General features: G+C 37.3%; 1 protein-coding gene and 1 pseudogene across 2 annotated transcripts; one reads left to right on the top strand and one right to left on the bottom strand.

Annotated features, from left to right (window-relative positions):
- The window catches only part of LOC150088211 (neuropeptide SIFamide receptor pseudogene), a 59,100-nt pseudogene extending 12,815 nt beyond the window's left edge, over positions 1 to 46,285 (bottom strand).
- A 13,015-nt stretch (positions 46,286 to 59,300) lies between these two features.
- Positions 59,301 to 140,411, top strand: spz4 (Spaetzle domain-containing protein 4). 2 transcript variants are annotated; one of them, XM_090370626.1, is made up of 5 exons: positions 59,301 to 59,500; positions 95,014 to 95,156; positions 113,699 to 114,427; positions 118,128 to 118,250; positions 140,058 to 140,411. In XM_090370626.1, the coding sequence occupies exons 1-5, from the start codon at positions 59,462 to 59,464 to the stop codon at positions 140,263 to 140,265; spliced, it is 1,242 nt and encodes a 413-aa protein (XP_090226752.1). In that variant the 5' UTR covers positions 59,301 to 59,461; the 3' UTR covers positions 140,266 to 140,411. The 2 variants fall into 2 exon arrangements, with proteins under 2 accessions (XP_090226752.1, XP_090226753.1); XM_090370627.1 differs by lacking the exon at positions 59,301 to 59,500 and adding an exon at positions 60,915 to 60,967.
- The last annotated feature ends 3,768 nt before the right edge of the window (positions 140,412 to 144,179 follow it).

Below are 144,179 nucleotides of genomic sequence, written 5' to 3'. Positions count from 1 at the left end.
TTGTGTGTTACTTGCCATGCAAACACCAGGTTGTTGATCCACAAGAAAGACAAAGCTTCTCAGAAACTTTAAACAACTACCTTAATACTTTCTACCAGTATGCCAGATTTTTTGGTCTTTTCAGTTAATCCCCAGAAGTCAAGCTATCTCATCTTTTCTCCAAGTCGCATGACATCCGTTGATATCTTACTTCCGGAATTAGCAGGAAAGGTTCTGACTCCCACAGACAGTGTCAAGTTTCTAGGAGTAAACCTAGACGCGAATCTCATTTTTAAACAACAAATCCAAGCCTTCTGGGGAATGAAAATAGATTTATGCAGAACTCACAATAAACAATAATCAGGAAATACCTCGAAACGTACTTCAGTAGCGTGATCTTCTATGCCGTGGAAGTTTGGTCGGACGCACCTCCCACCAGCCGCAAGAAACTATGGATTCTAGAATTCTGGGTGCTGAAGTCAGCCAATGGGTGGTCTCACCAGATCTACACGACATCCAAATCTGTACTATGCTCCAACCTGCAATACACGTCCACAGTCCACAGAGCCCATCTGCGGAAAATAAAGGCGTTCCTTCATCTAAGCATGATCATATGAACATCTGGAACACGGTTGGTTGGCGTTTGCTAGAAAGACACCTTTGCAGTACCCCCTCTTTGTGCTCAAGGCTCCAGAGTTTCAATAGACACTTCCCAAATGTGACTTTGGACACTCAACACGCTCAACATCGACTTGGACCTATGGTCGATTGACAAGTCATATCGAGATGACATCTTAGGCTATCTTACTGTACGTAAAGGACAGGTTTGCCAGTGCCGGTCGTAGTATGCCGATCTCATTTTATATTATGCTTAATTTGTAGTCTTGTTTTTATTAAGATTAATTTCTTGTTCAGATATTTTATCTTTAATGGTTAATTTGCAGCTGAACTTTATTTTTGTGATTAGTCACCTGTATAGTAAATGTTTTGTAAGATCCCTCTGGTTATCTGTGCAGGGAATCAAAAACGTATACCAGTTAATTTATTAAAGAATTTTATTATTATATAATGACGACGAGTATGGTGTTTAGCTCCTGTGCACTACTCGTCAAGAATAGTTTCTGGAAGCATTGACGACGTCACTCCGGAAAAGAAATAGCGTCAATTCGTCACGTGTATTTGCGGAGAAAAGAAGTCTGGCCTGTTTCGGTTGTGTAGGTAGCATCGAAGTTATGGATTTTCAAACTTCATTTGTCACCGCGTTTAGTTGATATTTTCTTCTTCTGACATTTCTATGTCCTAATGTCGAAGCTGGGACTCTATTAAATTCACCGAATTACCAAGGGGTTATGGAAGAACGTGCATCTTGTAATACATGAAGCAGTTCAGCTTATGTATGTAGATTGTACAGAAATGGTGTTCACGGGATGTTCCTGGTGGTTTATCTCCCACAAGAACGTCAGTTGATAGTTCTGCATGTGGTGACTATTAGGAGATAGACTGCTTGGCATGCAAACACATATGCACAACTACATTCATGGTCTCATTGTGAATACAATATTGTTATTACCAATCGCCTATTTGCAAAAGCATTCATCTAACGTGCCGAGGGAAGCATTTGCGCTTAGAAATTTCTAAGATCCTGGAGAAGAGGTAAGCAGTCTAAGAGATATCCGGTACGCAATTAAGCACGAGTCGACGTAAAATGGAATTTTCGGGACAATAATTTCAGTGGCTGAGGAAAAATGGTCCTAAAATCGATATATATATATAAGATAAATATTAATGTTTTTGTATATTTTGATGAATTTACAATAGGATAAGAATAAAAAACATTAAATGAAAGAGAAAAACATAAGGAAAACGGTTGGTCAAGCGTACGACTAGCTAAGATAAAGAGAAGAGTAACTGTAAGTGGTGAAAAGAAAAACGGTCGAAATCCTGGTGAGCTAGCAAAATAAATAAAAAATCACAATCGTAGTTATTTTATATTTTTTTAATACCGATTGTGTTCGACCTGCACCTTTTCTCTCTTACCTCCTCGTAGGTCTGACCTTAAGAATAGTTGTCCTTACGGGGTAACGAAAATGCCCATTCTTGATAATTCATTGCCTAACTGAATAAATTATACTAAAAAGGAAGTCCAAAATATGCATGGTCTTGCTTTTTATAGAAGCATATTGTGGCCACAATGATGTGTGACAGCAGCTATTTTAACCAACTGTTTATTCAATTATTTTATTGTGTGGCGCTTTTCTATAAATATTCGTCTATTCAATTCAATATGCTGTTTTGACTATGAGCAGTTATTATGAGAGTTGCTCGATATCATTAATGTGCTTGAATAAGGCTGAATCTAAGTTAGCTGTAAGATTAAAGTATATTAGTAAGATCTATTGAAAACTACAGGACAATTAATAGCTACACTGCTAGGAGTAAAAACAAAATCTTACAAAAATAACTGTGGGGGCCAGAACTGGGGAAATCTTGGTTATTAATCATATTGGATTGTGAGGAGTCGTTCATGTCTGTAGTTGCTGTAAAGTGTAATTATACAATTATCTTTATGAGAATTATACAACCGTTTACTCTTGAAGTGGGCAATTAAACGAAATTATGCTAAATAAACTTTGGTTTTATTCTCAGCTTCTTATTATTGCCTATATATATGTTGATGAATAACTTTTCACTGATTTAAAATTTTTTATTTGAGTACTGTATCGATAAGAAGAAACTTTTAACTCATTACTTGAGGAAGAATTCCATACACTTACAGAAATCGAATGGCAGTGCGATCATAATTCTATAAATAGTGCATGCTCTTATATTACACGTATCTCTATGACACAAAGATATCAACACTACAAACTCTTTTTAAATTATAATCCAAACCTACTTACGAAGAAATATGTTGCCAATTAGCGTGGCGGGGACACAAAACAAAATTACAAATAAATCCGCTATTGCTAAGTTCACGAGAAGAGTGTAATGGAATGATTTCATCGATTTGCTTTTCCAAACCACCCTCACAACGCAGCAGTTTCCTACCATTCCGACTACAAACAGAAACCCGTAGACCACACAGTAGGTAACCATCCATCCTAACTTATAACGTAGGAAACAGTCCGCATTCAGCGAGCATCGTTCGCTTCTGTTAGAAGAGCCGTTGGTGTATGGAGCCTGCACGATGGGACCATCGAGTGGAAATTTTGTGTGGACGAGCTCTGCGGACCAAGGAAGGCGTTGAGTCCCCATCGCAGCACAAGTTATGCACTCGCTATTCCTCGGAGAGACAACGATACTCTCTAGTGACGTAGGGGGATCTCGAACTGAGAAACTTCGCCAATCAATAACTTCCGTGGATTGTTGAGGGGATAAAGAAGTGCCGCTCTGTCATTGTTCTTGAGAAGATAAGTGGACTGTGCTGATAAGTAAAGTTTCTGTGGCAGGGAGATGAGCGGGTATTGTTCGTCTCTGACATCTGATGAGCGCGGATGAAAATGATGGAAATGAAAGCGTAAAAGGAACTCTTCACACATCAATTAACATAACTGGGATTTGACACGCCTGAATAAACATGTGTCCTTCTGCTACCTGCTTAATCTCCTCTTTCCTATTGGATGACAATAGTGGTGTCACTTCTTAGGCCACTCTTGACAAAATATGCGAATAAAAATAAACAGACACGTTTGCCTTAGGGTTGTCAGATGGTCGGTACGGTGAGAATTCATCCAGAAGAATGCAAATGTTTCTTGCAGAATGGATATTCTTCGCTTTCAAATGTTTTCCAGTCAGCACGATAGCTCGAAGGAAATTTTTCCGGTAAACTTTTTCAAAAGTAACTTTATTTTGACATAACAAATGAGAGCGAATTAATTACATTAATACAAAATACACATTCGTTAACAAAGTTTCATTAACTCATACGTATTCTAAGTGCTCACATATGGTTGATTAGTAACATCTGGTTTCTTAAATCGGTGCATCTCTGATTCTCAGTGACTGGAAGTAGCAGTTGGTCCGCGATGATTATGTGATCATTAAATGGCTTACTGATAAAATGGTAGATAAATATATATAAATAAATAAGATCTTTATTGTACAGTTCACCGGTACACGCAGGTACCACGACCATACAATACCCTTCACGGCACCATGCCAGGGGTTAACAAACGGCAGAGATAATAAAGGAATTGTAAAGATTAATTATAAGCAAATTATATAATAATAAAAAAAAAGTACTCATAGCAGATAACATTGACTTGAAAGGAAAACTAATAAAAAATAACAAAAATAACAAATTGTGATAACAAAAGCTTTTCCTCAAGTCCAGTTTTCTGAGAGTCTCTTGCCCCGCCATAACACAGTGGTTAAAAGGAAAACGCTATACTTACAAATGAGTTACATTTACATGCGCTGTTTTCAGAGATGTTGGATAGAAAACAAGAAAAATCTTGTGCTAAATTCTGTCAACGATGTTCCATTACAGCGAGTTGTAATTGAAGCGAGTTGTAATTGAACATTGTAATTGTAATTGTAATTGAACCAGCGACGGCGCCGACCGGGCTGGCCGAGTGGGTAAAGTACCTGCCCGGCAACCCAAAGGTCGCGGGTTCGATTCCCGCCTCGGGCTTGGATCAAAGTACTGCAAAAACCTTGGGAGGTGCAATATGGCCACAGAAGCCGATGCGCCAACAACTACCAAATCAAAAAAAAAAAAAAAAAAAAAAAACCAGCGACGGCTGTTATGGTCCTGCCAAGAAGGAACACTTCTCCTAACAGAAGTACTACGTACTTCTGTTAGGAGAAGTGTTGGTGATATGGTTGGGACGAATCTAAATTTGATCTGTTATATAATATTGACACACGAAATGTGAACTAAAATTGGCACACCAATGTATTCTTTGTAATGGAAACAAGATATAAAAACTAAATTTAAAAGTTATCAAACTGCATCAAGACACGTTAGCAAGAGACCTCCGATTTAATATGAATAAAAGATAAAATGAAGTCAAAATACAGCTGAATAATTTTCCAACAAACAGATGCGTATCGTGCGTCAGAAAATAAAACCATTTAAGACAACCAGCCTCATTACAAAGCACCCTTGTCGAATAGCGGAAGACTTAAATTATGTAAATAATGGATACTGTGGCTGGTCGGTTTGAACAGTTTATTTCTAACAAATTGTGTGCGATTCTGTTTAGCATTAAATATTGTTCCCTCGTATTTCAGCTTCGTTTTATCGTCAAGTCATTCACACTAAATCAGTTCCAGAGGGTCGCCTGGCATGTGAATTTTACAAGTTCAGCGTTTTAAATTCAGATTTTAATAAATACAGTATTATTTTATTTATTTTTAATTTTATTTAAATAAATATTGTATTTATACTCTGGCACGGGCATCATAAGTCAGCAGTTTACAACTAATCATTTGGATAAGAATATTATCATTAACTATATTTAGCCGTCACGTGGGCTTGAAATACTCAACTTCACTCGGGTGCGTAGGATTTTTATCTCTTTTATTAAAACTATCTAAAGTATATATGGGGATAATCCTTGCTGGCTGACGGAAGGAGAATATTCTTTTAGGCGAACTTTGTCCACTATTTAAATAGTTTTAGATAAATTAATTTTCTCTTTATACTCCGGGAGGAAGACCACGTAAGATCAAAGAACTTCACAACATTATGATAACACTAATTATTATTTTAACACACCCTGGCATAATCCATATCTGTAGAGTTCATAAGTTGACCGAGAATTTTAAAAGAAAACTCACGACTTCGGTCCTTCGATACAAACGGTCCAGTTTTTAATCCATCAGTCATATCACAGTCCAGATATTAGTGTCAGCTGCTGGTTAACTAAGCCATATTTCCATTTAGGTTGCCACGGCAACAGAGCACTTTTAAAATGATTCGATTCAAAGTTGCGGCATCGTATTACCGAAAATGTGCTTTGTCACTTCTATCTTTCGAAGTAAACTGCGCTGGAGCTGACAAGATACATACTGCGGAGAACTACCCTATTTATTTATTGGCTACGTTTCTAGATTCACTGCGAAATTCTATCATCAGGCCAACTGGCCTGATAATATCATCAAAACTATCAATTGGGAAGTTGAGTGGGTCAGTAAGAGCTGTCACCCTCCGAATTTTTAAAGTGCATTGTCCTGTAGAAAAAAAGTAGGATCCTGCTCAGTAAAAGTTGGGAGATATGATTCAAAAAGAATAATAAATTCGAGACTCTCTTGTTGATGCACTTCTCTTCCTTTATTATGAATACTCACAACTTCTCCTTTTATGTTCCAAGGTTGATTTCGATCTGGTTTCCTAAATGCATAACTTACTAAATTGTTTAACAAGTATTCAAAGAGGATTATCAAATATTTATTATGGATCGACAAACGTTATTCTTTTCCTAGAAGATTTACTCAAGAAGTGCGGCCTCCTTTAAAAAGTAGTTATCTTTGTATTTTTCGAATTTTGCATAATTTTTTACCTATTTGACAAATAGCGTTTCAATTAAATTTAAAAATATGTTATGGAAAGGACATTATGCAGAATCTAAATTTTTTGTTTGAAGAACACTGAATCCACGTGACGTACAATATTTGTTTGGGTACTGTGTGTGGGTTGAAAGTTGAGAAGACAAAATTTACTTACCATATTGGCGTCTGGCTTGAATTTCTGTTTATTGTGATATTCAGGAAATGCATACGAAAGAAGCTTATACCATAGAACAGAATGAATGAATGAACACTAGAAAAAAAGTTAGTTCGGTGGGTTTGGAGACGAATTATGAATGGATGATTATGAACTCATTCGATAGATGCGATTCAGTCGCGAATGTTGTGTGTAGAAAAGAAAAACGCCGGTAATCTTGACTAGCTGAAGCACGTGTTCTGTCTGGTTTGGAAGAAGTAGGTCGAATTATAGATGCTAATTCAGAAGAACAGTGTTTGTTGAAATATTTGTAGAAAAGACAGCAGCAGAAATTGAATATATGTGGGATAGGGTGTGAAGTGAATTTATAAGAGAAGGACCATTAAGTAATATGTCTGCTCTCTTTTGGATTGAGTTTCAGAGAATTTTTGAAGGTGCATTTCCTAAAAATCTATAGTCAACTCGCCAGTCACGCGGACAATGAAACTTCTATGGCTAGAAAAAGTCTTATCGAACAGTGGTGATGAACTGTAAGTATTGTTCTCAAAATCCCGTGAAATGCTTCCAAATCACGTGCACAAAATTTATGTTAATTTGAAGACGTACATTTCGGACCGACTGGTTAGTTCCATATTTCGTTATTCTCCTACAAATCATCAGGTTACCTCTGGTATATATTCAGGTATGATTATGCACTCATTAGGTATACGCCGGTACAAGTAGATGCGCGTCAGCCACGTCTTATGTGTGTTTGGCATGGTGCCGTGAAGGGTATTGTATGGTCGTGGTACCTGCGTGTACCGATGTACTGTACAATAAAGATCTTATTTATTTGTTGTTGTATACAGTAGTTCATTTAAGGCCTGACGTAGCGGAGTGGTCAGGCATGAGTGCAGTAGCACGCGCTCTTTTAGTGGAACGAGGTTCAAGCCTGTGACTGCTAAATACGATTAACATTTGTATTTATGATTTATTGTAAACTGCACTGATCTGCCGGGGTATAAACGAGAACATTTTTTTCTGCCTGTAATTTAATCTTTACACTTCCGGCGAGGTTTTCTCTGCCGCTTGTTAATCCCTGGCATGGTGCCGTGAAGGGTATTGGTAGAGTCGTGGTACTTGCGTGTACCGATGAACCTTACAATAAAGATCTTATGTGTGTCAAAAAAGAAATTTAGTTATTTGTGATTTTATATTTCAGCGCAATAACAGTGTATACAGGATTTTTTGCGTCTAAACTATATTCCATATAAAAAGTCATCTAAAAAAATAGTTCACTTCGTTAAATTTGGAAATTAGTGCTTAAGAGCATAAATAAATGTTCGTTTTTCTGTCTGTTGATTTTCAAGAAATATAAGATGCTGGTTTTCAAGATTTGGCGAGAATAATTTAAAAATACGTGTGAAAAACAGCAAAGATTAATTTCCAATATTAACTGTGTAAAGCCATCCTGCAAAACTTAAATATCATTAAATTGTAGAATGAAGAATGTGAACCAACCTCCCCTAATTCATTGAAATTTTTAGCTGTTTTTCATTCCCTTTTCAGAGCAAAAAAATTGAACAATAATTACTCTTCACAGATGTAGGCAATAATCGAACTCAGCCTAATCCATCTTCTGCCAATATCACCTGTACCTTCATCGGCGAAAACATCAGTAATCTTCAGACTGCAGACCTACCGAGTGTCGCTTTGAAGTGTTTCTGCCTAGGAAAGTCACTGAGATGTCAGTGATAGAGATGGTTCTGTAAAAGGAAAGTTCTTAAGAGTGTCACTCAATATGAAGAAGCACGGACGTATCAGACAAGGAAAATCCCTTTAGATATCTACCCGATGGTGTCTTGATTGCTTTGCTGGTAGCAGATAAATCTTCCAACAGCACGACACAGATATAGATAAGTGTCTGATTCTTCCTGCTCATAAAATTTGCTGGTAACGGTGGGCTTTCCGGCGTTAGAACTATGAACACTGCTTTCCACTTGATTTCTCATTACTATGACGTCACTGCTAACCATGCCACTTCGTATTTTATAGATTTCATAGCACAGATATCGCTGGAATCACTTTATTGAAATATCCATTTATTAGTTGTGATATAGATTACAAGATTTCAAGTTACTGATCATTATCTGACATCCCTTCATTGGATAATGCATTCTGAAGTAGGGATCTTACTGGAACTAAAATACATATTTCCAGAATAACAAATCTGAGTGCGTGTTATTATAATTGACTTGGCTAAGAATTTTATTAAATCCAGGACAAGAACTTGGTATTAAATTAAAGGTTGAACGTTCTCTCTCTCTCACTCTACATTCAAACAAGACAACCAATTCTAACTTTATTTGTGGTGCCTATCTTTAACTTCGAATGGAATGAATTATTTGCAGTCAACAAAGCTGCTTCAAAATTTTCCAGTTACTTATCGAATAATCCAGGTTCTCCAAACGTCGGTAAATATTCGAATGCCCAACGGAAGTCACATAATTAAAACGCTTTAAGAAAGTTTCTGTATTTCTTACTGAAAAATAAGTTTTCGGAACGTAACTATTATAAAAATCTCGAGTTACAACTTTACTTTGAGCAAATAAGTTGCCATTAAGAGCAACACTGTCTTGATCTTGGAGTTCTTTGTTACGATAAAAGAATTACATCAGTCATTACTGCGTCTTATCTGTTTTACTCTTCGCAGGCTCTAATTAAATTGCAGGTTTCTGTAATAAAAGTAATTAATTCAAACACAAATCCTTAAGAAAGATAGAAAGCAGTAACTCCAAAATCGGAAGAATGTTTTGTCATGTGTAGTGGCTTCTTAATTAGTATTGATTTCCATTGAAGTGGAGAGCACAGAACTTAATTAACAAACGCATATCAGCAATTCTCTCTCTCTGGTGTGCAAGTTACCTGATACGAATTACGAGATTTATGCTGTTGTGTATTTTATCTCCCCACGAATAGCAACTGCCACGCACGCAATAATTTGTACTTACAACACGAATGGTCATTAGTTTATTATCTAATAGTTATTAATAGTACTTCAAATGAACTTAACGAATCTCTATAAAGCTCAGCCACTTAAAAGCAAAGGTATAGAGACAGTAAAATTGAGTAATTGTGTAATCTGTTTATTTGATAGTTTCAGATTTAATAATTATTGGCAAAAATCGCTAAGAAATTGCCAGTGGTACAGGACTCCCTTATAATATAAACGCTAAACGTTTAATGGAAAGATTTGAGGGAAGAAGGCATCACGTACATTTTGCACGCGATCTACAAATATAAATCGATTAATGAATCGTGCCCTACAGAAGTGATGACGTGCAACATCGAAATGATTTCCGTCAGTTTTCACGAGTTGTCCATTTGATGACAATTAAGATCACGTGTGAAAAACAGTTGCCCTTCTGAAGTGCACCGATTGCAATCCGTTGAATTTGAATAAATTGCCCGAATAGACTTGAGGTACTCGCACTGCTATACTGGAGAATTAATATTGCGTGTGCTTAGATTTTTTGGACTCAAACACTTACAAAGTTCTTAAAATATGAAAGTATAACTATTAAACGGCAGAGTAAAGTTTCTCTTGATAAATTAAAAAATAATAATAAAGTAAAGCTCGATTACTCTTTAAATCAACAAATAATCCGTTGAGTGATTCAGAAAATATTAGTGATTTTAAAGAGAATCTACCCCCAACACAGCAAGATGTGGGAGGGGGTGGATAGAATGTATAAACTGTTAAGAAAATCGATAGATTTAACACTAATCAAAGCAAAAAAAACATCAAAGAAAGATGTATAAACTCGGCGGTAGAACAGATATGGATTCATATCATTTTGATCTACAGATCGGCAATATTGGACTGAAAAAGGACGTTTTTAACTTTTTAAAGAATTCGTGAAGGATGTGATAGCAGCTAATATAGATGTTTAGGATTCAATTAGTCGCTCATTATTAATGTAAAACCTGTGAAACATTATCCATTAATTGATATAAATTATCTGAACTCTTTACATCACGGTAAAATCATTTATTATTCAGCAGTACTTTACCGACGGCCTCTGTAGCCGAGTGGGCAGGAGCGGGAGTGCAGTAGCACATGCTCTTTGAGTATACCGGGGTTCAAGCCCCTGACTGCTGAATACGGTCGATCTGCCAACCCGCACTGGACCAGCGTGGTAGATTATGGTCCCTCAACATGAATTGTTGAGGAGGCTTCCATCCTGCAGTGGGTTGATAATGGCTGCACTTTACTTTTTTACTTACTTTACAGTACCTCTTCTAGAGCTTTGATCATTTGAAAAGTGGATTAAAGCCAAGAAAATGCAGGTACTCGTATAATTCCCAAAAGAGATCTTTGACCTTTAAGAATAGTCTAACTCATTAAGAAACTAACTTTTTTTAATTGGTTAAAAATTACCTGTACGTCATCGAACTTTAATGAATAATCCTTCCACAGGTCCGAAATGCTTTACCTTGTTTCTGTTGAGAGTTTTTAATAAAAATTATTCGGCCAAATATGGCATTGATAAATTAAAATTAAACTATGAAATGCGGGTGCTCGATCACTCTTTGAATCAGCAGATAATCGAATGAGTGATGCAGGTATTTAATATTGTCGACTCTGGTGAGGGGGTCCAAAATGATATGACCTCCTCCCATCTACCAGCATGAACAAGGGGTCAGTTTAATACGAAACTTTAGCGGGGAAAAAAACTCAACAGGAACGACAGTAAAGATACTTCGAATGTGTGGAACGGATTATTTAATATGGTGTCCCGGACGGGGCGGGGGGAAATTTGGATAATTTTTAATCAGTTAAGGAAGTTAGTCACTGAGGTAGAGATTTATTCTTTCATGTCATGGCTGTCTTTTGGGAATTATATTTGAACTGCATTTGTCTTTTCCGGCCTTTTATCTAATTTGGATGCGATTAAGATAAAGGTGTAGCTAACGCATTGTTCCATAATAAATGATTTTATTTTGGTATAAAAGAATGTAGGTAATTTGTATTAATCGTTATGGATAACTCCCACGAAGAAAATGATTCATTCATTTGAAATATCCACATCTCTCCCACTAAATAATGAAAAAACTCACACAGAAGCAAAAAGAAATGGCCTTTAATATGCATGTTAAAAAACAATATTTCAGTAAAATCAAAAAAAAAAAAAAAAAATATATATATATATATATATATATATATATATATATATTTTTTTTTTTTTTTTCATTTGAGAATAAAATGTATTGGCAAAAAATATTGTATGTTACTTTCTTCTCACTTTGCTATATAATATGTTATATAGCAAAGTCTTCATCGTGTATGTTATGTGCAACTGAGGACATATCCATTGTGAAGGTTCTAAATCACTGGCCCAAAGACACGCTTATTCATTTCCTTGAGGAAATCCGTTCAAAAATAAATGTTAATAATACATGTTGTATATGTTAATATATGATACATGTTAATAACCTCACACTGAAATAAACGTTCTCCTTTTAGCAAACATTTTGGACATTTATCAACTTGCCAAAATGTCCAGAGTTTAAAAGAGAGTTAGCAATGCAGTTATCAGATAATTAAAGCATTAACTGAAACTTGCTTGTCTGACCTTACTCGAAAGCATTTTCACTGCTCCTCACTACCAATCAATTACCGTATTCGAGTCTAGTTCTAAGAAAGGGTAAACCTAGCTAGCTTAGCTAACTTTCGAGGAGCCAATCGATGATCATCTCTCCCTATTTAGCCATTTTTTGGGCTTCGAACCAGCCCTTGAAGGTGCCAGGTGGGTCATCATTTTTCACTCTACCTTTCTTTTTAAGAAGTCTCTTAACTCACACAGAGATCTGTGTTCTTAATGTTGTGCTGTTCCCGTTATCTTGTACATTTTCAAGATCCGTGGCCTTTTTTTTTTTTTTTTAAATTTCACTAGACTGTAACGTCGATTCTCTGTTATAACGATTTTTCGTCCATTTTTGAATCGGTAAAAAATCGTTAGAACTTCAGAATCAACGATTCCCAGATGTCACACGAAAAGTTTGTTTGGCTGCCTTATTGTCACATTTCATATAATTCTGAAGCCTTGTTTTTAAAAGCATTCTCAATGTAAAAATTAGTTAGGCTAAACAACTTTTGAGTTAAAGTGATGCTATAAAATTATTAAGAAAAAAAAACATTTTATCGCTAGGAGAGAATCCATGCCAGAATAGTGGAGGAGGGATTCATTCTAAGTTGCAGTTGCAGTTATAGCCGAAATATTCTATTATAAGCGCGTTAATGCCATCAGTGATCCCATTGTAGTTTCTGTAGAAAATTTCATTATTTCCATTGTTTCTGTACGATGATAAGTTAAGAGCACGGTCGTTCATCTCGAGCTAACAGATTTATGCCGTCAAAGTAGTGGAAGTGGGCGGCAACGTAATGATTACACGTCTGTCACACGTGAACGCAGTGTAATGCACAGATATGAAGCGCGAGAGCCAACCTCCCCAGCAGAACGAGACCCGAGCGTAGCTCTGCATTAGGTTGTCAACTCAGAGAATGGACCGTTATCCTCAAGTAGCAGTTTATCCGACATTTTCGGGCAGCCGCTACTGCACGCTTCCGTGATCCCGTCACTCGCACTCATCTCTTTCTCCATTATGTCATTTCTGAATAAGAAAGCATCGCCGATACCTCGGTTAACTTCCTCGATCCACACTAACTGCCATAAATTATAAGAACGAACTTCCCGGAACAAATTCGCCATCCAGTTCCTTTGCAGTGTTGTGACCCCACTTACTCCTTCTATATTTTCTTCTAGAGAAGCTCTCCGATATTGTAATTCTTATTCTCTCTTTCTGTTTCCATTCCCATGCGCGTGTTCGGTAATTGGAATGAGAGGTCAGTAAGCTGGAACACGATACTTCGAGAAGCAGCTCGCTCGAAATTGATCTTGTTGCGATCGCAGCTGCCACCGTAAGGGCACATTACTTTTAACGGATCGCACAAGCCAACGTGAAATTTGGTATTTTTACAGTGAACTAATTTAAAATTAAAATTTGGATTTTTTTCACGTTTCAGTTATTTACTTATTATCAATGATTGTCGCCCTTCTCGAAATATTGAGTGATATATAAATCGAGCTTCCGTGGTCAGGAGCGGAAGTGCAATAGCACACGCTCTTTGAGTAGACCAGGGTTCAAGCCATTGATTGCCAACCCGCACTGAACAAGCGTGGCAGACTATGATCCATTCCCTCAACTTGACTTGCTGAGGCGGAATCCATCCTGCAGTGGATTGACAATGACTGCACATCTATTTATTTTATTTATTACATAATATCGGTGTAGATACACCATACTTTACCCATAAGTTTAATACATACGTACTGTAACGGCATCGTTTAGATTAGATCTCATATCGTGGCTATCTACGCAACGAGATACCAGGTATTGCACTACTTCGAATAAATAACGCTTCACTAGAGAGGAGACTACTCTGGAAGTATCTATAGAAAAGGAATGCAGCAGAAGCAGAACGTCTATGAGACAGGGAATGGAGAGATTTTAAGAGATGGGTCATTAATTAACCTAACCGCCCTCTTGATTGGAGTCTAGAAGCAAGAGAGAGAGAGAGAGAGAGAGAGAGAGGTTATGGGTGCTCCCCCCCAGATATGGGTACAATATTCCATGGTAAGAGATTTGAGATTTGTACCGAGTGAGTAGCTGTTTAGAAGAAAAATAAAGGCGAGAGCTAAACCCAATTTTTAGATGTAGAGGAACCACTATTTGTGATGAGCTTATGCAAAGAAAGAGATCAGAAATCAGAATAATCTCCAGTAGAGATAGATGATCTTGCCTAGAAATCGGAGTGTCGTCGAAGATAAGTAGAGGAGCAAAAGAATCCTTTTTGTGAGACATAAGATAGGACTGAGTTTTTCAAGGATTGAAATTAACTGAGTAATCTCTGCCCCACTGAAGAATTACCTGGAGATCAGCATCTAGGGAATTGTTAGTGGGTGTTCGAGAAGTTGAAGTTATTTGTGCAGGAAAAAGTCTCTCAAACTTCAAGGTGGAATGCAAGGTGCTTCATTAGCAAAACAACTATGAATAGGATTTCCAGTCAATGGAAGAAGTTCTTTAATATACAAGAGGAAAAGAGTGGAAAAAGAACTACACCTTGGGAACACCAGCATTAGTGGAGAAGTTAGAGGGCTGAGAACGTTAGTGACCCGTCATAAGATCATAAGAAGGAAGCTTATTTAGAACAAATTCAATGGCAAACCAACACCATTGAATTTGTTCATAGATGGGTCACATAAGCCAATATATTGAAAGGACAGAATTCATGGGATACCTGGTTCCTGGACAACGCGACGCTGTCACCCCTCCCGCTAGTGGACGAACCCACCGCTTAGCAGGTATATAGGTACACTGCATTCACGTAGACTGTAATTCGATATCAGTATGGATAAACGTCGTGAGTTAACTGACTTTGAAAGAATGATGATAGCGGGTGCCCGACGCATGAGTCACTCTATCGCGGAGGTGGTACAGAAATTGCACTATCCCCGTTCGAAAGTATCAAGAATGTATCGGGAATACGCCATTTCCGGAATAATCGTAAACAGGGCTGTGAGGGGAGAAAGGTGGTGAATGAACGAGGACATTGACGTCTGTCTCGCATTGTTTCAGCCAACCGGAGGGCGAAAGTGTCACAAATCACCGCCGACTTCAACGAAGGAGGTAACAGAAACGTCTCCACCAAGACCATCAAGCGATCATTAGCCGCAATAGGTTATGGGAGTCGACCAACCACCAGAATCCCATTGCTTACACCACGACACAGGACTCTACGTCTGGGCGAAAGAACATCGACACTGGACCTTTGATGATTGGAGACGGGTGGCCTGCTCCGATGAGTTCCGTTTCTAGTTATTCCGAGCAGACGGGAGGGTGCGTATCTGGCGGAAAACGCACGAAGCTATGTATCTGTCATGTTAACAAGGAACTGTTCACGCAGGTGGACGGTCAGTAATGGTCTGGAGTGTGTACAACTGGCATACATTGGGAACTCTGATACGTCTAGACGCATCTCTAAACGATCTAAACGCATCTCTGACGTGTCCATTCTTGCAGACCTCTGCATCCCTTCACGGTTGTCGTGCACCCACAGGACAATGAACTGTTCCAGCAAGACAATGCGCCTCCCCACAGAGCCGTGGTAACTAGAACATGGTTCGAAGAACATTCGTCAAATTTTACCACCATGAAATGGCCAATGGCCTCCCCGTGAACCATGTGGAGCATCGTTGGGATGCTGTGGAACGGTCCCTTCGAGCTTTGGATCCTCTACCCAGGATTGTGACGGAATTATGGACAACGGTACAGCAAGTATGGATGGAAATACCTGTGGAACACGTTCGTGAACTCAATGCATCTTCATGTGACTGCTCTTATTCGAGTGAAAGGTGGGCCTTACCGTTATTAGGTAGGTATCCCATGATTTCTGTCCATTCAGTGTATATCACCAGTGGATTGACACTGGGGGAATCCATATTGGCGATCATTGATCAGATGAGAAGTTACCAGATAGCTGAGGAGTTGGCAGTTAATGTATTTCTCCATTACTTTTAAAAGAACAGAAGTAAATAAAAGTGCAGTGGGACAATAATTAGATTGCTGAGATTTGTCACCATATCTTGGAACTGAATTGATATGAGCAAATTTTCAAGCAGAAGGAAAAACACCAGTGAAATAAGAAAGTGTAAAAAGTCAACACAGAACAGGAGTACAGGTTTTGAGAACAAGTAGAGAAATACCATCAGGACCTGGCATGTTCTTGCCATCAAGACTGTTCAAAATTCTTCTGACATCGTTTTAACGGATGACCACAGGAGGAATTTAATAGAGTGTACTGGAAGGTAGGAGGTGGTTTACCAAGATCGCCAATACAAGAGTTAGAAGAAAAGCAGGATGCTAAAAGGTCAGCTATCTTTAGGTGACGTGGCAATAGAACCACTGGGTTTTAACAAAGGTGGGATTAGAGGTGGGCAAAAGTTGCGTCCATTAGCTTTGGCAAGAAATTAGAATGCTCGCTCACCGCTTGGACAAGAAGCACATTTCATATTCTTAGCCCGTTCAAAATCTAGTTTGATTAATAACTACTTTACGATCGTTGCAAACTTCAATACAGGGAGAAAGTGAATCTGGAGATTTTGATGCGAACCAATTGCGATATGCATCATTCTTATCTTGAACAACTTTAGCACATTTGTTTGAAAACCTAATTTGTAGATATAGGACGAGATTTTTAATAAAGGACTGAAAGAATAATTTTACTGACACGATCTGAGCACACATTGACATCAGTAGATTTAAAATCCAACCAAGGAAACGAACATTTTTCTCGGTTACTACACTTCCATAAAACACGGGCTGAGAATGGCCACAAAGGAAAGTCTCCATTGATGAGCATAATATCACTAAGTTGGGATCTAAGGTGCCTAGAAGACCACTCACCTGGACTGTGTACTTTGAAGGGTTATTTGCGAGAAAAACATCAAGAACATAAATAAACGATCTGAGGTCATTAGTAAATGCAAAGCCACAGCATCTCAACCAGCTGGGTGTGTGTGACTAAAAAGCGAAAGCCAGCTAGAATTATGAACATAAATTTGCCAAGGAAAATTACCCTAGCTGTTAGGAAAGTTGGACTGGAAAAAGTCATGTTTCAAGAAAGGAAGTCAAAGAATTCCAATGGATTAGTGGAGATCGGAGAACGATAGAGGGCGCCGATGAATTTGACAGAATAGGGTAAAGGTTTAAACTAGAGGAGGTTCCAGATTACTAAGTCAGTCTCTGATGGGGAATGTCATGTTCACAAATGCCACCTTTGAAGTGAAAGAAATGATACAGCGAATAATTAGGATAACTGAGATAAGCAGTAATTGGGGCTAGTACTTCGTCATAAAAAGTAAGTGGGGCGTGGCACAATGAAAATGAACATCACTAAGATTGAGACTGAGACCACTTATATTTGTGAAATGAATGAGGAAGATGTTTAGATCTTTTTGCAGTTAAGGTTATTTTATTAGTTTGACATTCTTATCAAAACTAAAGAACTGAAATGGACTTGGGCAGGACGCATAGCTCGAAGACATGATGACTGATGGGCTAAGAAAATAGCAGAATAGTACCCAAGAGGAGCTAAAAGAAAACCTGGAAGACAACAACGGAGATAGACAGATGAAATTCACGAATTCGTGGGTAGTAAATGGATGGCCATTGCACAAAACAAAAGTTTCAAGAGGATACTGTTCTGCAACAACAGTTAGGTACACCTGAAAATTGACAGAACACTCTAAGTTGATGATATGAGTAAAAATCAACTGCAGCCATTATCAACCCACTGCAGGATGGTAGCCTCCTCAACAATTCATTTTGAGGGAAATGAATCATAATCTGCCACGCTGGTCCAGTTCGTTGGCAGATCGACCGTATTTACCAGGCAGGGGCTTGAAGCCCGGTCTACTCAAAGAGCGTGTGCTACTGTACTCCCGCTCCTGACCTCTCGTCTACGGAGGCCTCTGTAGAGTACCAATGTATGATGAGTACCGTGCCGCAAATACATTACCCATAGCAAAACAGTGAAGAGTCCGAGACAGGGTACGATATTCCAGTTCTTTGGACCTCCTACTACACTCCGATGCGTGGGTAAACAGTTTTAATGACACCCGATTACATATTACCGCAAGCCAATGTATTTGTTCCGCTCAGGCTCGAGAAGCTTGAAGTACAGAACAGCTGTATAAACCAATTATGTACTGAACTGAAAAGGTTGTTCAGTGCTGCTGGAGGCGCCTCCGTAGCCAGGTGGGAAGGAGCAGCAGTGCGTAGCACACGCTTCTTGATTAGACCGAGGTTAGAGCCCGTGACCACCAAATACGGAGGATGCGGAAAGGTCAAGGAATTACCACCGCATATCCCGGAGCAACATGGCCTTAGTTGCTAATACTCCTAAAAACCACAAAAAAAAAAAAAAAAAAACAGTGCTGCTGGATGTTATGAGTGCCTTCCCTCTTGCGTCTAAAGTAGAAGTGATTTTATTTAGTTTCCTTTCAATTTTGCTTACATCATGAGAAGTTTGCGGATTTTGGACTAATTTTGCCGATTTACCTTTGATTGGCTTCTGATTTTCCAGTTGGTATTCACTAAGATAGAATTGTAGACTACTGAATCTTTTTTTTAATTGACCTTAGGAATGTTCCACTGTACTCACAAAATCGCCAATTATCGTACCTCCTGAGAGCTCCCTGATGTCTTCTGATTTTCCAAATAGTAAAATTTTGATTATTAATTACAATGTATGGCTAATGTGCTCAAATGGTGTGTGTGTATATATATATATATATATATATATATATATACACACACCATTAGACATCTTGGCGCATTATAGCCTTAGTAGCTAATGCGCCAATAAAATCAAAACAAACAAACCATTAGACATACTTAACGCCACTAGCCTGATTTTCCAGTAGATTCACTTTGTTTTATGATGAACCTATCTGCATAAAACACGAATTTATATTTATGAGAATCTGCAGGCGCTCGAAACGTTAACGTTTATAATGACTGCGTTTCTGGTTGCTGAATTACTTTCCATTGGTGTTAACACTTAGTTGCGCCATTTTCTCTAATTATAAAGCTGGAGTGGAAGGCAATTTGCATTGCAGTGTTTATCATTCTTTCAATTTGCATATCAAGATTACTATTACCTTAAGGGTAATTTCATATATTAGAATTCACTTAAATCATAATTCTGTCCACCTTCTGGATTTGTGTTTGAGACCGAGTCTGTATCTATATATTCTGGAATTTTGTACTTAATAAAAATTTTCCATTTCCATGACTACGTGTAACAAACATAACGAAATATAACTATAGTTGTGAGGTTCATATATTGTTTTAATTGCTTCGCAGTTTCTCTGACCGAAGCCACTGAGCAAGGTACTTTAGGTCTAAATATGGTACACAGGATAATGGGTGGTTCTTTCGGGAAAACTCTTTAATTAAAACATTAATTGAAACGCACCGCTAGTGAATGGCGCGTTTCCATTTGATGTAATATTGAACGTAACGGACGCAGTAGGCTCCTAATAAATGAATTCTTCAACAATATTAAAAATCTTACGCTAAGGAAGCACTATAAGTATTTAAGAGCCCTTTTAAATTAACAAAGAGTCTGAAGTATTGCCTTATGTTTCCCAAGCAATATGAATTTTGCTTTAAGTTCGATAAGAAGGGTGGAAACGTTTGCTTTGGGTTTAAATTCATTAGGCGGTGAAGAAGAATGCCTCCCCTCCGTCCACAAAAATTGCTTTTCAGTTTCTTTAAGTGTCCCTTTTACTGGTTTGCACAGGGTAGAAATGCCGTATTTTAAAAAAAGTGTTTTTTTACGTTAATTTTAATTAAAAACAATCCTATAAAATGGTCACTCTACCGCTCTTTCATTCTCTGATTTCAATCGTGGGCAGCAGGGTATGTTTACAGATACTCTATCGTTGAAGACACCGCATCATTGTTTATCAGTCTAAACACAAAATACATAATCCATATTTCTGTTGCAATACATAGTTTTATGGATGGCGATTTTTTCCGTGATTTTCATTTAACAAACAGCTGTTGCTCTGAGCGTCTTGTGGGGCAGCCAGCTACTCAACACTTGCAACAGTATGACGTGGTATAGAGTTATGCTGTATTTTCACACAGTGAAAAAGTCTGGGTTTGAATCTCGTCGAGAAAGTATTTCTTATGGATCTTTTTCAAATTGACGAATTAATGCCTCGGGGGGGGGGGAGAGAGAGAGAGTGTGTGTGTGTGTGTGTTTTCCTCCTGGAAATTTTTTAACCTGAAATATAGGCGAGCACATCATAGAATATATGCAATTTACGGACATCATATACCTTATCTGCTTTGGCAATAATTTTAAACAACTAAATATAAAACGAAAGAAATACAATAGTACAAACTTCTGAGTCGACCGTGGTTCGAATTCACGTAATCTAAACAATAATATTCTTATGGTCTCTATCTTGTTTCAAATTCTCTGACCATACGTAACCGTCTGAAACATACAGAAAATTATCATTATGTTATTTTTATATCCACCCCTGCACTCCACCTTTCCTTAAAATACCTTTACAAATTGAGCATCAGTGTTGGTGCAGCAGGATGTTTCTACATTGGCTTTGTAGCAATACCAAAGCATTTTCAATGCCACACGGTTTTCATTCTAACAATATAATTTTTAAACGACTTCCTATGATGGTCATTATGCGAAAATATTTTGTCATATAAGCAAGGAAACAAAAGAACACTTTCTGAATAGATGATGCCTTTCTGCCTTGGTTTGCAATTTGTGAATTTCTTGAATCATTCCAGACTTTGTCTCGCAAATAGTTTCTGACGTCCCTCCTTTAAGGTAAAATAGTGTTGCAAAATAGATAAATTTGAGTATAAATACAAATGTATATACAGAGGATATCCACACTTTTTTCCATAGCCATTAACTGATCTCAGAAGGTTTCGCAAGATTAATTCGATTGGACATTCGAAGAATTGCACTCGCAGTGATTCAAACGCCCCTGATCGATGAAGGCCTCTTTTAGTTACTACTTCTTTTGCCATGTCTGAATTGGAAATGAAGTGAAAAAACCCACAGCTGTACTTAGTCCTCTAAGCTGTTCAACCTCCGGTTCTTCCTTAAGTACATAAGTCAACTTTCGTTTTCTTTGTTTGTTTAAAAGAAAGCACTCGGACTTCGATTCGCATTACTACGCCGTGTGTACTTAGAATTATCGTAATCTTGTTTCTTTCGTTCTTTTCTCTACTAGATAAGTGCAGAGTGTGAATTATTATTCCGAAACCCTTTATTCGTGTCTTTTTGACATAGTTTTCCAAACAACAGAAAATTCTGATAGAGAAAGAGACGGCACAGTCGGTGGTTGAGAAATCCAGTGTGTCCCTCAAATGGCCTATTACTACCATGCTTCGTAATTAAACGTCTATAGCAACATTCCTCCACTGCCTAATATGGCTGTAATGTATTAGTAATGGCGTTTGTTTCCTAGAATCGATTTGCTTGTTTGCCTAATGAAAAAACCTCGGTCTTCGTGAGCGAAAACTCGACAACCTCTTCCCGAGACCAATAAACCCGTAAACGATGTGAAAAAAACCAAAAAAAAAAAAAAAACCGATAAGTCTCCCCCGTCTCTCGTGGCAAGTAGTTTGCGACTTCCTCTAGAGACTGAGACTGAGACTGAGACTGCAACCCATGCCTTCTCCAGATAGTCTGATAGAGTGGCATAATCACTTATCTTGCACTTTAATTTTTTTTTTTTTGTTTCTTTTTTCCTCCTCCATGCAATAGCCCTTTCAAATCGATAATCTTCATAATTAATAATATTCATTTTACAATACCTAACACAAGGTCAAGTAAATTCATCGCTAATATTGCGTTGAATATAAACATAAAGTAAAGGTTGTGAGAACCTCTCTACACGGTCAACCATGTGGGTCCATCTGGTGATCAGCTGATGAGGCCCCAGTTCCGATTCCATTAGAAAACTCTGAAGTTAGACTATGGCAACGGTTAATAAGACCTTGGCTAATTTTCTTGCGTCTAGTCTACAATTAAGTGCATGATACTTCCCCAGTATTATTTAGGATTGCATTAATTAGGCAAATTAAATCCTGCCGCCCAGAAAAACCAAGAGAAAACACAAAAGTCCTCAAATAAAAAGAAATTGATGAAAAGTTCCTACTTTTCATCAATTTCTTTTAAGTTACTCAGTATTTATGCACACGGAAAGAATATTTTTCACTAGCTACAGAAAGATTTAATAGTTTACTGGTGTTATAATGAAAACTTATATTATTTTATTTTTTTATTAAAATTTTATATAAACTTTTGATCACTAGTGCCTGTCTAATCTTCAACCAGTGAAACCTTTTGGTATTTTAGTGCACTAATATAAAATTACATTACACAACGTGTTTCAATATTTTAGTGTAATTAATAAATTAAAACTATAGTCAAAATTAAAAATGAAGTGATATAACAATTTATATTTAATACTTGAAATGTTTTTATCCTCCACAAAATTTCTTTATTATAATGTGAAAACCAAAATTAACTTGAAGTTTCTAAATTATGTTCGTTCACCAGATGGCACCAGCTGTAAAGCAGACCAAAATATGATAGAACACTATTCACATAAAGACGAAGTTGATTTATAAATAAAAAGATTTTTGTTAAAGTAAGAAAAAAAAAATAATAATAACTGTATAATAATATCTGTCCGGCTTGTCTGTAAAATGAACATTAACTTCACACAAGGAAAGGGGGGAAAAATGCGATGAAATACCATCTGTCTTTTATGATAAACATGCTTTGTAGCAAATATCGAATGAAAATAGATTCAATGAGCAAAAATATGTATTTGATCCACAAGCTACATGATTATAATATAAAGTTAATTTTGCTTGCACCCAAGTTAAGATTCCATTTCCAAATCTCGTTTCATCTCTGGATGTATTGCATGGAATGTATTTCAAACTGATCCTCATTCTTCATCAGGATGAAACGACCTTGTCGTTTTGTCCTGACGAAGAATGAGGATCAGTCACTTAAGTTTGTTGAACGTGAACTAAAGAAATAGAAGCGGACTGACATATTTTCTTTCCTTGCTGAAACAGTTATATTTCTTTCCTGAAAATCTCGAATAAAAAAAAAATTCTGATAATCATTTAGCCGAAAAATGTTTTCTGACAGGAACTTGCATAAAATGTTATTATAATTTTTTTACGCTCTCGTTTTATTTTAATTTAAATTAAGCGAAGAAATGGCCCATTTCTCGTAATGGTAGTATTGGAAAGTGTTTATACCAAGCCTCCTCTGGTAGCATAGTTGTTATAATCACCGTTTTCCTAAAAGGGTGAAAAAACTTGAAGTCGAACCCCGTCAGTAAAGTGAGGAATTTTATGGGGTTTTTTACAACGTGGCTGAGTTAGTCAGTCTTGGACGATAATGATCATGGTTCTATCTCTGGAAACTCGAGCTTTTCCTCCAACAAAACCGTAAATCGGCCGAAGAATATATGTAATTACAGACATTATACTGACGCCTTTTAGTGTTTATTTACAATTTTTTTATAAAAACATTTAAATTTATCTCTTTATACTTGAACTGTTGATAATCTTATTAGTAGTAGTAAACATTGGTAATATTGGACGACGCAGTGAATAATACAGTTTTAATTTCTATAGCATTTTAAAATAGTTGGGGCTATTTTTCACTTATTAAGATATAATCAGAGGCTTATTTTCTTTCACAAATCGCACTTGGAGAATTGAAAGAGTGTCGCTTCTCAGAAGACTCGTTTTCGTTAATCAGCACAGCTTCAAAAAATTTATTTTCAAGAAAACCACTGCAACCAGTTTCGTTACTTCTGAAATGTACTAACTGTTAAAAAATTTAAAACCAATGTTTCTGGATTTTATGAGATAATTTGCATTCATCTGGTTTATATTGTCTAAATAAGATTTCATGTAAGAATTACTAAGTCCTATTTCGATATACTGTTGAAAGTCAGGCAAACATTAGTTATTTATGAAACACATAATGAGGAACACTTAATCAGATAAGAAGTAAAAAAGTTAGTCTAAAGCATTTGAATAACGTATTCGTTACAGATGCAGGTGAAAGCGATCCGTCTTCTAACTCTATTAAGGCTGTTTGGTTTTATTTATTTGCTATAAGCAAAAGAAATATAAAATTCAGTTAAAAAAAGTAATGCGAATGCAAACTTAATTTAGTATGAAAGCATCCAAATATTACAGCTTCTTGGAAAAATTATGCATTTGAACTAAATGTGGGATAATGTTATTCGAAGTAAAAAAAAATATGCTTAACTGGTTTTTAAATCAATGACAGTATTATTTTCGCTTAACTCATTTCAGTATGTTCATGCAATGAAGTTGATTATTATTGGACAGTTGAAATATACGACTCGTATGAGCAGAGAAGTGACTAGTGTTCCTCAGTTGAACAAAATGCTCTTGTCGCATACCGTTTTGCCTCCAAGACTTAGTTCGTAACGTCTCTGCTGTCCAAAAGTTGAGTGAGACATATTTTTATTCCTAACCTTATAAGCATAAATTTTAACAACAATATAAATATGACGTCAAAATAATATTTAAAGGCCGGAAATTTGCAAAAACCAAGTGGATATAAAATGACTTAGCACCGTCCATGGCTAATCTTTTGCAATTGAAAATTCATCTGATTATATTTTAATATTTCTTCAGAATGCAACACAGACATTTAAAGATTCAGAATTATTGATGGCTATAGAAAAAGCCATGGCAGGACAGTCTTAAGCTGAGCTGGTCAGAACATTGAGCCTATCAAAAATAACAATTTCAAGATTATGACAACTCCAAAAGTAAAAAAAGAGTTTTTAAATCTTAATATCGATCTTCACCGTAGCTTGTCCTTCATATCCATATTTGTCTGTGTCTACAGTTTGTGCAAGCAGGAAAAATTTCCAACTGAAGAGGACTGAAATTCTGCCAGCCCTTGACGTTAATGAACTCGGATCTCTCCAAATTTGTAGCAAACAGCGATGTACTGTGCCGGCTAAGATGCCATAGGGTAATGGCAGTCAGGCAGCTCATCAATCAATCAGTAATTCGCACTTTGACTCAGGGAAATTTTTCAGATATCTATTCTGCAATTAGCCCATCTTAATTTTAATGTATATCACGTGGTTGTAAAGATAATCTAGGCGTTTTGTTTACTTCAGCCCTTTTAGGGACTTAACGCCCTATTTTCAACTCCCTCACTTTAATTATCTCATGAATTGTTATGAGATAACTAAAGTAAAGAAGTTACCCTTTTGGTAGATACAGCAGCTTCTTCATCTGGTCGAAAGTTCCTAATGGCCAAAAACATTGGCAACTACAAATTTAAAATGAACATATATGATGCGAAGAACATTTTAAAATTCAGTGCTATAAAAAGTTGTGAAAACTAATCTCCTCCCTCACAAAAATGCAGAATCGTACCATAGTCTCCGAAAGCAATTCGACTTCAGCATCGCGCCTGTCAATGTTGAGGCATTGATCTGAAGGCGAACCACCCTCTTAACTAGGATGTATTTTAAAACCTTGATACCGTTTAGGTGAAACGATCGATTGGATGATGGATAGTATCGGACTGCACCTCGTTCTAGAGTAAAGAAGTGAAAGTAAAATAAAAACTGCTAAAATAAGGAAAAACCCTTTAATCTTTAGCACACTACATATTGCAAATATTTCGTGTGAAGCGATGCAACTGCTTCCTTTGTGTTGATTTGATTCGGTTATGGCACGGATTAATAGATTCGTAGAGAAAATGAACACTTGCTATACTCTTTCTTGAGGTTTGGCTACTATTTTTCAAACAATTTGAAACCATTCAATTCAAACAGCTTCTATAGCGGAAATTTTCATGGAACTGGAAGAGTTCATAGTTTTTGTTTTAATTTTAAAGTTATTTGCTCAGCTTGGAATCAGAAAGTAAACTATCAAGTTCTGTGATGCGTATTTATCAGTCTCTCTCTCTCTCTCTCTCTCTCTCTCTCTCTCTCTCTCTCTCTCTCTCTCTCTCTCTCTCTCTCTCTCTCTAGGATCGCTGTAGGCACCATATAGTCTCCTATATTATTGCTTTTACAGGATTTGTAATTGATTCGTATCGATTACAAATTACACAATAAAGATGCTTTATCCATTTTTTCCAAAACTGTTTAGGTTTTTCATTTTATTTCGAAACATTCTATCCTATACGGTATTACTCTTTCTTTTGAAGTTAAAAAAATTCAATTTCGAAAACCATTAAAAGATTCTCACATGACTCCATTTGCAGACTTCTGACATAAAGTATTCGTTTCTTTGTCATCCAAGCACATTAATCAGATTATTATGAAAACTTTTTTTTTTATTTTCATTTGACACTCATTCAAAAATCATTAATTCCGATTCTGATTCCAAGGTGTGTATCAGAATTTAAAAAAAGTTCATACATATAGTTTTACAACAGTAATCTCTGGTGAGTGGGCTCCGTGTTATAACGGAGGGCTGAGAAGCGATCCTAGGGAAAACGCAGGATAACGTCTCGGCTTTCGAAGAATTTACCACTGTGGTATTTCATAGGCAGGGATGCTTCTGCGCCTGGTAGCCTGGGATTGGTAGAACAGCATACTGTGTCGTTCATGAGGTAGCTTTGGCTAGAATTCTAAAAACTTGGATTACTTGAGTCAGGAGTCATGCGCAGGTCTCCATCTCTTCTGGCAGGAGTATGTCTAGTCTTTGGGAAAATTGAGGATCCCTTGCGGTAGAGTATGACACTGTGTAGATCAGGCTCTTGCGATCTATAAGTGAGGAACTGAGTGCTATAGAACTCGGCTACGAATGCGAATATGGAAGATGCGTGCGCACCAATGACAAGGCTAGCTTACACAGCTTATAGCGTCTCGTATGCAGGATCGTGACAGAACAGAACGACTGAATTTTTTTTTCGGTGGGAGTAGACAAGGATGTGCTATTCTGCTTCTGAATCAGGGTAGGCATTCATTCCCACTTCCATATCTGCATAATCGACATCTTCAGTTTTCTCTTGTCCCTTTGCAGTTCATGGTACTCTCAGCATTGCTGTGATTATCACGAGAAACTCCGAGTACTGGTTCGTGAGCTTCAGTTCCTGGCATTGATTCGTGATGTAGAACTCCAGCTCCTCGTGCAGTTCGTGATTTTACAGAGCTCATGCTCCTTGCTGGGAGTTCTTTCTTCGGCAAACCTTAGCCACCCCAACCTGGACTTGAATACTTCAACCTGGGCCTTGAATTGTCCCCTATATGTATGCTCATTGTTCTTTTCTACCTATTATTGTTATTACCCTCTTTTTTTTTTTTGTCTTTTTAAAATCCTTCCACCTTATAATTGGGCAATGCAGGAGAGAGGTTTGTGCTTATCTAAACTGACTAGCGGCGTTGCTCAAGTTTTGGCAGATACCACTTCATGCAATACATAAACTCCCCAAAATAGTAATCATAAAATAAATATAGTTTTCGTGTATAAAACACATCATTTTTATACCATATATTCCGATTTCATGAGGTCATTTGTATCAACTATTGAATTTGTGGAACACTTCGATAAATACCCTATCACAAAACCTAAATCTTTTAACACATAATTCATCGAATTATATGAACTTTTTCTTTTTTTGAAATAGTCTTCAGAAGCGTATTCTTTTTATATTTATTGAATTTTAACATCATGCAAAAGCACGCGTCCTTTTTTTTTTTCCTTTTGCGCAATCTACTTAAAAAAAACCATTGCTTCGGGATGAGCTGTGATTCATATCTTTGTAGGTTATTTTTACATACATATTTGAAATCGTATTCATTCAAACTTTTTTGCTATTTTCGGTAAATATAGCAGTAACTAACTAATCAGTTAGTTACTGCTTTGTAAGGGTTATCAGTTCCTTTCGATTTTTAAACAACTTGTTGCGCAACGATCTGGGAAATGGCTTCCGAAATGTGATGTTTTTTCAAAAAGAAAATTATTTATCATGGTGTGTTTGAATACGTTTATTAATTATTAATCATCTCCTCCTGTCTTAACGAATAGCATCTAACCCATATTAATTAAACATCTAAATCCTCAAGAAAATTTACATAGGAAAAGTTTGACTTAAATAAATTTAACCAGTAAGGTTCGTAAAATCTGCCTGAAAACAGGATAAATTACTTGAGGAAATTATTGTTGCTGATAACGGAAAGGGAAACTTTTAAATTCAAAAAGGAAACCGCAATTATACCGTAAATTCTCAATAAAAGTGTTTTCATTCACAAAGTTAATTCAGTGGATATTATTCAAATGAATGAGATTCACCGGTGAAAGGTCGTGACCATGGCAGCAAAGGCGCTTGGGAAACCCAATGCGGAAGCAAAACAGTGCTACTTCCGCATTTTGATTTGTATGAGAAAGGGGAAAGGACGCTCTGGTGTGAGTGACAGTTGAGAACCAAGGATCACTTGTTCCTAAAAGAACAGAAAGTGTTGCCCTTGAACGTGACGCGGAATGTTAAAGATGTTAAACAAAAGAAAGATTACACTTTGTAGATAAAAGGAAGAAGAGCGAGTGATAACGTAATCCACTTTACTGACAACGTAAGAAAGGGGCTATGAATATTTTTCTTTGAATGGCTGGAACAGTATTCATAACTAATATGGATCACTCCTGGCTCCCACTCAAATGATTATTTTCAGGTTACTAACAAAGTTAAACTGGAGAGAAAAGACCGTGCAAATTTGTAAGAGTATTTTGTGTACATCTGCGCTATGAGTTCGTCTACATTAGACTTTAGATATGCCTCAAATGAGAGTGATTATCTCCCCCCCCCTCAGAGATTTTTCTCGGAAGGTACAGTCCGATCTCTGACTTGATATGATTTCGAGGTTTAGTTGCTATTGTATTATTTTTAATTATTTGTAAGATGTACAAGTTCGTAATTAATTAATGGCACTATCTAATCGCAAGTTATTATTTTTTTTCGTTAGTAGCCTCAGATGGTTAGATGAAACTTGTATATGGTTATAGGGTATATTTTTCAGATTTTTTTTTTTTTTTTTTGATTTCCTTATGTCTTCCAAGGGATGCTCCATCCTATAAATCGCATGGAAATTCAGCCATTTTTCACAATGTAAACGCAGGGGCTTTTGAAAGAATCTATGGAACTGCACGTTTAAAAAAAATAATAATAATAAAAAAATCTTATGAAGAAAACATATCGGAGTAGGGCCGGTAGTTAAGCTAACAAGAGCGCAAGGTTGTACTGAGAGGAATGGGCTTGTTCGAATCCCGCTGACAATAATTTGGAATTATGTGCAAGTTTTTCTGCTCATTATCTTGAGTCGGTCTCGGGAGATGAGTTATTCTTAAGGAGCATCAGTTCCCTTGCACAAACAGGCAAACTGACCATAGAGCATGCACAGGAAAGGAAGCAGGGTCTTCGACATCTACCACACAGGTTTTTACCTGGTGCGAGAGATATTAAAGAGAAAAGGAGAGGAGGATACCTCGGGTGATCTTTCCATAATGAAGATTCACTGGCAATTTATTTAACCTCGCTGACTTTCGTTACTTCAAGCAGCAGTCAATATTGAATTGAAATTTTGTGTTAACTGCTTCCAACGCGTTTATTTAAGGAATTCAAAAATGAACGCTTTACCTCTTATCGTTGAGTATATTTGTATTCTGTGTTGCTGATGTGATGTTGTTTCATGTTTATACCACCTTACATCATTTCTCTATCCGACGGGTCTGCTAGAGTACTGAGGACCTGCACTGGTGCCCTGTTTTAGGTTTCCCTATGTCTTACCTGAAAATCAGAAGCCTGACCTCCGCATGCTAAGAGGGAGATCGGAAAACGCGCTGCATTTTCAAAGCGTTCTGTTCGTTCAATTGAATTGGTTCAATCCAATGCTTGTAAAAAAGCATGTGCTATCTATCTCCTGACAAAAAAAAAAAGAATACTTCTCCTCTGTACCTACTTTCAGCAACACATGAAACTACCATGGCTAGCCCATTTATCACTATGACATATCATATATGGACAGTAATGAACACTTCAGTGCATAATGCAATGATAAGTGCTCAGAGATTAAAGAAACCGTCTTTCTTTCTTTGCAGAGAAATTGAGTTTTCATTACTAATTTTTTCAGTCGTGATATTTCCTCACCACGCAACATCTCTTCTGCCTTAGCATGTAAGCAAAGCACAACTACGCTCCTCGGCATCCAAAATTGGGATTTATATTTTGCTCTCCCCTCGGAATAATGTTTGTAATTGCACAATTCAAAATCTTAGAATATTGTATGCACTTGTACAGAGTTATCAAAACCTCCATAAACGTCTCTCTCTCTCTCTCTCTCTCTCTCTCTCTCTATCTATCTATCTATCTATCTATCTAATAGAATAACTTCACTTAATCATCACAAGACGCAGTTTCTAATGCGTGTCTTTTCTGTCAATATTTCAACGAGTATTTTTCATTTGAACTAACATCAATAATTCCCCCACCTTCTTCAAAATCTTAACACGAACAACTGACAGCCTGCATGCATCTTTATCCTCTTTCATCCTTTCCGCTTCGTTTCTTAGTATCAATCTTCCTCCGTATGTGTTATTTGAAAATTACGGTCTTCAGGAATTCGTATCCGAAGTCGATACATTCTTTCCTTCTTTCTTCACAGATCTCGCCTATTCACGATACTAAGGCGGTTATAGGTTCGGAAATGTTTGATGATCGAAACGAATGAAAAAAAATATAAGTAAATAATAACAGTAATAAAATAGCCTGCAGATCGAAAGGCAATTTAAAGTGAGCCCGAAAGATGACCAGTACAATCCTTACATTTTCACAGAACTCTCTTCCTAAGACTCTAAGCCACTGTTGGTCACGCACACATGCCCGGCAACCCAAGCTTTGAGTTCTTTTGTCTGCTTGACATATTTTACTGCCTTCCAGCTCTTTCGATGACTTGAAAACAAGGATTTCGAAAAGTTGCAGCTTTAAAAGCTGCATTGAATAGGTTAGCCCCAGCGAGAAGCCAATACATCATCCATTTCTGCTCCGTTTAAATGACAGGTGACACTTTGTTTCTCTCGATATTCAGTCACCTGACGCTTATTGAAAATACCATGGTTAGCCTATTCATCACAATAAAATATAATCTTTGTATAGCGACGATCACTTCAATTCAGAGTGCAATGATAAGTCAGCAGCGATTAAAGAAATCCTCTTTCTTTGCAAGGGTGTTGGAGTTTTCGTTATCAATTTTTTCAGTCATGACACTTCCTCTTCCAGAAGTTTTTGAACGAGCACATTATTTCATTTTATGTTCGAACGTATACAAAAATAAATTAAGGTATCTTGGACGTGCCAGAGTTCCAGATCTTTGTTAGTGCTGTCAAACAACATTCAATGCAGACAGCTTTCTAAACGAAAATAAATAAGAGACCGCGACGGGACTATCTTTTTTAATATTATCATTGAGTCAGTGATAGGTGACAGCAAAATTGCAGGGATGGATAACCTATTTCGAAATATAATGTTAATTTACAACGCACTTTCGAAATTAGCGCCAGTTCTCGTTTACTTGTGAAAGATGTCAAAGATAGAATGTTATAGAAAACACATCCGTTTTTTATTCTTCTAATTCATTAAATTCTAACAAGTAATTATTGGTGAAATCGAATATTTCATCGGGACTAGGTTCATCTCACCGCATTAAGTTAGAGATACTTATTCTGTGATGTGCCGATGTGTTTTGTGTAGTTGCTATTTTTGTTTCCAATATATTTTAATCTTTTGCGTTTTTGCATTTATTTTGGTTTAGTCCTGTTGTTCCATCCGGCTAAATGTATTTTTAATACCACAACATAAGCTGATGTCCTAATATTGGTATATTTACTATGTCGTGTTATGGGGTAGGCAATTATAGTCGTAATTCGAAAGGTTTTGAATGTTTTTTATTATCTTTATGAGTACCCTGTAAATGAAAATAACAAAAATTAACGCTTAAATTCAGAAAATATTTAAGCTGTACTTCAGCAACATGAAAAATCAACCACTTTAAACTCGTGTTTATTCGTCGACCTTTCAAAGAGGTTCAGCTGAATGTCCACAGAAACAATTAATATAATTTTGGGAAATTACTTATTTTATATAAGTCAGGGTCGTATTAACACGAAAATGGAATATGCAGAATATATATCAATTTACCGAGAAGTATATTACAGAAAACAGCTTGAATAATTCATTTAAATATTTATTAAGACTTTGTGTCACACCAAAGGGTAAATGATCTATAAAAAATGCATAGAGCCACTGTTGCCTTGACAATTCCCCCCAACCCGCTTATATACTACTGTGCTTCGCTACAGAAAAAAAACTTTCCATTCATCATGCTTTTTGAAATCTATTTTCCATTTCATTTTTCTTTAGTTTGGGTTTTCTGATTTCCTTATCCTTGTACCTTCCTTAAGTTGTGAAGTGGGGAGACTTAGAGAAGTAATTCAGAATACCGGGAAGTAAACCGTGCCACCATTTCCTGAAAGGAAAGAAATATATACAAAGCTGTTAACTTACCTTAAAAATATGTGTAAATTAAGTTTAAGTTCTTATCAGGAAATACTTACGTCCTGGTATTTTAACCGAGCCAGTATTATTTATCCTTGGAAGTCTATAATTTTATTTATTCCATGTACCTGAGATCGATCCAGAAACGGTAAAAAGTTTTGTTTTACAATTCACTTTATAAAAATTTGCCTTGTCTTATGTCCGTTACTTTTGTTTGTTTTCTTAAAAATATTCTCCTTCCACAGACTACGACTTTGACAGTTTGATGGATTGCACCTTCCGAAATTTTTGCTCAGCTCTTTCTGTTTAGTGAGGACTCCCATATTAACACGATATTTTAACATTAAAATACTGATTGGACAAAAACTGTTTTTTTTTCAATAATTTCGATACGCGAATTGCCTGTAAGTAACGTGCAGGCGCTATTTCTCCGAGAAGATAAACCACTGCACAGAGATGTGGCAAAGTTGCTTTCAAAATCGTAACCAAAAAGATCAATCACATAACTGACAAGAAAACCCGAACCGTTCTCTGAGCCGCACAACTGGATAATAAGAATTCTGGTTGACAAATGGATTCTCAATAACGCGAAATCGACTTTCGTCAGGCCTTCTACTTGGCACGACTATAACTGGTCCCCAACCTTTGTCTTATCTCTGTACTCTAGCAGTTTTGAGCGGAACACTTCTCGAGCTTTACAACTTTTGGATGCCACTTCATCCTACAACGCAAAGTAAATAAGACGAATGCGACTTTGCAGACAACTGATATTAGTCGAATTACAGCTATTATATGCTATCAAACCTTCAAGATGCAGAACAAAACTTAATACTGAGTATTCAGACAATGTACTCTGTTGAATAGAAGACAACTTTTGGACCAAGTTCACAATCGTGATAGAAAGTAAAATAAAATATCTTAAATGTTTTCGGAAAGAGTCGGTAAAAGGTTAAATCTAAAAAATTTCCAGGCGTCCTCAATGATAGTTTTCAGGATTACATCTTTTACTCTAATTTTCGACGATGTCGTAAAATGCTCAAAAATAAAGTGACAACTTAAATTCTCCACTTGTAGAAAAGTCTATGATGGGTCCCCATCGAGACATAATTAACTTTTAAGGACTTGTCACACCCTGGCAAAGTTAGTCGCTCTTATTATTCATCAGAGCGACATTTTAAATACTACATTTAATACAGAAAACAAAGATGAATTGATTCTGAATATTTATATAGATTTTGGTTTCAAAATTTAATTAGCGTTGGAATGGGGAGGCTTTCCTCCTTTTATTTGTTAGCCTTTTTTTTTTTTTTTTTTTGCATGCTTTACTAAAAATGTAGCTGTTTTCATATATTGTAACTTTATCAGCTTCTCGCCAACGTATTGTATTTTAAAAATAATCTGCTGAAAGATCTCATCCTCCAAATATGCAGTTTAAGAACTTGTAAGGTTTACAGTATATGGTTAAGCCTCTCATAATATTTGTAATGTAGCTATGTGATATTCATATTGCTCTATGTTAAATTAAAACAATGAGGGGCAAGTCCATATGAAAGATTAAAGTGCCCTCGACGTTAATGAAGTTTCAGCATTTTTGAACTGCATTCCACTCCCTTTGGCAGTGCAGGTACTTTTTCTGCCTATTAGTAGAAGTAGTAACTGTTTTTATTAAAGAGACACAATAGGAATGAATCCCTTGGTGTGAGCAGTCTTGCATTAGGACACTAATTTCGTACAGGCCGAAAAGCTAAGTCATCGGTGTGGATCGAATGGCCACTGCAATCAATCAACCCGGTGAATTGGAAGAGGGAGAAAGGAACTAGTGAAACATTGTTTATAGGACGCATGCTGTCTTCAGGAAGAATAGTTAGCCAAGGATGCGCCGATTGCTGACTTGACTCCGGATAATAACATATTTTGCGCGGTGACAATCTATAATTTGTTTTCTGATTTATCATTTGCTCACATCGAGAATTTTAATCAATAATAACTTCAGTAACTCTGTATTTCACCTCTTGTGCATTCCTATCTAATTATTTATATGTAAATTTAAGAGGGCGACTCACAAAGAAAAGAAAGAGAAGCGAACAGGCAACTGATCTGAATATATTATTTTTCAACTTGAAAAACGTCAGATTTGCATCAACGATGCGTCTTCGTAGGTCCACTAATTTCATCTAGAACCCAAACGCACACCAAAGCGATGGCAGCATCTTCGTTCATCCCCGAAACAAAATGCAACCGAATAGAGAGGATACATAAAATGATCTAAGTTCACAAAGATGTACTTCGAATAGTTCAATTACTTCCTAACAAATGTCTCCAGGATGATACAAATTACTAATTGAGTAATAATGTATAAAAGTAACTGTTTTAGTTCACTCACGTACCTCACAACGTAATATTCGCTCATAGTTTTGTTCCTCCTGGGTCTTTAATACAAATGCAATTTCGTATTAAAACGTATTTCGCGGATCATGTGTATAACTTAATAAAAGAAACAATTAGCAACACCTCAGATCGCAGTATGCAGCCAACGTTTTTGCAACGTACTTTACTTACTTCCTCCTGGATTTTACCAACGATTGAAATATAACACGTATTTCACTTTCCTGCTTGATAAATATAATCAGTTAATATTATTAATTCACGATTTATATACTTACGTACGTAGTAAATTTATATACTTAAGTACTCAGAGTACTCATATTAAACTGACAGCAAAAACGCGTTCATCAAAAAGCAACCAGTTGCTGGATTTGTCCGACTTTACGGAAATTTGGCATGGCTTGAAATGTCTTTCGAAAAAAAAAAGCTAAATCTGAAATTTCGTGAAAATCATTCGACTGGGAGTCAAGTTGTTTGATTCGGACAGGTGGAAGAAAATAGCTGCTTTACACTTGCGCGAACGCACCTGAAAATGAATTCAAGTTTTATGCCTCCTTGGAAGTTCGCAGAAAACCTTGATATGTGACAACCAAAGAAGTCTCTTCTTGTTTATAACACTAGGCTCAAGGATATGGAAATTAGAGAGTAAGTTAATTACAACTGTATGAGCGAAAAATTTGTTCCAGGGTGCGATTCCTATGTTTTTTTATCTGCAAAATGCAAAAGACTGCAGAATTTATTTGCAGTCTTTTGCATTCACAAATATCATTTGCCTGATGCAAATGATATTTTTGAACTTAGTTCGGCAGCTGTTTGGAGTCCTCCTCTTCGGACGAAATGAAATAACTTTGTGGAGACATCTGGTGCATTGCTTTTGGCAAATAAATTCTACACTTGTAGAAAGGTCTATAATGGGCTCCCATCGAGACAGAATTAACTTCTAATTCTGTCTCGATGGGAGCTCAAGGCTTAGAATGAATTTTTCATAGAAATTGTAAGGCACCACTTGATACATTTGGGGATAAATAGAGTTGTTACGGTTTCATCTAAAAAAGTTACTCTGGCACATTATGGTAATCCTAATATGAGAGAAACGATAATCAATACAGCATAGTCAAGAAGTTTCCGAACTTGTTTCAAAAATCCGTCGTACACCGCCGCTCAAGAATCTACTCGTCCGCAAATATGAGCACTCCATGTGTTAGATATAAATTATTCTACAATAGTAGAATTGTCTCATTCTTTTTTACTATCTTAGAAAAGAGAAAAAAAAGAGAAAAAGAGCCTGAGAAAAGATTAAAGACTTTTTCCGTGGTTTTCGACACTCGGAAATTCTTTTCAAACTCTTGCTTATCGATGAGTTGTCAAATATCGTCCAAAGAAACAGCGCTCCCTGAAAGGAACATTTATTTTAAAGAGAATTACTGGTGTTTCGGTCGCACTACCAGCTCACTGAAGGGATGGTACCATAGCATAAGAAAAAGACTTTCATCTTTCTCTTAATCTTAAAAGGGATCAGAACAGTTACTCTTTTTTACATTAGTTTTTATGTTTTTCTGGCCCTATCTCTCTTATCTGGGAGTAATGAACTAAACGTTAGAACAGAAGAGGTACAGAATCGTCGAGCAAGGTTACGATGACGAAGCGATCTCAGAGATGGTGTACCAGTTACGCAAGCACTTCAAGAGTGCCCCAGTCGCTAGAGGATGAGGCACATATTGGTGGACCTACACCTCCAACATTTTCTTATTTTTCACGTTATTAGAACAGATGATAGAAAAACGACTACAACCAAGTTACTGAGATTATCGGAATTTATTGTTTGGTCACCTAGTACCGAAAAAATATTCCGAAACCTTTTCGATGTCCAACAGTTATGGACGTTCACTGGACCGTTGAGCTAGAAATGCTGCTTGTCTGATCAAGCATCACTATTCCAGGGTCGCATTTCATCTATCTCCATTCGACCCGGAATTTCACCATCTTCTGTTAGGTTTTTACCATATCGATTTTGTAGAGATTCCAATACATTGTTATTTATAGTACTTCGCGGAAAGTTGACGTGGAATAATGAGTTGTCGTTAAACTACTCTGGTAATCGTAGAGGAAATCGATTTCCTCCAGTGACCAAGGTCACAGCAGGAAATCGATTTTTCGAAGACTTCGTTAATTCTGGATTTCTCCTACCACAAAATACAAATAACAGTACGCCCCTTTCCTCAAACCACATCTTACTACACAACCCATTTGATAACAGAATTACCATTTCATCTCATTCCCTTACGAAAATATTCGTAAACTGCAGCTGTGCATTTGCTCATGTTCTGAATCATCATAAGCATCTGCATATGCAATTTTCCGCTCTTCTTCGAATCGAATCATGTTGAGTTTGGTTGGCTGTTATGATTATGCCTGCATTCATAACTTTTTGTACATACGTGTCACCGCCTCTATGCATTTGAGTACAGCGTCAATGTCACTCTTGGAGATCCCCCCCCCCCTCCTCCCACCTTTTTCAAACTAATCTTTTGCCAAGTTATTTGTTTTAACGTATACTGGATATTATTTTTTCTAAATTTTAACTTTGTCCTATTATCCTTTCCAAAGTAATGCTCTTTAATTATGACCAAACTATATATTAGACGTGGTAACGTCTTACTCAAATGGGAAAAACAAATATTTTCAATTTTAGGTGCGTCCGAACCGAAGCTGATTCACCTGTTTGCATCACGCCTGTAAATCGGGCGTGTTGTTTTCTCTCTGCATGTTTTCTGGGCAAAAGTTCCGGGATTCCTAAAGAAAAATCCAAACGGCCGTCTCTGCCACCAAAAAAATCCGTAATTTACTCGCATCCTTCACACGATTTGAACCCAGTTTTCCACATGATGTGGAAGGGCGGTGATTATAACTACTGTGCCACGTTGCAGGTAAAATAGAGGTGATTATAGCCTGTGTGCCACAACGACACTCTAATGATACAATTGTGACGTCACAAATTAATTTTGGATTATGTTCCAGTTTTACAAATTTTCTATATCAAGAACAGAACATCGTTCTTCGGATCCTTAAATACTGTTTTATACTAATGGTTATTTTTCCGCATTTTTTCAAAAAAAAAAAAAACAGAACTCTTTACTGCTCCTTTCCTCGAATATCTCTTTTAAAAATACAAACAAATTCCAGTAGTTTCCAATAACCAAATATCCTGTGCACCCTAATCAGGATAAGACTTTTGCTAATTTACTGCATCGAAAAAGGAACAATTTTGAAATGAATGATTTCCAGGCAACAAAGTTCGGGTGATGAACACCAAGAATCACTAATTTTTTGCCGTTGTTGTTTTAAAATGTTATTATTACTGTTTTGGTGTAATTCATTTTGTAAATTGAGTTTCTAAATCGTCAATTTGTAAATCACGGTCGTTTTATCCGTGATAAACGACCCACAGTTTCCTTCACTCTATAGCAGTCACCTCTTGACTTCTGAAGCGATAAAGCTGCACATTTTGATTTAAAATTAATGCTTTATTATTTTTTAATCATCGTTTTACCGCTCGGTCTAATAAACAGATCCATCAGTCAGCATACCAGCTGGCACTTAATTAACTGAGGATCAAACAACGTAAGGAGATTACCGGACAGGCATGCTAAAAATTGCTAGGGTTCTTACTCCTCCATTGATTTTCAAAGTTGCGTAAGTGATCTTTTTTCTTAAGCTTGCTTGCTGGTTTGAAGAATCGATGTCCCTATCAGGCATCATTGAATGCTTTAGTTTCGAGAGGTACATTTAATGGCCTATTTTAGAATGGCAGTAAGTCAGCAGTTTACTCTAATATCTTACATATATTAAACAATATTTAAACAAGTTAACGTGCAGTGCGTTTCATTTCAGGCGCGTTTGATTTTTTCTTAAATTAAATAACATTTTTTTTTTCATTTTCTATGGTTAATACAAGAACCCATCACTGACTTTTCTGATGTCCGATGTATAAAAAATTGGATCATGCGTGACTTCTTAATTATTGAATATCACCTGAAGGACTCTGCAACTAGTATTACCCCTTATTATTTCTATAACCCTTAAACCCCAAAAAATGCTCGCGTTTCGTGACAATAGATAAAACCTCTGATGATAGATTCCAGTAAATCTATACGCATCTGAAATCTAATTAACAGCGCCACTTCCGTGATACAAATTGTATATTTACAAAGAAAACTAACAAAGGTCTTTTCTTCCTTCTCATGGATCGCCACCTCCTGGAATTCATATAAGATTCTTCTCTCGGAATAACGACAGATATCCAAAGTCAATAATTAAAAGGAGGAGTTTCCGGGAAGCTCTAAGATCCCGTGAAAATTCTTTAGCGTGGAACAAAGGAAAACCGCTGGTTCAAGTATTACCGGTATGTTGATAAATTCTGAGATCGATTTCTCCTTGTTAGTGTCTTCTGGAGATTAATGAGAACTTCTCTTCCCAAGTTGCTATGAAAATAGAAACAGCCAAGAAATAACAACCTAATCAATCTACTCACGAAACTCAATCGATAAATTATTGACAAACCTGCATTTGTGGTTTGCGAAGGTGTAGTTACCTCGTGGGCGAAACAGACAGTTATTTTGAAAAGAATAGTAATGGGGGGATTACTTAATTAGCCTTTTCATATCCCCCACTAAGATAGTTTTGAAAAGAAGATTACATAGTTCTTTTTTTTTATGTCTGAAATAACTCTATTTGAAAAAAATAAAAAAAAATTAATATTTTATTTATTTAGAGCCATGAAATCTGGCCGCTTTTGAGGATAAATCCATACAGTATATTAACTTACCATATATAATAAACGTAGCAAGTGGGCATTATTTAATTTAAGATATCAATAAAATCAAAATAGAAATGGGTTGATGTCCGCGTTTATGAAAATTTAAATCTGGACATCGCACGCATTATAATGTGTAATGAATCAACCAGGTTGAAAGCCCTCTAATATAATTGTGGGGAATGAGACAGAAATTGAATGTTTGAAAATGTAAAAATAATATTACAGAACGTGCGACTCCGGTTCAACAAATTGCTTATTTTACAATTTTTCATAAAACATGTAGCAAAATGCCAACCTACGTATTTCAGAAGGCTTTAAAATAGGTAAAAATGCAATATAAATAAAGTTGTATACACAAACATTTTCAAGTTAAGGGTTGCCCGAGGGTCGCGGGCTACAGAATAGTTCAATATTTTATTCTGTAGAATTTTATTCTACAGAATAAAATATGCATTTTATGAAATAGAGTTTAATTTTTTTCACTTAATTATTAAATACGAAAAATCCAATGCTAGTATTAGATGACACTAATAACACTCTTATTACATGGAAATAATGACATTATTAAATACTGAGGAAGATACATAAAATAACCTCGGAATACAATACTGTACAGTAAAATTGAATATTACTAAAAACGGACATTATTAAAAGTCATTGTGAAACGATAATTTGCGACACGTCTAATTTTAAACGTGGGTGGGGTGGGATTCATAGCACTTAGGGCTGCCTACGTGGCTGTGGACTGGGCACTTCTGCCGTACATCAAGTGTATTTTGTTTGTAAATTACGTGTGGCCTCTGGTCGGTCTGCTTGTTTTACTTAACGAACAAACCCGAGTTTCCGGGAAAACAAAAATTGCTGCACATACCCGACAAGGAATAACTCCAGGTTTTATCCAGAAAGTGTGGAAGGACAGTGATTACATCCACTGTGAGAGTGCAAAACCGTGTACAAGATAAAAACTGTTAAAAATACGCTTCTGCTTAAAAAAATTGTAACTCTTAACGGCAAACCCTTCCTTCATCAACAGTAAATTCATAAGGCGACTATACATATCATAAGAAACAGAACTGGATGTCAAAGGAACAAGGAGTGAGAGGACCAAGCTTTCCGAAGATGATATGAGAGCCCACATGATGGCAGCATCTTGCCTGAGAACAACTAAGTCAAAAAGGGGATGAATTTGCCATCATCTTTTGCGTTAATGCTGCCATCCACAAATCCTCGTGCTGTCAAGTCGCTTTCGTGTTGATGATACTTATGAGTGCTATCAACAATAATCACGTCCTACGAGGGAGATTCGATTGCTGTCTTTCCATTATTGCTCAATAATGGTGGAGCTGTCAGATGTAGCTTTTAAAATGGCAATAACGTGCTACCCAACCCCAGGTGATCCTTTCATCGACGTGCCGCCTACCCATAATAACAATTCGTGCAATTAATTTCATAGACAAAAACTCTGTGCCTACTTTCGATGGATAGAGACGTATTAACTGTGATATTGCCGTGCACAGTCTCTGGCCTGGAAGCTGCATATCACGTACATGAAATTTTTCCCTTTCGTGACTGTATGGAACTTTATGGATCTTTCGTGTATGGAACGTTTTTAGTAATAACTACCGTAAACGGCACATTATCATCTCAACTACCTCCCTATCCTATTACAAATAACAAATATGGAATAAATGCCAATACTATCACTTTCTTCACACAGTGAGTAAACGCCCTTAAAATCAATGAAAGGGTGTGAATCCCTTTCTTTGCTCTTTTTTTAAGTTACTGCCTGAGCATTATTACCTCAAAATCTAAGAAAGAAAACGAGTGCCCCACCTCCAAGATATAGGTGAACAAGGGAAATTGCAATAATCCACTCAACAGAAAGAATATAGAATACAGAAAGAATTTATGGGAAGAGTCAACCCCCTCAAAAAAATAAAAGAAAACACAATGTCGGGCTGAAACTAACAAAATTAGAATTATTCCATATCGGCGTTTAATATATAAAAATCTATGCAGTAGAAAGTTTTTTTTTTTTTTTTTATATTCCCGATTTAAAATGCTTCCGTGTTACCATTAACAGAAGCTGCACACTGCTGTTCTCATTTTTACCCTTTAACTAATTCAGAAAAATCTCGAGCATATGAGGTTAGCGTAGACCTGCAGGAAACAGGACGGATCAGTCAAAGAAAATTTGAACTAAAATTGATGCCAATACAATAATGATAGAGGTGGTCTGCTGGTGAAAGACGCAGCGCAATTTATCACTAGCCCTATCATTTTTCATCTGCTGTAATTAAGTTATCCAAAGACAGAAGTGCGTAATTCTAAAACTGAAGTTGTCAACTCTTCACAGGACTTATATAAATAATAATTTAGCCAGAAAATATTTATCAACAATTCTTATACTTTATTCGTATTATGCGTAATATACACATAACTTTCGGTTAACGTACGCAATGCATCCTTGGAAAATCGTATAGCCGAATGGTCTCTAAGCGAATATACATTTCCCATATAAACTCATCTAACTTACCTAGATACGTTCCCAAAGATTTCCGAATAACTTGATTTAAAAAAATAAAATATGAATAAATACAATTACCGTGCATATACCTTTTTAATCTAATTCTAATTCAGTTTTAAAATTTATTCAAAGAAAGCTGACGAATTGCTCTTTTTTTCTCTCTCTCTCATAAAAAAAATCTTATAGCAACAGTGATTACGAAGGCCTCCAGCAACATTATTGCTTTTTTTTAACTTCGGAATCAGATTCCTACTTGTCTCTTGCACCTTCATCGTGATTTCTTTTAAATTTCTGAGGTTCAGGCTCGTTTAAGGGCTTTTTTTGCATTATCATCTGTTTCTTAAATTTACATTTGTGCCCAACTCAATCAAAATCGTTGGTCATGAGGCCTTCTCTATGAGACTTAATTCATATCTTCATTTTCCACTTCCAAGTGTTTTGCCATGGCTAAGATTTTCTGACATTTTCTTCCGAAATTTCCGTAGCGTTGTTCCCCATTGGAACAGCTTGTAGCATGCTTCCTCATCCCATTAAGGATGTTAATCCCCCTCTTCGAAAACTGCATAACTCCTTTCTGTCAATAGCATAACTAGCCCGAGCTATGGTTCTCAAGATTATGATTATGTGAGTCGTTCTTTTAAGTCAACTAAGTTGATGGCTGAGGACGATTATTTCTTAGTCCACTGTCGAGACATGCTCAATAATAGTGATACTCAACCAATGATAACCATAGGAAAACGCAGGGCACTTCAGTACTTAAAGAAGAAAATGTAACCTTTTCATATCGTACTTCAATTCAAAATTTCAGAAGTTAGGGTATTCAATAAGAAAAGATTTCAGATACCTGGTGAGAAAAGATAAGAACTGCCCCTGTGACAATCAAGCGACATTTCAGATTCTGCACGGCCTGATTCTCCAATCGCATTTTCCTCATTTCACTTTCATGTTGCTTTTAACTTGTGGCAATATCACCATCTTCTTTACACCTAATGTCTGTTCAGTTCCAAACGGAATTTTGATCAGCTGGTCAATAAACAACCCAGCTCACTTCAGCCACAGTGCCAAATAGCGATCCTTACCATTAACTTTAGATACCGTGTTGAACAACTGACTGCAAGTAAAGCGCTATTTTCTTGAATAAGAATTTTTTTATTTTTTTCTTGAAAGAAAAATTTCCTTTTTTCCTCCCCTTTAAGCAATTATTAATAAAAATGATGCAAGCTTATATAGCATCAGCCAAACAAAAAAAAAATAACTACTTCATCTTCCTACCTCCCCTTTAATAATTTGTTTAATTCTTCCCTAAATCTGTTCAAACTACCCACTTCCACAACACCAGATGGAAGTTTGTTCCAATAATCAATTACTCAAGTTCAGAAGATGTGATCAGATTTCATTATTTATCTCAAAAACATAGCTATACATGGAAACTAAAATTCAATTAACAACTGACGTCCAAACAAGATTTCTAATTCTGAAACATTCGAATTATATTTAAATATCTAAAATTGAACTTTACCCACAAATGCTTTGGTCTTTCTAAAATGTTCGTACCAGTTGAAAATATGACAAATGAAAAGCAAGCATTGCTACCTAACACTTCCCCAATGTATATATTATTAAATTCATTCTTTACCAGCCAATATGAACACCTTTATTACATAGTGGCACTTACAAGGAAGAAAGACACACACACAACTATAGTCACTTGATCTGATGAAAATGAATAATATACATGAATTTTAAACACATTATGTTACTAAGAAAAAAGTCAACAATAGCCAGCGATGTGATTCTTCTTTCAGCATGTAATATGAACTGGCCAGTTTGCACCATTTATGAAGTGCGGACCAAAAAAAAATCCATTCTTTTAATAGAATAGTTCTTAAATGGGAAAGTGGTGTTGCCTTCACTGAACAATACCTTTCTAATTGGCTTCATATATTTCTGTTTGCATGGCTGAGAGCGGGTTCAGCCTATTAGTGTGACATTATTCTTTTGAAACCAAGCCGCAACACACTTGGCTTCGGAACAGAGGCCATTGCTCTATTGAAAAATTCAAGGTAATTTACTGTGTCACTTAAGAAAGCGGTCTTATTGAGGATGTCACCAAAAAGCTCCTTCAAAACAGCACAAAAAATAAATAAATAAAATAAATCTATCCATTTACTACGAAAAGAAGGCCAAAAACAGGCAGTTTCTCGCCCGTAGATTTCTTGGTGATGCCACGCCCTGCGTAAATTTCTCGCACTGACCCTTATTTCTCTATGTTCCAGGAACTCTTCTGTGGTTCTTTGACAACTTTACGTTCGGTTTTTGCCACAACACAACCAGCTAATCGGAACTCTATTGTTGTCGAAGTCTGTAAACTACCTTCCGCTTGCGCACACTGACCCACGCGGAGGTTTCCGGTATGTTAAAAAATTCCGAAATCCGGTGTATACACTAAGTTCTGTCTTGGAATTCCACGACCTGATGGCATTCAAATTAGTCGAACTTGTAGTCCGCCAATGTGTCGGTTATAAATCAGGCGTCTGCCTTCGACAGCTTCATTCATACTTCTGCGCTGCTGCTCTTGTTTGCAATATTTTCGTAACCAAAAGTTAGAGTATACAGTGTGTTTATTCAGTACTTTGGGCAACATGCTGTACATCAATAGTATATTTTAACTCGACGAAAAGGTAAATGCTAACTGCTCCACAGGCAGTTCTCATATGTAAGGTCACTTGATTTGGAAGGCGCAATATGGCCGAAGTACGCGCTTGCGCCAGAAACTACAACACAACAAATAGGTAAAAAGGTAAAAAGAATTAAAACGTAGCTTCAAATATATATTATATGTAAATATTTAAAACCACTGTTTTGTTAGTATTAATGGTGGAAAATGATGTGAGAAAGCAAGCTTATACAGCATTAGCCAAAAAAAAAAAAAAAAAAAAAAAACTACCCAGTTCATTTGTCCAATCCGTCTAATTATAATTTATCTAATTCTTCTTAAATTCATTCGAACTGTTCTCGCATATTACCATGCAACTATCTTTTTCAAATTGAAATTAATGGCCCCTTGTCTATCACCCTAGAAAGAATAAGGATACCATCATCTTTATCTGTTATAGTATATAACCAATATGTAAAACATAAATAAAAGTAACAGTAACTCTGAACACCTTACTGTTAGTTAAATAACTAGCTTTGTTAAGTACCCTCTCCAGTATATGTGCATACGTTGGAGACTGACAAATAATTCGAGAAAGAAAGTTCATAGCTCCTTATACTACGTGGAAACTAATTTATGTTTGACTTACGTCCAAATAGGTTTCCTAGCACCGTTCCAGGCAAGCAAAACACCAGTACAAGGAGGTCAGCAATCGCTAAGTTAGCTAAAAATCTATAATACACTGTCTGAAGAGCTCGATCCCTAAACACTACAGCAAGTGCACCGCAGTTACCAACAAGTCCTACGGCAAGCACGAGACTATACGCCACACAATAAATCACAGTCAGAGGCAAAGGATACCGCAAAAAACATCCAACTGGTATTGTACACTGAATCGAAAAATTTGTTTCTGAAACGTTACTTTTTAAATCTGAAGGTGATTCTACAACAGGCCACTGCACGTATTGGAAGTCAGAAATCGTGTCACGATTAGCGATGTCATCCTCAACCATGGTAACTAGATGAGAACTAAGAGGAAAAACTCCCTGGTGTATGCGTTGTAAAGAAAACTTACGCAGAGTTCTTGCTTGATCCCGATACTATGTTTTTCTCATTGCGCTTTTATTAGTTTATGCTGACTTTAATCTCATTACGTTCTAAATTACTTGATCTTCGCTTTTAATTTTATAATGAAGTAATTTTACCGCTTCTTCGTCTTTGATTGAGACCACTCGTAATTGGATATTCTGATTGAGACCATCCCAGAGCCAAGACGCGATGTTCTTTCAACTTCCACACGCGCATCAACCTGTTTCTGCAGCCACCAATTTAGCAACTCGACCACACAGAGCCCTCTGGTTCAACATACATGAACTACTGCCGCATTGATTGTATAAGCTTAGAGAGATCGACAGTGCGCAGCTGTGAGTAGAGTAGCTTTACCTGTTACATAGCAAATACGTACTGAAACTTTACCAAACAAAACAGAATGCCCTTCTTTCGGCAGTCCAAGTGTAGCCTGACACGAAACAAAATATACTTCTGTTCCCATTTAGAAACATCTTTGCTAAGTGCTATCGCAATAAAATATACGAAATTACAGAAACCACAATACACAAAAATAGCTTAAATAGTATTTTATATATATATATATATATGTGTGTGGTGTTTGGTCAAATGATTTATGATCACATTTCAAAATGTTTTTCTACTGTTAAGCGCCAATGCAGCCACGTCATGAGGCGTCTGTAAACTGTGTATGTGTTCTGTGGCCAATTTGCCTGCTTTCTGGAAGAAAAAACTATGCAACCCTCACCCAACTAATTCACTTACACTATGAAAAGTCCATAAAAACTCCTCTCGTCATTGAAGGGATTTGAACCGGGCATTTTTCGCTGAGACTTTTGTTTCTATTTGTTTCTCAGTTATTTTAAACATATTATTTTTATGATTAAAAACCGGTTTTGACACAGTTGTCAGTGAAGAATACGTTCGAATTCTTGAAGGCTGTTCAGTAGGCAATTATACATTGATTAAATTTGAGGTTAAAAAATCAATACTTGAAATATTGAATTTGATAGATTCATAATGGCGTACTGGTGGCCTTTAAATCATTTCAAAATTAATTTGTGAAACCACAGAACAATAAAATCTCGGATTTCAACACTTGCGTGATACGGCCGAGTTTCCTGTTGCAAGATGAGATGCTGGCTAATTAGCCACTGTAGTTCTCAATAAGTACGTAGAATTTCATCTCCCAGCTGAAAGATATGTATGTACTTCTTGTTCCAGATTGATTTAAACCTAAATACAGGTTAAAGCCAATATGACAAATACGCTAGAAAACAGTATAGGCTATATTAATGGTGTAAAAAAGGTCAAATGTGAATAGTTTAGTTCTTGAAATATTGAATAAATGGCCGAGTAATTTCCAATAGTGAAGATTTTATTTGTCTTTGGAATCCTTCCTTCTCTTCTCGATTGCGTTTCGCACGCCTATCCAACTGCTGTGCTTTCTCAATGACGTCCGATTTTCGGTCAGCTGCTCCCTTGGGGCATCTCTTTTTTAGTTATTTTAAGATGACGTCATTCCACGTCTCGAATCTTTTCAGGTCAAAGTCGTTTTTTTGTTTGACCTAGAAATCTAGCCACCATCTCTTTGAGCGATCGTTCTTCACAACGGTATTGCTTGATTGGTCAGGCTAGAACTTCATGATTTTGAACTTTGCTAAATGCAAATGCGGGCATGTGGCGTTATACCTAAGCAGACTTATATTTAACGCATTCTGATTCCATCACTGATGGCTGAACTATAAATTATGTATTAAGGATGTTGCTGACTTAATATTAAATTAACATTTACTTTATATTCTGGAACGGCTGCATTGGATATTAGCATTAGCCATAGAGTGCAAGGAAACTCGGGCTTTTGTTGCACCAGCCAAATAACAATAATAAAATAAATACATATGCGTTTCCTTCCTAATGTATTTAACTATCTTTATTATATAATAAAGAGTTCTTCTATCCAGCTGACCTTTTAATTTCCCCAAGCTCCTAAATTGTTCACAGAGGTAACTTATTCCACCAATTAACTCAATGGTTGAAAGAAGACTTTAGTATTAGTAGTGGGAAAAATGATACACTTCAGCAATCCCTTTTACAATCCAGTGTAAACCTCCCTCCCACTTAATTTTAATCCATGGCCCCTACTTCTGGAATCATTTATAGCAATGAAAATTTCGCTTTCATTCATTTTACTTTTCCCTATGAGATGCCATATTACCAAGCTCTGTAGCCAGGTACCAGGCACCTCATAGGGGTGCCTGGTTACCTTTTTTTTTTTTTTTTCTTTTCATCAACTACTTTTAATTCAACCCAAACAAGTTTATGAACTATTTTGGGATTGCTGTACGGACTTGAGCAACAACTTTGCATTTTAGCACATTAAAACATAGCTGCCACTTTTCTCGCCGTTCTTGTAGCCTTTCTAAGTAATCATCCTGCGGGAGCGCTGCTTGGGGCTGATTATTAACCACTCTGCAAATTTAGACATCACGCGCTCTATCACAATGATCGATGTTATTTAAGAACAACAGCGATCCAAGAACCGATCCTTGAGGGACCATACTTCTTAAGTTGGCCCAGTCTGAAAAATAACCCTTTGTATAAGGGTTAACACAAGTATCGAAATTTCTTAAATACTTGTGTTTTCGCTTCTTCACGGGTTACGATCATATCACTATTATACCCATCTTTGGAGTGCTTCCGCGTGGGGCGCATTACATATAAGAACCGTTCTCCCTACACCGGCTGCACCCGGGTCGAATCCCGTCAATGATGTGTGGAACTTTTAAGAGTTCTTTTTCGCAATGTCGCTGAATTAATCAGTCTCAATCAGTTTTCCTCCGAAAATCGACCACAAAAAACCGCAATTTACAGACATAACATACATACGACGCAATGTGGTCTAACTCGCTTATCCTATAAGAATAATAATAATAGTAATAATAAACACTTTTATTACTACCCAAAACTATTGGCAAAGCACATGTGAGGTCTGTTTATACACAGAACGGCCAAGTTATTAAATTCAGTTGTCTTTTTCATGAAATGGAGTGCTCCTTCAGTAACAGCATGGCGTGCTCGTACGATGAGATTAAATGCAGTGGGCAAATATGTAGGTACGCTGTATGTTTGCAATTCAGTGCAAGAATGGTCAAGACAAAAGATTTCGGTGACTTTGAACGTGGCATGATAGTGCCACGTTCAAAGTCACCGAAATCACCAGATACCCCTATACAAGAGTCTCGGAAGCTACAACCCTGCTGAAATGTTCATGTAAAGCTGTGTGTCGAGATTGGTCCAGCAACCAAATAACATTCATCTAACAGCGATCCTGTGGTCGGAACAGCACGCTGATTAGACAGGCTAACGGAGGCTTACAAAACAAAGCATGGTTAAAAAAAAATAGGCTACGGTTAATCATATAACAATTTATTAAAATAGCATTTCAGAGGTGCACAACTTGTACCTCAGGAATGGAGTATCGCAGCCGACGACGGAACCGAGTTTCACTCCTGTCAGCAAAACACAAGAAGGTACGATTACCTGAGCTCAAGAACAGCGACATTTTTCCATTCCTTCACTAACTGGTTAATAAAGGATTGGAAAAATGTTGCCAAGTCTGAAGAAGCCCTGCTGTTTCACTTTGATGGAAGACCAGATAATTGAGAAAACAGCATCCGCCCATGGACCCATCCTGCCAGGTGTGAACGATGTAGACTACTGGTGGCAGTGTAATGATGAGGATAACACTGGGCCCCTTGCTGGTAGTGCAGCATTTCGATTCCACAGATTAACTAGAAATTGCTTCCATCTAGGCGCATCCATCCAACTACATGGTATCCGCCTGAGAATTGGTCCTTCCAGCAATACTCTATATCAGTAGTCCAGAATTGTAAAAAACTGGTTCTAGAACGTGATAATGATTGTGTACTGCGGTGGCCATTCCAATCACCATATGTCAATCCGATTGATTACATGTTGAGATGAGGTAGAACAAGCTCTTCGGAATAAATCCGCAACCACCTAAAAACTGCCAGAGGTTATGTAAATAACCTCTGGCAGTCCCGTCGGCATGACACCAACAAAGGCGCCATAACAAAAAAATTCCTACCCGAACTTCGAAGAACCCACCCAGACCTGCCACCACGGTTCTCTCCAGATCTTCTGACTTCATACCTTCTTACCGGCCATGGGGCCATCACAGCGAAGCTAATCACAATGGGATTAAGGAAAACGCTTCCTTCCTGCGGTCTCCCGGAAACATGGCAGCATCGGATGTATCATTTCCCCATCTCCGAGGACCTAAGGTGCATCCTTATTACAAGAATCCAATTCAACCCCAAAGACCAGGAGCATTTTCTTCTGGAACCTCAATAAACATATAACGCTTTCTCCTCTTTTGCCCAGGAGCTTTTTGGAAGACGAACCCTTCCTTCACCATAAGTCCAGTGACTTGAACACCAGTCAAAAGTAACTTATGGAAAACTCTTAAGATACACCTACGACAACTACCAAGTCGGGACTCTGGTCCCATGTCAGTCCTTATCTAATCCCATCATGGAACCTGACCAACGGACACTCACATGAATGGGGCAACAACACAGTCCCGGACGACTGTCTCAGACTCCAGAACAAAGACCGCTCTGAAGATGTCCTGTGTACGTCCTTTCAAGCGACCATACTCCGGACCTGACCCACTTAATGACTCCGGGGTGACTGTGCTCCCCAGATACATCTGGTAGCTTCGTCGACCGCGCTGAATTGCCTGAAACAGCGTTGCTGGTCGGTTGCCCAATGGGCGATCTTACTTCCGCACTCCCTTGAGCAGAACCTTTTTTCCCCTTGGGGTAGAAGATCTTCTCTCACCCCCCCCCCCATTTTTTGTGAGGCATGGGCATGCCGCACAAAATCTCTGGCCCGATACAAAGCTCTCACTCGCGGAGATGAGAGAAATCTCACACCAACAGACCTTACACCAGCTAAATTGCAACTATGAGAAGTAAATAAGTCAATATAGACCTAGCATCTCTCTGTTGTATGCTTTTCTCACCTCGTTGAATCCATGTCACAAAGATCCAGGTTCTGAGATCTAAAGTGGATCTATTCGGTATCATGTAGCTGTACCTAATAAAATAATGAAGTGCCAGTACTCTACATACAGAATATTTCATTCTACGATTGATAGGTCATATTTGATCTTCTGGCAGCACAGTGCACATAAACACAGTCATCCCCACAACGGGTGGAAAAGCCCCTGGTTCGAATCCCATGGATGACACGGGGAATGTTTACGGGCTTTTTTTAATCAGAACATTTTTTTAATGATGTTCTGAGTTAGTTCGTCTCACGCGAGGGTTGAATGGTTTTTCTCCCGTAAACTCTGGTTTTTCGGCCAGAAAATCCACCACATTACACCTTATATATTAAGTCTTTAAATTCATTTAAAGACTTAATATATACGCCGCAACATGGTCTGATTCGCTAATGCGTCTACAACAACCACACCTATTACTATCTGGCCTATTATCTGTCCCAAACGTTAATGCACATAAACAGAAAGTAATATCAAGTAATTTACGTCATAAAGGCAGAGGAGTTCACAAGATAGAAGGATTACAAGAACGTTATATTGTATTTAAAAGGCATGCGGGTTTGAACCACGATCGCTCAAAGCGAGTGCACTTTTGTACCTTCGTGCTTGATCACTAGGCTGCTGTGGCCCTGATTACTTTTGACATTAGTCTGTTTTTTTAGCCTCTTGCTGTACGGTTTTATTAACTATAGTACACAGCAAATTAATGCTCAGGACATAGACTTCTTTATGACGCTTCAAACTTAAAAAAAAAAAAAAAAACATTCAACCGAAGTCACTTTTATATTCCAGGTACGATGTGAGATATTTGTACAGTAATTTTTTTTTTTAATTCTATCTCATGGTACTAGTTTTATGCTCCACTTTGCTATTAATGTAAATTAATACCTGAGACCTCTGGTCTTAATTCAGTTCTATCTTTTCTCGCTGTAAACTATTGGCAGTGAAGTGTCGTGTTAGTGTGTCGCATTTGTGGCTCACCACAAGTGCGACAAACTAACATGCCTTTTAAAACAAGCTTCTAAAAGATGCTTGTTTTAAATACCCGTGAACCACGGCTTAGATCCGCCAGTGATTCTTACCTTTTTTGAGGCACTTCGTCATCAATTAATAAGAGCTCTTTCGTAATCAAAATCAGAGCTGCTTCCGCAAGTTTTTTCTAGAGAGCATTCCAATTATATGTTTAAGATAATTTCAGATTTTACAAACTTGAAAAAGTGCATTTTCTTGGTTGACAAAAGTGTGTTCCTCGAATGTTGCTCACTTGCATTATAGGCTGAATTTCACAGCTAATTGCGCAGTGATCTGATAGGAATTTATTTTGAGGGGTGATAATTTTATGTTTACCAATTTATGGTACAAGAAATCCAAATGGTGATCTGCCCTGGCAGGGGGGAGAGCCTTTTAAGTTGGATTATGCTTAAGGTCTGCATCTAGTTTTTTTAGCTTCTTCGTGTCTGTGGGAAGACCTGAATTCGGATCCAATTGACAGACTCAAGATAGACATCCACACGCCTTTGAAAATCAGAAACACCGTTTTCAGTGTGTGAATCTTTAAAGAATTTCTGTGGCAACTACCCCACTCGGCGAGGGCAGTTCCCTTATTTTCCTCAGATATTTCAGTACAATATTAGCAGTATTTGCCAAAATGTGATTTGAATTGATCAAAATTAATTATGAAATAACTAACGCTTCTGCAGTTTGTGAATACGTAGGTTTCATAAAAGCACTTCATTAACTTTAATTGTCAGTAATTAGTAGTGGAAAAAGCCTTTTTTAAAAAAAAATTAGTTTTTTTCGTTATTTCTTTTACTTATAATTCATTTCATTGACACTTATTAATGAAAAGAATACGTTTATTATTATTAATTAATGCATTCGTAATCATTAATAATTCATTATTAATTAATGTTCTCTTCATTTAGTTACTTATTGGTGTACAATATCCCTAGCGTTGGAAAGCGAATATAAAGAGACCTGCAACTGTAATAAGAGAGGAAAATAGAAATACAGATATAAAAATTGTCTTTTTTTTTTTTTTTTTTTTTTCTTCACTGGGTTATAATCACTCATCCATTATATGAGGATTGTTCAATTAAAACGGTGTAAGGATTTTAAAAATTAAAAAGCCACCTTTCATATTTGGACGTGTTCCATTGCTTCACTAATTACGTATACAGGGTGTTTCAGTTAAACGTTTCAGAACTTCTAAGAGGGGTAGGGTACATCCCGACAACTCGAAATCATATAGCAATGTGGGGTCGGAAATGCTTTCCTGAAGCGGTGTTGTACACAGAAGCACCATAAAGAAAAGAGACCGTAAGTGAGAAATCGTTTTAACAATACATGAAAAGAAGCAAAAGGTACATGGATTAAAGTAAGTGTTCGAAGTTTCTTCCACGGGCTACAATGCACGCCTCACATCTCCGACGCATGGACATCCGAACATTCTGGAATACTCCAGGCGAATTTCGAATTTCTTCGGCAGCTACTGCGATTCTTGCAACCAGCTCCTCAGCATTGTCAACAGGGGTGTCATAAACTAGCGATTTCATATGACCCCAGAAATAAAAATCAAGACATGATAGGTCGGGTGACTGAGCAGGCCAACGCACGGGACCACCACGTCCGATCCACTGTTGACCAAATGTGACATCCAGGTAGTTACGAACATCTCCGCTATAATGGGCAGGGGCTCCATCGTGTTGGAACCACATTGTCTGTTGCGTCGATGCAGAAATCTGTTCATCTCTCAAAAGTTGTCACCCGACCTATCATGTCTTGATTTTTATTTCTGGGGTCATATGAAATCGCTAGTTTATGACACCCCTGTTGACAATGCTGAGGAGCTGGTTGCAAGAATCGCAGTAGCTGCCGAAGAAATTCGAAATTCGCCTGGAGTATTCCAGAATGTTCAGATGTCCATGCGTCGGAGATGTGAGGCGTGCATTGTAGCTCGTGGAAGAAACTTCGAACACTTACTTTAATCCATGTACCTTTTGCTTCTTTTCATGTATTATTAAAACGCTTTCTCACTTACGGTCTCTTTTCTTTATGGTGCTTCTGTGTACAACACCGCTTCAGGAAAGCATTTCCGACCCCACATTGCTATATGATTTCGAGTTGTCAGGATGTACCCTACCCCTCTTAGAAGTTCTGAAACGTTTAACTGAAACACCCTGTATATTCTTTCTTCAAAATATTCTTTGGCTGTCGACGGAACCATTCTTTTGTTTTGAACAGCTGTTTGAAACAACTTCCTTTAGAACTTTTATTCAATTGACCAAAAATATGAAAGCCACATGTGACAAATCTTGACATATGAGCCATCTTGGAAGGTTGCGATCTTTGGGTAATTGTGAACTGATCCAACGTTCTAAACTATATTCAAGAAGAGGGTTCCCAGAATTGATATCTGAGGACATCCTTTTGAGATTGTCCTTGAGAAAGACTGCTGTTTCGAAATTATTTGGACGAATCTTTTTTGAAAATTGCTTCTGTTAACTCGGGATAGTTGCTGAGAACACTTGGCTTTGGTAAGACAATTGAGAGCGCTCTCCCACCTAAGGAAATCGAAAGCGTCCTCAAAATCAATGAATATGGCCAGTTCGTATATAGCACTGGAAGCTGATATGTGGTTAACTAAAGAGACTAAGCCGTCCTCACCGGATTTTCCCTTCTTAAAAACCAAATTGGAATGGAGAAGTTTTTAACTTCAATTAAATCTGTTATTCTGGGTGCTAACAGTCTTTCAAATAGTATTATGCCAAGGTTCACCAAAAGAGGGATAGGTCTGTATGCTTTGGGATCAGATTTATTTTTGTTAGGCTTGTGAATATTGTTGATCAAAGCTACCTTACAGAGATTAGAAAAAATACCCTCAATAAGAAATTTGTTTTTAACTATGTACAAATATTTGTTGTACATAGTTAAAAATATTTCGGGAAAGGTTTCAGAAAATTTGAGAATTACAGCATTTTCTACAAGGTCTAAACCTGGACGTTTAAACGGACCTATTCACTCAGGAAGAGTGAATAGGTCCGTTTCATATGAGGAGTGGTAGGTTGAGTTACAATTCGTAATAGATAATTGCTCTGGAGTTTCTGTAATGATATCGGCTAGGGGAGGCAGGCGATCCAAGATGGCATTAACTGAATCCTTCCAGTTAGTGGTTTCTGTGTCGTCGGTGACGACAGTATAGTACAGTTCATGAGAGTGAAACTAATTTTTGCTAACTTTATGTAACAGACCTCAGAGATCAGATTTTCCTGTAGATTGAACTAAATGTTGCCAAGAAGCAAGTTTTTTTTTTTTTTTTTTGCAATTGTTTTTACCTATTTCTTTCATATATATTTTTAGTTATTATTATTATTATTATTATTATTTGGTTTTTAGGAGCATTAGCAACTAAGGCCATATTGCTCCAATATTTTAGTCTGGTTACCTCCGTTACAGGCCAGGACCTTCTCTGTTGAAAGTCTATGCGTGCTTTATGGACTTTTTTTTTTGCGTAAAGTGAACAGAATGGAAAGTTCATCTGTCCACCATGGAACTGTAGTATGCTTGCTAATTTTCTTCTTAGCAGAGCGCTCTGTCTCAAGACAACCTGTACATAGAACGTATATTCGGAGGCATTGAGCTGGTTCAGAGAGCAATGAATATTAGCATTAAAATCCTGATGAACTGAAAACTTAAATAAAGGCCATTGATGGTTTTGATAGAAAATCTTCAAATACCTTGTGGAAGAGGACCAGCAGATTAGTTTAAAGGGGAGATGCCTTAAAGGTTATTGCTCGGTGGTCACTGTTTGTGTAGCCAGTATTTATGATACAATCCGAAATCCTCCTGGAAATAGCGGGCGTTGAAATCAATGTTTGATTCTCCATGAACGTTTGAAAAGGTATACGGTTGGTTTGGTAAGCTATGAAGATTTTGATTATAGGCGAATAAAAATTTCTCGGAAATCCTACATCTGTTGTCCAAAATATTGCTGAACAATAAGAAAGATTTTGAGTTAGAGTCAGTTATAATTATTAAATTTGTGAGTTATAAAAATCAAATTTATAATTATTAAATTTAACAAACACCTGTTTTAGATATCTGTGTGGTAAATTAATATCTGCTAATGGTGGACAATATAGTGACAGTAAGTAGAATGAGGAAGTTGATGTAGAGACTAAAATATAGGTAGAATTTTTATTACACAAGCTCGAGATAACAGTGATATCAAGCGTGTTGTTGAATATACTGATGGTAAATAGGATATGTTTCAGAAGGCTGAATGGTTCTTGAGATCATGGAAAGTCCCATAACTTTGGAGGATTGTCCATAAGTGCTTACAGACAGGGTTCCTGAATGCATATAATGTCAAATAATTTTTTAGTTGAAACGAGCCTGGTCTCATCCGCAACGCTTCTAGAACGTCGTGCGTTGATCTTCATGAATGTAACCGATCGTAATACAGAAATATTATTCGTATCTTGGGAAAAATAGTTTGGCAGGTTTTGAGTTATCCAAGGAGTGTCTTCGTACAAGCAGTCTCTAAATCCCGAGGACATTCTGGATAGTGAGAATCCCAGACGGAGTGATTGTGATCTTGTTTCGCCTCTTGCAATTTATTGCAGATCTTCATTTTTATAGGGACAGTCCACACGAACTGACCTTTGTGGCATCTGTCATTACCGATCTCTTTAAACGAGTGACAAATTACTGGAACAAGTTACTTTGTTTCTTTGATATGTTGTAGCCGCCGATCTCAGGTAGTAGGAATAGAAGAGTTATTCAAGGATTTTCAGTCCACACAGCGTGCAGGTGGATCCGCTGAAGGCTGCAATTGTAATGGAGAATTATACTTATGTAAACAAACTACATTATGTCTACGGTGTGGGGAATATACAAAATTAAGCTAAGAAGTTTTTTCACGTATTCCCTTTCAGTCCACTATTAAAAAAAATAAAGAAAAAACAGAGACAAGAGGTTTGCACATTCTAGTAGTAAGAAAACAGTACATATTGAAGCTTTATTGATGAAAATAGAATTGACAGAACAGACATGTTTCGAGTGTTGGCTTTTCTTGAAATTCGAGCCGCAATTTTCGGCATAATGTTGGCTTCAATAGTTGCCTTGTTTCCCAGAGTTTTATCGCGAAGAGCAGCTGTCTTCAACACGACATTCATGTACGGCTTGCGAGACTGAACGATAATTTCAAAGCATCCCGTATTAGGCTTCTTGATTTAATTTACGTTATTGTCTTAGGAAGATGAGAGCACGCTAAGCACTCGCGCGGCTTTCGCTTCACGCACAGGTAATTAGTGAAATCTTTGTACGCGAGTGTTTCCATCGGTCTCACTTGAACGTGTAGAAAGAATAAACAATTGTTTTCAGTAGAGGTAAGACATTAAAAATGAAGATTTTGCTTGTCATATACTTCAAGTGTCGTTAAATTTTGTTGAGCGTGGTTAGAATGTCGTTCCGTAGTTAAAATCATCACGGAAATGCTCGTCTGTACTCGACTTTCTCTCCGCTCTTTCTGCAATGCCCAACCTTTGAAATTAGCAATAGAAAAGCGGACAGAGCTGGACAGTTTGTGACTGGGAACGGACACGAAGGCAGCTGTAATTAGGTATAATGCTCTTTTGGAACACCTCGTGTACTTTGAAAGTAGTTTTAATGTCTTCCTGGCCGATGCTTGTCTGTAGAAGAGGTAGCTAATTTTCAGAATTAAACTAAATAAATGTTCAGGAAGAAACTCAACACAATTCAAGCTAATGCGTGGTTTATAACGTCTGAAAACTGTACTACAAATAGTGATTTAAAATTCCTGAACGTGAAGTGTTAAATGTGTTTCTCAGAAAAGTTTCTTAGCTTAAACGCCGTATAAGTATGCAACACTTTTTTTTGTTAATCCACCCCTTTGATAAGCAGTACAGGTTTAACTTACTGCATTAGCTGGTTGATTTTTATCAACGTATAATTTAAATATCAGAGAAAAAATGCAAAGCCCAGGAAATTCCCCACACCGTACGCATAATATGGCGTTTACATAATAAGTAAATGCTCCATTACAATTGCAGTCTGAGGATTCATAAAGTGGGAACGCGCTAAGCACATTAGTTGTGACCATTGAAAATCTTCCCTACCTTAACCGATAATGTATTCATAGTCATGTAGATAGGAAGACAACCTAATTATTACCACGCGTTTGCTCACACCACCACTTGACACACCTCAGAAGATGCCGCATGACCTCGTTGAACGTTAAGGCAAAAAGAAATCTGCTGCTTCTTGAGGCCTGTTCCCTTTCTCAGCCACTAATGAAAACCACCTTTCCCCTTCTTGAATCCTCCCTGTACATTTCTCTTCCGATTTCATTTGAACTTTTTCCGACCACCAACGTCCTTCTGGTCGGGCAAGGTCAGAGAACTCCGCCATCTCATGAACTGTACATGTTACAACCCTTGTTACGTCACCGGGGGAGGGAAGGAAGAGCCATGACGACGAACAAGTTGTCTGACTAGGAACCTGCTCTTCCTACGACTACTACCACCACCACCACGTCTAGTGACATGCACGAGGTCCCGCTGCACACTTGCCGCTCGTTCCGCTAGACCTTCGTTCGCCCGGAGGGGGGAAATATGGCACTCCTGCACACCTGACTGCTGCGGGACAAGTGCGTCGCTTTCAGCTGGTTTCAGTTGCTGTAAGCGGCCGTTTAGTGGGTTGACGGATTATCCTATTCCAAATCGTCAGCTGAAAATGTTGGCCAAAAGAGAAAATATCGCGTTGATGCATCGCTACTGCTGACGACGCGTGCTGAGAATCTTTTTTTTTTTTTTTTTCTTCTGCTCTCAATCCGTGTGTAGGTCTGTTGGACTAAAGGAGTGATAATGTTGCCTTTGGAGTCTTCCATTAGCTTGTTTTTCCAGCCTAATTACTGACATCATCGGTGCTACTCCATCATCTGGGTCGCCACACTTCGTATGTTCTGCAATTCTATAATCTTCTGACGTCCAGCATTACATCGTCCACCATGTGGCTGTTAGTCTTCAGTTTAGTGACCTGTTACTCGGTAAGTATAGGGGAGATTATCTTGCTTTACTACGTGCCTGTAAAACATTGTTCAGCTGATATAAGAGTAACAAGCATAAAGTTTGTTTTATATGCAGGAAAAGTTATATTCATTTCTGAAACGTTATTGGAAATAACAGCAATTTTTCGTGGCTGGTTATAAATGACATTATGTGCATATTTAATAGTGTTTGTTCCAACTGATGGCGATTTTGTACATTCGATGCAGTTAATTTTTCGAAATCAATATAATAATCTCCATTTGCTACTTTTTTAAACATCAGTTTCAGAGAATATTTTTGTCCTATCATATTTCAAAAATCAGTCAAATATGAAGTGTGGCATAATTATTTGCGTTATTCATGCCACTCGAAATATGGATTATGAAAGATAGCTTGGAATTCATGGAGCTATTTCAATATCGCAATCCATTGAACCGTACTGAGCTATGAAAACAACTGCCAAAAAGCTTTTGGGATAATAGCAGACAAATAGATATTTGTCTGCTGACAGAATTGGTTGCTTTACTTGAAAAACTATCGCTGTAACCGTTATATTTTATTTAAATTTATAAACAAGTAATCCATTCGGTATTAGAACTGTGCAGGTCATTATATAAATTCCCAATTTATTCTCAAGGAGCGTAAACTTAGGTTATTTTTGCGCATTTGAAAATTTGTGGACCAAAGAACCTATAAATACTGTATATCTGATAAACTGTAAAACATTAAGTGAATGAGTGTAGATGGGGACCTTGCAAATCGCCCATATATTATTTATTTGCATAAAACTTGCTGAGAGAAGGAGTAGTAGTATTTCTTCGCTAACGGACAAATAAGTTCACACTATCGTGCATTATTCAACAACTTGTGAACTACATTATTTTTGTTTTAAAAAATTAATCATCAGGGGTTGGTTGGTCGGTCTTCTTGTAGTGCATCGACTGCACCAGTTCCTTTCGGTTGTAGGTTCTTAGAGGACTCGAGTGTGTTGGGCCAAAAAACCCTCAATAACTGACTGGGGAATCGTATCCCTCCTGCCTCCAACTTGACTGAACTCAGATCTTTCTCGACAAGAGGCAAACCTGCTGTATTACTAAAGAATCATTGTCGGGTAAGTCATGAGGAAATTGAATTAAAGTTAGTTAATTGTTTCTCAAAGGCGTGCTGCATATGCATGAACCATTCTAAACGAGTTCTAAAGATCATGAAGCGCTAAGTTTTTTTGTGGTCCCTGAAATCTAGATTAATTCTATTGCTTGGGGGGGGGGGAGAAACAGTGAGGATTGCAGAGTTAGTTGCAGCGATTCCATAGTCGACCCAGTAACCGAACTTGCATGGGTGGGGAAAGCAGGAATAATGTGTGCATAACAAACACGCATGCTTGTGGTACATGTCGGACAAGTACAGTAAATAATGAAACTAACTGCACCGTTTCTAGCTGCTGCTGAATAAGTTGCTGACAAATGGTAAGCGCAAATGGGTTGATTCACTAATCTATAAAGTTTCGTTAAAACAATTAAAAATTGAGTTACATCCTACTGTATTATACCAAGCTTTTTTTTTTCGAAAAGTTAGGTTTTCAGTTCATTTATTCAAAAACATAAATTGACGATTCAGGTGAAAAGCGACACAGTAAAGTGTCACGCCACACGAACAATATTCCTCACTACTGAGCAATCTGCCAATTGCTTCAACAATATAGCAATGTGAGTCAAGAATTTTAAATCTTGAGACTAATCAATGTGTTTTTGAAAAGAAAGATGTTTGCGCGTTAATCTTAAATTCCAAATAAAATTTCAGTAATTCTCCCGAGCAACGTTCATTTTTACAACGGTTGGAAGATATTTCAAGTAGTTCTCCATTTGTTGCTATTAAAATGGGATGGGGACCGCCCTAAAGAAATAAGCTGAAATAAAACTTTTTTGATTGGATTCTCGGTATTAAGGATGACCTTTGTCAGTTTATATACCATATTCTCATTGATATTGGTCGCAATCCCGCACTATATTGGTGGTTATAAATATACAAAGGGGGTTCAAAAAAGATTGTATTCATCCCAGAAGCAGTTATGATAAAGATATTTTTTTTTGTTTGTTTTATACCTTAAAATCTCTATAGCAATCACAAATTTCGGTTCCGATCTGTCATTTTTTTTTTCTTTGCAGCGCTGAATGAGGAAGTGTCACAATTGATAAAGTGGAATACAGATCAATAATTCGGTTCCTCTTTCTGCAAGGGAAAACACCCAAAATGATCCACGAAGAAATGGTAGATGTTTATGGAGAAGACTGTCGATTTAGTAGTATTGTTGTTGCTGCACATTGGTATAAATAATTCAAATGTGGAAGAATCTCAGTGCATGGGTGAAGAAATCCCAGGACGCCCAGCAACTGCCATAACAAGAATGTTGCAAAATTTGAAGCTTAAATCCTAGATCTCTTTAGTAGCATCAAAGAAACTGCAGAGCGCCAAATTAGTGTAGGGTCTGTGGAGAACATCCATCAACAGTTGCATATGAGTAAAATGTCTACTGTATGGATTCTCGGACTTCTGACCCCTTACCAGAAGAAGGAAAGGGAACAATGTGCGCATGAAATGTCGATGAGCCAGAAAAGCAAGAGGGGTTTTTCACGACTAGTTATCATGGATGAAACTTGGATCCATCACTATGATCTCGAAATTAAACAAATGTCAGTGAATAATGCAGAAAAACTTCCCCCCCCACACACACACATACCCAAAAAAGCAAGGTGCGACCAAATGTTTTTTTTTTTTTTTTTTGAATGACTATTGTGTAATACTAAAAGATTGCCTTCATAGGGGCTGCACTATAACGACGAAGTATTATTTCAACTTCCTCGTAGAGCTACGTGCTGTTATAAAAGAAAAAAGACTGTGACAGCTGTCAAAAGGTGTGCGCCTTTTCCACGGTAATGTTTTTTTCCCTGCGCATTCTTCGCATGCTGTAATGAGATGTGCCAACAAATGTGGGTTTGAAACGTTAGCTCATTCGTGCTTATTCTCCCGACCGTGCACCCTTGGATTTCTTCCTCTTTCCTGCGCTGAAGTCTTCTTCCTGGAAAACTATTTATTGATCATGGGGTAATTTCTGCTGCCGAGTCGTGGATTGAAGGACACTCAGAGGACTTCCATAAAACTAGCCGATGGAAATGTACTGAGAGGTCTCAAAAATGTAATTTTGCCTAGTGACTATGTTGAAAAAGGGTAATACGTGATGTTTGTTTCAACCTTTATCACAACTGCTTCCGGGTGAATACAAATATATTTTTTTCAACATTCCCTCGTACATTTCATTCTGTGTAGGAACTAATCCCCCCCTTCCCCCCCCACACACAAACACGTTTAAATGTATCGAACTGCATGGTATGCACTATATTGCAAATAGTAACGCTTGGTTTTATGCTCCGATACGATCTCCCAGGAGCCAGAAGAGTTCATCTTTTAGGGTCCAAAGACGAGTAACTCGCCTGGTGAAACCGGCAAAAGGGCGTCCATATGAGGAAAGACTTCGATTGTGTGGGTTGCAGAGCTTGGAAACTAGACTCGATTGAGGTGTTTCAGGATCTGAGAGGCAAAAGTAAAATGAATGAGGACGAAATTTTCAGGGTTATAAATTATTCTAGAATTAGGGGCCATAAATTCAAGTTGCGGGAGGGGGGAGATGTTTAGACTGGATTGAAGGAAATTTTATTTTAGATAGCGAGTTATAAATTACTGGAATAAGTTACCTACATGGTGGTAGAGGCTGACAGTTTTGGGAAATTCAAAGGTCAGCTGGATTGTCTGCGGGAGGAGGGAAATGTATAGGTTGTGTATTTCCTTTTCTTTTATTATTTTTTATTTTATTTTTCTGGCTGGTGCAGCATAAGCTATAGGCTTCCTTTAACTATGTGCCCATTGATAATACTAATAACACTTAAGTTAGCCTGTAAACGAACTATACAGTAAACAATGGATCAAGGTTTTTTTTTTTTTTTTTTTTTTTTGTGAGATAGCATGCGGATTCGATTGCGTAACATTTCATTAGCAACCAAATTAGACTTTAGAGCGATAATCTTTTCTAGTCTCTCTGCCCATATGTATTTCTTGCTTATTTTAATATTTTCTCTGCAGCTGGAAAACACTTCTGCAAATACTGCATTCTGTTAAACTGTTTATTTTGACAAGCTTTCATTAACTCCTTTGTCTCTGTAAATACTTCGCTCCGAAATCTCTAATGATCTGAATAAACATCCCTCTGACTTCATGGAATTCATGTATCTGTTGTAAAGATTAACTGAATAAATCTGGTTTCATATTTATTTTATAACTGTAATTCTTATATTTCCAAGGAATTTGAAGCAGGCAATTCTCCTCTTTCAAGAAAGAAACTGAATAACAGAAAAATTACCGAAGTTTCAGTGAAAATGGATCAGATTGTGAATTTCAACCTCAGTGAGGTGAAGTGAATATCCAACTACAAATTTCTAAATCCCTTCCCCACCTTTTAGCTTTCAAACATTCACCTTTATTTGCTGTAATTAATCACTATTACTACTCCGTTTAAAAAAGATTTAGTATACATTCGCTCTGAGATTCCTTGTTTGGGACAATCAAAAATTTCCTATTTGACATACTTTGAATATATACAAATAAAAAAATAAAAATTCACGAAAAAAAATCATTTCAAAAAAATCTTATCTATACTGAAATCCAGTAATCCTTGGGCCATTTCGTTTCAAATTCGAAATTCGGTTTTTTTTTTCCTTATAGCAAATGTTAAATTGTCCAAGATTGTTTCGCCATATTGTTAGAAGCCAATTTTTTTTTTTTTTTTTTTTTTATATGAAAACCCCAAACACAAGAGGTGTTAGAACCTATAGTACTTAGTACCGTGCTTGGGTTGGAGGTTGAGAAGACGAAAGAAGATATTTGTTGACATTGGACTTGAACTTCTGTAGATTGTAATTTTCAGGAAATACGTATGAAGGAAGGTTGTTCCAGAAAACGGCAGTTGAATGAATAAACGAGGAAGATGAAAAGTTGGTTCTGTGGGTTTGAAGTTGGACAGTAAATGGTTGGTGGTGGCACGTGTTCGGAATGTTTAGAAATGTAATTGTAGCGTGGATATCATTTGACCAAAAGGCTTGGTATTCACCCTCGAGGGTAGCACAGTGGACATAATTGCCATTCTCCCACACCGGGTCTGAGTTTGAATCCTAGCAGTGACGTGGGGATTTTTTATGGGTCTTTTTTAAATCGTAACTGAATTGGTCGATGTTAAGTTAGGGGCGCACGCTTTTTTTTTTTTTCTTCCTTCTTCGGGAACTAGGGTTCTTCCAAAATAACAAACTGACCGAAAAACAGAAGCAATTACAAACTCATAATATACTGACGTATCGTAGCCTTATAGCTTTGGCAGGCGCTCTTTCTCGCACAAACGTTTTCCACTCACTCGCAACTCGTTTTCTTTCTGTGATGAGTATGATATTTCATTTCACTTTGAAAATGTTACCAGTCGAATTATTTAACCAGCCCACGATTACTACTTAATTTCATCGTTCCATCATTTTTAGGCAGATTCTTAAATGCTTTATTGCCTTAATCACGTATTTTTCTGGCCATATGTAACAACTCTCTAACAGTAAAGGATTTTTCATAATTTTATATTTGAGTGTTTTAGAAAGAATTATAGAATTGGGCCATTTCAAATTTCATTAAAATTCGGACTAACAGAAACAGAGCAATTCCATGCGAGGTGCTACTCGCTATTATGTTGATATATCTATATAGGTAAAGGTATGAGTACTAGTGTAAGTGAAAATGTTTCGGATTGGAAATTAATCTAGAAAAAGTTTGATTGACAGCGGGTTTATAGCATATGCTCCGTTAGTTCCTTGGACAGTTTCAGAGCAAATTTTAGTTCCTTAACTCTCTAGTTCCACTCTTCCCCCTCCATATAAATATTGTAATAAATATGGATCAGCATCTTGGGGTCCTTCTCTAAATATAACTATTTAGAATATTCTTTCGGAACATTGCACCAAATTTCATACTGATGGGTTTCCTTCTGTACCGGTTTCCTCTTAAGACTTACTACTACGCAAATTCCCAAATCCTCTCTCGCAGATGTCCATACGAATATGACACTGCAATCGAACATGGCTGAAATGTAAAACGAGTATATTACCTATCCTGTTTATTTTAAATACTCCATACAGGTTAGAACCCAATTAAAAATGCATAATAACATAATTAGGGCTACGTATTTGTTACAGCCCAATCGCAGCATGTAATCTACAAAAATGAAATCAAAAAAGTAACGTACCTTTTTAGTATTATATAAATTTTAAAATATAATTATACAAATTAATGCGAGTGCATCTTGAAACTGCATGTTGTACATTATTAAATTCCATCCTTCGTGGTGTTTGATTAAAATTGTTAGATTTCAGGAGTGAAACATCCCACTCCAGCCCGTGGAACATTAGTGTTTTGCGGGACCATAGTTAAAGAACTAGTATTACACGGAAAATCAAAACCGACTAGCAATACTTGCGCTCTAAAATTTGACCAACAACCCAAGAAGATATCCTGTTGGTTAAAATTTGTCTGTGAATTAAAGCAATTAGTGTCAGTCTTTCTTGAAGTAAATATACTATAAATAGTAGTTTTATCTTAATAAAATGAAAGCGCATATCTATATGCGTGTATGCTTTTAGTAAAATGGTGGATTGAGAGATGAAAATCATTGAGTACGCTATCTATGCAACCGACTATTGGAAATTCTGGTTCTCGATGCGTTCTACCTGCTGCCACCAGAGTGCTAACAACTTTGCTTGTGAACTGCCCGTTCTCTTCTGTTTATTTTTGACGTATTTTGTAATCAAAGGACTTGATTAATTTTTATGCAAGATTTATAGAAATGAGACAAACAAAATTCAAATTATTTTATACTGGCTTATTCAAATATAAGAAAAATCATGGAAAGATAAAGATTATATCTGATTTCCCGCAACTATGTAAAATATTAGGGAATCGGCGGAAATCAGCGCCTAGCCCTAATTAACAATTTGAATATAATTACGAAATAACGGGGTTATTGGACTTTAACTTTTGTTCACTGCGCTATATATATGCGTGCGTAGTTTTGAATTAAAGCCAATTTATAATGAATGTAGAAATAAAATGAAACTGAAACAATTGTAAAATGGCATAAATGACGTTCACGAACATTTGAATAACAGCAATTCAAGGTACTGTTTTTATTAGGCACGGTATCTCAGTATGGGATATACATTGCCAATTCGTCTGTGGTCTCTTTTTCTTTCTTTCTTTCTCTATAGTTCAGTCGAAGTACACTCGTATATAAATTATAATCAAAGTGTAACCATCAACCTTTCAGTGAAAATTTTTATTTTGGCTAATATAGAAATATACTTAAGTCAATGAGCAATGTATTAACATTAGAGCTGGTTGTTAAATATCTACTGTAGAAATTCCAGACTAAAGATTGCCTGTGCACTGGAAAAACCCCGCTGGCCTTTTAAAGTTTAATCCGGTATAGGCGATTCGTGATAATTTATGCCTTCTATCAAACATTGCTTGTTTGATAGAACTGACACACTTAAATATTCTCATTTGGCTCTGAAGTTCATTGACCTAGTAAGGAAAAGAGACAATTAGGAGTTGCATAAGGATGTCACTTTGTTTTGCAATAAGGACTTCTCCTAGAACAAGGTAGATCCTCTGTTGGATAACAACCTGAATTTACGACAGCTGCACAAACAGTTAACATTTTTTTTTAGCCCTTTATTTTTTTCTTTGAAAACAAATTTACACCTAGAATAATGGAAACCGAATTCTATAAATCCCCGTCGTTAACAGTAGCTGTTGTTATTTTAGTGTATTCTGGCCAATTCCTAGATACGAACACCAGTTCGATAATTTCACAGTTAAGTCCGATTACAAAATCATTTGGAGTTTTGCCTTGATGTGCATCTCTTAGAGAATTTCTCAGAATATATAGCGTACTAAAACCTCTTATAAAAGTGCATCATGCATGAGTAAAAAGATTCTGCTTAGCCAAAAATTCAACATGGGAAGTTCCGTTTTAAACGCATTTTTTTTTTTTTTTTCGAAAAATTTCTGGAATTATTACAGTGCGTTAGTTTTTCTTTTCGTCTTAAAAATTATAGTCATAATAGGTTTTATACAATAAATCCCGCATAACTGCTTTAATTGATGGATACAGATTTATACAATAAATCCCACGTAACCGCTTTTATTGATATGTATAGATTTATATTATATTTCATAAATAAACAAAACTTACAAAAAGTTGCGGGGAACTATTGGTAGTTCGTACAGTTGATATTTACATGCAGTTCTATACAAGAGCTGCGAGTAGGTTCAAAACTCCACACCAACTTCAATTCCTGTTAAGTAAGAGTAATAGACGCACATTTATAATTTTACAAACCTTCGGCTAAAAGTTTGATATAAGCTGTTTGGTATTATTGGAGCCGATAGTTCAAACTATTTAATTATTTCATAAATATATGAATAAGAGTGGTTAATTTTGATATTTCACACTTGGCTTTTGTATGGTTTGAAAATAATTCAAGAATATGACAAAACTACTAATTGTTTGTAAGGTTAGTGAATGTAATGAAGTTTTTTACTAATACTTGCTTATTATAATTCTAACTTTAATTTGTCCATAAAATGCTCTCAATGTAAAGCTTGAAATATTTTACGGTTTTATACATTTATTCACAATAAACATGGAGGTGTGATTTAGGTCACAGGTGGCCATTTTGCATGAGTTCTCCAGTTCTAAAAACTAAGGCTGCTAAGTTTTCTGATTTATAATTTTCCTTGTCGATGAAAGAAGCATATAAGCTTCTGAAAGCTGTAATCAGATCGACATGATTTTATTTGTTTCATTTTATTAAGGTTTTAATCGGAATTTTTAATTTAATACTGTACTTTGATAAAGCCTTTTGACTTTTCTGTTATGACTGCGAGTAACCGAAGATAGGATTACTACTTTATTTCGTAAATGAAATACTCGTAAAAAAACTGAAGTATTAATTTTTAAATGCAAGACTAGCTTAGATTGAACTTCACACACATCAAGTTCGGTTAAATGTTGTAATGAAACATTGTTCTTGAATTAGAACACAACATAATTCGAGTGGTAGTGGCGAAACTGCACCCTCAAATGGCTAGCATATGTTGCTAAATTCATTTCAGTTCGTGAAATGAATGTTGTTATATATGCTAGCTGTAATGATTTAATATTGGCTACACGTAATAATACAAAATTAATGTAGGAAATCCTTTTATTCCGGGTTGGGTGGAAGAGTTAATAAATAAAAAATTTTTTTTTAAAAAACTGCGCATCTCTTTAAGTGTATAGTAGGCCAATAACACATTTACCCTTATTCACCAGAATAAGCAATAACGTTGCCAGCGTTACAGTAACCTGCTTTCTCGGTCTAAATACCTGACTCGTCGCCACGCCCTCTATAGAAGCTTCTCATTAGTTACGACTTCCTGGTCTTTTATTGACGGTGCATTCAACTTAGTGTGGAATTCGTAAAAGACCGCTGTTGTTTGAGGTGGTACAGTTCAGTCGTCCGTGAAACCAGCGCGAGCTAAAGGCCACTGCCATCACAATGTTTAACGAGATATGGCGATGTTAGCGCACAAACCGCAGGCAGCTTCAGTTTTACAATCGTTAACAAGCTTTCGGAACTAAGCAGCACAACCAATGATGCGTTACTTTATGTATTCTGTTTGTACGTTTGCTATTTATCTTAAACCTTTATTCTTAGCTCTGCGGCTGGTAAACTGGCTTCCGCTTCTCTTAACAAGACGGGATGAATGGCGACATTAAGGCAGTATCTTAGAGAAGATGCGCGTTAACAAACAAAAAAAAAAAAGTTGAAGAGCTCATCACCCCCTTTCAGAGAATATTGAAGACGCATTGTTGAAATTTCGGCCATTATATAAAGTGCGCAAATATACAGGTTGTGCCAAAGTCCTTTTACCACCGCAGTTATTGAAAACCAGAATCTATAATAAGCGACTGGTCAGTTCCACGTTTCATAAACACCACGTTTCATAAAGCATAGTAAGGGACTCGTGGGCCTGGGTTTTTGTTTAAACGCATTAAATATTGCTTTCGTTATTCAAATTTCTATAGTATCTTCCATAAGACGGTGGCATTATCGAATGATATCCGTTGGGTAAAAACAATGTACCTACTGACTGAATCAGCACTAACGCGGAACAGTTTCAATGGGAAAAATAATGATGCGTTGGGTAAAAACGATGTACCTACTGACTGAATCAGCAATAACGCGGAACAGTTTCAATGGGAAAAATAATGATGCGTGGGTATCATAAGTACTGATTGAAGCCGCAGTGTGCGAAGTATTGCTGTACAATGTAATTTTTTTTTTTCTCAATATACAAAGCATCGAAAATTACAAAATTCAGATTATATTTTTCAATTTTCGATATTTATAACTTGTCGTGATTGCTTTAAATCAATTTGCTTGGTAATTTTACGATATTAATTAATGTCAATGTTATAAATGAAGGATGCCATTTTCAGTAGACAAGTGCAATGAATGTCACTTGACAATCGAACAAAAGTAAATAAAATAAAAATAGTTTTTAAATTGATTTGAATAGAAATTTGCAATATTAGTCAGAAGTTGTTGGATTGTTTGGCAATATTTTTTGTTAGCAAATAAGTTTTATACCGACTATACAAGGTGATTAAAAAAAAAAAGTAAACAGTTAAAAAAAAAAAACATGGAAATAAAAACTTGCTTTTATTGTTGCTGGGACATAGAGAGATGGATAGATAGTATCTGAAAGTTTCTTGTGGATCGTACAGTCCCCAGTGTGATCCCAAAGAATCGCACGTCCATTCTATAGTCGAATTTTTCCCCAGACCTTTGCCAGTATATGTGATTGATGTTACTGTCTCAGTGATCACATCTTGATTCAGGGATGTCTACTTGCAGCGTTGTCATAAACAAAGGTAACAGCATGCGACTTCCATTTAAAAAAAAAAAAAAAAAAGCAGTCGCATCGTGTTAGGTCCGAGAGAAGGACCTCGTATCATCTCCAGACCTAACACCATGTGCATCTCATTACATCCATCAGTGAGGTGGTGTGCCATTCAGATATTTTCACACTCGCACGTACCTATAAAAATGAGCAGGCCTACCATCTTTCCGCAAGATTAAATGCGCAGAACTCGCATATAAAACATAAGCGACTTCTTGAACATATCCAGTAAACTTTCCCATTGACAGTACGTTACCATGAAAAGGACCATAAATTTTCTGTTGTAAAATAAGCAGTACATGCTTACTTTTGGGGAGTCATTTATATCCAATGGCTAGAAGATTTTCAGTACCCAACACTCGAATATTGTGGCGTTTTAACTTTTTGCCTTATTTTCTTCCACTTTCCTTTGAAAGTCGCAGTAAAACTAACCGTTTGCGTTTGTCATTATGGTTTTAATGTAAAATCTTTCAAAGGTTAAGAGTTTCCAGAGAATACACCAGACTGTTTGAGGCCTTTTTAATTCGTGGTTACAACATTAATATTCCCTTTATGTTTAAAATTGCTTACTGTATGTTGTGGTTGAGTCCTTATAGCAGTCTCTCAACGGATTAAGTGCGATGCTTTACGGGGCGTTCGAAGACGAGAAAGAAATGTCCCTAATATTGCTGCCCATATGATACATGTGGTAGATTGTATTTCATTTTTTTGTGAAAATGCTGAGGTTTTTTTTTTATTCTTAATCGTTTTTTTCCGACTCAGTTAAATTGTTTATTTAAATTCGTTAGAAAACTAAACAAGGAAAACTTCTTTGCATTTAAGGAATTGAGCACAAGCACTCTCTCTTTTGTTCATTATTGTCAATTTTATTCACAAAAGATGATGATCGAAATACATGTATTTAAATCGAACCTTTTAATTAATTGTAATTAAGGCGTTGCTGTTCCTTTTTTTTTTAATTCACTGTACTTTAGCCCTAGCCACAAAAAAAAACCTTTTTAGTTCTCATCTTAAGTTTTCCATTTCGGAATATAGACTTGTTGGCTCTTGTCCTCACTGATTTATTTTTTTCTTGATAACAGTGCTTCCTTTTTCGTGAATCCATGCGCCCATCTGGATTTACATTTCAATACCTTCTGATTACTCTATCATTTCCTAAAATGTTGTTGAAACAAAATAATCCTGAATCCAAACAGAAAAAACTAACCCTTAAATATTTTTCTTAGAAGTTAGTTTACTTTCCGTGATTATCTCCATCCGCCCTTTGTGCTCTTCCTCTCAACAACAGGAAAAATGTATACATTGCGTGGTGTTCCAGATAATAAGATAGCAACATTTTAAATAAGTATGCATGCTAATATTAATTTCTTCCCACATAGAACTTCACACTTTAATGTAAAGGAGTTAATTTCGAATGTCCTTGGAATCTTCAAACGCAATGGTAACTTTTTGTTTGCAAAAGGATTAAAAAGTTTTTTTTTTTTTTAAATTCCCACATTCTCCGTCCAAATTATTTTTTTACACATTGGGGTAAAATAGAAATGTATCTTATTGGATTATATGAAATTTCATCGCTATGGTGATGATATTAACTTAATTAATATATCAAATCATTTAATAAATTTGTCTGCCATTTCTATGCTATCATTGGTTAGCTGGTAACTGAATTTGGTCAGAGTAATTGATACATATAAGGAATACTTTCTAAGTCAGATTCCATTGGAGAAGTCGGTTATTTGACAAAATACCAAAACAAATGAAAGAGCGAAAAGGTTGTAAATCATGTGTTTTTAATCTGAATTTTTTAATAGTAAAAGGGTGTCAAGTTTTCATTTTGACATGACAGCGAAAGAGGGATGCGTTTCCAGAATAACTACAAATTGCGCTGCAGGAAATAAGAATAATGATTAACGAAACAGTTTCATTGAATTCGCACAAAAATTTCTCAGTGACCAACAGTGACAAAACACATACGGAAGACCACACAGTAGTGCAGAAATCTGCACTACTGTACAAACCCATGACGTTTCATATGCACCTACTTTTATATATACATGTACGTAATGTTTCAAAATTACGTCAACAAAATTATGGAGGTGGTTCTACTTAACCAAAATAAGTTAAAGAAAAAAAGTCATATAAACATATGTTTGGAAACACTTCCTCTTCGAGTTAAGCCTTTTTTATTTTAAAAATGATTGTCGAAAACCCCTTTTAGAAATTCACGATCAAATAGTGCCCGAATTACTTGGTGCTCCTCTGAATATTAGCTATATGGTTCAGGCATGGTAGCATAAAATCACCTGACTGCGATGTAACAGGAATAGTCCTCTGGCCTGAATTCATTGATTTTACTTTTATGGGGTTATTATGCACTGATTTCTGGAACTAACGTTTAGGAGCCGCCCTACGTAAGGTAACGTCTACATTATGGAGTAATTTTCACCGACAATGTATGAAGACATCCGGAGCGCTAAGAAATTGAAAAAACCAGTAATTCAATTTAGCTTTGGATTTTTGAGTGTATGCTTCAATGTCAGGTCGATGCAGATCTCGAATAATATGCAGTGGCGCTCATTTCATTAACCAACGAACTTTTCATTCAAGCATTGTCTCTTAATTTATTTTTACATCTGAATGTAATCTTAAAGTTGCCCTCCGCTTGCATTCGGTTTAAATTTGGGCTAAAGTTTAAAAAGTTATTTAAAGTTTAAATTCAGGTTAAAAAATTTTAATCAAGAACGCGGACCACTCGACTGGCAAAACCTTCCCATGCATTAAACAAATAATGGAATTCCAGTTCAAAACAAAGGTGTTAGAGGGTTGCGAAACTGCAACATCTCCTAAAAAATAGCCATGTTTATGCCTTTGATACAGCATTTGTTATTTAAAGAATTAAGCTAGCTTTGGGATTTTAGTATGTTTTGCAGTGAGGTAGTATATTCTCAAACCGGTCTTGACAGACAGTTGCAGTAAATATTTTTGAAATGGGTGTTCTCGAGCTGCATGTATTGTAGTTCGACTCAAGCATGCGTGGTGTCGAATTACTCGTCTTGTTATTACTTGCCTGTCCAGTTCAGATCTCTGGACAACACGAATAAGCTGCAACTTGGCTGCTCATTGTAGTACAGTAAGGCCTCGACTTACGCGATTAATTCATTCCAGCGATTTCCGCGCAAGTTGAAAAATCGCGTAAGTCGAATAGTGCTTAAATACGATCTATTTTTGAATATTCGTTTGAAAAGAAAATATCAAGAAAATCAACTTCTATTTATGAAAACTCTGGAAATAAAACTTTATTCAATAACCTATCGAGTACATACTCGTACATAAATATAAAAACGTATTAAATTTAGCAGAAAAAAATACCCATTCTATACTAATCGTTTAATATATTCTCACTCTGGAGATTTTGATGATGCCTTGAAGTACTTTCCCAGTGATGTCTGCACTGCAGCTCTTTTTCTCGTCGTAAATCAATTTGTAGCATGCAATTGCATGTTTGCATCATGCATCGCTCCAATCATTTTTTGAAACCGTTCGGTGTCTGGATCCTGAGCTTTTAAGCCAGCTAGGCCTTCGTCGATCATTTTAAGACATTTTGCCATTTCCTTAGTATAAAATCTTTTGGATAGTTCAACTTCTTGTACGTAATCCGAAACCTCGTCTTCATTTTTAATGTCATCAAGCTCCATTAAATCTTCATTGCTTAATTCCTTTCTATGACTTTGCAACAAATCAATAGTCATTTGCCTCTAAATTTAATTCCAATGTTCTGGTCATTTCCACAAGCTCTCTAATTACATCTTCATTTTCTTCGCTTCCCGAAGCATCTTGAACAAACTTGCGGGGGGGATGAATTTCTTCAAGACGGCATTCATTGTTGATACTATAATTTTTCTCCAGGCAGCATCGATGTTTTTAACAGCTTTATAAATGTCGAATTCTTTCCAGAACTGCTGCAATGATCTGGCATTGTCTTTCAATGGCCCTTGCTGCCTGTCTAAATGTTGTTCGTAGGTAATACTTTTTGAATGTCTGTATTAGACCCTGATCCATGGGTAGAATAAGGGAAGTTGTATTTGCAGACAAAAATATAACTTATGTTTTCGTGATACTCGCACATAGTTGGATGACCAGATGCATTATCAACCAGCAGTAATACCTTAAATGGTAGGCTGTTTTCTTGGCAATATTTTTCAACTTCTTGCACAAAATGACGGAGAAACCAGTACCGAAAAATTTCTTGTCACCCATGCTTTTCGATTGAACTTCCACACAAATGCCTTGGAAATATTATTGAAGGCCCTTGGATTTTCGCTATGGTAAACTAACAGTGGTTTTATTTTGCAACCTCTAGCAGCATTTCCACCAAAACGAAGGGTTAATTTGTCCTTTGATACCTTAAATCCTGGCAGTTTTTTCTTCTTGCGATATGTAAGGACGATCAGGGATTTTTTTTCCAATGTAAACCAGTCTCGCCTTCACTGAAGACCTGTTGTGGTAGGTAATCCTCGTTTTTGAATATTTTCTCCCCAAGTCTTGGGGAACTCCTTAGCTGCTACTATGTCTACACTAGCAGTCTCACCTGTAACTTTGATGTTGTATAGTTTAGCAGGGCCCTTAAATCTTTGAAACCATCTGTGGCGTACAATGAATGTTTCATTAGCAACATTCTCACCACGTTTACACTTTAGTTTTTCAAAGTCTCAAGGCTTTTTCTTGTATAAGCATAAGACTTATCGGCATTCGTTGTTTCATGTCTTTTATCCAAATCATCAACAATTTTTCCATTTCTTCTTTAATAAGCCTCTTATTTTGGATATGATCGTAGATTGCATTTGCACAGAAGTTTTTACGTGCTGCATAATCTGAATTTTATCTTTTAAAATAGTTCTAACAGTTGATTCATTCGTTTCGTAAACACGTGCAATGTCCACAAATTTCTTGCCGTTTTCATGTCTAATAATTTCGACTTTAGTCTCCATAGTTATAATGAATATTTGCAATTTATATTTATTTTGTTTACAAGTATAAGCTCACAAGATGCAACTTACGCTTAAGTGGTTAAGGTGAAAAACAAAGCGCCGATGCCACTATCCAATCACATTAGCAGACACTAACGCAATCTATTATATTTAAAGTGGCGCTTAATGGATGCCGTGACAGTTCGTAAGTAGAAGTAGCGCAACCGCATATCTACGAATCCGCGTAAGTCAAGGACTTACTGTATTTGCATATTATTATTAGCCATATGGTGCAAGGAAGCTTGAAGCTTATGCTGCAACAGCCAAAAAAATTCTGAGTTGCAGACAGAGAGAGAGGGGGAGAGAGAGAGAGAGACTCAAAAGTATAAAGGAATCGCCAAGAAAGAGAAGAATGATGATATCCAGCTCAGGACCCTGGGTGTGCCAAGTCCATACTCACCAGGTGTGAGCCCCCACTATGATGCTACATAAACAAGATTGTCTCCTGAACTTAGGTATATTATTTAATTAATTAATAAGTAGTTCAATATCGACACAAAGTAGATTTTATAATGTTCAGAAATTCTAAATTATTAATCGTGAATAAAAAAATTGATGGCAAAAGAACAATGGAATATTATTGGTATGATCACGGGCTTGTCTGCGATGTTTCCTGTGATGAGGAATACTGTATTTCACGAATATAAATCCAGTGCCATCTTCTCCTGATGTGGAAATACTATTCCCCCCTACCCGAATAAAGCAGCTTTTAAGAAATTCCTATAATGTCAGGGGATTCGGTGCCATTTGATGGTTTATTTGTTACATTCTATTTGCTGATATTTAAAGCCATTTTTAACTCTTTAGTGCCTCCTAAGGAAGCGGTTTCATGCAATGTATTCAAAAAACAGTACGGAATTTGGTTATCTGCAAGGGAATTTGCAGTATGGTATTTTTGTGATGCGTGTTCATTAATAAACAATTTTTTTCTTAATCGAGTAATTTAAAAAAAATTTCAGATGCCCTTCATGCAAAAGTGCTAACAAGGGAAGTGCAAATTTAGTCTCCTAGTCAGCATCACTGAATTGCCAGGATACGCCAACAGATGCTGATCTCCTTCGCAACGCTGACCATACTTCATCTCCCTCCGTCAATATACTAGCCTCCTAACCCCTCAGGTCATACAAGGAAGTCAGCTAAAGATGCCTCCGTCCAGACTCTTCCTATCTATCCCCCCTCTGCCTTCAACAGCCCCAAACAATGATTGCTCATTTGCTCCCCTGGAACAAATGCTGAGGAAGTAATTTAGAGAAAATGAAGATATTAAAAATCATCTTTTGCGAATAGAAGATCAGCAATGTAAATTCTATCACTTGCTTCTCGAACTAAAGGCTATGGTCGAGGGCCCTCCGAAGCCTCGCCCTTCTGTTCATTAGGCTTCTGCAGTTGCGGTACTCAGTCCAGATGCTGAAGAATTTGTTCCAGAAAAAACAGCTGCGCGATCCCAAAAATCTAGCCTAGCTCTCTTGCTCTCCGAGAATACAATCGTGCTTCCTCGCAACGTGTTGACACAGGCAGACAACCGACACCCACCACTATTAGCAATCAACAAAAACCGAGCAATTTGTATGTGCACTGTCAAAATGATCGCTCTGAGCATTATCCTGAAATGCCTTCCCATAATAGCTTGCCTACAAACTCCCCAAGTTTTAAGTTTCCCCGCAGAAACAACAAATATGCAAGCATAATAGGAACAAGAAATATGCAATCTTGTATTCAAATTAGAAACAGAAATAGTTCGACGCTTAGAAGGCCTGACGTAGCCCAGTGGTCAGGAGCGAGAGTGCGTAGCACGCGTTCCTTGAGTGGACCGGGGTTCAAGCCCGTGACTACTAAATACGATAAATATTTGTATTGACGATTTATTGTAAACTCTACTGACTTGGTTGTCGTGCCGGAGTATAAACAGAAAAATTTAAATTTAAGTAGTAACATTTTTGTTAGCAGGCTAGACCTCAATATTACCTCCCAGCAGATGGACCAGCTACTATTAGAGCTAGAAATTCCAGATAGTTTTCAAATAAAAACCAAACATCTGACTATGCATCATTTAGAATTGAGCTAAAGAATTGTGACTTACAACAATATCTAAATCCTGATATCTGGCCATCCATTTTATACTCGTCATGCCATTTTATAGAGCTATTGGAGGATCGGTCAGCAACCCTAGTGAAAAGTTACCAAATAATTCTCAATATGCTGAACTTTCTGCATAGCTAGAGAATAATATTCCTGATTCTCATCCTAATCCATCATTTAATCTGCCACCTAATACATCTGTTTGCAAACATCATTCCATCACAATATGTCCATCTCAGCATTTTTTTTCAAAATGTAAGAAGCATAAAAAATACTGTCTACACTTATTTCATTAATGATTGAAGAATCTCATGACATATGTTTAGTTGAAACGTGGATGCAGGAATCTCTAAAGGATATTTTCCTACTGCCGAAGAATCTCAGCTACACGCCATACATGACGCTCAAGAATTAATCGTTAGAGGTGGTGGGACAGCAATAATTTTAAAATCCAATATTAGTTTTGAACCCATACAACTCTAAATACCTTCAGCTTTGCGGGAATTTCCATACTAATCCAAGTTAAAGATTCTCTGCTTCAAATTTATAATATTTGTATTCCGTCTGGACCTACTGATGACATCATTAATGAAGTAATAACCTGGATCACTACTGTTCTTAAGCCTCAAACTAACATCACTATAATGGGCGACTTTAACCTTCCCATGCCCAAATATAATTTATAAATTAAGTTGCTGGCCGACCTATTTTTAGTTCTAGGAGCTGAAAAAAAATTAACGTTCCTGTTACAAGAGGTAATCAACGCTTGATCTTGTGTGCTCTAATTTTCCACTGCAAGAAAAACTTAACAGCAACATTACATTTAAATCTGATCACAAAAGTATAGAACTGCAAGCAACAATTTGCTGCGGGAATCCTTGCCCCACTCTGCAAGTCACCAAAAGAATATCATCGATTAAATTTCTTCAGAAAGAAAAGTTTCTGCAGCTCTTAAAATACTATCCATGGGATTCTCTCAAAAATATTCCTATACAGGATGCCACCTTTCTTCTTATAAAATGGTTAATCAATGAAAACAGAGTCGGCATCCAAACTTGTTAGAATATCTTCTCACTCCAAACCTTGGTTCAAATCCCACCTGAAACCATACTTTAAAAGTAAGCAAAAATACCACAGACAGTGGAAGAAATACGGCACTTCATCAGCACACAATATAAAAAGAGCAGAGCATTATTTCAACTGAAAAAAATTCAGTCATACACAAATTATGTTATGTCCACGCCGAAGCACAATAAAATAGCACTTTCTGCAAAAACAACTACCTTACAGCATGATCTAGTTTTTGAATGGATAAGATGCGATATGGAAACAATTCTGAAATTTGCACTGAAGCTATACAAAACAGATTTATAGCATCTAATTCTTATGAACAAGCAGATAACATGCAAGATATGTCTCCGGGTCAAGCCCTGCTAATTAACCAACTTGTGAACAAGAATACAGTTCAGCGTGCAGTTAACCAATTACTCCCTGATAGTAGTGAAGGTCCTGACGGCATCCCTGGTTTTATTATTAGATTGTCCAGCGCATATCATTTTCAGGTATAGGATTAAAAAAAAGCTTGCAGTAATAACCATCCCGGTCATCGGCCAATTGCTGTTTCGTCAATAATTACTAAAATTATTGAAAAAATCATGCTCCCATATCTTCAATATGCAATCTTTACTAATGCATCTGTCAACATGCATTTTGGTCCTAGAGGACGCTGCACAACAAGCCTAACTGACACCATTGGGCGCATCCAAACTGCGTTTCAAGATATGGCACAATGCGATGTATTTTACTTTGACATCAAAGGTGCTTTCGACAACATAGATCTTAAAAAAGATTTTTAAATACTAAAAAATCGTTTTCTCGTTGACACAATGATTATTTCCTATCTTCAATACAGCCTAAATCGCAGATTTCTCCTCTTCCCTCACTAGTACTGACAATATTCTCGTCACAATCTCAACAGGCATTCCTCAAGGAGCCGTTCTCTCCAGTACTATATTTTCAGCATCTCTTCAACCACTTATACAAGAAAATCCAAATCTACTGGCATATGCCGATGATTTAAAGTTATAATCTCCAAAGCCAGTGATGATATTCGCAAAGTTATCAATGATGTGAGTTTTTTGTGAAATCATGAAGTATCTGAAAGATCTCAATCTGACTATAAATGCAAGTAAACCTGCTCAAATTACTTATTCCCTTCAGAAACAACCAAACCACATAGAAATAAAAGGGCGCCTCCGTAGCCAGATGGGAAGGAGCAGCAGTGCGTAGCATACGCTTCTTGATTAGACCGGGGTTCGAGCCAGTCACCACCAAATACGGAGGATGCGGAAAGGTCAGGGAATGACCACCGCATCCCGGAGCAATATGGTCTTAGTTGCTAATGCTCCTAAAAACCAAATAACAAACAATAGAAATAAAAACTGCAGATGTCTTAATCCCAAATGTTTATGTTCACAAAAACCTTGGAGTTGTTTTTGATGAAAATCTCCCCTTTAATGCCCACTATTCATATGTTGCTCAAAAAGCAAGATGGTTAATCAAACAAGGAACGGCAGCGATTCAAGACAGAAAAACTGTCATTAAGCATGTTCAAAGATTCATCCTTCCCATTCTGTCCTATGCTTCCGAAGTCTGGTCTGGTGCTCTTGAAGTAACCGTCAAGAAATTCCTTGCTCTAGAATATTGGGTTCTTAGATGGCTCAATAATAAGCTTCGGTTTCCCCATACAAATCTAGGCAACAGCTTTATAAAAACTTAAAAACAAAGCATCTGTAACGGATGATCAACGAGTCTGGAGTGGTGCTGCTTGCAAAGTTAATCACTTCTGCATGCGATTCACCAAACCTAGCCAATATAATAGCTACTCCCCAACAGGGAAAATTCAAGAAACCAGCAATTCAAATCCAACTTCTACAGGCTCAAACAAATGGACAGAATGTTCCCCAATGCATCCCTTCACCTCATAAATCATCACAACATTGATTCCAACAGGTTAATCAACTCTGAAACCTACAGGAGTCAGATATCCGATAAAATGAAGAGAAATAAAAACATCACCCTGCCTCCAACCCAGTAACTGCAACTGAAAGCCAAATGTCCTGTTCTGCAAATTCTTTAATTCATAAGTATAATTCCTAGTCATTGTTAATGTTTATATGAAATCTGCTATGTATTCGATTACTTTGTTATTTGGCTAGGTTCCCATCACATGGCTAGGGGCTTGCTGTATTTGCAATAAATGAATATTTATTTTACCTTATTTATTTTACCTGGATAACAAATAACATGTTATTTGTTATCCCAGTAAAATACGCTGTTTATAAAAAAAAAACAGAAGTATGAAATGTTTCGATACGCAAGTTAAATATGTTTTGTGTACATCTTTTTACGCTTTCTTTTAAAGTTTTTAAACAAAAAATATTGCTTTTTCTGTCTGGAAACCTGTTCAACCATTTCCGAACTGATACTTTTCGATTTTTTTTCCAAATTCATGTGCATATACGCTATAAGTGCAATGCAGATACCTCATAAAAGTTAATTACGTCTTGCATCTTAAAATAAACGGTTAAATGGCAATTACTACTCCTGGGTAGTTCTCTAATTCGAAAAAAACAAAACATTTCGGTTTCCATTTTCAAATCATTTCATTATTCAATTTTCATTTGCAATTTTAGTAATATGTTCAAACAGAAGATTTAAAATGATAAATTGTAGTCCCAATGAAAAATTTAATATATTTGTTTAAACTGACTTTATTGCGAGTCTGAACTAGATGAGACTATTAGAAATGTTTGTCCAGTCGCCCTGACCCGAAGGTGCATTTATTTTTTTGATTCATTCTGCGTGTGTGTGCCAATACGTGTACACCCAAGAAATCACTCAGAAACTTGACTGAGAACCGGGCCGCTGGTCAGACGTAGGTTTTGTTTTTATATGCTTGGCATCTTGCCAACCCGGCAGTAAAGAAGTTACAGACAATCGCATCAAAAACCCGCCAGGTTGGCTTGATGGAGGGTATAGTACTCAGTCAAGAATATGACCCAGGTCAAGTGTAGAGCCGAGTCCTTCTTAAACAGTCTTTGGCTTAAGGCACTGTCTTGTTCCAATAGCAACTATAGCTACCATAGTTAACACAAGTAGTACACCCAGCTGGGATAATAGGCACCTACTGGTCCAGCCACTGTACAAATATCACCTAATAACTGATTTAATGTGTAACTTGGACATTTGAAGTATAAGCAGGTCGGACAATTTCATTATTTGTCCACACGATTTAAAATGTATTTAAAGCTTCGCCTTTATGGAACTCTGAAAGACTATTCAGAGTGTTAAAAAATGACTTTCATTTACTTATTAGTAATTTTATTTTTTAATTGCAATAGCTGAATGTTTTCTTGGTTCACAAAGAAACCTTCGCAGTTTGTTTACTTAGGAAATTTTTGAATTAAGTTGTCGTAGCCTATTTCTTTATTTTCAAAGCTGCTGCTAACTTCCAATTGGATTCAATGAATTTTTGTGCAAATGCAAGTTATTATGCAACTCATCTGACTTGATGTAGAAAATGAATGTGTATTTTCTGATTTGAACAGGCTACTGAAGGAAATAGTAATTTTAATATGTATACGGTTCTCAATTGGTATGCATGCTCCGAAAAACGATGGCTTTTATTTAAATGAGGTAACTCGAGTTCCACTTTCGTGCAAAAAATATAGTATGTTATAATGTGATGTCTAAATTTGCAGATGATGTTAAAATTGGTAGAGTAGTTAATGATCACTGTCAAGCTGAGCTTCTTCAGAGAGACCTAGATAGACTTCAAGAATGGTCAGAAAAATGGCAGCTGTGTTTTAATCCAACAAAGTGTAAGGTATTACACCTGGGAAACAGTAATCCCAAAATAACTTATTCACTTGGTGGAGTTCAACTAAACCCAGTACTGGAGGAAAGGGACTTGGGTGTTACGATACGGTCAGACATGAAATTCTCTGAGCATTGTAAACAGGTTGCAAGGAAGGCCCATGGTGTCCTATCGATGATCTATCGAACTTTTGCAAGTAGAGATAGGGACGTGATAATCCCATTATATAAGGCCTATGTTAGACCACACTTGGAATATTGTGTTCAAGTATGGAGGCCGCACCTAAAGAAAGACATCGAGCTTCTTGAAAGGGTGCAAAGAAGGGTAACTCGCCTGGTGAGATCGGCAAAAGGGCGTCCTTATGAAGAAAGACTTCGAATATGTGGGTTGCAGAGTTTGGAAACTAGACACCTTAGAGGAGATTTGATTGAGGTGTTTAAGGCTCTGAGAGGCATCAGTAAACTGAATGAGGACAAAATTTTCAAGATTATAAATGATGCTAGAACTAGGGGACATAAATTCAAGTTACGCGGGGAAATGTTTAGATTGGACTGCAGGAAGTTTTATTTTAGCCAGCGAGTTATAAATTACTGGAATAAGTTGCCTTCATGGGTGGTAGAGGCCGACAGTTTGGGGAAATTCAAAGGTCATCTGGATAGTACTTTCGGGTAAGGGAAGCGCATAGGATGATAGGATTAATTTCCTTTTTATTTAATTTTTAATTTCATTTTATTATTTTTATTTCTTTATTAATTATTATTATTTATTTATTTAATTTTTGTTTTTATCATTGTTTTGTTCGGATTTTTTTTTTTTTTTTTTTTTTTTTGGCTGGTGCAGCATAAGCCATAGGCTTTCTTGCACCATACGGCCGTTACTAATACTAATAATGAGGATACGTTCTTCATTCGTGATTTATTGGAAACAAAGTACGTTGGTTCACTCTTAGCGTGGTACAGCTACAACCCCCATGATAGTTACGCCCATAAATTTCCCCTGATTGTAGTGTAGAAAGAAAGAAAACTACAAAAACCTTTAAACTATGAACAGCCAGAGCAGATCAGTAGGAGTCATCTTACCTGACAGTATACTGGTTTCGCAATTTATTACTCGTTTGGAGAGGCTTCTGTTTGAGTCCCTTCGAAGAATACTCAGGCAAAGGAAGCAGTTTCCATCACAAGTTAATCTGAGTTATTCAGCTATATAACAGAAATGTTGTCCGGCTCGTGAACTCTCAATATACTGAAGCAGTGTGGCTTAAGATGACCGTGCTGTAAAAACCGATAACAGTTGGTATAAATCTTTCTAAGATTTTAATGTAGCCATTATATAAATGTTTAACAAAAATTATTTTGATTTTATCACAAAAACACTTAAATCCTTTGAAAAATTCTAAAAATAAACAGTTTAAACAAAGAAATTGTTACAATATATTGTTATTTTTTTCGATGTGTATATATAACTCATTGTATAATACCAAACAGTGGTTTTTATCCTGCGAGATCAGCAATCACCAAATTGATCACTAGTACAGTGTATTACTGTCTGTGTCAGTCTAGTTCACTTGATTTACTTTGATTTCAATAGATTCGCGAGGTACGTGATCATTAATGTGTAATTAATATTAGAATGGCTATACAATGTGTCTGCATCACTTTAAAAAAATACCAATTATTCATGCTATCCCCATTACTAAATAGTAATTATTCAATTTGCTTTGAACTCAACCAAACTCTCCGCCTGACCACTAGCAGTAATTAATTCCGATAATTTATAACACGCTTCCCAAAGGTAAGAAATCCAGCTTTCTATTAGTCCCTAAAATTTAAGTTTGTCCCCTGTTTGTAGTGTCTCCTACCAGCGAAAGCATACCCCTCTAGATCTCAATGATCCCATCAGGAAGTTTTATACTTCAGTCCCCAAAAGATGTATAGTTGCGAACTTTGAAATCTGTACCTTCTGAGCCATGTTTAATATGGACTTAGCGCTCCTCACCAATTTTGTTGCCCTTCTCTGCACCCTAGAAACTACGCTAATGAACTCTATGCATAATTTCTTACATATGGCCGTATATGTATTTTGTGTGTAAATTGTTTGAGTTCTCTGGTCGATCTGCCTGTTTTGCTGGACGAAAAAACCCCAGTTCCTGGGCGGAATAAACTTTATCTACGCCTGAGACCAACTAACCCAGCCACGGAGTGAAAAAAAAAGCCCATTAAAGTTCTTCGTCATCGACGCGATTCTAACCTGGGCCTTTTCCACCCGGTGTGGGGAGGACAGTGACGATACCACATAGTCACATAGTGGTATCGTCACCGTCCTACCACGCAGACTCAATATTAGAGTACTTTGCCTGATATGTCGGAGTGAATAAGTCATCCAGTTATTTAAAAAAAAAAAAAGTTCTCCACATGGCGTATCGCCAGTCACGATTTCAAATCTATAATAAGCAGGCTGAAATCGCCCATAACGAGGCAATCACAATTGCTGCTCCCTGCTCAAGTTGTCTAAAGTTATTTTTTTGTTAATACACCTCAGGATCGTTTCGACTGTAACATACCCTCGTGTGCCATCTTCTTCCCGCAACTCCTCTTATGTTGTGTGTGTCACGCGCGCGCACACACACAACGCTCATAATCAACGTCATAATGTCCATTTTAACCTGATGCGATTCGGGAACAGTCGGATTGCTTTCAGAGAGCTTAAGGTAACAAATGTGATCAATTCCCCTCCTTCGCCGAACTCTAACTCTCTTGAACGTTCTGTATTCACCATGATAAAGTTCATCTATCTGCTGATGATACCGGGCTAGCCGGGTTGGTAAAGTACCTGCCTGGCAACCCAAAGGTCGCAGGTTCGAATCCCGCCTCGGGCTTGGATCAGAGTACTGCAAAAACCTTGGGAGGTGCATTATGGCCACAGAAGCCGATGCGCCAACAACTAACTAAAACAAACAAACCTGATGACACCATGTTTTGAGTATTGACTGAGCTAATCAAAAGTTTAAATTATTTACAGTAGTCTAGACATTACTTTATAGACAAATCAAATATTGTGCATGTTTTGTCATTATTTCACAACCTGATATATCCTGCATAGCTGGATAAACACGCTTTTCCTAATAATTTGACTACTGAGATTTTTTGGGTATTTAACATGTTTTTGTATTCATAAGTGTAATTCTAGCCCAGGCAAGTAGCCTCTAACTGTAATTACATATTAGCTTTTAAGTCCAAGTTTTTCCAGTCTTTGACTGACCAGTCGCAATGTTCCTGATCCACTTACTTCTCAGTTGGCGGTGTTGTGAAGTTAACCAGGCATTGCTGACTTTAACGTTTGGTCATATACTGAAAAAAAAAAAAAAAAAAGTGCAGTGTGCGTGGCACTATTTTCCATAATATAGATCTGGACTGCGTGTTGTATTTAATACGGACACCCCCATTTCCACCATGTCGGTTAGAGTGACCAGGGGTGTCGAGAGCCAGCACGGGCGTTGGAGCCAACAGCCTCACCAGGCTGACCTGCCTTTCTTCTATACCGACCGGACTTCAATTCAGGAATCCCACAATATCATTCGAAAATTCTCAACCATGATTCGAATTTATGATACAGTAGTGTATTAGATTACTATTAGCTAATTTATAGCAGGATTTAGCTACGACAGCAAATATATATTCGTTTAATTGTAGATTGTTATCGATTAATGGTATTTTACGTTAAGAGAAAAGTATAACACTAAATAACAATGGCATTAACGCTGCACAGAAGAACACGCAAATATTGTATAGGTTAGTGCAATAGCATCAGTTTAATTCGTAGCTGTCTACCAAAGTAGTTAAATTGGAATTGTTTTAATTATATCTCATACTGTGAATAACTTCACAACGAATTGCCATGGTATTGTACTACTTCGAATAAGTAACACTTCACTAGTGGAGAAGACTACCGTTATTTATTGTCGTCTGTTACCACCACCCAGACGGCATTGTTTGAAAAATGGCATGGGATAAGATACTGTGTTATCCGCATACTGTCCCTATTAGACTTAGGGAAGTGATAGTAGGAGAGGAAGAAATGCCGTCGAAAGAGGAAAGGAACAGTTACTCCTCACACTCACTGAACTAACCACTCACTCATAAATCCCCCCGAATAGGAAACGCTTCCCCATTAGGGAAGACTGTTGTTACCTATTCGCGATAACGAGGGCTCCATCAAGGCCCCCAGACGATACCTTTTCAGAGCTTGTTGGCTCCTCATCTGTGGGTGGACAGGTACCCTAGTGTTGCAGTAGTGACAACCCAGTCGTGAAGTATAACTCCACAATGAGATATGCCTGATGGTGTGGAGTAGTATAGAGTATTTTAGGGCAAAAGCCTTGTGCTACGTGGTAGAATAACTAATGTATAGGTTAGTGCAATAGCATCAACTTAATTCGTAGCCATCCATCAAAGTAATTAAACTGGTATCGTTTTTATTATATCTCATGTTATGAATACCTTCACAACGAGTTGCCATTGTATTGTACTACCTCGAATAAGAACACTTCACCAGACAAGACTGTTACTTATTCTCGGCGGTACTGTTTCGAAGCTTATTGGCTTCTCATCGGTGGGTGGGCAGATACCCTGGTGTTGCAATAGTGACAACCCAGTTATGAAGTATAACTCCACAATATGAGAGATACCTGATGGACTACAGTAGTATAGAGTATTTTAGGGAACGAGCCTCGTGCTATTGCACTAACTGTACGTTAGTTATTGTACCACGTAGCATGAGGCTCTTTTTCCCTAAAATACTCTAGACAAGATAATATATAAAGAAAATAAACAATCTGTTTCCCTCCATAAGTAAGTAGGTAACTGTTCTGCTTACCTTTGAAAATCCCCAAGATCAGCCTCATTGTTTCACGTACAGGAAGTTTTGAATTCTCGAACGCAGCTCGACATAATTCATCTTGATGTTAAATCTGCATATGATAGGATTTTCCATCACATCTTTACTTAATATCCTGAAGAACTACTTCAATATCTCTGTACCCCAAAAAATTTTACAGGAAAGACGACTGCTTTTTGAGCGCAATGGGCTCTCACGATCCTTTACCGTCTTCAGAGAGATTCCACAGGGTGGTGTTTTTCATCAGCAGCAGCAGCAGCTTTGGCACCTCTGTTAGTAAATTTCCAAAACATGATATCGTATGCCGACGATCTGAAGCTTTCCATTCATTCGGATCAGCCGGAGAAAGCGCTCTCTATCCAAAGAGCTGCAACAAAACAAATCTCTGAGATTAAAGCACCTTTCTTCAATACATTGGTCTTGAACTAAATGCCGAAAAATCTGCCCGGATGACGCTTAACAAAAAGAGAATAATCCCAATGCACATCTCTATAAGTGGATATCAAATTAAACTTGTCAACTCTCACAAGGACCTAGGTTTGGTCTGCGATTTGAACCTGTCTTTCCAGGAGCACTTCAAATAAGCTAGAAATAAATTCTTCTCACCCCTTTGGTCAAATCGACAGGAACTGGTGAGTTACCGCAATAGCAAGCTGACAACTAAGTATATCCCATCTTGTGCGACTCTCTACGCATCGGAAATCTGATCCTCTGCCTCTCCAATCTACCTGCGGCAGTTCTTGGGGATTGCGTATTGGCTTCTTCGATCTCTCAATAGGACTTCAGGACATCGCCTTACTATCTCTAGGGGGGTATACTACATTCGCTGCATGGAATGTGAACCCTTGGAAGCAAATCATCACCACTCGCAACATAATTATCCTCTCTAAGCCCATTTCCGGTAAACTAGATGCTCCTAGTATCGATAGCCTCATCATCCTGCCCAAAATAAGAGAAGAATAAGTAATCGGCAAAGATCTGTAATCCGACCTGCCCTCAACCAAATCAGCTCGCTCAGTCATATGTTCCCAGCAAATACGATTGGACTTCTCAACGACTTAAATATCAACCCTGAGACAATTTGTGTTGACAAGGCCTACAGAACAAAAGTTTTTGCAGATACCTACGCTATCTTGCAATTTCAGACCTTCATTTCATCATCGCTCTACGTGGCTTCTGTAATTGAGGATCATCTGTGCTCCTCCTGTTCCAGTCAGCCTACAGCATTCTGCCGGCATCCCCACACTCTGCTTGGACAGACGTTGACTGTATATTGAGCATTTATGTGGAACAGTCTGTCTTCGCCTTGTATCTTTGTATTTGTATATTTTATATTACCCAATATATATTTTGTATTGCTATGTTATGATTTTGTTTACCCTCCTAGCATTTGATTGCTGTCTAGGGGTCAATGTAACTTTTACCTGCGAGGAAACTGATTACAACAATTCACTGGCTAAAATAAAACTTCCTACAATCCATTCTAAACTTATTTTCGTTAGTTTGGATTTATGGCCTCTAGTTCTGGAATCCTTTATAACAGTGAAGATTTTCCCTTTTTCATTTTGTTGTCCCCACATCAGAGATTCATACCTCAATCAGATTGTCTCTAGGGTTGCAAAACTATAGTCCACGTAATCGATATCTTTCCTCATACGACTGCACTTTTGATATCTCGCCAAGATCTCGATATCTTTTTTGTAGATGCATTCTCCATATTTAGACCTTATATTCCAAGTACAGTCATACAATTGCATTCTGCGAAGAATTTGAGTTCATTTTTAAGTGAAATATTATGTAATTCATGCATATCCATTATACCCGGTAGATTAATGAATAAATAATGTTCGGTGCGCTTTTATTTCTTCAATTAATACACGATCAAATTCAGATGTAGACTTTTTTTCTGATTATCCTTTGATTCTTTCACAGAAAATTTAAAGAAGCAATGTAAATGAGAGATATAAATAAAAAAAAAGGAAAGTCGCCTTGAAGCGAATTTACTGATTAAACAAACCAACCACTGAATGTTCAACTGGTCCATCATATTTTTTTGAGGTTCACAACCAGCAGGACAGTGCTATCCACTTGGATCTGTGGTCTAGGTGAATCGCACTGTGTAATATCTGTAATAGTTGACCACAGAATCCGGCATACCTCCACGTAATGTACAATGACTATTCTGCATATTTGTTGCTGAAGTATACTGAATGTGCAATCATAGTGCTTGCTTTTAACACTTGTAAAACGCATTTACATATCTTTGAATACAGTGGCCTTTTCAAAAACGTTTATTAATAAATGACATCATCGCATGGCAGTACTTTAAATCGTACCCGGCGGTATGATAGGTTAGGTCAACTTGTCATGCAATCCCAACTTGTTCAGTTGTCATAAGATTTCAAAAAAGATTTTTTGAATCTGCTATGCAGTAAATTTAACAAGACGACTAAATATCAAGAAAGGTAAAAATCATTACATTCATCTTTGGCGGATTATACCCACTGTTTTTCTCTAACATCACGGCTTTTCGGTAACATCCACACCCTCGAAGATACACTGTGGGGATAGGTTCCCAAACCTTCTGCACTGCTTAGCACATTAAATGCCGTGGCGGATTACTCAATAAGCACAATAGTTCTTATTGAGTAATCCGTCACCGCATTTAATTAAGGGTGTATTATTAAAACGTAAAGTGAAATTGATTCCATTAAAGGAATATCTTCAAATCATCAGTTTTAATTTTTTTAATTAAAAAACAACTTGTAGTTACTTTATTAGATAATAAAGTAACTACAAGTTCCTAAGACTTATTCTGTCTAGATAGACAGAATAAGTCTTAGGAAATAAAATTATAAACACAAGGTTAAAATTATCAAAGGAAAATCGGAACGAAACTGAATTTCTTGAAGAGAAGTCTCAATTTTTTGTTAAAATAATTCGGAGAGATCTTTCTCCGTGTCATTTGTTAGCCTTAAGATCGTATTCGAGAATTGTTCATAAAGATGCAACTCGTGGACTTGGATGTTTATACGAAGCAATGAGAGAGCAATTTGCAATAAATTGCAATCTATTTTGAAATTTGTTTTAAGAAGCGTTCTCAGGTCAAACCTTCTACGATTTGATAGCAACTTTAGAAAAAAACATAATGCGTTTCAACTTTTCCTATGGTTACCAAAATAGAATCAAATTTTTACACAGTAAAGCTCATTTTCAATTAAAAAAACAGTGACGTGATCAGGTGGCTACCACGGGAGCAGAACAATAAAAAATCGTACTGTCTACCATCTGGTAAACTTCAACATTCGCTGTAAAGAAATTTTATTTACGTGAAATTTATAGCTGCCGGAGCTGCAAAATTCTATGCCAAGATCCCTTACTGTATTTTTCCTGGGAATAATATTTACCTAACTTATAAGCAAATATTTTTTTTTCCTGAAATTTTAGGAAAACATTTGCGTAACAAATTCCCAATCACTAACAGTCACTTATAGGTGAAATGGTGGTTATTAGTTATATTTTTAAGTCACTAATGTAGGTTAGCAGTTTAACTTCGTTCATTTATGACTAACCGTGTCATTAATATAACTTGTAAAAAAGTAAGAGCCCAAAGCCGATCCGTAAACTCTTCGATCACATTTAATGAAGAAAGGTCATCGTTAAACTTCATGGCAGCACTATTTCGCAGAAAACCATGTAGCCAATTTAAAGTTGGTTCAAACATTCCACATTTTTAAGTTTTTCTCAATAAGCGGTCCAAACAGTTACCAGTAAATACCGCCCACGTTAGCACACTGCAAATACTACTGGTGATGGATCACTCGCCTTTATTCGCCAGAATGATTCATTTCGAATTAAATATCTATTCAAATTATGACCAATCACCTGCGTCTGGAAATAGTCGATTTAATTCAGGGCATTGAGTACATGAAGAAATCAGCAGATCTGAATACAGACCATTACTTATGAGTTCGTTCCTGTAGTTTAAAATATGCAAATTAAAAACTCCACATCACACCCATTATGTGGTGCGTGGCTTCATGAAATCTACAGTGATCACTGCGAACAAGAATACTGTATCTGTACAAAGCAACGGTGATTTGATTCTACCAAGTGATTAGAATGATGACTGAGGCGCCTCCTTAGCCAGGTGGGAAGGAGCAGCAGTGCGTAGCACACGCTTCTTGATTATACCGGGGTTCGAGCCCGTCACCACCAAATACGGAGGATGCGGAAAGGTCAGGGAATGACCACCGCATATCCCAAAGCAATGGCCTTAGTTGCTAATGCTCCTAAAAACCAAACAGAATAATGAAGCGTAAGAACTTATTTCGCAACTATCCCCGAGAAAAGTAGATTTTTTTTTAGGGGGGGGAGAGAGAGAGAGGGAGATTTCAAACACTTGTCTCGTGGCTGACATAGTTGCATCCTATTTCCTGAAAGTGTTCTCCGTTTAAAATGATCATCACCATCTGCCACCCCTTCGGAGAGATCTAAGTTCTGGTGGCGTCGACTTGTGGTGGAATTTCAGTGGGGCGGGTGAGTAGGGTTCCTCTAGAGTTATTACAGATTTATTCAGCCGCGCAATATGTAAATCGGCTCATGAACTACAAATGCACACCATACAGATTTGAATGACATTTCCAGTGTGTCTTTAAAATATATTAAAAAAAATGTCCTGGCAATGTCAAACAAAAAAAAAAATCTCAAAATAGTAATGAGAGAATATGCGATTTCTTGCTTTATTGGGTTTAAAAACAATGATTTGTAAACCTAGGAAGAAATTTCATTAGACAAAAATATCTCACTATAAAGACATCTTTAATAAGCAGCAACCCCGTAAGTTAAATCCACCAAATGAGTTCACTAGTTCACGAAAGCTTTACACAGGTATTTCCATCCATTCTTGCTGCACCGTTGTCCGTAATTCCGTCGCATTCCTGGATGGAGGACCCAAAGCTCGAACGGATCTTTCCCCAAAGATGCTCCACAGGGCTCATGCCCGTTGAAGAGGGAGACCATTCCATGGTGGTAAAACCTGTGGAATGCTCTTCGAACAATATTCTAGTCACCATGTCCTTGTGGAGAGGCGCATTGCCTTGTGTGTGTGCACGATAACCATGATCGGATGCAGATGATGTGAAAGGATGGACACGTAACTTGGACCGTTCAGATGTGTTTAGGCGTAACAGAGGTCCCTACGTGTGCCAGTTGAACATGCCCCAGACCATTACCGACCGTCCACTTGCGTGAACAGTTCCTTGTTGATATGACAGTGCGTAGCTTCGTGCGGTTTCCGCCAGATATGCACCCTCCTGCCCGCTTCAAATAACTGGACACATCAGATCAGGATCCAAGGTCCAGTGCCGATGTTCTTTCGCCCATTTGAGGCGTAGAGTGCTGTGTCGTGCTGTTAGCAATGGGACTCTGGTGGGTCGGCGGTGATTTGTGCCACTTTCGCTCTTCGGTTGGCTGAAACAATGCGAGATGTTGACAGCCACGTTCAACCACCACCTTTCTCCGCTTTTTAATAAATCCCGAAAAATGAATCTTTACTCTTTAACGAAATTCTAGCATTTCTGCTCTGTATCTGGGTCCAGTTTCTCAAGTCAAATGATTAATTTTTAGGTCTTACTAAGGTTGCTAGATCAATTTATGTAACATCTATGAACTTCATTTCGATCTTCTGACGTGCTCTGGATACTCGAGCAAGATCTTATTTTTATTACAGGTTTCATTTTTATTACATAATTTTTGTATAATTTTCCGCATAATTTTTGTTTTTCTTCCGCCGCCTTATCCAATTTGTGTATTACCTGTTTCGAACATTGGATACAATGAATAGAAAATGCTTCACTACCTTCTAAACGGTTTCTATTTGAAAAAAATATTGACTCCATCCTCAACAGTGCTCTTTAATAGATATTATTGAAGATAAAACTTAAGGTCTGATGAAATTAAACAGGATGGATACTGCTGATGTACACTTGTTGTAACGGAAATGCCCTAGGTAACCTGTTTCATTCATAGGTTGACAAAGGAAAGTGATATAATTGACTGAGTTCTTTGTGACTTCATAGAAGTAATATCAAGATAGGTCGTGGTTCTCTTAGACATCCAGGTTCACCTAAGTTAAGGTTGGTTTATTCACGAAATATAAACAGGGGTACAGTCCTCTTCCTCCGCTTGCCTAACCTTTTCAAGACAGAAGCAATTAGGCACCAAAGACCCATTTTTTTGCAATTTCCTTCTCCAGCGCACACACACACTCACAAAGCCCCCCCCACCCCGCAATTACTACCCAACTGACTTCAGCTAACACAGGATCTTTCGGGAGGGCGATCAGAAAATCGTCCAGCAGAACCATGACAGCTCATAACGTTAGCACTTAATCGATATAATAATATTGCAGCACACCAATTCTTAAAAATGGCCATAAAGTAGAGAATGTAGCAATAGTAATAGAGGCATGTGATGCAAGAAAGCAAGCTATGAGCTTGTGTAGCATCAGCCAAAAAAAAAAAAAATAAAATACAGAACCATTCTCTCTAAAAGTTTGTCCAGTTACTCCTTGAATTTATTTAAGCTATCAACTTCCACAACGACAGATTTGAAGTTTGTTCCAGCAATTAACCACCCGCTGGCTTAAGGCAAATTTCTGCACATTTATTCTACAACTTTCTTAAATTTGAATTTACGTCCTCTTAGGTACGTAATCTGAGCAAGCGGAAGAATCCCATCAGAATTCAGCATGCTTGCTCAACCCATTCAAAGGCCGCCTTGTACACCTGAATCAGATTACCTCGCAGGTGCTTAGTCTCAGCCGCTATATACATAGCTTATAGCTCGAATCATCCTCTTCCCCCACCCTGCCCAGGATATTAAAAGCATGGCAGTAAACCCCACTCTAAGAGTGGGGTTTACTGTCATGCTTTACATATTGCATTAACATATGTGCATCATATGAAGAGTAGCGCAGCTTTTAATGCGATTGGTTATATCTTTTGAAAGCCTCAAATCGAATAACTCCAATTTCTGTTGTCATTATTCGAAAGAGGTCAGAAATGATAACAATCGGTATTACAACTCTACTAAAACTTCTGAGCGCTAAGAAACTATTAAAACTGCGTATTAATTAAAGTTGCATCACTGGAAACCTTTGAGTGATCCAAAATAATTCTAAGACATTGAAACGATCTATGGGATGTATTAAGAATAATTCTGCCAAGTGTCAAGCAATGACAGTACCCAAGAACCAGCATTAGTTTTCCGTTGTGTAGATATAGATTGACTGGATATCCTCGGCCATATGAAGTGCAACTTACTCACTTAATGCAATGTGGTGATGGGTGTGTGTATTTCGCTGCCATTTTGTGCCACGAATTTTTATATTTATTGCTTGACAATTCGTCACAGTATGTAGTACAAAACAACAAATACTCCAACAGATTATTTGTCCAAAAATATTTTTTTCTCTTTCTGGTTATTTTATTATTATAATGCTTATTTCTTGTATTAATTATTTTTTCTTTCTTCTCATCAGGTGTTTCTCGAACTTGTATCGCTTGTAGCCCAGGTCGAAGGTCAAAGTTGTGGCCCTAGGATTAGTGCCCGTCTTCTCATGGAGATCCCTTGTGATATGTCTCAGACTGTGTACTGCACAGCACCCGGAAGTGCTTACCCCTGGTAAGTAGGCAAATCACGTGCTCTCCTGCACCTGTGCACTACAGGCGGTCGCGCCTAACTGACCTTAAGAACTTGAGTAGAACTTGTTTCTGATAACACGCTCCAGTGGTTTGGATTATTTGAGTGACGATGACAGCTGAATATTTACAGTTTCTTATTAGCTGAGATATTTCGTCCTTTTTTTAAGTATACAAGTAGTATTGATATTATGGGAAGCGTCTAGTTTTAAGTCAAATCGATTCTTTTGGTATGGAGTACAGTTTTAAATTATTACGTAAATATTCATTTCAACATAAATGCTGTAACAATACTGACCTACTCTAGCACGGCATTCTCATCAGCTGATGAGAATCAACTGATGTTGAGTCTCAGTTGATGAAGTCTTCTCATGAAAAGCCACATCACAAAACATCGTAAATGAAATGATCACATTGGGGATAAATATTGCATCGCTTTGATTACCAAACCATACCTGTGCTACAAGTCGTTTGACGTAAACACAAATAATATTTTGTTTATAAATTGGAGTTAATTCCAATTTTAGAATTAACAGTATACAAATAATCTCTTTTCGTATATATATCCAATTCGATTTGATAATGTTGGTATAGCTGTGTGTTTTAATGTACCCTAAAAAATCCTTTAAAACATTCACAGTGAAGCTAGCTAAGTAAATACTTAGCTAGCTTCACTGTGAATGTTTTAAAGGATTTTTCAGGTTCGCCGTTGTCAACTAAGCAGTTTATTTATTTTATTAAAACTTAACATGACAAGTGCAGTTAATATGCAGAATAAAACTATCTTTATATAACCAAGAAAAAATTTTATTCAAGGCCATGCGTTCCTTAATTTTATTTCCTATCAACGTTGAATGTGTTGAAATAAATTAAGTGAAATTTTGAAATTTAGACTTCATAACTTTTGTAACAACAGTTAATTCAAGGGAGGGAAGACTAGATTTCTTAGGCCTATTGCTACTACCGTATTTATGCATTATTTCCAAACAAATTTTTGTTTTAATTAGTTCCTAGATTCTGTTACTGTATTTTCCACGTATAAAATAATTTTACGAGGCATGCAATCTTATTCACAGTAGCACATATTTAGTTTTTAAGGCGTTTCGACTGCTGAAATCATATCGTACTATTTATGCTTTGTTAAAAATATTGGACAGTGGTAACGCCCGAAATCCGAGGCAGGATTCGAACCGGCGATATTTATTTCTTATGTACCCACTGGACCAATCCACTGCCTGGACTAACTGAGCGTTAACATTTTGGCTTAATGCTGGTGACTATAGCTCTGTTTAGATTATAAGCATCAGAACAACTGTATTATCTAAAAGGAAAAAAATGTGTTAGGCGGTCTAAGACAACGATCGCACGTTCTTTTTTTTTTTTTTTTTTCCTCCTCGGAAAGGCTGGCTTTTCATCCAGCAAAAACAAATCGACCACGGAACTCACGCAATCTGTGGAACATAATACACATAGGTAGTTGAGGGTTAGCAAAAGCAAACTTATTTCATTATGCTCCCACCAAATTCACATTGGTAAGATTAAAATTGTCTCTGACCATGTGACGGCATTAAATTATGCTATCGGCTCACCAGAGCCCAAGTATAGAATGTACACAAAATACGATTATGCCTGAATACTTAGTCCATAAGAGTAGCTTTCAAAAGTTTAGGAAAAGCAGTAGTTAGACAACTGAATATATTCTCTAATCAGCATCTTGTCTATTATAGTAATGTTAATCAGCAACCTTCACCTTCCTATAGTTACCGCTGCTAACATTTGAAACTTTAAGTAACATTCACCTGTCTTGATTGTTTACTATTAATTCTAGCCAATTCTTTTATTACGAAATTTTATAATGTATGCCCCTCTTTTTATCATTGTTTTATTCGGGTTTTTTTTTTTTTTTTTGGCTGGTGCAGCATAAGCCATAGGCTTTCTTGCACCATGCGGCCATTACTAATACATTTCCGTCGGGAAGGAGGAGCTTTATATTACAACAGTTTTGAGGCTTTCTTCTTTTTTAGGTGCGTAAGCATATGCATAACCGCCTATTTATTTCACCACTTTGTCCGTCCTCATGTAATAAACAGACCCCGGTGGATGGATTTTCATAAAATTTTATATTTGGTTCATACAGAAAGATTTGTGAGTCATGCCAAATTTCATTAAAATCAGAAATCTGGCCATTATTTATTTCTTTTCTCCACACAAGTTTTATGAAGAATAAATTCAAAGATTAAATGTAATTTTAATGCAACTTTCGGTTTAGTTATCTTTATACAGTAGGTACTATACCCGCTTCATGTATATTGATAGTTAAAATTCGTAAACGTAGTATCGCCTTGTGAACTGGACTTGCACCATGGCCTCAGTCGCCCATGCGCCTTAAAAACCAAAACAAAACCAAGCCTTGTGAACAGACACATGTGAGAGAGTCTTAAAAGCACATGGGAAAGAACAATAAATATTATACAGTTGCAATTAAACTGAATAGCCGAGTTTCGAGAACATAAAACTATAGGGCGCCTCCGTAGCCAGGTGGGAAGGAGCAGCAGTGCGTAACACACGCTTCTTGATTAGACCGGGGTTCGAGCCCGTCACCACCAAATACGGAGGATGCGGAAAGGTCAGGGAATGACCACCGCATATTCCCGGAGCAATATGGCCTTAGTTGCTAATGCTCCTAAAAACCAAATAACAAACAATAACAACATAAAACTATAGAATTTCATTAATGTTCTATGAAGTTATCTTAGTAATTAATTGATGAGAACTATATTTACTTCACATTTCAGTTAATCACTGAAAAAAATGCAATTAATTTTATGAAAAAAAAACATAGAATGCACCCATTTTTTTTTTTTTTTTCATTTACCCAACTTTTAATGAACGTATGTTATCGGATGTTTATACATTAAAATAATAATAATAATTCAATCGATATCATTTTATGCATATGTTTCGATAGTCCCTAGAAAGCTTTTAAGATTAGTCATAGCCTCACCTCCAACCACAGAAATCTATTCATATAAATGGAAGTATATTTTACATATTACTCTAAAACGATAAGTCGGATCGAGGCCAAAATTTCAAGAACCAACAGAAGAACCGATGTATTACGATTTCATAGCATTTCCTCCCCAGTCCCCCCTACAAAAATATTACTATAAATTTGAAACAGGAGCTCTGATTCATTTAAAAATTTAAATGCTTGCTTAGAATATTTTAGGAATCATTGAAACAGATTTTAAAGTGATAGGGTGCACTTATTTTATTATAAATCATGAATTATTACTGGTTGCTAACGCGCCTGAAATGTAACGCACTGTGTACATTAATCAAAAATTGTTTATTAACAATAGTTGATATTCAAAGTCATCGGTTTGGTTTTCTAATTTCGAAGGAATACAATGTGATTAGTGTAAGATAAAATGAAACATGATAGCTTGTGTTCTCGGTTTTTAAACTCATTAGCGACTTAAGCCACATTGCGTCACACTCTGGACACGGACATCTCTTGTATATGTGAGGCAGGCACCCCCGTAGCCAGGTGGGGAGGAGCAGCAGTGTGTAGCACATGCTTCTTGATTAGACCGGGGTTCCAGCCAGTCACCACCAAATACGGAAGATGCGGAAAGGTCAAGGGAATGACCACCGCATATTCCCGGAGCAATATGGCCTTAGTTGCTAATGCTCCTAAAAACCGAATAACTAACTAATAACTAGCAATATGTGAGGCGACTCGTGAACGTTATTTCAACTCGGCTATGGTACTTACTCTGTGATGATACAGAATTCTGTAAAAAATGGTTGGGGGTAACTGGTGCTGTGTTTGCAGTGCATGTTTAGTTATTTCTGTTCGGTTTGATTCCCTGCGTTCGCTTCGGTACTCATGGTGGGGAGGTGAGTACTTCCACATGTGACCTTTCTCCACGTAATGGTACATGCATAGTTGTGGCATGGACGGGTACTGGAAGGCAGCGGTGTCCCAACAAACCTCGTACCACTGATGGCCCAAACAAGTGGCAACAGCAACAAAAATCTTGCAGCCTAAGACTAGAATAAAAAAGGTCCCAATGGGCGGACAGGCACAACAGTAATAATTCTGTACAGTATAAAGTTCATGTGCTAGAGCCCAAGACAAATCCAATCCAGAAGTACTAGGTATGACCTGAAGTTAGCAGAACAGAGCTTGCAGCAACGTTGGTAAGCATTGATTTCCTGCGTGCGTGGAAAATCTGCATTTGCACACCTTGAAGGTTTCCTTTATTTAAGAGTAAGATTATCTTCAACCTGGTGCAAAATCAGAAATTGATTTTATAAGAAATTGCAAACGATCAGAATGGACAATTGTATAAAACATGTGAATAGTGTTTAGCTTTTCCACAACAGTATATAATGGTGACTTAAACAGGTTTAATTGGTATAACTTATAATTTAACGACTGAGAAAACAAAACTGAGAAAAATTTTATCAATGGCATAAAAAACATTCACCAGGAATTTTTTAGTCACAGAGCCTTTAAGAGAAGTTGACAAACGCTGCTGCCAACGAAAGAAAAGAATGTTCCAACAGCTTAATTTTACGTTTCGGAATCCACTTTGATATTAACACTACACTGAAAATCAGTAGGAACACTTGTGCGGATGAAACAAAACAATCCTTTATAAACCACTAAGGGTGCCAGCTAGAACTTAGAGCGGTGGTCGAAACGGTACGGCAGTTATGTATGACAGCAGGCAACGTAGTTTAGATTGAACAGAATTCGGGGCAGCGCGCCTAAACCAAAGAGCAGGCTACGTATGATATAGTTATATGAATTATAACAGTTTCATAGAATAAGATTAAATTTTAATATTCAGGCTTCAGTCCTGGCGAATGATACGCATAAGCATCTAATATGTTGCTGCCAAACTTAAATTTGGCAGCAACATATTAGTTCACACAGTTCTGCATGAGAATTCCCATTTATAATAATGGTGGTAATACTCAACAGCAAGTTGAATGCTATCCTGTTTAGATGTCATGGAGAGCTAATCATCAAAAACATGGTTCCAAAAAGGGTACACGTATGGGCCCCTCAGGATAGCCAGGGTCAGCCTCGCGTTGAATGGTATCGCACTTGGTGGAAATGGCAGTGGTACAATTTGAAAAATAACTCTTAACAAAGAGGTAAAGCTGGTGGCAATAATTAATTTCCTATAAACGACGGAGGGTCCTTTCCCACCGAAGGTTTGTCGAAAGTGCTCTCAAAGTCGAGAAAAAGTACAAGGTGGTACTTGAAGGCGAAAAATTCATGAGATGGTGAAAATATACCAGGACATTCTAGCAAATAAAAATTTGGCTGCAATCCAAAAAAGTATTGTAGATATCAAATTTGTATTAATCTGGAAACGTGGTGAGCCATAGAGAAACAAGGATCCTATAGTAGTTTGTCAGACTTAGTTACTAATTTGATTACAGCAAAGTTCTAATAAATTAGAAAATGACTGGTGGAAAGCGACCTGTATAACTGTAAAAGAGCGTTAGATTGTGTGAAAATAACCCTTTGAAGAGGTTTTTAATGTTTGCATTTGGACAATTGTTGGCATATAGTTTAGACATGGGGATGAAAAAGTTAATCAACGATGAATGAGGAAATTTCATTTAAACCTCATCTATTAGCCATTATGTCTGAGAAAGTATACTTTCACGGCCCAATTTGCACGTTGAGTGAACTCAAAAACCCTGAATAACTCGCGGGGAAACTCCTACCGTCTGAGATCGACTAACAGTTCCGATTGACAGTGGATTTTAGAAATTCTTTCAATGGCAGGATTCAAAATCGGACTTCTCGAAACGAATGACAGATTGTGAAATCACTATATTGTAACAGAGGATAACTTTGAACTTTATTTTCATTATACAAGTAAATACTTTTTATGCATTATATATCTATGGTTTGTTTTTGAATTTCTGGAAATTGATTTCGAGAAATTTAATTTGTTTCAACGAATGTAGCGCATGGGACAACACGCCACAACGATGTATTTAGCTGAGATGTATTAAGTGATTAATTTCGTGGGCTGTGATGTATAGATAAAAGGCTGAATTTTCTGACCACATGAGTTACTGAACTTTACAGAGAGTACTGTTTGGACTGTGAGTGCTGTATATTTTGAAAAGCAAAAAAATACTGGACACATTGAATTCTCCCTCCCCTCTAGAAGTTAAAATTTAAAGAAATATGTTTTATCAGTAATAACAATAACCTTTACTGACCCTATTTCAACTTAATGTTTTAGGTTGTTGTGGCATCAGTATCACACTGTCCGTTGAATTATTTTCTTTGAACTTTTAATGCGATATAAAAGCTGTTGTGGTTATCACAGTAGCTGCAGTGTTGATCGCCACTTATATTCACTTTCGAAAGCAGAGAAACGGGTTAGAAGAGCCGAGTGCTCATGTATATGTACTTCTCTCTCTCTGATAAGAACCAGTATTATTACTTCTAAGGACCGATACCACGAATTTTGTACACAACCTTTTGGCTGTCTGGACAGTAGTGAGGAAGTGGCACAGACCGGTAGTTAGATTGCTGGGTTGGTCTAACATAACCAGTCTGAACGTGTAGGATAAGCTGTTCTCTTTACTAGGGAAAGTCTACAGTCTTTGCCCTCAAGCTTCACCTCTTCTCATAATTTCTACGGCACCTGTGAGTTCTCTACGTTACTTCCTGGTAGTAGATTTATCATTCTCAAGACAGAGTTACATTTCTGTATAAAATTTCGGTTCATTATACTATCATTAATTTAATGCCTCTGTAGAGGCAAGATCGCTGAGATTTGACTAATGCTACTATTCTCTGAAATAAATACAGTAATCAGATTAAAAAGGTTTAATTTTACGTATTGCTGTTACATTTTGAATAGTGCATTTTAAAGTGTACAAGAATACGAGAAAAATCGATATAACCAACTATTAAATTAATACTTTTTGAATTTCTATGGTTTGTAGACGCATGGCTTTAAAAGCTGTTTACTTTTTTTTTTTTTTTAACTATTAGTATACTTGTACATCTGAGTACAAATTGAAACATTATTTTAAAAATAGCATTTCAATTCATAATGATTAACTTTTCAGATTTATATTTTTATGAAATTGTATGAAGTATTATGATAAAAAATAATTGACTTTACCCATTCTATTTCTAAACATAATCAATTGAAGTCCATTCTATGTGAGTAGAATGCTCGGATCGGACTGGTTCGATCTAGTTAGAATCTGTCAGAAAAATTATGCTAACACATTATAGGATGCATACGTTATAGATTGCCAGCCGTTACCACACCAACATTTTACCCCATAAAAGAGAATTGTCCCCGATTGAAACTTGTTCCCACGGAAAAGTGGACCATGTCCCAGCATCGAAGTTTCCACTTGTTTGAAAATAATTGAATGATTTATGTCATTTGGTAATTATCATATTTGACTTTTATTTCCCGAACCATTAGACTTACCCCGGACGGAGAAGTACATTAAGTGGACCGAAATCATGGGATATCTACCTAGTAACGGGTAGGCCCACCCTTCGCCCGGATAAGGGCAGTCTCACAGCGAGGTATTGATTCCACTAGTTCACGAAAGCGTTTTACAGGTATTTTCATTCATGCTTGCTACACCGTTGTCCATAATTCCGTCGCATTCCTGGTTGGAGGATCCAAAGCTCGAACGGACCTTTCCACAGCATCCCAAAGATGTCCCACAGAGCTCATGTCAGGTGAACCGGGAGGCCATCCATGGTGGTAAAATCTGCAGAATGCTTTTCGAACCATGTTCTAGTCCCCACGGCTGTGTTGTTGTTTTTTTTTTTTATTTTTAGTAGCATTAGCAACTAAGGCCAACTATTACTCCGTCACGGTTGGAAGAGTCCATTGCCCTGTGGGTGCACGATAACCATGAAGGGATGTAGATTATCTGCAAGGATGGACATGTAACCTGGACTGTTCAGAGATGCGTCTAGACGTACCAGAGGTCCAAACTTGTGCCAGTTTAACACGCCCAAGACCATTACCGAACGTTCACCTGCCTGAACAATTTCTTCTTTACATGACAGATGCATAGCTTTGTGAGGTTTCCGCCAAATACGCACTCTCCCGTCCGCTCGAAGTAACTAATTAGAAATGGGACTTATCGGTTCAGGAGACCCGTCTCCAGTCATCCAAGCTCCAGTGCGGATGTTCTTTCGCCCAATTGAGGCGTAGAGTCCTGTTTTGTGGTGTCAGCAATGGGACTCTGGTGGGTCGGCGGCTCCCATAACCTATTGCAGCTAATGATCGCCTGATGGGTCTTGGTGGAGATATTTCTGGCAACTCTCTCGTTGAAGTTGGCGGTGATTTGTGCCACTGTGGCTCTCCGGTTGGCTGAAACAATACGAGACAGACTTCGACGGCCATGTTCATCCACCACCTTTCTCCGCCCATGATGAGATGTTATTCCCGATACACTCTTAATAGTATCAAACGGGGATAGTGCAATTTTTGTACCCCCTCCGCGATAATGATGCGTCGGGCATCCACTATCATCCCTCTTTTAAAGTCTTAACTCCTCAGGACGTTTATCCATACTGACATCGAATTATCGTTTACCTAAATGCAGTGTACCCATATTTACTGCCAAACAGTGGGTTTGTCCACTAGCGAGAGGGGCAACAGCGTCGCGTTGCCCAGGAACCAGGTATCCCATGAATTCTGTCATTTCAGTGTATTATTATTACGCCGACACTACTTTGGTCGCCTTTAAGTGACTTAAATTCTGTTTTGGAAATTAGTAATTAGTTTTAAATTGATATTACAAAAAAAAATTAAAACTAATTGAGCACATTTTGATCAAAAAATAAACATTGATTCCTGCATAATTCAGAGAATTAGTCCAGTAGGTTCACAATTCTATTAATGTAACGTAACAACTCAAATAAATTTAAGCAGCGAGCAGCATGCAATTTCCAGACACGAAAATTACTTATCATTAGTTTGAATTTATTTTTATTTTGTTACACAGAGCATTAATAAAACTACAATAAATAAATTAGCTTTCGGCTGGGTGGCAGCCTTCATCGGATTAAAATACTTGAATGGCAGTTGGAATAGAGATGCACTGCCAGGATGGTGCGTGAGGCACGTGGTTAATTGTTTGTTGATGTTTGTGCCTGTGACGTATGGTGGTGACGTGCCCAGCGTTTGTCTATGGATAGAATTACTGACTCTGTGATGGGGTTAACTTGACAACCACTGTTCCTGTTCAAAGCGGTGTCCGAGCATTTTATATTTAGCGATTCCAACCAGGTACGCTTCAGGTAATGGTGGGACCTGTCCACAACCACGACATCGCGGTGTGGGTCGATGTCGTGGTGGGTTGTTCAGGCATGCTCGGCGATAGCTGAGTGTTCTACATCTGCCAAACGGATCGCCCTTTTATGTTCTGAGAGACGTTTCTCGAGTCGTCCAGTCTCTCCAAAGTAGCAGCTCGTGCAGTCACGGCAAGAGATGCGATAGACCAAACCACTCTGTAGAAGGGTGGGGACAGGTGTTTTTATGTTGGAAAGGAGAGAACGCAGTTTCTTGCCTGGGAGTTGGATGCACTTTATCCCATGCGATTTTAGGATTCTACCGATCTGCTGTGACAGGTTGGGATAGTATGGGATGAATGCCCTCGTGGATGACTCGTCACTGTTGGCGTTGCTGTTGGTCGTCACGTTGTCGCGTGCTTGTAGATCACACCTGTCAAGGACGTCGATGGGGTAGCCACACCTCGTAAGGTCTACTTTGACTCTGGTGATCTCTTTGCGTCTTTCATCTGCGGAGCTGGAGTGTGTCCAGGCGCGAGTTAGCAAGGTTCGGGCAGTTGAGAGGAGGTGGCCCCGTGCGTGTGCTGACTGGAAGTTGGTAAATTGACCAGTACACATAGGCTTACGATAAACTGTCGTCTTCAAGCATGTGTCTTCGCGCCGGACAAGTGTATCTAGGTATGGTATAGAGTTGTTCGACTCCAGCTCAATCGTGAATTTTATGAAGGGCGATAGTGAGTTGAGGTGGGTTAGGAGTCGCTGACCTGAGTCTCTAGGGATGACTACGAACACATCGTCTACATAGCGACACCAAAAGGCGATGTGATCTGGTGCATGTGTAAACGCACGTCCCTCTAACTTCTCCATCACGATGTTTGCTGTGACCGAGCTGACAGGGGAACCCCTGGCTGTGCCATGTATCTGCTGGTAGATCGAGTCATTAAACATGATTGCACCCCCTGTTAAGCACAGTCTGAGGGCGGCGGAAATGTCATCAGGCGTCAGTCTAGTTCTGTCGCTAAGGGTTCCATCATTATCCAAGAGTTGTTTTGCACAAGAGATGGCAAGTTCCACTGGGATGGAGGTAAAGAGTGATACGACATCGAACGATGCCATGACTTGATCTTGCGAGATGGATATAGTGCGGATCCTTTCTATGAACTCAACACTGTTGGAGACGGTGTAGGTGGGCTTGCCAACTAGAGGAGAAAGAAGTCTCGAGACAAATTGAGACAGCTCGTAAGTCGGTGATCCACAGAAGGATACATAGGTCTTAGTGGTGTGCCTTCTTTGTGCACCTTCCGCAGGCCGTAAAACCGTGGGATCTGACACCCGGAGGTGATTACGGGTTGACTGTGTGATTTTTCTCTTGCTTCAGCCAAGTGTTGATGAGGATATTCACCTCTGACTCCCATCGTTCCAAAGCCCTGTTGGGGTTGATGGTTAAGGGTTTCCATTTGAAACTCCTTGAGCCTACCACTCCCGGTGCCGAAGCACATCCGTGGCTAGGTTCATCTTAACTAATTTGGTCAAAATCTTTGAGGTTCTGTTATTAAAAACATTTTAAAATCATTTAAAATAATCATTTTTCTTTTAGCTACTTCGCTCTTAGCCTGTTCTGAGAAGAAAAAGTCTTTAGCAATTTTCATATCTTGACTTTCCTAATCAGAACAGTTACCGCCCCTGCCTCGGGGAGGCGAGCTTCTACTATCTAGTAGCTTACGTCTTCTGAAAACTTCATTTACGTAATCATTAAAATATTTAAAATTCGCACTATTATCAAACATTTTTATAAGTGTCTCTTTCCTTAAAAATCCTATGTTCCTTTCCAGGAAAGCTCTGGTGTCTGTATATTGGACACAATTCAGCATTATGTGCTCAGCTGTCTCAGGGTTCCCGCAAGTGCACAATCCAGATTCATGTAGACCAAGCTCTGACAATTTAAATTTTAGTCCATGACCTGTTATTAGGAATGTTGCATTCCTAATGCTACTGTAACCAAGGTTTTTCTCTTTGTATCTACTGCCTCTACACTCGGTAGAAACAAATAGGTCTGTCTACCTTTTTCTGAGTCTTGCCAGGACTCTTGCCATTGGTTATTGATATCCCTTAGAATTCTTGCTCTTTCGGTTCTTACATCTTTTCTTGTATACACATAGTCATTTTCTGGACATGTTCTTATATTCATAATGACGTTTCTTATATTTTTCGTGTAATACAATAATCCTTTTAATAGGACCTCATAGTAAGCCGGCATCCTCCCTGCAACTACCTGCAAGGCCTCGGAAGAAACAGTCCGACATGCTCTTGTAATGCCCAACAGTGCAAATCTTTGTGCTTGGACAAGGTGTTTCTGGACTATCACAATTTCTACTCTATGTACCCAAACTCCAGCTGCATATGTTACTATTGGGACAAATAGACATTTGTACAGTAGATTTAAAGATCTACCTTTTATGCCCCAATCAGCTCTTACTACTCTTCGAAGCTTAGCATACAAGAGTCTTATTTTATTTTTCAAATATTTCACATGTTCTGTGAAAAATAATCGTTCTAACTGGAGGCCCAGATACTTCACCACTTTCGCATATCGAACCGATCCCTCGTTCAGCCGCAAGGTAGGAGGTCGATTCATGCTCAGCCTTTCTTTTAAGAGCATCTGCATAGTCTTTCCAAGAGATATCTCAAGTTTGTTCTCAATACTCCACTCACTCAGAGAGCATAGAGCCACCTGCGCTCTTGCTTCAATCTGTGAACGTGCATCTCCATGGACCAAAAGTGCTAGGTCATCTGCATATGCAACCTACTGAACACCTTCCAGCTCATTCTCAAGAACGGTATCAAATACTATACTCCAAGCAAAGGGGCCCATCACCGAGCCCTGAGGGCAGCCGCGATGCATACCTTGTTTTATTTGTTCATATCTTGTTTTAACAAGGATGCATCTATTGTTAAAGTAGCTTTGCATTACTTTATACATGGTCCTTGTACACCCCATTCTTCTTATTCTAGACAATATACTCTCCCACCAAAGTCTGTCAAACGCACCACGAAAGTCTACAAAGATCCCTAGAACATATCTCGCGTCGCTCCGCTCCACAATTCTGGTCAATCTAAAGACTGCATCCTCAGTACCTTTTTCCTTGTTTAAAACCAAACTGGTTTTCTGAGGACATAGACTTTTCTTCATATAGTTTATTCAGTCTATTCACACACAGTCTTTCATAGACCTTCCCCAGAACTGAGAGCAAAGCAATCGGTCGATATGCTCCAGTTTCATTTAAGAGTCGATCTGTACTTTTTATTAGCAGCCTTCCCTTCCAGACCTCAGGGAAGACACCCTCCTTTACACATCTATTGTACAAGTCCACGTAAATTTGTGGAGTCAGCATAAATGCTTTCTTCAACACAGCTACTTCTACCCTATCCAAGCCCGGCGACTTACCATCCTTAGCCCGGAATACAGCAGACTCCACTTCATGGTACGTAAAATCACATTCTTCGCTTTCCATTATATATTCTTCATTCTCTGTAACTTTATTGGACATATTTATTTCTACTTCTAATCTTGGAAAGAGCTCACTCAATATTTTACCTATAGTATCTTACCAGTTACGAGTTTGGTTGCCCTCATCTCCTACTGTAGTGCATATGTTTAGAACTTTAGGTTTTAAAATTTTGTAAATCGTTCCCCATGGGTCTCGGGATCCTTGCTCTTCTACATATTTCTTCCAATGGAAGTTTTTAGATCTATTTATTTCATTTACATATTCCCTTCTTTTTTCTTGGTGTACCAAAACATAATCTCCCAAAATATCTAAATTTCCACGTCTTCTATGGTTTTGGCATGAGCGCCTTAATTTATTTACTTCTTTTCTTAGTTCGGACAAATTTGAATTCCACCAGAAAACTGGCCTACTTGGTATACATTTTAATCGCATACTATATTTACAAGCTTCTATTATTATATTTGTTATTACATCAACATATTGGTCTGCGGAAAGATCCTCCCAGCACACATTTGACACCATATCTAAATACTTCAATTTAAATCTTGGCCATGCAGCAATCTTTACTGAAAACCTTTCTAGATCATTTCAGATCCTTACTTGATTTTGGCTTTCTACAGCAAAGAAGATAGCATTATGATCACTTGTGGTATAGTTTTCTACAACTTTCCAATCATGTACACAATTTCTTATCGCACCTGTTGCAAGCGTGAGATCAATATAAGAGCAACCATGAACTGTAGAATAAGTCGGACCATGTCCTTGAGTATTTAGTAGCTCCATTCCTGAAGCCACTATAAACTCTTCTAATAACGCTCCTCGATCGTCTGAATTCTGTCCTCCCCATAACGGGGAGTTGGAGTTTGAATCCATTGCTACTATTACTTTTTGAGTTCCTATAAGCCGGTTTACTTTTTCTAGATATTCAATGTCAGGCTCAATGCTACCAGAATGCTGACAATAGAGAGTCACTAGGTAAATTCTGCCGAATTCACCCTGTAGTTCACAGCACACAGCGTTCTTGTTACATAGCATTAAGATCTTAGTTACGACTATGTCTGGTGCTCTCACTACAATCGCTGCATTTGGTAACTCCCCTTCAGACAACACTCTGTAATTTTGTGGGTTTGTTTGTTATTTGGTTTTTAGGAGCATTAGCAACTAAGGCCATATTGCTCCGGGATATGCGGTGGTCATTCCCTGACCTTTCCGCATCCTCCGTATTTGGTGGTGACGGGCTCGAACCCCGGTCTAATCAAGAAGCGTGTGCTACGCACTGCTGCTCCTTCCCACCTGGCTACGGAGGCGCCGAATTTTGTGGGTAACCTCTTACCTGACATTGAACAGCATAGGGCCCCTGTAATAGAGCAACAGCTATATTGTCTTTCTCCATAAGAAAATTCATCTGAGAGGCCACGCTTTTCGCTCTCTGGGCATTCAATTGTATAATTTTTAGTTTTTTACCCATAATTGATCTTTCTTTTATATATTTCGAGAGCTTTATTATATTCAAGACATGTCTTACTCACAGCTTCATGGCCCGCTTCCAATTGATTTCTTATACAGTTACAACAACTTGGCTGCTTGCTTTTATTTGTGCAATCTTTAAAGGTGTGTCCAACTCCTCCACAGTAACCACAACACTTTTCCTTTTTGCAGTATTTCGCTACATGGCCATACATCAAACATTTGTAACACTGTAACTGGGAAAATTTCTTTAAATCGGCACGCAGACCAACCCACCAGCAACCTTTTCTTATTACATATCTTCTTCCAAACACTTATGGAAAATTGTAATATCCAATTCTCTGTACTGGTATCTTTAGACTTTTGGATAGTCAATACATCAATCCCCTCCTCACAATTCTTTTCACTTATACCTAGGTCTTTCAAATTTTTTGTCCATATTTCTTTTAACAACTCTTCTTTCTTTACTCCTTTTTCCACATCAAATAGCACTATCTTGGGCATAATTGGCTTTGGTACACTACACTTCAATCCTAAGGATCCTAGACCAGAACAACCTTTAATTTTGGCAATATCGTCGTCAGTCATGGTCTCCACAACAACACCACGGTCTCTAATAGGACGTATATTCTTAACTTTCACATCTTTTAGCATTGGACGAATTTCTTTTAAAATTCCATCTTTAACGTCTTCACTCGTTTTAAATCTAGACGTTGTAGCCTTCAAGATTATTACTTTTGATGGTTTCTCTTGACTTTCTATTTCTTTCTTGGTCACATTAGCATAAGTAATCTCTAGTTCCTTTTCTCCTTTATTTAATCTTTCCTTTAACAAAGTGTTCTCTAATGGCACATCATATGCTTTTGTAGCCAGTTGATCCCATATTTCAAGAATTGTTCTTATACTGGCTGTTGGAATCTTGCTCACAGGATCCCATAAAAAAGAATGTAACCGTTCCCTTAACTTCCGAACATTTTCGAAATCTTTATTCTCCGATCTTATTTGGACTTTTTCATCTTTCTTTACTTTCTTTCTACTCTGAGAGTGTGACCTTTTTCCTACACTAACATCAGAGTCACCATCTTGTGATCTTTTCTTTTTATTAGAAACCTCCAACTGTCCTGCAGTTTGTGTCTGTTGTGAAGCTCCAGAGAGCGACGACGATCTGCTTTTAACTGGCGTTCTGGCCAGGGTATTTCCTAGGAAAATTTGATCTGCAACTTCTTCAATTTCGCTCACAAGTTCTTTATTTAGCAATTGTCTTTGTTTAACCGTCAATTGCGAGGCTGCAGTCGCTACCTCTTCTTCCATCGGATCAAGCTCACTGCTTGATGACGACATTTAAATTATATAAATAAAACTCACTATATACAATTTAAAAGCCCAAAAGTCAACAGTGACTATGGACAACTATATACAATATTTACAATAAGAGCAAGGATCCGTTGACCTCGATTTAGCTTCAAATGGATTTTAAAATCGATTAAAACCATCCACCTCCCAAGTTAAACGGGAGGTGGTCCCAGGGAAGAAATCCTGAGGGCACGGAAATGCAAAACAAACCAATAAACCCAACTCAACACAATAAGTCCGTTTAGCCGAGCAGGGATTCACCCCGCTCGCCCACCCCAGACTACGAGGAAGTAGGGCAGTCAAACTTTGGAAACACTAATTTAAAGGAACTATAATAAAAAATTGTAATCAACAATTAACTGTTTTTGCTCAGTAGCTTACGCTTTAGAACCTTAGAATCAATGTTACCCCAGAATAACCCCTGGGGCATGGTTAAGGGTTTGTATACGGTAGTGTCTCGTAAGAGCAGTAAGGCTTTCGCCATGTAATCAGTGTGGTTCATTACAACCGTACGACGGCCTTTGTCCGCCGGTAGAATGACGATGGATGAATCCCGTTTCAGTGCCTTGAGGGTAGAAATCTGTATACGGTTGAGGTTTGAAGAGACGGGGCGGGCATGGTGTAGAACTGCTGCAGTCTTTAAACGGATTGCGTTGTCTACATCTTCTGGGAGGCGTGATAAGCTTGCTTCCACACCCAAGGCGATGTCGGTGATCGGTGGGTGTTTTGGAAGAACGGCAAATGTCATGCCAAGGGTCAATAAGTTTATTTGTTCTGCAGATAACTGCTTGCTGCTTAGGTTCAATACGAAATCCGTGCAATTTGTGAGAGGGGCATTAAGCTGGCGCCGAAATTGATGGGATTCATTAATTAAAGTATTGAACTTACGTTTCTGTCGGGCACAATAACGATCTGATTCTCTGACGGCCTGGTAACATAAAGTATTGATTACCTTGGTGTAAATAGGATCGGGAATCAGAGCCTTAAGGTCGGCAAGTAGGGCTGCTTTGCTCGCTGAAGCACGTTGTATGTCACGACTCGAGAAACGTCTCTCAGAACATAAAAGGGCGATCCGTTTGGCAGATGTAGAACACTCAGCTATCGCCGAGCATGCCTGGACAACCCACCACGACATCGACCCACACCGCGATGTCGTGGTTGTGGACAGGTCCCAACATTACCTCAGGCGTACCTGTTTGGAATCGCTAAATATAAAATGCTCGGACACCGCTTTGAACAGGAACAGTGGTTGTCAAGTTAACCCCATCACAGAGTCAGTAATTCTATCCATAGACAAACGCTGGGCACGTCACCACCATACGTCACAGCCACAAACAATTAACCACGTGCCTCACGCACCATCCTGGCAGTGCATCTCTATTCCAACTGCCATTCAAGTATTTTAATCCGATGAAGGCTGCCACCCAGCCGAAAGCTAATTTATTTATTGTAGTTTTATTAATGCTCTGTGTAACAAAATAAAAATAAATTTTCGCATTATGAATCCAGAGCACGTAGGCCTGTTTTATTATCATTAGTTTGTCAACTCAAGACTTCTTGAGAGGAAATGCCCACTATATATACTTTTTTTATTATTATTTTGGTGTACTGAGCGAAATGCGGAATAAGAATAGCGTAATACTAAGGATAACTCTTTTCCTCATATGTATTTATATATCAGTTACAAAAAGATTATCGGATCGCAGAATACGTCATGTTTCAATGCGAATCCCATATTGAATTTGAACAGTCAAATGTTTTGCTATACTGAGTAATTGAGATGTCTTTATAAGTAATTTAAACCATTTAATTTCGTTTCCTTGGAACAAAAACTGAATGAATTTTATTCAATATAAAGATGATATTCTCAATTTTAATTTAAAATAAATCTATAACTCAATAAGAGTTAAATCATAATGAAAACTGTTCTTGCGGATCTGTAAATAACAACCACTCAGGGAGTGGTTATTTTGTTCGGTGAGATTACATGATGCAGTTAATTTTATATGAATATGGCAAAGGGATATCGCCTACCTGTTAAAGATAGTATTATGCTGCTTTGCATATAGGAATACTAAGAACAGAGCGGCACACTTCACTTCCTGAATACTTTGTGCAAGGGTGGACATGTTTGTGCCACTATCAAAGAGTTGTTTCACGAAAATGTAGTTAGATTATTATCACCTGAAAAAACTGGTATAGCTGACTTAAGTTCTTTTGGCTTCCTTCGTGATAGCATAATGGTTTTGCGATATGTCATTAGTTTGGAGACGTTGAGGTTTGAAGAGTGGAGGAATTCTTAAACACTTCGGGACTATAGTTAGCCGATCGCAGGCCGAACGACCAGGATTTCCCGTGTTTTTTTTTTTTTTCAAAATAAATTATTCACCGGATTTTTTCAGTGTGCAAACATGCAGATAATGTGAACGCTAAGTGAATGCACATAATACATTGGTGCAATGTGGCTTAAGATTCTGTTTTGCCGTAAAACTAAGAACATCAACAGTGCTTCTGTAATTCTATACAATTCGTAAGAAGAAAGGTAAAGGATCGTGCAACTGCGACGATTTTCTGTTCATAACATGCTGATTGTTTTGTTTAAACCAGAATAGTGTAGTGTTATACTCTTCCCCTCTCTTTAAGGAGATAGAAGGAAGCTAAAATATCAGGAAATGCTTTTCTAGCGTTTTGTCAATTGACTGTTTGTGACTGAGATATGTTGGAACATTTGAGCTGCAGACTAAACAGAGTTCTTATTGATTTAAAGGTTGAATCATTATAGATAGTAAGGTTATCTATTTACTTTTAACTAATAGCTATAAATTTTCTAAGCGATATGCTGGTAAATAGCTTTTTGTAATCTCCTTTCAGGCACTCTGTGAGAAGATATATTTATGAAAACCAGGGTCTAATGAAAAGGATGTACGGAGATGAAAGACATATACTCATCTTAAGAAATGAAATAGAAACTCAGAAAGCGAGATATGACCCCGACTGGAAAATCATGAGAAGAATAGGGACTGCACGTTCCGCTCCCGGCATGAGATCGCAGCGCCGTTCTTCTTCAAAAAACACAACAGTTTCTCCTCATTCAGAGAACACCACCTCCACAAATTTCCCGACAGAAAGAGATGTGCCTATCGAAACAACGGAAAGTATATCTAAGACGAATACAGGTACCACAGTTACTTCGACGGTAACTTTGACGTCCACGAACGCGACCGTAACTTCGACGTCCACGAAGGCGACCACAAATCCTACAGAAACAACTACGGAATACTCAACTTCAACGGACACTCAGGAAACTATGAGTACGCCTCGTCCGTCTATCGTTACCTTTCCTTCGTCTACTTCCAGAAGGACTAGCAGTACCACTACTGTTGACTCAACCCTCCCACCTACTACAACTGCCAGTGGCCTTCAAACAGACATGGAGTCCCGGGACGAAGAAGAACAGATTGTCGAAACTGATTATGAGAACGAAGATTCTGTACTTCAGTTTAGGGCGGGAATTTCGTCAAACAGCGTTGAAAACACCGAAGAGGAAGAGAATCTAGAGAGGATAGAATCCGCTACGGAGCCCCCTCCGAGGAAGGGAATGTAAGCAGCTTCTTTTGCTTAAATATCTTTTAAGAGAAGAATACAAAAATCAATTTCGTAAAATAAAAAAGTAGTTTAACTTAAAGATTTATATTATTCCTTAAACTGTCTTAACATTTCTTTTTTTCTGAATCATTAGTTGAATATTATACTATCGATAATAATTGCAAGTTACGTAATGAACAGATTAGTTTTCATTGCATCCAAAGTCATATTCACGGGCTAGGTATATCTAGTTTCAAGAAATTCTTGTAGGTTGATTTTTAAGACCAATCACGCATGGGCAACACAATTTCATCGCAAACAGCTCAGTATTAAATCGAAGTTATTTCATTATAATGTTGAAAGTAAGCAAATAAATTAAAATTCTGCATAGACTATCAATGTAAACACCACCTTAAAAATTTCGAAGTCTCACAGTTGCTTTAAGGAAATGATAGCAGATTCGCAAACACATGTGAGATATCAAATTAATTTTGTGGAAGAGCACTAGGTCTGTCTGTCCAACTATTCTTTGAGTTTGGTTCTGGCAATTTTAAAATGACCAGAGAATAGCGAGGTTTTTTTTAAAAAATCAAATGACAAATCAATGTATACCCCGCAACAGCTTTACTGCTTTAATCGCTTTACAATTAACTAGGAATTCTAATTTTGCAATTAGGATAATATCAATATCACATGAAATATTTCTCTAAATAAGAAATTAATTTGTTTCTAATAATGCCTACCGAATCGCTATTTTTTGCAGCCACAGAAGAACGATCAACAAATTTTCCTCTTATACATTGTCAAAGAACAATTATTCGGAATCAGAAAACATTTAAGTTCACTAAAAATATAAAATTAAACTTAGTGTATTCATTTAATTATTCACATAATTAAATACTACTTCGTATAATAACGTTTACTTATGTAAATTATAACTTTTAACAAAGTTTAATTACTAAGTTTAATAACGTAATTTTGCATTTAGATTTAACAGCATATCATTTACGTTATTTTTTTTATGAATTGTCTCGTCTATGAAATGTTCTACATTTCAACCTAAAACTAGCGAGAGTTTTTGTAGTTTTGCTTCAAATAAAACTGTAAGGGAATCAGGAAAACTGTTTGGACTGATTCACCCAACTGCCATTTCTCTGAGCGTCGGTGTTGCGATTGAAGCAAGTGGATGCCGTTGTCCGAAATTGAAAAAAAAAACCCGTAACTGGCCAAATATATTCAACCATGAATTATATCTCCAATACCTGGATGGTTGGGGGAAGAGAGAGACAGAGTGGATCCATATGGCTGATGGCAGTTTCAATTACATATTGCAAATACTCGAATGAATGGATTTGGTATGTTTCAGGCTAAGTAAGCAGACAGAACTTCATGTCATACTCCTCAAACCACTTTGGAATGATGCAGTTCCACTGATGCTTGTTATTTTCCTGTTGGAAGTAGACACCCGCACAATCTGCTATTACGTTTAGGTCAGCTGTATTCCAATCATTGATCTAAGGGTTTTGAGGTATGACCAAACATCTTGTGCACTACCACACTGCACCTATCAGCCTACAATGTCTTCAACTTGATGGGCTCTTACCAGCGTACTATTTTTTTCTACGCCATTGTCCGATTTGAGAATGAATTGTAGTTCTAACAAGCTATCTGCTTTAACATCGTGTAAAAATCATTATGGGAATCCTATAGTCTTGAAACTTTTACTAAAACATGTTGGACAGACAACTTGTGTAGCCGAGATCCGCTAATATTCTTAAAATGTGACATACGCTAACTTATTGTGATTTTCTCTTGTAGAGGGTCTGTGTCCTCATTTTGAATTTAATCAATGCAGATGATACAAAGGTTAGCAAGGTGGTTGGTGACAGTAATGACGGTATGCTACTGCAACAAGATCTAGAAAAAATTAGGTAGATGGGCTGAGAAATGGCAATTGACGTTTAAAATTGACAAATGCAAGGTACTGCGTATGGGTAACAGTAATCCCAGGGTATCGTACTAACTGTGTGATGCTACATTCAGGATAGCAGAAATGAAGATGATCAGGGGATCATTGTACAGTCAGATGTGAAGTTCTCTGAGCAATGCACATAGGCTGCCAGGACAGACCTTGGGTTTTGTTAATGATATACAGCAATTTTGCCAGAAGAGATAAGGAGGTGATTATCCCATTGTATAAGGTAATAGTCAGGCCAAATCTTGAGTATTGTATACAGATCGTGAGGCCTCATTTTAGGAGGAAGGATGTTGACCAGCTGGAGCTGGTACTGAAAATGGCAATGAGATTAGTGAAGGGAACAAAAGGGTACTCTAACCAATAAAGGCTCCAGTTCTGCAAATTGCTGAGTCTGGAGACTCAGCACTTGTGAGTAGAGCTGACTATGATGTTTAAGCTCAATTCTGATGGGATTCTTCCTCTTGCTCAGAACGAACACACACACACACATGGGAGCAAAAATTCAAATTGAGAAATGATTGTTGTAGAACAGATGGTCGGGTGGTTGATTGCTGTAACAAACTTCCATCTGTTGTTGTGTAAGTGGTGGATAGCTTGAATAAATTAGATAAACTATTGAAGAGGTTCGCCAGGTGAAATGGGAAATTTTTTGTTTTTTTCCCGCTGATGCTGTGTATAATTTTTTTTTTTTTTTGGCATCATTTGCCACTACTAATAACAATATATACCATAAATTCTCAATGTAAATGAGATTAATGAACGAGGTGGTTAGTGGAAATGTAAACGTACCGAATATACTCATGTTACCACTAATGAACATTTCTGGCAACCGTGAAGTAGAGTTGAATTATATTGAAAAATAACCGTAAAGAGACAAAGCAGACCACGAATGCGACTTTTTTGGTGAATCGCCCAAATAAATCAACATAAGGTCTGATTAAAAGATTATGGGCTCCTGCTGCAAATATTCTGCAAGCCTTCGGCTTCTTCCTGTAGGAAAATGGCAGTAGTAAGGACAAAGAGATTAGTGAAGGCGCCAGTGTAAAGAATTCACAAGAGTATTTGCATGCAATGAACCCTAGGTCAGTGGGAAATCTCCACTAATTGTTTTCGTGGACAAAAAAACCCTTATGTTAAGGGTTCCTTTGTCCACGACATATTTTAAACCTTTGAAATGGCACTTAAAATTTCTGTGGCGGTTTTTCTCTTACAGTGACTGCACTTATAAAGATTAATCTTTCTAAATTCTTTTTACAGTTTTATTCATAACAGCCACTACCCTTTTTATTGAGATTAAACAGTGTTTAATACCTCCTAGTAACACGACACATTTTTAATATGAATACTACAGACAAAATGTTTATAATGTAAAGATTTATTATATGAAGATTAAGAGGTTTTTTTCCCTAACGAAGTGTGCATCATATACAGAATAAAGTTTCATATAGATTGTATGAAAATTCTACTTATATAAATTAGTGTACTAGTGAAGCTCTTTGACCAACCAAAATGTATTGTACGCAGAAATATTTTAATATCTAACCATTTTAAATTCTACACTAGAAATTAAGGATTATTTTGGATAAGGAAGATTATATCTACACACTCTCTCTCTCACACACACACATAAAACAGAGCCTTCAACTGTGAGGGTATAATAAATAAGTTTGTTTATTTAAATAATATTTACCATACCAAATCTTCATACACTATATTTTACTATTTATTTTATTTCAGTAATGCGTGTCCTGTTAAAAATGAGGTTGTAGCACCTTACTGGGCAAATAACACACGAGGAGAAACTCTTGCATTACTAAATGTATATCCATTTGAACAGTATATACACTTCGAAACGTGCTCGTAAGTACTACTCAATTCATCTTTCTTATGTTAGTTCAGTTGAATTTAACATGTTCCAACCATACATATTTTCTCCCACTACATTGTGTGATGTAATTTGTGTATGCAGCCATTTAATTGAATTTAATTTCTGCACTTTGTACCTGATACCTGAACTTATTGTGCGAGTAATAATTGTGCAGTTATTGATTTATACGTCAATGTGGACAAGTATTCATATGGAATATAGTTCGTCGTTTATTTAGGATTGAAAGCGACTAAATCAATAACTATTTTCTATGTGACAACAGGTTTCGTGATTTCCACCCACAGGATTCGACAGCGCTAAGAACAATTCAAATCTGTCCAGTGGCGGTCCGAAATCTGAATGATTTTCTTCAAGTACTAAATTATATTGCTTTGTGTATAATAATGAACCTTTAATTCCCTTGTTAAATTACATACTGGTGTTTAATACTAATTGCAAAATTTTCTTGTATTATCAGTTTTATGGCCTTCTATCAATCCGTGAAAAATAGCATGTTCAAGAAGAAAATGCCAAAAAAAAATCTCTGTAACGAATGCCCTTCGTTTCTTGTCTTTCGTTTAACGGAATTTCGGAAGTGGTTCTTGGCAATCGAAAATGCTTTTGAAAGCGCAATTTATTTTGCGCCAATTACGACTCCGAATAACTTGATTTTTAATGTTTATAGGCACTACTTTGGAACTCGGTACTAGAATAGTTTTGAGTATTAGTTGCTATATGATGATCAATTCTCCGCAGTTATTGTTCATGATTTAAGCTCTGAACGTTGAGGTTAATGATTACTTCTACCCATTAACTTCAACGTTAAACCTTAAACCAACTTAATCCAGTTGAGATGACTTAGTCAAATAAAAGTTTACGTAGATGCAAAAGATAAAACTTTTACTTTTAAAGGAATCGAGTTAATGAATTAACTGAATAAGTTGAAAGAATGCATCAGTCACGTAACTGCATTAAACAAATGATGAGGTATCGTCCAGATAATCGATGTGATGGATAATGGCAGAATTTTTTTTTTTTATCAGATTGCAAGTTTCTCCTGGTTTTGACAATTCAGAGTTTGAAAATCTCAGCGGAATTTTTGGGGTTTGGCAATGAAAAAAAATGCTCATTTTGGAACCTTTAGAAAAATGTTTTTATCAAGTGTTAGTCAATATGTAAAATGAAAGTACCAGCTCGCGGTGCAAGTTCCATTTTTTTTTAAACCAGAATATCAAAAATGTTTTTGCTAGGAAGTGAATAATTAACGAAATAAAAAAGGGCATCTAAATCACAAGTAATGAAGTTAGACAATTACATGACTGCGTCATTATAGTTTAATATTAACGTCGATTTTCGTATTTCGTAATATTTTAGCACTTAAAACCAACTGCGTTTTTTTATTTCGCACTGATCAAAAATTTCAAGCGATACTTTTGAGAATGTTTCTAAATGTTTCAAATATATATTTATACATTACATATTTTTGAATTTATTTTTTTTACATTGGCATAAAATACTTGGGTATGGATAGGGGCAGGGCATATTAATGGATTACGCCGTTTACTGTATGACGACACCCTACGCCTTTCTTAGTAGTATAAACTTGTGTTGAAACATAGTATGAATCCAACAAGTAGAAGGTCCAGTTTAGTTCATGTCTGAACTGGAAGTTTTTGAGAACAGCTACATTAAAATTCCCAGCAGCTCTTCGTGCTTGGCATTTGATGCTTCCTGATTAGTCTGTGTGGCCTGGCTTGAGAACACTAAGGCAGACATCAACTATGGTCTCCTGCTGGTTAAGACTTATTCCACGAACCTAAACGTGGTGCTGTTGGTGGTTCTTCAGCAATGGGAAGTCATTCTCAATACAGCATAATTATTTCGTTAAACATACGAGTATTTTTGGAACCAGTTAGTTAACTGCGCGGTTGCCTTCCTGTTTTTATTTTAAAATTTAATATAATTAAACTTTTCATCGAACTTAGTTATTTTAATAACTAAATCCTATTCTTACCTTTTGCTTTTCGTTCCATCAATCACGTTTGGTGTAGATTCATTCTGAAGAAATTGTCTTCAAGCAAAGCATGGTCTAAATCATGTTTGGTCAACATTGCTGGTTGTTAAATTATTGGCTTCAGTAACGTAAAAATTGAGCGTGGTCGTGGACATTTTTATTATTTTTAGCGTGTTTGTGGTGAATAAGGTGAGCAAATTTCTAGTATGAATGCAAACTTCCGTTTAAGACCATAGGATTACACGTAGAAACATACTCCTATAACTGTACTAAGGTTTCCCATCATAGCAGGCGAGTTATACAGAGAAGTGACATTATGGGAATCTACTTTTAGAAATACTCGTATGATATACAGATGTCACGATGTCCTGCGAGTCGCATTTGAGATTGTTTTCCAGATTGTTAGTAATTAATTTAGCGATTCGCCCTTTGAATATATTTCGTTCATTACAGGTTAGGCTCTCGAGAATTAACCGAATTTCATATTGCTTAGCGATTATAGATTATACTTGTATTCATCGAAACATTGCTGTGCTAAGGCCCAATGACCTTCGGCTCCTGTCAACCAACCACTTGCCTGACTGAGTTTACTACCTGATAAGTCTATCAGTCAGTTCAACACAATGTTATTTATTGTTATGATGTAAGTTTTGATGCTACACTTCAGTAAGTGTTATTTATCTGCTATTTCAAGTTTTCTCGTTTTGCACCTAAAATCAAATTCCTCAAATGGCGTACGATTATTCCACCCAATAGAAATAAATTACAGCTGAAAAATTATATCTATCGAAGAGGATATTTCCTATACATAATAAAATAGTTTTTATTTTATTATTATTTTTTTTTTTTTGTATTTAACTTTTATTTCCTGTTTTCAACGGAGTTATCATATAAAAAGCTGTCAGTGTTATCTCGACAGCAATATAACAGCAAGGTGTGAGGTTAACTGGGCAGTTATCTCTGTGAAGGTCTACAAGCTGCGCTCTTATTGATACGTATTTGATAATTTGCATTTAATATTTCAGAAATCCCTTGTTTTAATTCTATCGTTACCTACAGTTAAACTTTTATAACAAACATAATAGGCATGTTTCAGTTACGTTGCAAACTACTGCGCTTTTGTCATCAATATCTTAACTTTGTACATCATGCAGTTTGCATGAATTATGCGCAGAACATAATAAAAATAATATATCTCAGAAAAGCAAGTTCATATTCTACAAGAAAATTTTATTAAATAACAGATAGTTAAATATTCAGCACAATATATGTATATTCTAAGAGATGTAAAATACACGTTATTTATATATTGTATACTATTTAGCCATTAGTACTAAAATGGCTAAATGACAAAGGGGACGTTTTCTACAGCCATCTGCCAAAAAAAGGTAAATAGAAAATTTTTCCCAATCACTCATACTCTCCTCATAGTTAAAAAGTGATTTTCTAATTGTTCTTTGAACTTTAACTCCACCTCAACCACCATGGCAAACGATTTATTACAGTGATCAAGCAAGCTGCCTGATTGTAAACTTCGCGAGATCTGTGTTTCTGTTACTCCTTAAGATTTCATTTGTAGCCACTAGTTAGTTCGTTTCATACCAGTGATCCTTCCCTTCTACATTTCACTGAACCCCTTCAGGGCACCTATAATGTTTAATTTCCAAGCTTTGTAGTCTGAATCTTTTAAGCTGTTATTCACGTGAACATCGATTAGCGCTATTAAAAATATGGTTGCTTTCTCTAAATCCTCTCTAGAAGCTTTCCTTCAGGTATGATCTCGAGACCTGAACATAATTTTAATTGCGATCTCGCTGTCCTCTTATACAGAAGGATAATGAAGTATTCCCCCCTACTTAAAGTCCTATAAATCATAGGACATCAATCGCCTTCCCGGCCGCCCGTTTATACTGCACGGTAAATTACGTAAGTACCATACTCCTTAGTCTTTTTCCTCCTAAGGCGCATTTAGGGCTAGAGCCTCAAGCTGCGAACAAATTTAGACTATGTATATAAAGTGCTTAGCATCATAATACACAGCCATTTCTGTATAAACAGAAAATTTTTAAGGTGGCATCGTTTTAGGTTATATCTCATATTGTGAATACCTTCACAACGAGTTGCCATGATATTGCACTACTTCGAATAAGTAACGCTTCACCTAAGGAGAAGACTAGTGTTACTTATTCTCAGATAGGTACCACCACCCAGACAGCACTGTTTCAGGGCTATTTGGCCCTTCGTCAGTGAGTGGGTAGGTACCCAAGTGATGCAATGATGGCAAAAACAGTTATGAAGTATAACTCCACAATATGAGAGATGCCTGATGGTGTATGATGTATTTAGACTAAGGCGCATTTAGGGCTAGAGCCTCAAGCTGCGAACAAATGTTTTTTTGCCATCATTGCATCACTTGGGTACCTACCCACTCACTGACGAAGGGCCAAATAGCCCTGAAACAGTGCTGTCTGGGTGGTGGTACCTATCTGAGAATAAGTAACACTAGTCTTCTCCTTAGGTGAAGCGTTACTTATTCGAAGTAGTGCAATATCATGGCAACTCGTTGTGAAGGTATTCACAATATGAGATATAACCTAAAACGATGCCACCTTAATTTTCTGTTTATACAGAAATGGCTGTGTATTATGATGCTAAGCACTTTATATACATAGTCTAAATTTGTTCGCAACTTGAGGCTCTAGCCCTAAATGCGCCTTAGTCTAAATACATCATACACCATCAGGCATCTCTCATATTGTGGAGTTATACTTCATAACTGTTTTTGCCATCATTGCATCACTTGGGTACCTACCCACTCACTGACGAAGGGCCAAATAGCCCTGAAACAGTGCTGTCTGGGTGGTGGTACCTATCTGAGAATAAGTAACACTAGTCTTCTCCTTAGGTGAAGCGTTGCTTATTCGAAGTAGTGCAATATCATGGCAACTCGTTGTGAAGGTATTCACAATATGAGATATAACCTAAAACGATGCCACCTTAAAAATTTTCTGTTTATACAGAAATGGCTGTGTATTATGATGCTAAGCACTTTATATACATAGTCTTTTTCCTCCTGTACCATTTTTACTTCAATCCCTCAGTTTATAAATAACTCCTGGATTTCTATTACTCAATTACTTCAGCAGTGCGCATACATATTGGAGCCCAAATTTCCTTTTCGCTGATTGAGACGGCCACCAACACAAAATTTAACAATTTCAAAAACAGTATACTTTTAGTATAATTATGTCAACCAAATTCTGTACAGAATTTGAGCTTTTTAAGTCATGAATTTACATTTTTGTATTGCACTTTCACAAAAAAAAACCTTTCTGCTGTATACTGTAGCCCCCCCCTTTCAGTTCCGAGACTTTCAGCGTTCAACCTGCTATAAAATTGTCTTTAGAATATTAGAGCCCCAGAAATGAAGTGGGAACAGGGGATTCTCATCCCAGATGCATAAATCAAACTCCCTTTTGCCATGAGGATTCAAAAATACAATGAATTAATCAACTATGAATTAGAATTATGATTTAATTTTTATGAATTTAATTCCGATTTTTAACTTCCCGCAGAGGAATACACATTTTGATTCAATCATGTTTCAAGAATTAAATGCAAGCGTAGATGTTTTAGAACTTATCAGAAACAATCCCATTTATCATACATATAGTAGTAGTGGCATGTGATGCAAGAAAGCAAGTGTTTGAGCTTATGCAGCATCAGCCAAAAAAAAAAAAAAAAAACACACCATTCCCTCCAAATGCCTGTCCAGTTCCTCCTTAAATTTATTTAACCTATCAACTTCCACAACGACAGATGGAAGTTTGTTCCAGCAATTAACCACCCGCTGGCTAAAGGCAAATTTCCGCACATCTATTCTACATCTGTCTTTTCTTAATTTGAATTTATGCCCCCTTACGTTCGTAATCTGAACAAGTGGAAGGATCCCAACAGAATTCAGCGTGCTCAACCCATTCAAGGCCTTATACACCTCAATCAGATCACCGCACAGGTGCCTAGTCTCCAGAACGTAAGCCTCTCTTGGTAAGAGGATCCCCTCATTTCCCTCACCAATCTTGTTGCCCTTCTCTGTACACGTTTAAGAAAATCTACATCCTTCCTAAAATGAAGCCTCCAGACCTGTACACAGTATTCAAGGCATGGCCTGACCATTGCCTTATACAGAGGAGCAATCACCTCCTTTTCCCTCTAGAAAATTCCTATATATCATTGACAAAACCCCATGACCTGTCCTGGCAGCCTGTCTGCATTGCTCAGAAAACTTCACATCAGACTGCACAATTACTCCCAGGTCATTTTCATTTTCTACCACCTTAAGTTTAGTACCACATAGTTGGTACATTTCTCTGGGGTTACTTCTACCCATATGCAGTACTTTGCATTTGTCAAGGTTAAACTTCAGTTGCCACTTCTTAGCCCATCTGCCCAAATTATCTAGATCCTGTTGCAGTAGCACACTGCCATTACTGTCATTAACAACCCTGTCATTAACAACCCTGCCAACCTTTATATCATCTGCAAACTTGGACACTAAGCCTGATATACCTTCATCAATATCATTGATAAATATACAAAACAACAGAGTACTCAACACCGAACCCTGTGGGACTCCACTATTAACATTAGTCCACGAAGAGCGGTACCCATTAATTACCACCCTCTGTCTTCTCCCACTCAACCATCCTTTTATCCATTGTAGCAACTTACCCTTAATACCATTCTGTTCCAATTTTTACAATAGTCTTTCATGCGCAACAGTGTCAAAAGCTTTCCTGAAATCCAAATATATGATATCAAAATTATTTTTTGCATCCACCTTTGTAACCACATCATAATATTCTATCAAATTTGTTAGACAAGACTTTCCCTTAACAAACCCATGCTGTGTCTGAATTATTGCTGCAGTTTTGTCTAGATGATCCTGCAATACATCTTTAACCAGTGACTCCATTATTTTACCCGGAACAGAAGTTAAACTAACTGGTCTGTAATTACTCGTGTCACCCTTCGATCCCCCTTGTGAATTGGGGATACATTTGCACATCTCCAGTCCGTTGGGACCTCCCCTGAGTCCAAGGATGCTCTCATAATTATGGCTAAGGGTTTGCTTAGTTGATTTGCCGCCTCCTTTAATATAACTGGATAGATCCCATCCACCCCAGGTGCTTTTTTATGTTTAACTTCATTTCTCCTCCACTTTGCTCTCAGTTATTACAAAATAAGCACCCTGCTACAATTTGATAACCTTCTGCCATTTTCAAATCTTAATAACTCCTCATATGTGAATGTAGATGCAAAATACTCATTCAGTTTGTTTGCTATCTGAACAGGATCATCAACAGTCGAACCATTGATATCAAGTGGGCCAATCAGATTCATCCCCTTTAGAGTTTATATAAGTAAAAGAAATGCTTGCTGTTTTTCTTAGCATCTTTTGCCAAAGATTTCTTGTAATCTGCCTTCGCCTGCCTAACCTCCTTTGTGACCTGATTACAGACTAGCTTATATGTGCCATAGGCTTCTGAGTCACTTGATAATTTATATGCATCCCATGCATTTTTCTTCTCTGCCACGAGTCTCATTAGTTCATTTGATATTCCATTATTTTCAATTGAAATTATAACCAATATTTTACTTGCCCATTGATTGCGTCCATTTAAATAAAAAGTATTTATTCTTATTTTATTGATAAATATAGGCGTTTCAGTTGATTTTCAATTCACACACTTTTCTCCCTTTTTTAATTGCGCTTTTAATTTGTCACATTATTCTCGAACGAAATGATGGGTTATTTTATATAAATAAAAGCATATCCTATTTAGACTCAGAGCCCACATTAGATTCAAAAATGTTTACAGGATAGTTAGGGGTGATGCAATAATATTGTCGTAATTTTTTTTAATTTGCTTTAACCATCAAGGGTTTTTTACGAATTTTTCATTCATTTTACTTTCCCTCTCAGCCTTGTACACCTCTGGTCTCTTCTAAAGTGCTCACTTATCAAGCTCTGTAGCCAATATATTTGAACGATAATCTGCAAATTCTGCCATATATACAGCCCATCTTTGGACCCTTTCAAGCAGCAGCACCACACACGCACGCACACACACACACACACATTTCAAGATGTGTGTGTTTTAGATGCGGTTCCGTACCTCTTTCTTCTACTGTTTTCAATTCAGCTCCACCAAATGTAAGTTACTTTGGGGTTGCTCTTTCCCGAGTGTGAGACCTTGTATTTTGCTGAATTAAAAGATAACTGCCGCTTTCTGACAATCATTTAAGTCTAAATCGTCCTGAAGAAACACTTTCTTCAGGACGATTTCTTCGCTGATCATTAACTGCTCAACCTATCTTGATATCATAATTATCTGGCTTTTATAAAGCGATTATTATGCTTAAACGATCTGGTTAGCTGACAGTCCCAAGTATCCTTCGATGTCATTTAAGAAAATTAAAAAAAAACAGTGGTCCCATTTGATTGTTGGGAACCTCACTTCTTACGTTAGCCCAACCTGAAGAGTAACCATCACAACCCCTCTCTTCTCTGTCTCCTACCCTGCTATCTGAGGACTTACTTGTGATTCCAACATGCTCCAGCTTATACAATGACCTCATGTGGGACTGAGTCAGGTGCTTTGATGAAATCCAAGTAAACAATGTCGAAATTATTTCCTACATCCAACTCATGAATGACTATCAAAATAGCTTACAAGGTTGGTTAAACATAATTTTTCCTTATAAAATTATTTTTGTCTAAATAATTCTGTATTGCGCTCTCGAACATTGCTTGCCGACTTTCACTGAAGTCAGACTAACTAGTCGGTAATTATCCACTTGACTCTTAGAACCGCCTTTATGTATTGGCGATACACTGGCACTTTTCCAATCCAAAGAAATTTCCTGAGTCCAGTAACGTCTTCATAATTAATTTAAGGGAAGCTTTCAAAATAACTGGGTATATGTCATAAACTCCAAAGGCTCGCCTAATAATCTTCTGAAGCTTCAATATTGCAAATCACGCGCTTTCCTGTGCTTCAATTCATCCCCAACCTTTCTGAGTTATCTAAGAATTTCCAGCACCAATTACAACAAGGATCCGATCCGATTTTCTTTCTCTTTTGTATTCATATTTGAAAAACTCTTAGGTCCTGTTTGCTCTCTCATCCAGTGGTTTTTTTAAGTTCTTTTAAGTTATAAGTTGGACATAAAAAGATGCTGACTGGTTGCAGGTGTTCAGACTGGTTTGAAAGAGAGCGGGAATTACTGAAGCCAATTCAAAAGAACAGTGCCTGTGGAAAGTATTTATAGAAAAGGCATGGAGCAGAAACAACGTCTATGAAACAAATGGAGAAACTTTGTTAGAGACGGGTCATTAATTAGCCTAACTGCCCCCTCCTTTTCAATGGAATCAGGAGAGAGAGAGAGAGAGAGAGAGAGAGAGAGAGAGAGAGAGAGAGAGAGAGAGAGAGAGAGAGAGAGAGAGAGAGAGAGATTTTTCAAGGAACTGCCCCAGATGTGGGAACAATATTTCATGGTAGGGCAGATTTTCAATTTGTACACAGTAAACAACTATTTGGAAGAAAAGTAATTCGAGAGCAAATGAAAAAATTAAGTTTTTTCTAGAAGCAGAGGAAACAATATTTATGATGTGCTTATTCCAAATAAGATTAGAAGTCAAGGTGTTCCCTAATTGAGATATGTGATCTAGTCTAGAAATCTGAGTATCATCGAAGACAAGCACAGGAGAAAAAGAACCCTTTTTGTGAGATAAGGCGAGGACTGCGTTTTAAAAGAATTGAAATCATCTAAGTTAAATTTTCCCCACTGGAGAATTGTGATCTAAAAAATCGATAGTAAATATTCGAGAAGTTGAAGCTATGCTGGGTAAGTTTCTCAAACTGGAAGGTGGAATGCAATGCGCTATCATTAGCAAAGCTGTGGATAAGATTTCCAGTCAATGGAGAGGGTAATTAACATACAAGACGAAAAGGGTGGGAGAAAGAACTGAATCTTGGGTTACACCAGCATTAGTGGAAAAATTTAGAATACAGACAGCATCTATCATCACTCGCAGTGAAGCATCCTGAGAGAAAACTGGATACCCAATTACAAAAAACAGTTATAAAACTATAAGGTGGAAACTTTAGAAGACCTTTATGCAAAACACTGTCAAGAGCAAATGCTTGAGTTTCACCAAACTTTCGAATTGAATTTGTCAATAGATGGGTAACATAAACCCTTCACCAATCTGGTTGCTTTTCTCTGCACATTTTCCAGCAGTTCTACACCCTTCCTAAAGTGAGACCTCCAGACCTGTATTCAATACTCAAGATGCGGACTAACTATAGCCTTATGCAAAAGGATAATCACCTCCTTATCTCTTCTAGCAAAGTTTCTGTTTATTATTGAAAAAATCCCTTAGCTGTCGTGCCAGAAAACTGCTCAGAGAATATCATGTCTGACTGAACAGTTACCCATAAGGCATTTTTTATAATAGGGTTTTTCATTCTTCACTACTGAGTGTAGTAAAACACAGTTGATTAGTGACTCTGGAATTACTGCTGTCCATGTGCAGTACCTTGAATTTGTCAATACAGCATCTGACGACTAGACACCTGCAAGGTGATCTTAATGAGGTGTATAAGCCCTTGAATTGTTTGAACAAGCTTAATTCTGAGTGATGGGATTCTTCCTCCTGTTCAGAATGCACACCTGAAGGGGCATAAATTCAAACTGAGGAAAGCAGTTGTAGAGTAGATGTGCGGAAATTTGCATTTAGCCAGAGGGCGGTTTATTGCTGGAACCAACTTCCATCTGTCATTGTGGAAGCTTATAGCTTAAATAAATTCAAGGAAGAAGTGGACAAACTTTTGAAGTGAATAGATGGGTGAAATGGGAAGGTTTTTTTTTTTTTTTTTTTTTTATGATGTTGTTATAGGCTTGCTTTCTTGCATCATATGCTAACCTAGCTGATACACCTACATATACATCATTTTCATAAGAGGGAAAAGTAAAGTCGCCCATAACGATGCTCTTGCCTGCCCACTCCATTTACCTCAAGAGATTAATATGCTACTCTACGGAACCGCTTGTCCTGACACATGCCTGTGACTCAATATCATCTTTGATTTGCCACTATTCATCTCTCAGTACAGCACTTCATCTGCCTCGATTTGATCACATTCTGAGAACGGCATCAGCGGCTCTTGCTTTAAATCAGCATAGTCCTTCCCCACTCCCTGTCTGTTTTGAACACACTGTACTTACCACAGTGGAATTTCTCTCCTTTCTCTAGATGGCAGTATGTTTCAGTTATTCTTATAATATCAGCGTTAGTCCATCTGATCAGAAGCTGAAGTTTATTCATTTTATTTACAGCATTATTATACAGACACGTATTTTTTACTTCCTTAATATATTCCTTTAACTCTTTAGCAAAGTCTTTCTTTGTAGCATATAGATTGTTGAGATCGCTAGAGGTTGTCCAATTCACTGTGGCTTTCCATGTATATAGAATTACGAAGTAACCAACAAGTACTCTTGAGGAGGTGAAAGTGTAACTTTTGGTCAAATACCCTTAATGAGTCTTACAAGAGACTTCTCTAACCCCCCCCCCACTAAGATCTCCTCTATAGCACCAAGAGTGACCCTTGAACCTTTTCTGTTCAAATGAATTCCATCCTTACAAAATAAATCCCTTATATTAACTAGAACAGGCTAACCTGAGAAAAAGACGTTTTCCCTATAAGTCAGAATCTCTCCGATTGCAAGTTAATCACGAAGGCTTTCTCATATAGTTTATTCTACCATGGCAAATAGGCATTTTCCAGATAATCATATTTCTTGATAGTCATTTTTTCCCACACGTATAATCATACGTCTTTCCGTTCCTTTAAAAGCTGACAACTGATTAGTAACATCATGAACAATTATAGATTACGGAATGCATTCCCAGTTTCCTGGTTCCAAATATGTGATTCCGAGTGAATCACCTATTTGGAACCAGAGTATCATCCATCTGACAATTAATTTGTGATGCTAACCTGAGAGAGAGAGAGAGAGAGAGAGAGAGAGAGAGAGAGAGAGTCAGTCTCTGCCGAGCCCCCAGATTTGTTACTTTACAGGACAGCCATTCGCTGTCTCAGGGACTTGGTGGTGCCATCCATTAGTAGTAAGTCAAGTTTTGTCTTGAGATCGCCTTGTTATCTACACTTTGAGCACAAAAATTCACCGCTGACGGCTGTGAATTTTTGTGCTCAAGGAAACAAACCGTAACTCACAGGTGAATCATCAACGATAAATTCTCTAAGAAACACGCTTCCCGGAGAACGTATGTTTGTGTTTAGAGGTAAAACAAAATCTGCACAATGAAATCGGGCCGAAACTTCTAAACTATCACAATAATACTAATAAAATACTATCTGTAACACATAAAATAAGTTGTATACTCTAAAGTGTCGTACAGTATATCCTACTTTTTACTTTTGTATCGAAAAAAACCAGAATTTGAAAGTCTCGATATCAATCGGAATCGCCCTTAACTGTTTATTGTAAGGTAACACTAACTAGACTGATTTAGTGGTTTCAATTACCAATGAAGTACTTCTAGCCTGCCAATTTTCAAAATAGCTACAACATTAGCAAAAATTATTAATTTAACGGTTAAGGAGAGCGAAGGGTAATATAGATCCCCGTTTATCTGATAATATGGGTCAAAGTAATGCTTGCACTTAACTCAAGAATGCTTGTTTGTTTGCTACAATTGCCGATGTTGGCAAGACGCAACATTTCAAATGAGCGGGAAGGTAAAGCTAGAAAAACAAACCTAAATAACTTAGAGGTGAGTCAAGGTAGTAAACTATAGAAGAATACTTAGTCTTAACCGTCTCTACAGTAATATCAAGGATGAATTCAAACACCTGCTTAGGAAAGTTAATGCTGACATAATAGGGCTAACAGAAAAGTTGTGCAACCCTTTGCTTCCAAATAACTTAGTTGGAAGAAAAGGTATAATGAGAGTGGGAGCATTCTATAGACCAGAAGATTTTGAAAAGTCTGAGTCGCTACATGCACATGGAAGGGTAAAGAAACGCGAATGTCTTAGTTAGTGTTACCTTACAATAATCAGTTAAGAGCGATTACTATTGATATATAGACTTTCAAATTATGGATGACTTCAATTTGCCCCAGAATGATTGGAATAAGTGGGGGAAAATTCAGCACGGGGATTTTTTTTTGAAATAAACTAATGATTATTATTTGTACCAGTATGTTAGAGAAAATACTAGGGGTGAGAATATTCTTGAACTCATTAATCACGAATCAGATAACATCACAAGGTTTAAAATACGAGAACCATTGTTAGGTAGTGATCACTCAATTATCAGTAGTAAGGTGAAGAAAGAGGTTACAATAGTTCAAGGAAAATGAAAGAGTTCATTTCTGAAGAGGGGACATTAATATTTTAAAGCGCTGTACGCCATCTGTTAATTGGGCTGATTGCAGAGCGAGGGCGAATAAATTTTGAATTATGGAACACCTTTAAAGCAAAAATTACAGAAGCCATGACCACATACTTATCATTAAGATAATATTGCAAAAAGAGAATGCCGATATGGATGAATGAGGATCTGGCCGGTCAAAGAGAGCAGAAAAAGATAGCATGGAATAGTTACTGAACCCTTACACATACAAGTTGATTGTAATAGTACCAAAAGTAAGGTTAGGGGAGGCCAACGCTGCGTGTGAGAAAGCATTGCATAACGGAGCAAAGAATGGGGACAGGGAATTTTTCATGTATGTAAATACAACAAAGGAGAAAGCTAATCAGATCGGAACATTGTGAACTGGGTGTTGGAAACTTAGATAACCCAGCTGACGTTTCGGATGAATTGAATAGTTACTTTGCATCAGTCTTTACTGACGAAAGACCCTTCGTTCAGAAGAGGCTGTGCAAGTGCAGCTGAGCTATATGAAATTAGTGATTTCGAAATTACAGATGACTTTTTTAGTGCAAATGCATCATTTATACACAGCTAATTATAGATTAGCAAATTTGCAATAGCGGCATCTTTTAAGTTACATCTCATATTATGAATAACTTCACGACGAGTTGCCATGACATTGTGAGATGTAACTTAAACGATGCCGCTATTGCAAATTTGCTAATCTATAATTAGCTGTGTATAAATAATGCATTTGCATTAAAATACACAGTCCAATTTATTTCGCAGCTTCAGGCATTAAGCCCTTAATGCATTAAAGATGACTTTTTTTTATTAGAAAAACTTTCAAGCATAAAGGCAAGTACGGCTCCTAGAGTTCAGGGCCAATAACCACTAACTTTGAGGGAGTGTATTGAACCATTGAGGGTAATTATGAAGGCATCTTTGATCAAAGGAGAGATTCATTTGGATGGGAAAGTGCCAATGTATCGCTAATACATAAAAACTCTTTTATAAGAGTAAAGTTTGTCACCACAGGCCAGTTAGTCTGACTTCAGTGGTAGGAAAAATCTTAGAGGTAATGAATGAGTGCAATCCTGGGCATTTAGATGTCCCCTCTTCTGAAGGACACACAACATTGCTTTGTTAAGGGCGAATCATGCTTACCTAACTTAGTAGACTATTTTTGACACATTTACTCATGAGATGTATGTAGGAAACAATTTCGATATAGTTTATTTGGATTTTAGTAAAGCATTTGACTCAGACCCTCATGAGGGGTTACTGTATAAGCTGTAACGTGTTAGGATTACTGGAAATATTCTGAGATGGATTGCTGGGCGATTGCAGGGCAGAGGGTAGTGATTAATGGATGTTCTTCAGATTGGTGTAACATCAGGAGTATGGGTCCCCAATGATCGGTTCTTCGACCACTGTTGATTCTGATTTTTATAAACTACATCGACGAAAGGATAGAAAGCATAATTTCAAAATTTGCAACGACATAAATATCCGTGCCAAGCAGTGTATTTGTCAGTGATCTTGGTCAGGATGACCTTGAACTGGCTTCAAGAATAGTCTGAAAAGTGGCACCTATGTTTTAATGCAGCTAAATGCAAGGTCTTACCTTTGGAAAATAGCAACCCCAAAGTAACTTATGCACTTGGAGTCGAATTTAAAAATAGTAGAGGGGAAAAAAAAGGATCAGCAAGTTACGATACGGGCAGATATGACGTTTTCTGAGTAGCGTTAACAGGCAACCGGAAAGCCTATGGCGTCCTATTCTACAATATCCTGTGGAGATAGGGAGGTCATAATCCCACTGTACAAGACAACTGTAAGACCGCATTTGGAATACTGTGTCGAAGTATGGAGACCTCATCTAAAAAAAAAAAGACACTGAAGTCCTTAAAAGGGTCCGAAGAAGGGTTAGTTTCATGATGAGATCGACAAAAGGGATCACTGTACAAAAAAAAAAAAAAAAAAAAAAGACTTCGATTATATGGGCTACAGGGCTTGGCAACTAGGCTCCTTACTGGGGGACCTGACTGAGACTTATAAGGCTCTTAGAGGGAATATTAAAATGAATGAAAGTGGAATTTTCCCTGTTTATAAAGAATTCCAGAACTGGGGGCCATTAATTCAATTTACGTGGTAAGAGGTTTAGACTAGATTGTAACAAGTTTTGTTTTAGCTAGGGAGTCGTTGATTGCTGGAACAAGTTGCCTTCGCAGGTAATTGAGGCTGACATTTTGAAGAAATTCAACGGGGAACTGGATAGTCACCGATATGAGCAGGGAAGCACATAATCTGTATTTTCTTATCTACTTGTTTTTTGGGTTTCTTTTTATTATTATTTTTTTTATTATTTATTTATTTATTTATTTTTATTTTTTTTTGCTAGTGCAGCAAAAGCCTGTGGCTTCCTTGCACTGTATAGAACACTATTACTGAAATGGCATTGAGCGTTAGGAATAAGAATACCGGAAATACTGTACTACTACAACCGACGAAACGCCTAAATAAAACTTATTAGAAATATATACAGAGAGAGAATTAAGAAATAAAATATAATAAAAGAAAAAAAGTATAAGGAAACTATTAAAATACTTTATACAAACAAGTACCAAGAAGTAAATATACCAAAAAGCGATGACTAAGAGCGATAAAACAAATATATACCAAGTCGCTTTCGCTGCGATGTGCCCTATTACCAATCTAGACAAGGTATTAAACCTTTCAGAGGTGTAACGCATGCGCTAAAACCAAACTAATGCTGATCATGGACGGCGAAAAGGGAAGAAAGGAGAAGGGATAGACAATGACAGTGCTTGTTGTCTGGAGGGACGGAGTCTCCCCCGACTCCGCGTAGTAACTCTGTGATGCATACAATTCACTGTAAAGGCCTGTATGTGTAAGTGTAGTGTTAAGTTGTCACCCGAGCTTTGTCTAACCTCAAACCCCCCTGCCCCCAAAAGTGAGAGTAAGGGACATAGTTGGAGAGGGAGAGTTCAAGTGGGTAAGAAAAAGCGAAGACGCGGAAAGAAGGCATCCTTCAGTTGAGTGAGATAGGCAAGGGTGAAGAGTTCGGGATATTCCTGGGTTGGAGAATTCACCCAAACTCAGGAAAAAAAAAAGTTTCAGGGTCAGAATGCCTTACAAAATTGAGCGCAATTTTGGCAGCAGGGACAGATGCTACTCTGGAATCAGGCTTTGCATGGTGGAGTGGCTAGTCGGTTGGCAAGTCAAGGAATCGGCAGAAACTAGGGTAGGTCAGGTTTCGGGAAGTGCTCTGTTGTCTTGTGCAGTTTCGGCATTTATAGGGTGGGCCCGCAGTGTTCTTCATCTAGTGAAATCTTTTTCAAAGCAGGAGAAGGCTTTGTAGTAGTTCTCATCATTAATATAAAGATATTCCTGTCCAATGGGAATGTCTTGGATCGTAGCGTAGAGGATGCAACTAAGATCTTCGTAGCTTGGATATTAACAGGTAAAGTGATTCCAATTCTCATTAAGACCGCAATGGCAGTGGGGATCCGCGATTATACCCATGGAAGTCAACTTGTCATTGATAGAACCAGGAGACATGTAGACATACAGTATCTCTTATGTTCAGCGGCTCCAGAACGTCAGTTCAACTCCGCCTTGGTACACTGTGATGAATACAGAACTCTGTAAAAGGCCAAAAATGTATGTAATGTTGTTTGTCCAGTGTGTGTTGTTTAGTTGTTTCTGGCTGGCCATTTTATCACCAGGAAGGTAATCACATGGAAAGCCAGTCTATACCACGATGTCAGTCTATACCACGATGAGGTAGGCCACACTAAACTTGAAACATGGTGGACCTCGGGCACTACAATCATTGTTTGCCTTATTGGCGATAACCTGTACCCACTGGAGGTAGTGCTATACCAGTGGAAGAATAGAACCAGGAGATAGTGACAGTATTCAGTGTCAAGAGGCACCGGGGTTCTTCCCCCCCCCCCAACTGCACGTAGTAACTCAGTGTGTTTGTAGAGCGGTGCCAATGGTTTCCCACAAAACTGCACTTATAGCACTGTGAAGATGCAAGACTTCAAAGCCAGTTGAGTGTGAGTTGTTTGTGTTTATTCATCTGGCCACTTAGTTACTGGGAGATGCGATCACCAAGGAAGGTGATCCGTCACAGCATCAGTCCATGGCAAGAGGAGCTGAGTCACGACAGAAGAGGGACATTTATGAGGCTGTCTCTGCTCTATCCAGAACAGGAGCAGAGGCGGCCTAAAGAGAATAAAAAAAAAAAAAACAGATAGAATAAAGAAGAGCAAGAAAGGTGAGAGGATGATAACAGAGAAGGCAGAACCTAGCGAGTGCGGAGAGTGAACCTAAAGTTGGTGGGAGCCCTGAAGAAGGGTGGGATAAGGTGACATGAAAAGCCAGTGTCTGGAGGGCGATCATCAAACACCCACACAGAAAGGGCCTAAGGTACCCGCGAGGAGCGGAGGAGCCCACGTAGAGCAGTAAACCGTCAGCAGGGGTACATGGCAAGCACCGGCCGAGCGAAGCAGCAGAGGTGTCAGGCACAGGAGACGAGTCTTGGCGACCCGAACCAGCAAAAAGAAGCAAAGCCAAGAGACAGTGGTAGTAACTCTGAAGTGCAGTGGCGTAGCTACCATGTAGGCAGGCAAGGCAATTGCGCCCGGGCCCTTTAGCGGCCCGGCGTCTTTGGCTGTCTCCTGTTTTTGCAATTTTCTTTAAGTAGGGACCCGAACATGTTCTTTGCTTCCGGACCCGAAAAGGGTAGCTACGCTAGTGCTGAAGTGTATTTAAGGTCTAACGGTACCAGGGGTTTCCACCATCTCCGCGCAGTGCCGACGGATTCTGTGGAGTTAGAACAACGCGTGTTTACCATGTTATTAGCTCGCCATTTCTCATGTTGCAAAATGACCGCATCCATAATAGGGTGTATGTGGGTTCCACAATTACGATTAATGTTTATTGCTTTTAGTATATTTACTTTTGGTATTTATTTGTTTGTATAAAGTATTTTAATAGTTTCTGTATATTTTTATTCTTTAATTTTCACCGTATATATTTTTAATAAAATTGTATTTGGACATTTCTTAGTTTGTAGCAATATTTATTTGCAGTATAAATAACTGAAATATTATTTACAGTAATGTTTACATTCGGCTAATTATACCATTTATACTTTGCAAATATGATGTTTGGTTTTTGCGCCAAAATAGCTATGAATTAAAATAACTATGTATTTTGAAATACTTGTTTGAGTTGAGATAAACCCAACGACGTAATTAGCGAGATAAAATAAAACTATAAAGTCCTTAAATCGAAAATATAAACGAAAAACCACAAGAGTTTAGCAAAAACTCGAGACTTCATCCGGAACTGAAAATGCGTACAGCTAGTTGCAGTCTGTAGGGTGTCCCTTCCTTTAAAAACTCTGCATGAATTTGTTAAAATCTCCTTAACAATTTCATGCTAAATTAAAGGACTGATCTTGTTTCACCGATCTCATTAGCTGCGAAGAGACCTGTATTTCCTGCAGCCCAACCTGTGGTTAATCTGCATCCTAGAATAACATTTGTGTAGTACCAAACTTCAGGTAACTGAAAAATAATAAAGGGTAATTGTACGGTGTGACATGAAGCTCTATGACCAGTGCAATGATGAGGTTCTATCAGTGATGTACAGGAATTTTGCTGGAAGGGATAAAGGGGTGATTATCCCTTTGTATAAGGCAATGGTTAGATGCACTAGAATATATGTTTGCAAGCCTCATTTTAAGAAAGATTTGGGTCTGTTGGAACGGGTGAAGAGAAAAGCAACAAGATTATTTGAGAGTACAAAAGGATACACGTACCAAGAAAAACGGAAGTTCTGTAAATTTACGGTGTTTTTAAATAAAGCTAAAGCGAAGAGACCTGATTGAAAATGGGTTGAGTAAAACGATCGTACTCTTTTTTTTTGGTGGTACACACACAAGGGAACATATTTAAATAAGATATGCAGAACCTAAGAAACTGAAATTATCATGTTATAACTGCTTGAATTCACATGGATATCAAAACAAATATGGTAAGCTTATACCAATATTCCTTTTTAAGGTTCTTTTCTTCTGGTCCCATATTAATCCTAAAAAGTACTTCGCACTTTTACGCCCTTTCTAAAACACTTTCCCGCCTTTATTGTTTATTTTTTTAAGGTCCCAAGAAGGAATAAAACGTTAACAACCCTTCCTCTTGGTTTTCGGATTTTAGCGAACGGATGATAGACACTAAATTGTAGGACTGGTTAATCATGCAATTCTGTTTGCTTCATAGAATTCTTTCCAGATACAGTTGGCATTTATTTTATGTTTAACTCAAACCTTAGATGGTGGCTAAGTCGCTCTTTATAACTCTTTCTAGCAATTCATCGTTGCATTCAATTTATCTATTCAGCTTTTTTTTTTTTCCTTATTTTTTTTTAAATGCACCTTATTCGTTCTTTTTCTTTGTTGGTAAAAAAATTGTCTTGTGTTGTATATTTGTTTAATATGGCATCAATAAATTTTATTAGGAACAACATTAGTATTAAGTTAATACTGCATTTATCAGGTTTGTACAGAATGCTCAAGATATGTTTAATTTAACACAACCATTAAAAATTTCTATTATTTTTAAGCAAAATGTAGTCCAGTAAGTGTCTTTCAACTTGGTAGAGTAGTTAATGATCACTGTCAAGCTGAGCTTCTTCAGAGAGATCTAGATAGACTTCAGGAATGGTCAGAAAAATGGCAGCTGTGCTTTAATCCAACAAAATGTAAGGTATTACATCTGGGAAACAGTAATCCCAAAAAAACTTATTCACTTGGTGGAGTTCAACTAAACCCAGTACTGGAGGAAAGGGACTTGGGTGTTACGATACGGTCAGACATGAAATTCTCTGAGCATTGTTAAACAGGTTGCAAAGAAGGCGCATGGTGTCCTACCGATGATCTATCGAACTTTTGCAAGTAGAGATAAGGACGTGATAATCCCATTATATAAGGCTTATGTTAGACCACACTTGGAATACTGTGTTCAAGTATGGAGACCGCACCTAAAGAAAGACATCGAGCTTCTTGAAAGGGTGCAAAGAAGGGTAACTCGCCTGGTGAGATCGGCAAAAGGGCGTCCTTATGAAGAAAGACTTCGAATATGTGGGTTGCAGAGTTTGGAAACTAGACACGTTAGAGGAGATTTGATTGAGGTGTTTAAGGCTCTGAGAGGCATCAGTAAAATGAATGAGGACAAAACTTTCAAGATTATAAATGATGCTAGAAGTAGGGGACATAAATTCAAGTTACGGGGGGAAATGTTTAGATTGGATTGCAGGAAGTTTTATTTTAGCCAGCCAGTTATAAATTACTGGAATAAGTTGCCTTCATGGGTGGTAGAGGCCGACAGTTTGGGGAAATTCAAAGGTCATCTGGATAGTACTTTCGGGTAAGGGAAGCGCATAGGATGATAGGTTTAATTTCCTTTTTATTTATTTTTTATTTTATTTTTTTATTTGTATTTTTTTATTTATTAATTATTATTATTTAGTTATTTTTTTTTTTTGTTTTTATCATTGTTTTGTTCGGATTTTTTTTTTTTTTTTATTTGGCTGGTGCAGCATAAGCCATAGGCTTTCTTGCACCATGCGGCCGTTACTAATACTAACTTAATATAAACATTTACTTCATGAACACTGCAAAAAAAAAAAAAAAGGTTATCTACCAAAATTTAATGAAAGTAATTTCCAAAAAAGGTGAAGGGATTTCATTTATAGTGTTCTTTGGGGCGAATCCCTTCTAAAGCGCTATAACGGAAGTTTAATTTATATGTAAATAATTTTTTTCATTAAAAGTGTTTAAAAACATTAAATTCGTTTACTTGCTATAGAGGTAAAGTATAGGAGTATGCATTTGTTTTGCGATTGTTTGTTCTTTTTATTCATTAATTACATAATTTAAATTATTATCCCTTTATCTAGTTCCTTTATCTCGGATTATGGAGATTATTTATAACACTTTATTTTAGTTCGTACAAGCGGTGAAACTAAGTTTTAACCTCAAACCTGCTATACAAGTATTGAATTACAGTAGAGGTTTCGATCGTCTTGAGAGCAAATTTATTTATGAGCTATTAACAAAGAGGATATTCCATTATAATTCTTTTGGGTTACCAAAGATCAGATAATGGTTTATTATAAATTTAATAAAATGAACTCGAAATATTCTATCAGTTTTCAGTTAGTGTTGTTCTGATATCAGATTTTGCAACACTAATTATTATTATTTTTATTATTAGATTTGAAAACCATCAAATGCTATGTCGTGAAGGTTGCCGTTGTGAACAACAGTATCGTTTGCATCGACTCCTTGCCTTTGATCCCAAGAATGAATGTCGTGGAGTATTTTCAGATTGGTTTCGCTTTCCGTCCTGCTGTGTGTGCATTTGTTACGATTTTCCATACGATCCGCCACGTACCAGAGGCAGAACAGGACGCCGAAATTAGAAATGGTGGAAATGACTGATTTTACCAGTTGTGCCATATGCCAATCATCTGCTGAGCAGTATTATAATTGTTTGGCCAAATAACCGTTTATTTATAAATCCAATTTCTCTCTCTCACACACACACACACACACACAGTGTATAAAAGAAAATCATAGCACCGGTTATTTTGAATTCATAATTCAAATATTTCCTAAGGATATTGGCCAATTAGATTACAAAAAAAAAAGGAAACTTGATTATCACTTTAGTGAATTTAATCAGCAACTGTTTAAAAATGTCTTTGGTTCCTTAGCCGAAAGTTCCCGAGGACATTGTTTCTGAACGACTTCCGTCAACTTGAGGAAGGACTCTGTGTATATAACTGAATAACTTGTATGCAATGTAATCAGTCTGCAGGTCAAATTTATTATGTATTTTTATTGTATTTTATGCTATTAAAATTGTCATAAAATTAAATAGAGATGGTGTTTAACGTGCCCTCTACTATATATTTATACACTTATAAACGTTGTTCATCATTGAAATAGACCAGCCCAGCAGTTTTTGTTTTGATGAAATCATGCATTGAAACGGATATCCATCTATGGAAGAAATAATTATATTAGAAAGTCAAAAGGAACAGTTACTCTCTGAATACCAGCAATCAACTAATGATTCCCAGGCTTGGGGGGTGGAGGGGAAATAAACAGTTCTAGATGGCCAGGGGTGCTCCTTGGTGATGGTGGGTATAATCACAGGGGCTCACATCTGGTGAGTATGGGGCTTGGCACATCCAGGATCCTGAGCTGAATATCATCATCATTCTTCTCTTTCTTGGTGATTCCCTTCTACTTCTGACTTTTTTTTTTTTTTTTTTTTTGTTCTCTCTCTCTCTCTCTCTCTCTCTCTCTCTCTCTCTCTCTCTCTCTCTCTCTCTCTCACAGGGTAATTCAGAATTTTTTTTGGCTGGTGCAGCATAAGCCTCAGGCTTCCTTGCACCATATGCTAATAATAATAATATACCTTTAAGAGAATACTGTGAAGGGGTTGTTAGTGCTAGGGCACCAGTGTTAGGGAGGGATTGTTATGTTACGGCACTCATGTTAATGCGATGGCTTTCAGGTATTACAAGGCTCCATTGTCAAGGCTCTCTATATTGGTCGCCGTTGCCCCCGAAATGAGCATCTAGCAGTTGATAGGACAAATCTCTGTACCATCAAAATCCGAAGGGAAAGCTTTCCCATGAATACCACAGTTGGGATTGGCGTTATTTTCATTGAAGACTCCACAACGCTGGTATCTTCATCTTCAATGGCGCAATAATCTTTTACTTACATCTTTTTCCTAATTCTGGTGTTATCTGGTATGAATGAGAATTAGTAGAGGCAATCATTTAGAAAACAAACAAAGAAACATTTATTTAATTACCAATCATGCACAAAGCTTTCACTAGTAACAACATGAGTAAATAATGAGAGAGAGACGGAACTTCTCTTTCTGAAAAAGTCGACTAACGGCTGAGTCCAGTGCTTCGTTTTAACGTGCACTTATTAAGCGATATACCAAGTTTCAATAGAATTATAACTGATATTATAGTAATAACATACAAGTAAATGCGTTTCCATCTGCATTACGTTAACTCAGCACATAAATTTTTATTGTAATATTCCATTGTAAACGCCGCAAGATCACAAAATACTAAGAAACACAAAATACTAGGAAGAAATCATTTTAGCCACTATCATTTCCCATAGGTAGGCATCAACTTTTATTTTCAGTTCAATTACTGTTATTCCAGACATTCGTCTCTAACACTCATAAAATAAGCATCTCTTCACTTACCAACATTTGCCGGGACTAAGACTTGGATGCTCAATTTGCCTTCCCTTCCACTAACGGTCTCAACATTCTGGCTCTAGATTGACAGTACTGTACCTGCTTTTCAACTTAGACATTGGCATCTTTTCCTCCCCTTTTCTCAGCGATGAACCGCTTTTTCTTCCGACTGAAGCTTTCTCGACCACAAAAGGCTTCGACGACAGCTTCCTCCACTCTCTCTCTGATTTTTTAGGCCCAAATCTTTTCCCTAAGTTTATTCGATCTCAGCATCTGATTGGATGTCAAAGTCAGGACTCGTATCCCAAGCACTTGAACAACACGTGATGGGAAAGGAATGATCCCATCACCACATACATCCAGCACGTCTGATGTCTAGCTAAGAATTATAAGCGAACTCTCTTCATTTTATTTTTCGGAATGGAAGGGCGATACCCGATACGTGCGAACGTTCGTTACATGCTAAAGGTATTCACTTATTCATGTGAGAATTACGCCTCTCTTTCTCTGGGCCTGCGTTATCGTGGCCATATCTCGTGAGAACCCTCGTTGTTTACATGATCAAGTCAATTTCTCTAACCTGTCTGCCCAACCAGTGGAATTTCTACTTGTTGAGTAAGGAATAGGTTCCTAGTAACAAAAAACTTATGTAGGTTTTTTCCGATATATTCTCTTTTATCAGCGTATGATACTTAATGTCTGGATTTCGTTAGTTAAGTGGAAGAATACTAGTAAATATCGATTATTTACAGGTTATTAGTAAGCAGGCTGTATATTTTATAGGGAAAACAAGAAGGGAGAGTAATTAAGTAAATAAAGATTAATTCATAGGAGCAAAGAAAAATTAAGGTTGGGGGAGAAAGAAACTCCACTTCATAACAATATGTTTTGGTGAATTAGCTACTTGCGATGGTAACACAAATCTAAAATGTTTCGCTTATTATCGGCGAAACATTTTCATCGGTAATTATATCCCAGATGGATCTGTGAAGGTAGAGCAAATGATCTTAAAATCTACTTTATCCAGCCGTCCGCAGAGTATATTATCGCTCAATAAATTTACTCCCCCCCAAATGTGACCCGTATCCCTAGTTATTATGTACTGTGGCATCTTGTCCTTTTACATTTCTATATCTCCCAACCTCTCAAAATTTATTATATTACTCATAGTCATTTTCTACTTTTACCAGTGCATTAGAAAGGCGCTGGTAGCTACTATGCAAGAGAAATCTGTACTGCGAAACATCGAGTTTCCTGTCTCATAAGGATTCCAAGTGAAAAAGTAAATACAGTATAAGCTAATAACTCTAAATAGCGGTCTTAACTTATATAGAGTGTGATATACATTGCTAGTACAGAGACAAAGCCTGTTTTACCACCAACTCCTGACAGTCTCCTTTTTCTCTTTCCATATCTGTTACAATGCCATGATAAATAATTTTGGTTTACTCCATTACCCTGGCCTAATGGTACCTAAATCGCACAATAAGGCCTTAGTCCCCGTGCGCCATTAAATGCCAATCCAATCTAGAATTAATGGCACAAACTTCCGTTTGTTTTTCATAGTTAGGATACTTTTATGCTGTTTATTTATTGCACAAATAATTAAATGTTATTTAATGTATCTGTATAAATTGCGCTGTTTTGTATTATACTCTATTTCATTATTGAGATAAGCTTATGTTACTTTATGCGATTAATATATTCTATAAATCTGGTTTGCGCCATTACCTGAGAATATTATTTTTTTATGCAAATCTGATCGAAGAAATAGTAAAGACCACCACCTGAAACTACTATTAGCTTATAGTCATTGGGAAACAGGTGAAAATTTTTTTCTGCAACAGTTGCGGTAAAAGTATAAACCGTTCTGACCGTGGTATCCAATACAGTATAAACAGAAATTTAATTAACTTAGAATTATATTTATTACTTAAATGGCAACCCCGCTGCTAGTGACATAATTTAGCAGTACTCTTATATACTCCCTCTCCTGTTTGCCCAAATATAGGGAGGGAAAAGACCTGCCATGACCAAAAAAGATTGATATGAACAAACTGAAAATAATCAAATTACATAAAAAATAATTATACATAT

This window comes from Mastigoproctus giganteus, chromosome 3 (genome assembly GCF_048544385.1).
Source record: "Mastigoproctus giganteus isolate SK-2022 chromosome 3, ASM4854438v1, whole genome shotgun sequence".
NCBI classification, from domain to species: domain Eukaryota; kingdom Metazoa; phylum Arthropoda; class Arachnida; order Uropygi; family Thelyphonidae; genus Mastigoproctus; species Mastigoproctus giganteus.
The sequence above is the reverse complement of the archived record's forward strand: the minus strand, read 5'-3'. Positions and strand labels throughout refer to the sequence as shown.

Coding starts and splice junctions, on each gene's coding strand:
- spz4 (XM_090370626.1), top strand. CDS start 59,462: ATGTGGCTGTTAGTCTTCAGTTTAGTGACCTGTTACTCG. Junction 114,428..118,127: donor CCCCCTCCGAGGAAGGGAAT/GTAAGCAGCTTC, acceptor ATTTTATTTCAG/TAATGCGTGTCCTGTTAAAA. Junction 118,251..140,057: donor ATACACTTCGAAACGTGCTC/GTAAGTACTACT, acceptor TTTTATTATTAG/ATTTGAAAACCATCAAATGC.